This window comes from Oncorhynchus clarkii, chromosome 19 (assembly GCF_045791955.1).
Source record: "Oncorhynchus clarkii lewisi isolate Uvic-CL-2024 chromosome 19, UVic_Ocla_1.0, whole genome shotgun sequence".
NCBI classification, from domain to species: Eukaryota; Metazoa; Chordata; class Actinopteri; order Salmoniformes; family Salmonidae; genus Oncorhynchus; species Oncorhynchus clarkii.
This window is the reverse complement of record NC_092165.1, coordinates 23,610,470-23,748,071: the sequence shown is the minus strand read 5'-3', so window position 1 is coordinate 23,748,071 and position 137,602 is coordinate 23,610,470. Positions and strand designations below refer to the sequence as shown.

Sequence of the window (137,602 nt, the reverse complement as noted above, 5' to 3'; positions counted from 1 at the left end):
CTGACCCCAAATACATTGGCATCTATACCTTATATTAGCCCACCTAAAGCTTTGCTAGGTCTCATAAACAACCATTTCATTAAAAACACTTAACATATATGGATTGAAGACAGAAGGCATAGATCTATATATGAACAAACACATTTCTATAATAACTATCCTTTCAACAACCCAAAGCCCTGAGATATGCTATTACATTTTCTTGGTTCAACAAAGGAATTAAAACATTTGGTAATCTGTATAGAGAAGGTGAATACTATCCTTTCAACAACTGGCATCTCATTTTCAGTTACCTCAAACTAATTTATTCAAGTACCTACAGGTTAGGCACTATATTGCCACTCAGCAGTGAGGTAGGATTCAGCTCATGAGTAAACCTATAATTGATAAACTGTGGCTGGAGAGGAAAGGGGTAAAAGGTTTCATTTCTAACCTCTGAAGGTTTCTAACCTCTGATGTACCTCTGAAGGTTTGCATGAAGTGGCATGAGGACCTTGTTCTCATTTTTGGGATGAGAAATGGGGAAAGCTCTTTTTAGATGCTCAGCGTCTTCCATTTAACAAGTTGATGCAATTCAATATTTTACATAAGGTCTACTTTTCACCAGAGAGACTGTATAAGAATCAATTCTAAATATAAAAAATGTTGCCCAAGGTGTAAAACTGGAGTGGGCACACTTATGCATATGTTTTTGTCCTGCCCTGAAAAAAGAAATTATTGGAAAGACATTATTCAAATTTTATCACAGGTCACTAATATGACGGTACAACTAGATCCTTCCCTTATTCTTCTTGGAGATGACTCTGTTCTACCAGTTAATATTGGTAGCAAAACCAGATTCATTACATTGGCAGTCACTTAGCCAAAAAATGCACAGCTATAATATGGAAGAGTGACACTCCGCCAAGCAAGCAGATGTGGCTAAAATAACTAACTTCCTATATTAATCTGAAAAAAATTACGTACAATTTACGTAATTAACCCTTTGAATTTACTGATGTCTGGAGTGACTTTCAGCAGTTTCAGAGTTAGCTGCCTCATTGTTACTTTCTTCATTAATGTATTATTATTATTGTTATTATTTGTTTGTTTTTGCGTTGAATAATTTGTTTTCTACTATTGAATGTGAAGGTCATTCTTTTTTTGTTAATCATTGACGCTAATACTGGTAGAGGGGAGGGAGGGGGATGAGTACCAAACTATGTTTTGGGGAGGGAAGGGTTTTGCACGAGGTGATCCCATGTAGCATGGGTTTTTGTGTAGGTGGAAGGATTAACGGGGCATTATTTGTGTCATATTTTGCTGATTGTTAAATTGTAAAAAAAAATATATATATATAAATATATTATTAAAAAAACAAAAACAATGACAAGCCACTGGGGTCTGACAACTTGGATGAATAATGACTGAGGATAATAGTGGTTGACATTGCCACTCCTATTTGCCATATCTTCAATCTAAGCCTACGAGTAAGTGTGGGCCCTCAGGCCTGGAGGGAAGCAAAAAGCATTCCGCTACTCAAGATTGATCATAGTCTGCTGTTGGAAAAACGTATGTGTTATGGCTTTACACCCCTGCTATATTGTGGATAAAGAGTTAACTTTCTAACAGAACACAGAGGGTGTTCTTTAATGGAAGCCTCTCCAACATAATCTAGGTAGAATCATGAATTCCCCAGGGCAGCTGTCTAGGCCCCTTACTTTTTTCAATCATTACTAATGACATGCCACTGGCCTTGAGTCAAGCCAGTGTGTCTATGTATGAGGATGACGCAACACTATACACGTCAGCTAGTACAGCTCGTAAAATCACTGCAACGATTAACATAGAGCTGCAGTTAGTTTCAGAATGGGCGGCAAGGTATAAGTTAGTCCTAAATATTTCCAAAACTAAAAGCATTGTATTTGGGACAAATCATTCACAAAACCCTAAACCTCAACTAAATATTCTAATAAATCATGTAGAAATTTAGCAAGTTGTATGTAACTGCCTTGATGTTGCTGGACCCCAGGAAGAGTAGCTGCTGCAATGGGAATCCTTAATAAATACAAATAAACAAAGTGCACATTGGGCTGGTGACAATAAAAGGCCACTCTAAAATGTGCAGTTTTGTCACACAACACAATGCCACATATGTCTAGTTTTTAGGGAGCGTGCAATTTGTGGCTGCAACCAAAGCCAATGCTGACTGCAGGAATGTCAACCAGAGCTGTTGCCAGAGAATTGAATGTTCATTTCTCTAGCATAAGCAGCCTCCAATGTTGTTTTAGAGAATGTGGTAGCACATCCAACCAGCCTCATAACCGCAGACCACGAGTAACCACACCAGCCCAGGACCGCCACATTCGGCTTCTTTACCTGGGACCAGCCACCCAGACAGCTGATGAAACTGAGGAGTATTTTTATCTGTAATAAACCCATTTTGAGGGGAAAAACATGTTCTGATTAGCTGGGCCTGACTCCCCAGTGGGTGGGCCTGGCTCCCAAATGGGTGGGCCTAAATGTGGAATGTCTGTCATTGGTTAAGTGCGCAGCCAACACTTCTTGTCCTTTCAAAGTAGAAGTTCACCCTTCTAACTCCATTTTATGAATCTATGAATCTAATATTTATTAATTAATTGATTAATAGCTGCCTATACCATGCTATAGTGCCAAGATAAAGTAAGATTTCTCAATTGATGCATAAGATTTAGTGTGTATTGACTTATTAATGAACTACTGTTACTGTAAACGGTTAGCTGACTGATCCAGTGCATTTTTATTTATTTATTTTATTTTTTATTTCACCTTTATTTAACCAGGTAGGCTAGTTGAGAACAAGTTCTCATTTGCAACTGCGACCTGGCCAAGATAAAGTATTCAGACCTTTTCCATATTTTGTTACGTTACAGCCTTATACTAAAATGGATACAATTATTTCATTTTCCTCAATCTACACACAATACCCCATAATGACAAAGTGAAAACAGGGTTTTAGAATGTTTTGCAAATGTATTAAACATTTAAAACAGCAATTTCTTATTTATATAAGTATTCAGACCCTTTGCTATGAGACTCGAAATTGAGCTCAGGCACATCCTGTTTCCAATGATCATCCTTGAGATGTTTCTACAAGTTGATTGGAGTCCACCTGTGATAAATTCAATTGATTGGACATGAAAAACCAAACCATGAGGTTGAAGGAATGGTCTGAGGAGCTTCGCGACAGGATTGTGTTGAGGCACAGATCTGGGGAAGGGTACCAAAAAATGTCTGCAGCATTGAAGGTCCCCAAGAACACATTGGCCTCCATTATTCTTAAATGTAAGAAGTTTGGAACCACCACCAACACTCTTCCTAGAGCTTGCCGCCAGGCTAAACTGAGCAATCGGGAGAAAAGGGCCTTGGTCAGGGAGAACCTGATGATCACTCTGACAGAGCTCCAGAGTTCCTCTGTGGAGATGGGAGAACCTTCCAGAAGGTCAACCATCTCTGCAGCACTTCACCAATGAGGCATTTATGGTAGAGTGGCCAGACTGGAGCCAATCCTCAGTAAAAGGCACATGACAGCCCACTTAGAGGTTGCCAAAAAGCACCTAAAAACTCTCCGACCATGATAAACAATTTTTTCTGGTCTGATGAAACCAATATTGAACTCTTTGGCCTGAATGCCAAGTGTCACGTCTGGAGAAAACCTGGCGCCATTTTTCAGCGGCAGGGAATGGGACACTAGTCAGGATTGAGGGAAAGATGAACGGAGCAAAGTACAGAGAGATCCTTGACGAATATCTACTCCAGAGCACTCAGGACCTCAGACTGGGGCGAATGTTCCTCTTGTAACAGGACAACGACCCTAAGCACACTGCCAAGACAATGCAGGAGTGGCTTCGGGACAATTCTTTGAATGTCCTTGAGTGGCCCAGCCAGAGGCCGGACTTGAACCCGATCAAACTTCTCTGGAGAGACCTGAAAATAGCTGTGCAGTGACGCTCCCCATCCAACAGAACTTGACAGGATCTGTAGATAAGAATGGGAGATACTCCCCAAATGCAGGTGTGCCAAGCTTATAGCGTCATACCCAAGAAGACTCAATGCTGTAATCACTGACAAAGGTGCTTCAACGAAGTACTTAGTAAAGGGTCTGAATACTTCTGTAAATGTGATCTTTCAGTTTCTAATTTGTAATAAATGTGCGAAGATATCTAAAAAACCTGTTTTGCTTTGTCATTATAGGGTATTGTGTGCAGATTGAAAACTATTCAATCCATTTTAGAATAAGGCTGTAACGTAACAAAATGTGGAAAAAGTCATGGAGTCTGCATACTTTTCGAATGCACTGTATATCCTAGCTACCGAACTAACCGTTAGTAATCTTAGTCAATGATGCCATACAGCCAAAACAACAACATATATTGCTAGTTATTAGCCTGTGCTTAATTTGTAAACCGGAACAAGAAGTGAACGCGATTGGGGGGTGACCTGGGAAGCTCTGAGATACCGGAAAGCATGCAAAAACATTTTTTACGCATTTCATGCAATTCTACATAATTCTACATGACTGGAACTTACAGCGTTTTTTAACTACTTTGCAGATATGAAACAAACAGACAATCATAATATCAGTCAAAAATGTCAAATTCACAGTTTATGCTGCAAAACCAACTCAATTTAACAGTTTTGAATTTGACCCAAAGGCATTATTGGCAAAATAGAATGATTCAAAAATTAACCAAAATATTTCATAGCAGTCCAAAATATATTGCTATCAGGTTGTAAATCACAGGCCTACATTGTTTACTGCCTCCACCCATTCGGGATGCACTGTTTCAATATCAATGACTCAATATTTTGAACAAGGACGGATGACTGTAACTAAGACTGGGAATGTCAATACAATCAAACTAGCAAGGGCAATGATCACAAGTCAGTCATAATGTGGCTAATAGGCTAATGCACATATGTCAAACACAAGGCCCGCGGGCCGAATAGGACACACTAGGAAGTATAAATAAGTTGAGTCACCTACTTTCTGAAATTACAGCCTGATGTGTTCAACTTCAATTGCGCTGCTTTTGTGTGTCCCGTTTACAAAGTGTACAGACACATCCCTGAGTCCTAGCTAGGCTACTAAAATGTTGCAGTCTGGCTTCGGTTTATAAAGCTTGACAATGAATAACCAAAAAACAAAACACCATGCAAAAGAGAAACATGTAGGCCTATTACAGCAACATTTGAGCAGCAGCCCCATACAGCAATGCTGCATTCAACCACACAGGTAATCCATGCAGTGCAAAGAAATTCAAAACATGTTTTAAATGCCAATGTTACAACAGCCTATAGATATGTTTTTGTTACTTAGAGTTATTCAATTATTTGTGATTAAGGTCACAGCATATTATGCACATCTGCAAGCTTAGCAGCAAATGCTGGACATATATTATTTATCTCTTTTATTTTAATATGTTAATGCTATATACAGCATCCTATGTACGTAAGTTCACAATATTTTTTTCTTATAAAACAATGGTCAGTCTGGGATGCTAGCTAGCTAGATATGCTGAACTTGAACGACTGTTATCCACAGTTAGGATATATCTTAGTTGGCAATCAAATGTATTTGCCATCGAACAAATGGGCGGGCAGTTCCCATTCAGTTGTCAAAACTTGGGTTGGTATAAGCATGCATTGGCAGGCAAGCTGCAGAAGGAAGAGCAGGCTACTATTCCCAATCGTTTTATCAGTGCAGTCAGAGTTTATCTAATGTTTTTCGTTAGATTTAAGCTCATCTCGCTCTGGCTTGTATTAGTTGTTGATCTTTTCGATGTGCATATGCAACTGAGGGAGAGAGCCTACCTTTTCATGGTTGTTTAACCAATAGGACTGTGAAGTTCCCAAACGTAAGAGGACTCCTGTGGTTTTTACATGCAGAAATCCATTTAAGTGTGTTTTGTGTCTTTTGGCGAATGTGTTCTAATGATCTAAAGTCGTGCTGTTGCTACTGCCTCTAAACACACATTCCAGTTCAAAATTAATGATGGCAGGCCCATGTGGCAAATGGTTTATTTGCATATTGGCCTACTGTAGCTCTGATTTGCTATGGCGCACCGGGCTGCGCAGACTCCAGTCCTAGACAAGACATGTGTTTTTATTAGGTTTTATTTACTGCAGTGTTTATTAATTGTCCAAACGCACAGCCACTTTCCCACTCTGTATTTTTATAGAATTTTCACAAATGCCTTACTATACGAAAATGACCATATCTAAGTGCTTGCTTGTCATTTTTTTTAAATAATGTCATGTTCTTCCTGGGGGTATATGAACAGATTTCATATTGCTAAAACCGTGTCAGTTCCACTTTAATTAAAAACCTGCTGTATGTAAAATATTGTGTGCTATAGCTTGGAAAATAAATACATGAGACTCTGGAAGACAACATAATAATGTTTGCTTCCAACGTTAGGGCTGTTTTGCAAAATAAGTTAAATCCGCTTAGTGTTTGGTTTTTTGTCCTTTCCATGATACTGACAAGTATCACGATACTGGTATCGTCCCGGCCCTACTAAGACGTCAAAATAATACTCTGAAATATTGAAAATTATGATAATGTACTTTTTTCATTATTTTTTTTAACAATGCGTGCAATTTCAGCCTGTTCAGGTGGGGTGGATCTTTTGGCCCACATCATGACGTTACAATGTGATCTGATTATAATAGACCAATGACTGTTCATCTGGGTAAATGGTGGGATCTAGAACATCCTGTAGCCAATCAAGGTTGTGTATGTAAATATCTTAAAACATGTTTCCTAATGCCCACATGATAAGAGCATTTCAAGGGCCAAGGAGGCTCAGGGAAATAAATTACATACATTTATTTTGGAGTTATTTTCATTAAATAAACACAGACAGGGATTTATTAAACATACAGTGATTTCTTTTTTTATAGAAAGACTAAATGGGGCATTAATAGCTGTCAAATATTTGCTTCCTCTGTCCTTGGGAGAATCTCAATTACATTTCCTTGATTCGTTGCATTCTCTTTCTTCGCCTCCTTCTCAAAACCCATTGGATGAGGTCAGAAGTCCTTCCCGTCTCACCTTCTTATCTAATGGGATTTGAGAAGAGGGAGAGAATACATGAGGAATCAAGGAAATGCAATTGAGATTCTCCCCTTGTTTTTCCTATTCCTCACCTCCCTCTTAAAGCACAATGGAGGAGAGGAGTGATAGTTCCTCCCCTGAAGCTACAATGCACTTTCAAGGAAAGGCAAGGAGCAGAGGAAACAAGTACAGAAGAAACAATAATTTGATGGCTAGTTTTCAGGCACAGACTCACACATTCAAGCCCAATGCTTGAACAGTTTACTGATTATAATGATTTCATTATTGGTTATTATTATTGTCAATTTTGTTGACAGAATCCATTGTATGTTATTATTCTATTATATTATGTCAACTATTAAAACATAGAAATGCTGTTGTTTATTATTTTAATTCTTCAGGAATGTTTAGCAAGGCTATAAATGATGAAGCAGTTGACTAAAGCACAAAAAGACATGCCAACTAGGCATGACAAAAAACATGGTGTCCATGTTTCTTGTGACATTTTGAATGACATGTAGATGTTTTGTTGTTGCTAGATGGAGTTATGGTCTCATTGTGCCTACCTAGACTTGTATTCCTGTAACTACACATTGGATCCTGTAAGACAGTCATATTTAAATGTACATCAAACCATTTTACAATTTTGACCATGATGTCACACATTGTAAGCATTTCACTGTAAGGTCACCTGTTGTATTCGGCGCATGTGACAAATAAAATTTGATTTGGTTGGGCCCTTTATTTATAGAACGACCTACATTGTCATGATCGTGAGGAGAGACGGACCAAGGCACAGCGGATGTTGGGTTCCAAATATTTATTATAAAGTGAAACTTAGCAAAACAAAACAATAAATAAAATAAACTAACAACGAAATGTGGTGCACATGCACAAAACACAAAATAATATCCCACAAATGCAGGTGGAAAAACAACCTGCCTAAATATGATCCCCAATCAGAGGCAACGATAAACAGCTGCCTCTAATTGGGAACCAAATTAGCACCCACATAGAAATATCTATACTAGATCACCCCCTAGTCACCCCCTGACCTACTACACCATAGAGAACTAAGGGCTCTCTATGGTCAGGGCGTGATACACATACAAACATATATATGCAAGCACACACACACACTCTCTGTCACTCTGGCGCATGTAAGCATGTAAGCACACCCCAAAAATATATTTATTTTTATTGCAAACAAAGTGTGTCAGTGCTTGCCTTTGTGTACATTTGCTCAAGTGTTGAGTGGAGACATGCTGCAGGTGATGTTTGTGTGTGTGCATCAATATCTGTTTCAACTTTCGCTGTATTTGTGTGTGTGCCAGAGTGATAGAGGAAGTGTATGTGCTTGCATACATGTGTTTGTGCAGTGTGTATATGGGTCGGTACAGTGTGTGTTCATATAATGCATCTGTGTTCTTACAGCAAGATGTCTGACATCAAATACTACAAATATTTGCTCCCACCACTAATTTCTTGTGACTACTAAGACTTTGTCATTGAATACTCTTGGTTGGAGGATAATTAACAGTGGTGTATTGTTCCACATGTCAACTATCTGTTATTCTATGTGATCACTCATCACATTCTTGGCTTCTACCACCTCAGCACCCGGCTGCTACCCACTGGTGTCCTCACAGACCTGCTAAGGTATGCAATGCTGCAGACCACCTACTACACCGCGTGGTAAAGGAGCATTTTAAAAATGAGCCACGTGGGAGATGGCCCAGTATAATGCTTTAACAAACAGAAATGTGTATGTTGGAAATAGGAATGGACACAATTAGCTCTGGTGCTGGAAGATAGAAGCCATAGCCATTTTTTTTTGTATAGAGTAGAGAGCGAGAAAGGGGGGGAGAGAGATAGACCTGGGATTGGTTGTTGCTGCTACAGATGTAGAATCTTAATTTGATCATCCTGTTGTAGGAGAACTTTCCTAGTGTATTTTTAAAAGGCTTCTGAAGTTTGTGATTTCCAATTTGACATTTCAGATTTGATTATCCCTTACGAAAAATGTATCAACCCCTAGAAAAATGACCATTAATTATAATCCACATAATAATTCACATTTCCTGTTGCTGCAGGATTATTTTCCTGCTGTAGCAAACTGGCTCAAATTAAGATCATACGTTTGTATAGTTGTCTGATATCTTGCATTGGAGCTCGTAGAGAGAGAGAGTCATACTGTGCCTTGCGAAAGTATTCGGCCCCCTTGAACTTTGCGACCTTTTGCCACATTTCAGGCTTCAAACATAAAGATATAAAACTGTATTTTTTTGTGAAGAATCAACAACAAGTGGGACACAATCATGAAGTGGAACGACATTTATTGGATATTTCAAACTTTTTTAACAAATCAAAAACTGAAAAATTGGGCGTGCAAAATTATTCAGCCCCCTTAAGTTAATACTTTGTAGCGCCACCTTTTGCTGCGATTACAGCTGTAAGTCGCTTGGGGTATGTCTCTATCAGTTTTGCACATCGAGAGACTGACATTTTTTCCCATTCCTCCTTGCAAAACAGCTCGAGCTCAGTGAGGTTGGATGGAGCATTTGTGAACAGCAGTTTTCAGTTCTTTCTACAGATTCTCGATTGGATTCAGGTCTGGACTTTGACTTGGCCATTCTAACACCTGGATATGATTATTTTTGAACCATTCCATTGTAGATTTTGCTTTATGTTTTGGATCATTGTCTTGTTGGAAGACAAATCTCCGTCCCAGTCTCAGGTCTTTTGCAGACTCCATCAGGTTTTCTTCCAGAATGGTCCTGTATTTGGCTCCATCCATCTTCCCATCAATTTTAACCATCTTCCCTGTCCCTGCTGAAGAAAAGCAGGCCCAAACCATGATGCTGCCACCACCATGTTTGACAGTGGGGATGGTGTGTTCAGCTGTGTTGCTTTTACACCAAACATAACGTTTTGCATTGTTGCCAAAAAGTTCAATTTTGGTTTAATCTGACCAGAGCACCTTCTTCCACATGTTTGGTGTGTCTCCCAGGTGGCTTGTGGCAAACTTTAAACAACACTTTTTATGGATATCTTTAAGAAATGGCTTTCTTCTTGCCACTCTTCCATAAAGGCCAGATTTGTGCAATATACAACTGATTGTTGTCCTATGGACAGAGTCTCCCACCTCAGCTGTAGATCTCTGCAGTTCATCCAGAGTGATCATGGGCCTCTTGGCTGCATCTCTGATCAGTCTTCTCCTTGTATGAGCTGAAAGTTTAGAGGGACGGCCAGGTCTTGGTAGATTTGCAGTGGTCTGATACTCCTTCCATTTCAATATTATCGCTTGCACAGTGATCCTTGGGATGTTTAAAGCTTGGGAAATCTTTTTGTATCCAAATCCGGCTTTAAACTTCTTTACAACAGTATCTCGGACCTGCCTGGTGTGTTCCTTGTTCTTCATGATGCTCTCTGCGCTTTTGACGGACCTCTGAGACTATCACAGTGCAAGTGCATTTATACGAAGACTTGTTTACACAAAGGTGGATTGTATTTATCATCATTAGTCATTTAGGTCAACATTGGATCATTCAGAGATCCTCACTGAACTTCTGGAGAGAGTTTGCTGCACTGAAAGTAAAGGGGCTGAATAATTTTGCACGCCCAATTTTCCAGTTTTTGATTTGTTAAAAAAGTTTGAAATATCCAATAAATGTCGTTCCACTTCATGATTGTGTCCCACTTGTTGTTGATTCTTCACAAAAAAATACAGTTTCTGTATTTTATATCTTTATGTTTGAAGCCTGAAATGTGGCAAAAGGTCGCAAAGTTCAAGGGGGGCGAATACTTTCGCAAAGCACTGTATAAAACCACATCTCTGCCCAAATATCAGCTGTAAAGTCCGTCCGGTTCAGCCACACACACATATAGGAAGCCTTTATTAAAGCTGTCATTTTGATCTGTCAGCCATGAAGTATAAGTCACGCAAACGCAAGTGCACACGAATGTGCGCACCAACACAAACAAGCATGCAAACACGCACCCACACACACACACACTCTTATGTGGTTACTCATTGAGTGTTCGACAACTCAGACTCGCTACGCAAGTGACAAGGACTACAGAATTTCTGTTCGATTGAAAGTTAGAATCGGCATAACTAGTGACCTAAGCACCTTTGAGTTGTATGATCGTCAGAGCCAGGCACGCCGGATCCAGTATCTCAGATACGGCTGCCCTCCTGGGCTTTTCACGCATGACAGTGTCTAGGGTTTACCGAGAATGGTGTGACAAACATCCAGTCAGCGGGCAGTTCTTTGGGGCGAAAACAGCTCGTTGATGAGAGAGGTCGAATGAGAATGGCAAGAATTGTGCAAGCTAACAGGCAAGCCACAAACAGTCAAATAACAGCGCTGGATAAATGTTCTTAGGGATAGGGAGCAGTATTTTCACGTCCGGATGAAAAGCGTGCCCAAAGTAAACTGGTAGATTTGGATAGAAAACACTCTAAAGTTTCTAATACTGTTAAAATAATGTCTGTGGGTATAACAGAACTGATTTGGCAAGAACAAACCATCCAGGGAAAAAAAATGGAGGTCATAGTATTTCCCAATAGGTTTCTATGGGAAGCCCTATTTAATAGGAACCTGGTTGCAGTTCATATGGCTTCCACTAGATATCAACAGTCTTTAGAAATTGTTCAATGTTTTTCTTTTGAGACATGAAGAAGTATGGCTGTTCTTTGTAAGTGTCACTCCAGGTGGACTCTGTTTGTTGCACTTGAACTGGAACGCGCTTCACGTTGTTTTCGTCCGGTATTGGAAACAGTTTATCCCGTCTTAAATTTGAGCAACTATTTACGTTTTAGGATACCTGAGGTTGGATTAGGAACATTGTTTGAAATGTTTGGACCAAGTTTACAGGTAACTTATTAGATACATTGTAGTCATGTTGGGTGAGTTGGAACCGGTGTATTTCTGAATCAAACGTGCCAAATAAATAGACATTTTGGGGATACAAAGAAGGAATTTATTGAACAAAACGACCATTCATTGTGTCACTGACACGTTTGGGATTGCAAAATGAAGATCTTCAAAGGTAAGGCATTTATTATATCGTTATTTCTGACTTTTGTGTCGCCACCTGCCTGGTTGAAAATTATTTTCATGTGTTTGTATGATGGGGCGCTGTCCTCAGATAATCACATGGTCTGCTTTTGCCGTAAAGCCTTCTTGAAATCTGACAGTGGGGCTGGATTAACAAGAAGTTAAGCTTTATTTTGATGTATTACACTTATATTTTCATGAATCCTGAATATTGATGTTTCTGTAATTTGAATTTGGCGCTCTGCAATTTCACTGGATGTTGTCAAATCAATCCCGCTAAAGGGATTGGCGTGTGAAGGGATCACTAACAGGATAACAGTAGTGTGCAGAAAGGCATCTCAGAACGCATAACTCCTCAATCCTTGTCATGGATGGGCTACTGAAGCAGACGATCACACCAGGTTCCACTCCTTTATCAGCTAAAAACAAGAAGATTCGGTCACAGTGGGCATGCGAACACCAACACTGGACAATTGAGGAGTTCCTCGGTGTACACATCACGGACAAACTGAAATGGTCCACCCACACAGACAGTGAGGTGAAGAAGGCGCAGCAGCGCCTCTTCAACCTCAGGAGGCTGAAGAAATGTGGCTTGTCACCAAAAACACTCATAAACTTTTACAGATGCACAATTGAGAGCATCCTGTCGGGCTGTATCACCGCCTGGTATGGCAACTGCTCCGCCCACAACCGTAAGGCTCTCCAAAGGGTAGTGCGGTCTGCACAATGCATCACCGGGGGCAAACTACCTGCCCTCCAGGACACCTACACCAGCCGACGTCACAGGAAGGCCAAAAAGATCATCAAGGACAACAACCACCCGAGCCACTGCCTGTTCACCCCGCTATCATCCAGAAGGCGAGGTCAGTACAGGTGCATCAAAGCAGGGACCGAGAGACTGATAAACAGCTTTTATCTCAAGGCCATCAGACTGTTAAACAGCCATCACTAACATTGAGTGGCTGCTGCCAACATACTGACTCAACTCTAGCCACTTTAATAATGGAAAAATGTATGTAATAAATGCATTACTAGCCACTTTAATTAACTTCTTTGGGAACAGGGGGACAGTATTGAGTAGCTTGGATGAAAAGCGTGCCCAAAGTAAACTGCCTGTTACTCAGGCCCAGAAGCAAGGGTGTGCATATTATTAGTAGAATTGAATGGAAAGCACTCTGAAGTTTCTAAAACTGTTTGAATAAAGTCTGTGAGTATAACAGAACTGATTTGGCAGGCGAAACCCCGAGCACATTCCATCCAGGGAAAACATTTTTTGAGGTCAATCTGTTTTCCATTGGTTTTCTATGGCAAGCTCGTGTTAATAGAAACATGCAATTCCTATAGCTTCCACTAGATGTCAAGAGTATTTAGAAATTGGTTTATGTTTTTCATGTGAGAAATGAAGAAGTAGCCCTGTTATTTTCCTGTGTCACTCCAGGTGCACTCTAATGTTTTGGTGCGCACGACCTGGAACGTGCTTCACTTTGTTTTTGTCCGGTATTGAACGCAGCTTATCCCATCTTAAATTGTATCGATTATTTAGGTTACAAAATACCTAGCTGTATTAGGAAAGTTGTTTGAAATGTTTGGACAAAGATTACAGGTAATTTATGAGATATTTTGTAGTCATGTAGCGCGAGTTGGAGCCAGTGTTTTTCTGGATAAAAAGCGCCAAATAAATGGACATTTTGGATATATAACGAAGAAAAGGACCATTTGTGATGTTTATGGGACAGATTGGAGTGCCAACAGAAGAAGCTCGTCAAAGGTAAGGCATGAATTATATCTTTATTTCTGAGTTTCGTGTCGCGCCTGACGGGTTGAATTATGATTGTCTGTCTTTGTTTGATGGGGTGCGGTCCTCAGATAAGAGCATGGTTTGCTTTCGAAATTCTACTAATAATATGCACATTAATCCACTGCGCCTGGATTAACAACAAGTGTAGCTTTAATTTGGTGTATTGCTTGTGTGATTTCATGAAAGTTGAATATTTCTAGTTAATTTGAACTGACCTGCCGAGATGACAACCTCACCCTGGACGCACTTGCGATGGCCATCCATCTGGGTAACCTCCTCTGGGAGCTTCGGCATCTACATTGCTTCTCTCCCTCCTTCGGCAAGTGTTCGGAATCAGAGCCTGAACCCATGGAGGTAGGGGTTACACACCTTCTCATAGCGCAACAATGCCAGTCCGTACTGTGGCCAGGGAGGGCACAAGCGCCAGCAGTGTCCGTTACTTCAGAATCCGGGATCCACTAGAGCAGAGGGATGGTCACGTGATGTTACAGCCACTGAACCAGGAGTGAGTATTCCATCTACTGCTCTCCCTGTTAGACTCGTTTTAGTGCCCATCACTCTGGCTGATTCTCTCCCATGCCCTGTGTCTACAGCTTTAGTGGATTCCGGTGCCGCATGGAACTTTATGGATCAGAACCTTGCCTCCTCTCTCAATATTACTACCTACCTACCCGCTCTCCTCTCCTTTTCCGGTTCAAGGTCTTGACTGTCAGCTTCTAGGATGTGGAACCATCACACACATCAACCAACTACTCACCCTCACCGTGGAGCCCAATCACCAGGAAAACATCACCAGTCCACAAGATCATCTTTGGCCTACCTTGGTGTCAGCGCCATAACCCTACCATCTCATGGTCAAGGATGAGACTCACCGACCCTTTCCCGCTGGTGCCATCAGCCATCGGGCAGCTCTGCAGGGCCCGGTTCTTCACCAAACTCGACCTGCCGAGTGCCTACAATCTCACTCGCATCCAGGAGGGGGACGAGTGGAAGACGGCATTCAGCACGATGTCTGGTCACTACGAGTACTTGGTTATGCCCTTTGGCTTAGCCAATGGTCAGTCAGTGTTCCAGGCATTCGTCAATGAGGTGCTCGGACGTCAGGTGATTGTGTACATCGATGACATCCTGATCTTCTCGACCAACCTAGAGGATCATATCACTCACTTTCGAGCAGTCCTGGAACACCTCTTGGCTAACTACCTGTTCATCAAGGCGGAGAAGTGACAATTCCACCAGAGGGCTGTCTTCTTGGGCTACCAAATCAGCCCGCAGGGAGTGAGGATGGAGGACAATAAGGTAGATGCGGTAAGGTCATGGCCAGTCCCAACCACCATCAAGGGGTTACAACAGTTCTTGGGGTTTGCAACTTTTACCACCGCTTCATCAGGAACTTCCGCACTGTCGCCGCCCCTCTCACCTCCCTCCTCAAGGGTGAGCCTTGTAGGTTGGTTTGGTCTCAAGCAGCCGACAAGGCCTTTCATCTCCTCAAGGGGCGTTTCACCTCCACCCTCTTGCTAAAACACCCAGACCCACACTACCTTTTGTGGCTGAGGTAGGCGCATCGGTGGTGGGTGTAGGGGCAGTTTTGCCACAGACAGGAGAACCCACTAAAATTGTATCCTTTTACCTTCTTCTCCAACAATCTCGCAGAGAGGAATTACAACGTCGGCAATCGAGAGCTCTTGGCAGTGAAGTTGGCATTAGAGGAGTGGAGACACTGGTTGGAGGGTGCCAAGGAACCGTTCGTCATCCTCACTGACCATCGGAACCTTGAGTACATACAGACAGCGAGGAGACTGAATCGGCTGCAAGCCAGGTGGGCCCTCTTCACCAGGTTTGACTTCACACTGACCTATCGCCCAGGTTCTAAGAACATCAAGGACAATGCCCTGTCCCGTATCTATGATTCGGGAGAGGCTCCTGTCCAGTTGGCACCCTTATTCCCCTCCTCCCGGGTCCAGTAGTTTAGGACGTAGATGTGGACATCCGCCAGGCTCTAGAGAGGGAACCCACACACTGGAATTGTCCTCCCGTGCACATCTACGTTCCCACAGGGATAAGGGATCGGCTGCTGACCTGGGCACACACAGCTGCCGTCGCTGGTCATCCAGGTATTTCTTGCACCATCCATTACATCACTGAGAAATACTAGTGGCCCACCTTGGTGCAGTATGTCAATTCCTGTTCCGTGTGCTCAAACCAAGTCTCCCTGGGAATACTCCAGCAGGGAAGCTCCTGCCGCTTCCCGTGCCTCAGCGACATTAGTCCCATCTTTCCATTGACTTTGTTACTGATCTTCCCCCTTCTGATAGATAGATTCCTCAAGTCATGTTGATTAATCCCTTTTCCTGGTCTTCGCACTGCTCTCCAGGTCACTGAGGCACTCTTCTAGCAGGTCTTCCGGCATTATGGCCTTCAGGAGGACATTGTCTCAGACCGTGGCCCCCAATTCACATCCCGAGTATGGAAGGCCTTATTGGAGAAGCTCGGGGTCACTGTTAGCCTCACATCCGGGTGAGTCTCCTGCGCACCGGCCATCATCAGAAGGAGCAGGCAGACCGTCATCGCAGTAAGACCCCTGTGTTCCATCCTTGGGATTGCGTCTGGCTCTCTAACAGGAAACTTCCACTCCGCCTGCCCTGCAAGAAACTGAGTCCCCGGTTTGTGGGGCCATTCAAAGTTCTCCAGAGGGTCAATGAGGTGACATTCAGGTTACAATTACCCAGTCACTACCGTATCTCACCCTCTTTTCTTGTCTCCCCTCTCAGGCCGGTGGTTCCTGGTCCCCTAGCTGATGCTGTCCCACACAACCCCCCCCCCCCCCCCGGACATCAAGGGGAGGCCGGCATACGCTGTCAGATCCCTACTGGACTCCCGACGTCGTTGGGGTCAGCTCCAGTATCTGGTGGAGGGGTATGGCACAGAGGAGCGGTGTTAGGTTCCGGTGGAGGACATTCTGGACCCCAACATCATCTATGACTTCCACCTTCACCGACCCGCTTCTCCTCATGGGTGGTTCACACCTGGACTCCATTACCTTTATATTTTCCTCCCCTTTATGTCACTCTCCCAGGTTCACTCACCAGTTGGTATTGTTCTTGTGCCTTATGTTAGTGTCGTGTTCTTGTTTTTTTTGTTTTTTTACGTTTCACCTACTTCCAACTCAATTTTTCTTTAGGGCAAATTAAGTCTGACATTTCAAAGTTGAAATCACAAACGTCAGAAGCTTTTGTAAACCTCAAATTAAGACTACATCTGTACGACTAATAAAATTTGAAACACACACAGGCCCTGTATATTTATCCTGATTCAGGTCACATCTTGAGGAATGTGGCCTGAAAGTACTAACAGCACCAGTGTTTGTTTATTGGTCTACCCCGTTGTAATGGCAAAGGATTGAATACCTCTGAAAGGACGGGTGGGATGGATGGACCAGTGTGTCGGAATGCTAGGTCTGTGTCGCTTGGGTCTGCTGGGGTTACTTTCTATGAGGAATGAAACACTCTCTAAACACTCTGTAAACCTTGACCATTATCATATACAGTTCACTGTTAACTTCAAGAAAAGATGGAAGGGTGTACTCAAACAGGGGTTCACACACATACTATGCAGACATAGCCTGCTTCTTTCCTCCCCATTGTCTCATCTCTCTCATCTAAACACACACACGGCCAGAGCTATATTTAGGGGTGGCTAAATGACTGGAGGGGTGTGGGTCGCGGGCTCATCTTGCTAAAGTCCTTTTCAGGCAGCAATGCTGAGGACAGAGCCTGACAGATTGGTTGGGTGGACTGTGTGTGTGCGTATGTGAGGATGCACGCTACATGAGGGTAAGTAGTGGTCAGGGACATTTGAGGGGAGGCCTGGTGAGTGATCTGTGGTGAAAGTGACCTGTCTCCTATGAGAGAGTCAGCCAACAGTCAGACTCAAGGGGTTAGACTGTTACTGGACACTCATATTCAGTGTGTCAGCATTATCCGAGTTATGAATGTCTTCCTCTTTTAGAGAACATTGCCATAGACGCACATCAAAACAGACGTGTCCTGAACTGAGACGCCTGACATTAAACATGGGGAACAAGCAGATAAGTGGCAGCAGGCCTCAAGTTGTCCAGGCTCACAGATTACTATGACCTAGGAAGTGAGTGACCAATCACAGTCTAGATGCTGAAGACCACTCATTAATGGAAGCTGGTGTCCTTTACATTGGAGGATGGGCTCATTGTAATGGCTGGAATGGAATGAATGGACACTGAGCGGTATCAAACATGTTTGATACCCTTCCACTCATTCCATTTGAACAATCCTCCCTCCACCACAATTCACTGCAGCTGACATGAGTTCCATGACATCAAATCAATCAATTTTTTTTTATTGTCTCATGCGCCAAATACAATAGGTATAGATAGACCTTACAGTGAAATGCTTACTTACAAGCCCCTAACCAACAATGTAGTTAAGAAAGACGGATAAGAGTAAGAAATAAAAGTAACAAGTAATTAAAGAGCAGCAGTAAATTAACAATAGCGAGACAATATACAGGGGTGTACCGTTATAGAGACAATGTGCAGAGGCACCGGTTAGTTGAGGTAATATGTACATGTAGGTAGAGATATTAAAGTACTATGCATAAATGATAACAACAGAGAGGAGCAGCAGTGTAAAAGGGGGGGGGGGGGCGGGGCAATGCAAATAGTCTGGGTAACCATTTGAGTAAGTGTTCAGGAGTCTTATGGCATGGGGGTAGAAGCTGTTTTAGAAGCCTCTTGGACCGAGACTTGGCGGTCCGGTACCGCTTGCCGTGCGGTAACATGCTCTTGATGGTGCAGCTGTAGAACCTTTCGAGGATCTGTGGACCCATGCCAAATCTTTTCAGTCTCCTGAGGGGAATAGGTTTTGTTGTACCCTCTTCAAAACTGTCTTGGTGTGCTTGGACCATGTTAGTTTGTTGGTGATGTGGACACCAAGGAACTTGAAGTTCTCACCCTGCTCCACTGCAGCCCAGTCGATGAGAATGGGGGCCTGCTCGGTCCTCTTTTTCATGCTGTCCACAATCATCTCCTTTGTCTTGATCACGTTGAGGGAGAGGTTGTTGTCCTGGCACCACACGGCCAGGTCTCTGACCTCCTCCCTATAGGCTGTCTCGTCACTGTCAGGCCTGTCAGGAAGTCCAGGATCCAGTTGCAGAGGGAGATGTTAAGTCCCAGGGTCCTTAGTTTATTGATGAGCTTTGAGGGCACTATGGTGTTGAACGCTGAGCTGTAGTCAATGAATAGCATTCTCACAGGTGTTCCTTTTGTCCAGGTGGGAAAGGGCACCGTGGAGTGCAATAGAGATTGCATCATATGTGGATCTGTTGGGGCGGAATCCAAATTGGAGTGGGTCTAGGGTTTCTGGAATAATGGTGACCCATGACCAGCCTTTCAAAGCACTTCATGGCTACAGACGTGAGTGCTGCGGGTTGGTAGTCATTTATGGAGGTAACCTTAGTGTTCTTGGGCACAGGCACTATGGTGGTCTGCTTAAAACATGTTGGTATTACAGACTCAGACAGGGAAAGGTTGAAAATGGGGAGAGGTTGAAAATGTCAGTGAAGACTCTTGCCTGTTGGTCAGCACATGCTCGCAGTACACATCCTGGTAATCCATCTGGCCCTGCGGCCTTGTGAATGTTGACCTGTTTAAAGGTCTTACTCACATCGGCTGCAGAGAGCATGATCACACAGTCTTCCGGAACAGCTGGTGCTCTCACGCATGTTTCAGTGTTATTTGCCTCAAAGCGAGCATATATGTAGTTTAGGTTATCTGGTAGGCTCGTGTCACTGGGCAGCTCTCGGCTGTGCTTCCTTTTGTAGTCTGTAATGGTTTGCAAGCTCTGCAACATCCAACGAACATCAGAGCCGGTGTAGTATGATTCGATCTTAGTCCTGTATTGACGCTTAGTCCTGTATTTACGCTTTGCCTGTTTGATGGTTCGTCAGGGGGCATAGAGGGATTTCTTATAAGCTTCCAGGTTAGAGTCCTGGTCCAGGTTAGAGTCCTGCTCCTTGAAAGCGGCAGCTCTTGCCTTTAGCTCAGTGCAGATGTTGCCTGTAATCCATGACTTCTGGTTGGGATATGTACGTATGGTCACTGTGGGGACAACGACGTCATCAATGCACTTATTGATGAAGCCAATGACTGATGTCATTTCAGTCTGTGCTAGCAAAACAGTCATGTAGCTTAGCATCTTCTTCATCTGACCACTTTTTTATTGATCTAGTCATTGTTGCTTGCTGCTTTAATTTTTGCTTGTAAGCAGGAAGAAAGAATTATGGTCAGATTTGCCAAATTTACAGTGAGAGAGAGCTTTGTATGCGTCTCTGTTTGTGGAGTAAAGGTGGTCCAGAGTTTTTTTCCCTCTGGTTGCACATTTCACATGCTGACAGAATTGTGGAAAAACGGGTTTAAGTTTCCCTGCGTTAAAGTCTCCGGCCATTAGGAGCGCCGCCACTGGGTGAGCGTTTTCTTGTTTGCTTATGGCGGAATACAACTCATTCAATGCTGTCTTAGTGCCAGCCTCTGACTGTGGTAGTATGTAAACAGCTACGAAAAATACAGATGGAAACTCTCTAGGTAGGTAGTGTGATCAACAGCTTATCATGAGATACTCTGTCTCAGACGAACAAGAGCTTGAGACTTCCTTAGATATCGTGCACTAGCTGTTATTTACAAAAATACATAGTCCGCCACCCTTTGTCTTACCAGATGCCGCTGTTCTATCCTGCCGGTACAGCGTATTACCAGCCAGCTGTATGTTGATAGGGTCATCGTTCAGCCATGGCTCCGTGGCTGAACTCTAGTAGTCCCTTTGGTAGTTTAATCTTGAACGTAGGTCAGCGATTTTATCCTCTAAAGATTGCACGTTTGCTAGCAGAATGGAAGGAAGTGGGGGGTTTATTCGATCGCCTACAAATTCTCAGAAGGCAGTCCGCCCTCTGGCCCCTTTTTCTCCGCCTCCTCTTCACGCAAATCACAGGGATCTGGGCCTTATCCCGAGAAGGCAGTATATCGTTTGCGTCGGGCTCGTCAGTCACATTAAAAGAAAAAAAGGATTCTGCCAGTTCCTGTTGAGTGATTGCAGTCCTGATGTCCAGAAGTAGTTTTCGGTCATAAGAGACGGTAGTGGCAACATTATGTACAAAATAAGTGACAATATATGTTACAAAAAAATCTAATAAATGAACAAAAAAAACATGATCGGTTGGGGACAAGTAAAATGACTGCCTTTTTCTCAGGCTCCATTTTAATAGATCATATGACATTATCTATGTATCCATCCAATTTGCAACAGAGTTTCATGCAAATATTCTCAAATCTGCATAAAATAGAGATGTGTTTCCACCAAAATGATTTATTGAGGATAAAAGTCGGAGCGTTATGACGTAGTGCACATACAAATAATGTTACAAGTTAAATGGGTTTCCATTGGATTTCATCTCTACTGATGGTTTTGTCACAAAAACTGTTGCGCCCACACTGGCACGTGTGCTCTAGCCAACAGCTGGCAGACACAGTGCGGGTAGGTTACTTACATTATGAGATTATTATGGATAATATATTTTTATTTGTCAAAAGGCAGGCAAGCATCAATCCACATGTCACCAGAATAAGACCCTCAATATTTATTGGAAAGGAGCATCAAGCCCATCACGTGCACTTTCACCACCTGTTTAGTTCATCTTAATTTATTTAATCTGTAGCCTAATAAACTGAGTCGTTTCCCAAATCGTAGTGGGAGCACCACACAGCATATCATTGTGTGACTCCAAGTTTGCTTCGATATGCTGGTTATTATATCAATAATTCAGCATAAAGGCATGTCCACTGCAATTTCTGCATAATGAATTTTACAAACACAAAAATATCCAAAATTATGACAAACAAATTGGCTGCATTTATAAAATTGTACCTGCATATCCTGTTTCCATCAGCCCAGTCATTACTTTTTTCATGCATCAGGTAATTAATCTGCATTAAATGATTGGATCGAAACCTGGTTAATGTAAACCCCTTAAACATTAAAGGACATCTCCACTCGAGTCCATGGCTGCTACACCTGACTGCCCTAGAGCCAGGTAAAGCCCTAGGGAGAGTAATGCAGAGCTGTGCCCCTTGTAAAAAAATCTATGGCTAAGTCAGTCGTTGGCTCCATAGAATTTGCCTCTTTGGAATTCCTTAACCCTTTTAATGAGTTGTTTTCCGAATGAGAAATGAGCTATTTTCCAACAGTTGTATTCTCAGACAGTGTTCCATTCCTGAATTCCACGGAACAGACGGAGTTAGCAGTCCTAATTCTGATGGCATCAATCAGTTTGTTCAGCAATGGCATGACATGCCAGCAGTGCTTGAAAGAGTTACACATAGCTCTGTGTGGAATGTGTTGAGTGAGGGCCATTGTCTGTAGGGGTGGTGCATTGTGTCATTTCCTCAGGGCAGGTGGCTAAGGACAGGTGAGGGGGCTACAGCATATAGGACTATAAATAGCTCTATAAATAGCTCACTAACACATGCCAAGAAACTCATGAAGCAATTTCAGTTCACTCTTAAATGGCTTTTAACGAGTTAAAAACTTTATGGCAAAGATAACCAATTACATTTTTCCATGTCAACCAAATAATCCCGGCATACTCCAAAGTCATTCTAGTGAGACTCGACATGTTTTGAACGACCTTGTGAAAACATTTGGTTGCACTATAATTAGAATCAACTTTGTAAAACTTTGTTCCCATAAAGCACATATGTCAGAGTCAAGGCCCGCGGGCCACATCCGGCCCGCAAGAAGGTTTTTTACGGCCCCTGGGATGATCTTGATTTATTATTAGAACCGGCCCGCAGCAAGCCGGCAGCCCGCAGATCTTTTACACGCACCAATACTACATTTCCCACAATGCAAAGGTGACGCACCGAGCAGTAGGCTGCTTCATTTCAATATTTATTGGCACAGCAGTCGTCAGCATCACAGTAAAATTAACTTTCAGATACCCATCAAAAATGGCAAAACGGAAGGTGGATACTGAGAACCGGGGGTTTCAAACAAGGTGGGAGTCGGAGTATATGTTCACGAAGGTAGCTGGAAAACCTGTGTGTCTTCTGTGTGGAGAAAGTGTGGCGGTACTGAAAGAGTATAATCTGAGACGACATTATGAAACGAAACACGCGGACAAAAACAAGAATATGGACATGGAACAAAGGCTACAAAAGGCAGAGGAATTAAAACGAGGCCTCAAATCTCGACAGGCTCTGTTCAAAAAAGCCAAATCACAAGGCCAGGCTGCTGTCAAGGCCAGTTTTATTTTGGCAGAAGAGATCGCTAAATCAGCCCGGCCATTTACGGAGGGGGATTTCATCAAAAACTGCATGATTAAAGTTTGTGACGAAGTTTGCCCAGAAAAAAGGCAACTCTTTTTAAATGTGAGTCTGAGCAGAAACACCATTGCCGAGAGAGTAGACCAGTTGTCCATCAATCTAAAAGAGCAGCTTGTGAAAAAGGGAAAAGATTTTATTGCATATTCCTTGGCTGTGGATGAGAGCACCGACATTTCTGACATTGCCCAGTTGTCAATTTTCATCCGCGGAGTGGACTCCAACCTAAGCGTGACAGAGGAGTTTTTGGCTTTACGTCCTATGCATGGCACAACTACGGGGCATGATTTGTATGAAGAGGTGTCAAGATGTGTAAATGAGATGGAGCTGCCTTGGGAAAAACTCGTGGGTTTGACAACCGACGGAGCACCTGCGATGTGTGGACACAGGAGCGGACTGGTGGCGAAGATACGGGAAAAGATGCAAGAGGAAAACGCGACAGGTGAGCTGACAGCTTATCATTGTATCATACACCAGGAAGCGTTGTGCGGTAAAGCCTTGAAAATGGAGCATGTAATGAGCATCATCACGCGCACAGTTAACTTTATCAGAGCCAAAGGTTTGAATCACCGCCAGTTCAAGGCATTTCTGACGGAGTTAGAAACGGAGCATGGTGATTTGCCTTATCACACAGAGGTGCGATGGCTAAGCCAGGGAAAGGTGCTTCAAAGATGTTTCGAGCTTCGTGAGGAGATTTGTCTGTTCTTGGACAGCAAAGGGAAAGACACAACACAACTCCGAGACGAAATGTTTCTGTGTGAAATGGCTTTTCTGTGTGACATTACGAGTCATCTGAATGCAATAAACTTGCAGCTGCAGGGTCGGGATCGTGTCATCTCTGATATGTACAGTACAGTGAAGGCATTTAAAACCAAACTGACTCTGTGGGAGACGCAGATGCGGAAAGAAAATTTGAGCCACTTTCCCAGCTGCCAGACCATGAAAGAGAAGCTCTCTACCAGTGCGTTCCCGAGCACACAGTTGGCTGATAAAATAGGTATGCTTGCCGCTGACTTTCGACGCCGATTTGCTGACTTTGAAGCACAAAAAAGCAGGTTGGAACTGCTCGGTAACCCATTTGCTGTTGACGTGGAAAGCTCACCACCAAACCTCCAAATGGAGTTGATTGACCTCCAATGCAATGATGCACTGAGGGCAAAATATGCGGCAGTGGGTGCTGCGGAGTTCGCCCGTTTCCTCCCCGGCACAATGCCCCAGCTGCGCATCCAGGCTGCTCAAACGTTGTCTATGTTTGGCAGCACATACCTGTGTGAACAACTGTTTTCTTTGATGAACCTGAACAAAACATCACACAGAAGTCGACTTACTGCTGAACACCTCCACTCAATTCTGAGGATTTCTTCAGCTCAGAGCCTTACCCCGAACATTGATGAACTTGTGGAAAAGATGGGACACCACCAAGTATCACCCTCAACCTCAAACAAGTGAACATTACTGTGCAATCACATATTTAGAGTTTTTACTCAGTTCAAGTTTAAAAGTTAAAATTTAATATTTGTTTTCACTGCATGTTACTTCTCCTTAAACAAAGTGTTGTTTTTGATTAATAGATTTTTGCACTTTATTTTTTTGTATTTCAATCCAATTATATTTTAAAAATATTTCAGTTGAGTGGATGATAGAAAATTGCTATTATTGTTTTTTCTTTGAAGTAAATTTAGCCCACTTTTGCTAAAATAGAAAATATAGTCTACTGATGGTGCCTTGAATACCGGTTTCTTTCATTTAATGTTCATGTTATGGGGATATTTATATAAAGGAAATTTGTCTTTTGTGTCTGTTGAAAATTAAAGATTACTGACAGAGCCATAAGAAAATATTGCTTTATTTATCTGATCATATTGTAATATATTTGTTAGGTTTTCAGTAGGTTCAATTAGGTTCACTAGACTATATGCGTCATTTAAAAATTTTTCAATGAACATTCGAACAGTCCGGCCCTCGTCTTGTAGCTGATTTTTTTATTTGGCCCTCCGTCCATTTGACTTTGACACCCCTGCCATAAAGGGTGATTAATACTGCCCTGTTGTGCATTTTTTCGGTATCCTTCCCAGGTTTGACATTCTACTTTGATTAAGTGTATTTATTTTAGGCGTCGGAATGTAAATAGTGACCTCATTACTCTTCATCACATTTTTGGCCAGAAAAATAAAGAAAAACAAAAGAAAGAAGACATTTTATTTAGAGTTGTTTCTCGAACACAAGCTCAATTGAGAATATTTTGTTCAGGGATGTGTTGTATATGTGTTTCATATGTGTTCTACCATAGTCACTGCTGCTCACTTCTACTTCTTCTTCCATCTGCGAGAAATCAATCCCTAGAGTCGAGCCTTGTTCCGAAATAGAAACTTGAATTTGTGTATCAATGTGTTACCCAAGCAGAGGATAACAACAGAACACAGTGCCTGACAAAATTACAAAAACATAGAGAAGAAACCCAACCCATATCCCCACACCTACACCCCTCCCCCTGATCCTGCCACCAACCAAACAGCCAACACCACAGAGCACGAGACAGGGTGTTTGCGAAACACAGGAGTCGGCTCACGGGGCACAGACTTCAGTTCAACGTCAAGTTTTGATTTATATTTGGTTGAGTTGTCAACTAATGTGAATTCAATGTGGGGGAAAAATGTAATTCCAATTACATTTACGCTGATTACTTTTTTACAAATCCAATTCGTTTTCCACATTGATTTAACGTCATCACATTGATTTTGGGGGGTTGAAATTACATGGAAACAACGTTGATTCAACCAGTTTTTGCCCAGTGGCTACTTTTCCACACTGTGGTTTCACAGATTCTTTCCATCGCTGCACACATCTGCAGGTTATCAGTAGGACACACATTCCTGCTCTCTTTCTCTCCTTCTCCTCCCTCCCTCGCTTCCTCTCTCTTTCTTTTGAATGTGATATTTACACCTACAGTAGAGGATAATTGGAGGTGTCGTCATAACATGGGGTTGGACGGTGGGTGGAAGTGTTTGGGCAGTCAAAGGGCTGGGTGCTCCATGGCTGCTGCAGGAAAACCCATCACATAATCTGGCTCCGTAATTAAAGCCTCTCCTGTTTCTCTCCCTCTGTCAAAGACGCACACACACAAATACACACACACAGAGAAAGCTGCATTCCTGCGACAGTTCTGGTTGCAATTTGTAGGATTAGCGAACAGAAAAGGGTTACAATGACTGAGGAGAAAGTCCACTCAGCATCACCTGAAAGGACAAAGGGGCCTAAGAAAAATATTGGAATTCAAGTCCAGGGTAATGAAATGAGACTCTGGCTGGGATTCAAACAAACCGGGATTCAGACAAAGGCAATTTTCCTGACGTTGGAGCAAATCGCATTCACAATACCTTTTAACCTCAAGTGCAGTGCATTGTTAGCGCATTGCGGTTTGTTTGAATCCTGGCCTATATATATATTCTTAGTGTGTGCTGCAGGCAGTAGTCTTAAAAGGGCCAGTTCAACCGGTTAATCCATGATTCATGGCCACTGGACCATGTTGGTTATCAGTGCGGTCAACGGTCATAAAGAGAGAACTACATCAGTGGTCAGTAACGGCTCTGAGAGGACCCAATGTAGCTCCACTGTTAACCTGTAACATCTGAACACTCTCTCTCTGAGGTAGGGACCATTCACCTCTGACCTCAGACTAGTTGGGGTCGTGAAGTCAGGTGCGGTCCTCTATGGGGCGTTAGGGTGCTTGACCCCCCCCCCCCCTCCCCCTTTAAGCCCCCAAGCCAGATGACTAGTGATGTAGTGGCCAAGTAAACTCTGATCGCCGGTTGTGGTGAAAAAAGTAATGCTTCCAATACTTAATGCATTTGTCCACAAAAGATGAGAAGACTGCGCAGCAACATAAAAAAGTGGGTAAATTGTGTTTACTCACATTTACCCTCCACTACACCACTGCAGATGACAGGGTTTAACTACAGTGAGGAAGTCACAATAAACATTACACAAGTTACAGGAGAGTAAAATAAAACAAATAAAACATCTAACTTTATACACTCCCTACAAATGTTTCCCTTTATTATGGTTTGGCATTAGTCATAAAGAACAATACAACCCTTTATCTTGAGGTATCATCAAAATGTTATCATCAGAGTACTGCGTTTATGTTTTGCAGACTGTAGTTTCTGATTAGCTACATTGTATATCCGACTCTGTACTGTATATTACCTGGGACCCAACCCAGTGGATTTGAGATGGATGGAAGTGACACACTGTTAACTGTGTAGCCAGAGTTTAATAGCTGGGTTGTGAAACACTGGTTATTTGTAATTACAACGTGTGGGTGGTCTCAGCTTCAGCTTCCACTAATAATGATTCAACAACAACAAAAACAGAGGGAGGGGGAGTGTTACCTGACACACACACACAAACACACACACAGACAATGTCCAGCTACTTGCTATTATCAGCTCTGAGGGAAGAGGCCAGGGACAATGTTCCAGGTCCAAGCTCAGGTCAGGTTTGATTGACTGCAGCTGCCAGGGGAAGGTCAACTTCTGTGTCTGTCCCACATCTCTGTTAGAGACAAATTTATATTTTTATTTTGGGAATTAACGAGCCTGTTTTGTAAATCAGACATTTCGGATTCCTTCACTCTTAGCTTTTAATTGAAATCATGTGGGATTTACACGACATGACTAAAAGTATGTGGACACCTGCTCATCAAACTTCTCATTACAAAATCATGGGTATTAATGTGGAGTTGGTCCCCCCTTTGCTACTATAAAAGACTCCACTCTTCTGGAAAGGCTTTCCAAACAAGAAACGGCCTTCCCCAAATTGTTGCCACAAAGTTGGAAGCAGAGAATCGTCTAGAACAGTGGTTCCCAAACTTTTTATAGTCCCGTACCCCTTCAAACATTCAACCTCCAGTTAGCACCAGGGTCAGCGCATTCTCAAATGTTGTTTTTTGCCATCATTGTAAGCCTGCCACACACACATTATACGATACATTTATTAAACATAAGAATGAGTGAGTTTTTGTCACAACCCAGCTCGTGGGAAGTGACAAAGAGCTCTTATAGGACCAGGGCACAAATAATAATATTATAATAATCAATACATTGGCTCTTTATTTAATTAACCATCTTACATATAAACACATCATCTGTATTTTACATTGTGTTGTTATTTCGCACTACACAAGATGGTTTAATTTTATTTTGGGCTATGAAACGAGGCTACTCATGCAAGAAAAAAACCTCACCCAAATCTATAGCCCTGTTGGAAAATACTGTTTGAAAATGTTAAGGAAAACAAATTATATATATTATTTGAATCTCATTTTTATTTGGCGTACCCCCGACGGCATTATGGTACCCCAGTTTGAGAATACCTTGTCTAGAATGTCATTATATGCTGCAGCGTTAAGATTTCCCTCCACTGGAGCTAAGGAGCCTAGCCCAAACCATGAAAAAAAGCCCCAGACCATTATTCCTCCTCCACCAAACTTTACAGTTGGCACTATGCATTCAGGCAAGTTGCGTTCTCCTGGCATCTGCTAAACCCAGATTTGTCCGTCGGACTGCCAGAGAACGTGTTTCCAGTGCTCCAGACTACAGTGCTTACAACACTTCATCTGACACTTGGCATTGTGCATAGTGATCTTAGGCTCCCGACGAATAGTTATTGTGCTGATGTCGCTTCCAGAGGCAGTTTGAAACTCAGTAGTGAGTGTTGCAACTGAGGACAGATGATTTTTATGAGCTATGCGCTTCAGCACTTGGCGGTCCCATTCTGTGAGCTTGTGCGGCCTACCACTTCATGGCTGAGCCGTTGCTGCTCCTAGACCTTTCCACTTTACAATAACAGCACTTACAGTTGACCGGGGAAGCTCTAACGGGGCAGAAATTTTACGAACTGACTTGTTGAAATGTGGCATCCTGTGAAGGTGTCACGTTAAAAGTGACTGAGCTCATCAGTACAGCCATTCTACTGCCAATGTTTGTCTATGGGGATTAGATGGCTGTGTGATCGATTTTATACACCTGTCAGCAACGGGTGTAGCTGAAATAGCCGAATCCACTAATATGAAGGGGTATCCACATCATTTTGTATATATAGTGTATCTGCCTGGTTGTTTCCATAGAAATGCTTCTCTAGTATCACTGTGAAATTTGTGAGTTAGTTGTTTGTGCCTCTTGAACAGCTGGTGGGTCCATAGTGATACCATCAGGTGTATAACAATCAGGTGTGGAAAGGTTTGGGGAGGTTTTAGTGTCCTTCTAATCTGTGAATCAGAATTAACCCTCTGCATTCAAACTATCTGTCCACAGCAGGCAGGCTGGCTGGCTTTAACAGTGTCATGGAACTGTGGGTTACAACAAAAAACAGGTGCTTACACAGGAAACTGGCCCTGTTGTCAGAGATCTGATTGGTCAGTCTGAGAAGGGTATTTCAGAAGGGAACTCATCACCTCCACCCAGCTGTAGCCTTGACACAGCAGCTTTAACCACCTGGTGGGGGTGGTGGTGATGATGAACATTTTGAAAATAATCAAACCACCACCATCAATAAATCAATCAAATGTATTTATAAAGTCTGTTTTATCAGCCGATGTCACAAAGTGCTGTACAGAAAGACAGCCTAAAAAAAACAGCAATCAATGCAGGTGTATAAGCACGGTGGCTAGGAAAAACTCCCTAGAAAGGCCAGAACCTATGAGCAAACCTAGAGAGGAACCAGACTCTGAGGGGTGGCCAGTCCTCTTCTGGCTGTGCCGGGTGGAGATTATAACAGAACATGGCCAAGATGTTCAAACGTTCATAGAAGACCCATAGATGGGTCAGATAATAATAATCACAGTGGTTGTAGAGGGTGCAACAGGTCAGCACCTCAGGAGTAAATGTCAGTTGGCTTTTCATAGCCGATCATTCAGAGTTAGAGACAGCAGGTGCGGTAGAGAGAGAGTCCATAACAGCAGCTCCGGGACAAGGTAGCACGTCCAGTGAACGTCCACCACCACCACCATGTAGTTATTAAAGTTAAAAGTGTTCTAATGAACTGTATTGAAAACCAGCCCAGAATAGTGTACGCAGTATATACTGTTTTTTATAGCTTTAAAAGTCTTGATCAACTAGACATGAAGGTCACTGCTATATAAGTTTTAACCAACCCTGCACTGAGCAGCACACTATTAGTCCTGTCATCCTCACTTGATAAACTCAGATGAATCATCTGGTTTCTGAGGAGGTCATGACTGAGCAAAAGGGACTTCCGCTGCCTGACCAGTTCTCCTAAAATGGAGGATGTAGATTTGATAGGTTTGAGAATGGTTGGACAGTTAAAGAGCTGACCTGTTGTTAAAATCTTTACAAATCTCCTTGATGATTGTTCTCATGGTACCAAATCAATACATCAACAAAACACCATTATTAGAGCTGGAGACATGGATTGCATTCATGCAGAAACAGAGCTCCCATAATTACAATTTTAGCCAAAATAGAGAGCATTGTCCATTATATTTGCCATTCTTTACAGTAGTAAAGCTAGCTCTCACACTCCCTAGTCGACTGTATAAAAAACAACCATTTTGATGACTTCCACTTACTTCTGTTCTAATGGTAATGGTTTGATTTGGGGTCATGGTATCCAACTCTGTGGAGAACCACAGGAATATGGTCTAACCCTTAGCAATGAACATAAACTCACACCCCCAAGCTAAGGTCTTGGTAATGTGATCTATACGAGTTAGTAGTGGGCTAATGACCCAAGGACCCAGGGTTGTGTTTCCCTGCTCTACAATCTAACAAGGGTCTCCACAGAACACTCCACAGGGCTTGGCATCCCATTTTTTTTGAGAATGTGTTTCCCCAAAACTATTTATTTCAGCATAAGGAGTGTGCATACGCACACTCACACACACATACATGGACGTCATACACACCAATTACCGCTGGTTGTGGTCATGTGTGATTTGTGATTGTGTGAAGCATGGCTCCAAAATGATGATGTAGCGGCTGAATGGAAGAAGGATTGTTCTGATGTGGGCATACCCATCCGTCCCTCCCTCTCTCTAGTTTCTCGCTGCCTGCCTCCCTCTTTCTCTCTGTTTCTCTCCATCTCTCTCTTTTCTCTCGCTCGCTCTCTCTTTCTCCCTTCCTGCCTCCCTCTTCTTTCTTTCTCCTTCTCTCCTCGCTCTCTTTCTCTTTCTCTCTCCCCTCCCACCACAGGCACTCAGGTGCATCTCTTAGCAGGGAAACCCAGAGGTCAGTAGCCCATGAAAGAGCCTCCTCTCTGGGGAAGAGAGAGAGAGGAGCCAGGGGGTGGTGGTGGCGGTGGTTGATGCCTAGTGTGGATCTGAGTGGGACCCCCTTAAAGATGCACTCCAGGATCTTAAGCACAACAAATTCGTAACATATACTACGAATTGGATTCGTAATATATCATACAAATAGAAAAAAAATATATATACAGTATATATATACAGTACCAGTCAAAGGTTTGGACACACCTACTCATTCAAGGGTTTTTCTTTATTTTACTATTTTCTACATGGTCAAAACTATGAAATAACACATGGAATTATGTAGTAACCAAAAAAGTGTTAAACATATCAAAATATATTTTTGATTCTGCAAAGTAAACAACCTTTGCCTTGATGACAGCTTTGAATTCTGTCAACCCTGCTGGTTAAGTGTGTCTTGAATTCTAAATAAATCACCAACAGAGTCATCAGGAACGCACCCACACACCATCACACCTCCTCCTCCATGCTTCACGGTGGGAACCACACATGCAGAGATCATCTTGTTCACCTACTCTGTATCTCATAAAGACACATTTTTTAAACCAAAAATCTCTAATTTGGACTCATCAGACCAAAGGACAGATTTCCACAGGTCTGATGTCCATTGCTCTTGTTTCTTGGCCCAAGCAAGTCTCTTTTTTTTATTGGTGTCCTTTTGTAGTAGTTCCTTTGCAGCAATTTGACCACGAAGGCCTGATTCACACTATCTCCTCTGAACAGTTGATGTTGAAATGTGTCTGTTACTTAAACTCTGTGAGGTAAACTCAATTTCTGAGGCTGGTATCACTAATGAACATATCCTCTGGTAACTCTGGGTATTCCTGTCCTGTGGCAGTCCTTAGTTTCATCGTAGTGCTTGATGGTTTTTGCGACTGCACTTGAAGAAACGTTCAAAGTTCGTGAAATCTTCCAGATTGACTGACCTTCATGTCTTAAAGTAATTATGGACTGTCGTTTCTCTTTGCTTATTTGAGCTGTTCTTGTCATAATATGGATTTGGTCTTTTACCACAGGACTATCTTCTGTATACCAACCCTACCTTTTCACAACACAACTGACTGGCTCAAACGCATTAAGAAGTAAATAAATTCCACAAATTAACTTTTAACAAGGCACACCTGTTAATTGAAATAAATTCCAGGTGACTACCTCATGAAGTTGGTTGAGAGAATGCCAAGAGTGTGAAAAGCTGCCATCAAGGCAAAGGGTGGATACTTTGAAGAATCTCAAATATAACATATATTTTAATTTGTTTAACACTTTCTTGGTTGCTACATGATTCCATATGTGATATTTCTTCTCTATTATTCCACAATGTAGAAAATCGTAAAAATAAAGAAAAAACAGTACTGTATATATACACATAAAATAGATAATAATAATAACACTTTTTACAGGACGTAACATATCATACGAAATGAACGATGTGTTACACAATTTGATGACGTGGTACACAAAAAACAAGGACCACTTTTGGCTTGTGAGTGCCACATTCAGAACTATTGGCTGAAATTCTAGAAAAGTTAGAGTGCATCTTTAATTGTACCGTAATCACAGCTGTTCTTCTGAGACATATAAAGTTGGGCAGCGATTGAGCTCCATGTGTGTCTGGTGCCCCCTCACAGCTGGTGCACTTAAGGGAAAGGAGAAGGTGGAACGGGGCATTTTCCAATATGGTGCTGGTGAGATTACAAAGGCAACAAACAGCTGAGTGACTACCATCGTGTCCACCACACAGGGCTGATCTCGTACCTCTGGTGCTTAGTGCAAGAGGCTCAGTGTGTAGTGTGTGTTAACATTTGTAACTTGGTATCAACTCAACCAATGTTGCAACTTTTTAATCAGGTTTTTACCTATGTAACTTCTATCAATAAAGATACCTCTAAATGTGAGTATATGTTTGAATTTAAGCTTAACACTTTACAGCAAGAAAAAAATGGGTAATGACATGGTAATAAAGACGGAAACTAGTTGTAATTTATTTAAGTGCTACCGCGTTAGGTACTATAAAAATAACTAAAATATAATGCAAGGTTAAGAATACAGTACAGCGCTTGTGACCTATCCAGTATGTTCTATTCCTATTATAACCTGTACCACATAACACTGATCGCAAGGTAGAGTTCACCATTAATATTAGCTCTAAATTGACGTGGCATGTTGTCTTTGAAGGTATTTTTTTCTCTTTAAACACAATAACAATGCCCCCCACAGATTCAGCTTTCAAAAAACAACAGCATTTGTTTGTAGTTAAGTACACACAGCTATTAGATGTTTATGAGTTAAATCAAAAGCTTTTGATTTAAAGCTTTTTCCCAATAAAACCACACCACGTGACTATTCTCAGAACCTTACTTTATGCTAACGTCAGCATAACTACAGCCGGGAACTTCATCCCTGCCACAAACACAACATCACAACTAAATAGGCCGGTCGGTTGACCATAGAAATAGAAAGAGTTAAACAGATCCAATTCTAAATTACTTTTGACTGTCCATTTTTTGCAATCTTTTGTCAACGCAGGACCAATAGGCCATGGTCCTGCGTTGACAAAACCTATCTTTCACCCCTAAACATCAGCTTCCTTCCTCTGAAGTTAAGTGAACTGAACTCCTGTGGTGCTTTAGAGCTGTCACTACACTGACCACAGTCAGGCTAAACACCATAGAGCTCTATTTACTATGTGAAGCGCTTTGAGTACCTCAGTAGGTAGAAAGCACTATATAAATCAAATCCTTTCATTCATTAGAGGCCTCTGATGTGGTGGGAAGCATGTCCATTGACCCAGCAGGGGGTTGGAGTGTTGGAGGGTGGAAGTCTCTCCAGGGACTCTATGAACCCCAGGCGATAGGGGTGTGTGTGGGCCTCAATAGTGACAAGTGACAGCCTCCACCTCCACCCAGAGAGGCGCTTAAACAGGCTGTCAATCCTCTTCTATTGAATCATATGATTAAATGGGGTTGTATGAAGTCCAGCACAATGTACAGTTCACACATGCACGCACGCATGCAGGTATACATACACACACACACAGAGAGAGACACACACACAGAGAGAGAAACTTGACCCTTTATAATAAATAGTAAATGCCTTTATCAGAGGACCAATAATCCTTGATGAGTGACTGGGCTGGCAGGTGTTTAAGATCAGTGTAAGTGATTTCATTAATTTATCCCTCCCCAGTCTCTGATTGCAGCTGGTAGTCAGATGCAGAGCAGTATGACATTACTGAAATTCCCAATGAAACACCACCTCTCTCTCACCTGTGACCTCTCAACCTATGTCTGAGATGACAAAATCCCCTAAAACACAAACAGACACATGTGCAGAAACATTCACGCACCCCTCCGCGTGATAGCCTAACAACTCCTGTCAGAATGGTGGAACAGAGGAGGAGGTTTGGATTAAATTGAACGATTAAGAAAATATGAAATCCCTACCTTTGAGCATGCCCCATCTTCTTTCACCTATACCCCAAGGTCTGCCTCTATCTCTCTCATCTCGCGGCCCTGGGGTGTATATTAAACTAAAGAGACAGTAGAGTTAACTGGACTTCCCTCAAGCCTAGGAGATGTCCCATCCCCTAACAGCTGAGGCCAGAGGCAGGAAGTTAGGGAGGTCTGAATGGAGAGGAGAGGAGGACACATCCTGGGGAAGACAAGCACATCTGCAGAGATAAGAGTACAGAGGAAAGAACAAATCACTTATCACCCAATTCCCTCAAGAAGTCATCAAATGAACCCCCAAACATTAATGAATGTAATGATTTAGATTAAACTAATGAGTAGATAATATGAACAGATGTATGAATGAATGACGGATGTATGAATGAATGGATTTGGAGAATATATGCTATTATTAATTTAATAGAGATATAACCAGCAGTGGTGTAAAGTGGTGTAAAGTACTTAAGCAGTGGTGTAAGTAAAAACACTTTAAAGTAACACTTAAGTAGGTTTTTGGGGTATCTGTACTTCATTATTTATATTTTTTAACAACTTTAAATTTTACTTCACTACATTCCTCAAGAAAATATGTTTAAGTACTTAAGTATCAAAAGTAAATGGAATTGCTAAAAGTACTTGTCACATTTTGACAGGAAAATTGTCCAATTCACACCCTTATCAAGAGAACATCCCTGGTCATCCCTACTGCCTCTGATCTGGCGGACTCACCAAACACAAATGCTTTGTTTGTAAATGATGTCTGAGTCTTCGAGTGTGCCCCTGTGGCTATCTGTCAATTCCTTTGGAAGTCACTCAAATATTTCTTAATCTATGATGATGTAGGCCTACTGGGTTTGTGCCACTACTTGTGTGATGCTACTTGGTTACAGAGTTTGAGAGAAGCAGCTTCATTGTAACCTCATCGAATTCACGCGTGTCCTTGGATGAGGAGTTAAATTCAGTCTAAAAAGTAGGATTGCAATGGGAAAGTATAGGCCACTTGTATCCATCTTCTCAGTCTCTCCACTGTCAGGTTTTTTTCATAAACATGCTTATCTAAATACTCCGTTCTTTTGCAAGCACACTCTTCTGTTTTCCCCGGATCAGATAGAGGGGATTTTCCTAATAGCGATGCTTCGGCCAGATAAGCGTCAATTGCGTGAGCAATTTTCCAAAAGCAGCAAGTGGGTGTGTAAATACAGTATATGTTGTCATTCGGGAGTTTTTCCTAGACACTGATCTAAGGTAAGTTTTGAGTTTCGCCTGACCTTCATTTGGGGAGTTTAAGCTGGTCCTAGATCTGTGCGTATGTGTTTGATAGGAAGCCTACAGGTGGGAGGGGTCAGAAAGCGCACGAAGGAAGGGAGGTAAAAAGGAAGAGAGAGGAGACTTGGGTAGGGGGAGAACAGTCATTCAGATTCTGCTCGGCTTGAAACGCAAGCCACCTTCCTCGCAGTTTTGCGTCGCAATAACTTCTTACTAACTGACTGAAATTAAAACTTATTCTTGGCAAAACTGTAACCCATTTCAACGTCTGGAAAATAACGGCAGGCTCGTGGATGCGCCTGGAAGTGTCTTATCGAATTTACAAGAATAATTAAGGGAATAGCAGCTGCTTTTGGACATATATGAAGGGAACATAAGTGCTATCAATCAGGGGACTAATAATATAGATGTTGAAGTCACGGTTTGAGATACCGTCTCACATCCCGCTGTAGCCTAACTATGGGTCGATAGTATGGACTTATCCGATTCTCGAGAGGAAGAGTGCGTCACGGCTGATAGGAATTTACTTCCACACTATTCGTGTGGAATAAAAGTTCATTGACAAGCGGGAGGATTCTGCCGCATCACTTTTTTGTTGTTTCTTGCGAAGGCATGGCGGGACCAGTTCTGTTTCTTGTGCTGTGGGTCTTCACATGGTCCGGGGAGGTTCGGTGTGCTTCGTACCCGCAGCGGTATAATCTCTATTCGGGACAGACCCAGGGGCAGCCACAGAACGGCGCACGGGCAGCGAGCAGACACAGGTAACACACACACACACACACACACACACACTCTCTCTCTCTCTCTCTCTCTCTCTCTCTCTCTCTCTCTCTCTCTCTCTCTCTCTCTCTCTCTCTCTCTCTCTCTCTCTCATCACACTCACTCTCATTTCAAAGGGTTCCAAACACTCACTCTCATCGCACTCACTCTCACTCAAAGGGTACCAAACATCTGGAAGGAGCTGATGCTGATGCGTCAGCGACAGATCCCAATTCTGTGAAAGGAGTTGCCTTGAAATGTGTGTCTCATTTGCAGTGCAGGTGTAACATGATAAAGGAATTTAGCAGTAAAGAAAACAAAAGATAGTGTTTAAATGACCCACAGCCATTATTCTCTATAAGAAACTGAACTATTAGATGTTTTAAGACCAAAGTGATTTTTTCTTTTTCTCCCATGTAGTCTAAACTCTAAACATCAAAGATTGTCAGCTAGAGTAGTCTCTCTCTCTCTCTCTCCCTGTCTGTCTGTCTGTCTGTCTCTCTCTCTCTCTCTCTCTCTCTCTCTCTCTCTCTCTCTCTCTCTCTCTGTGGCTGAGAGTGAGAGTAAATGTAACACAGATGAGCAGTCCTTCTCTCATCCAAATGTTCCATGAAAATTGTCTCTTTCCCCCCTCACTGAGCAGATCTGAAAGGAGCTCTATGGAGGAGCCACAGTGTCTAATAACCCCAGCGAAAATTAATCCGGCCTGGTGTTGCTATAGATGCGACAATATAGGTGTTGCTATAGATGCGACAATATAGGTATTGCTACAATGCTAAAAAGACTGCCCTCATCAGAGCAGTACTCACAGTCACACATGGACAGAGATACACTTGCTTTGTTATGTTTTCTCTCTTTCACTGTACCTCTCTATGTATCCATCCCTCCCTCTCTCTCCCTCCTCATACACCTCTCTCTCCCTTTTCATCCCTTTTTTTCTCTCTCTCTCTCTGTCACACACACACACACACACACACACACACACACACACACACACACACACACACACTCACACACACACAGCAACCTACAGACATGTCTGGGTTATTGGCAGTGGAGTGTTGCTTGTGGTGAGGAGTAAGGAGGAGAAGGGAGTTTCTCCCAAGCGTGATGTGTGATGTACTGTATGTGTTACCCATCGTCAACGGTGACACAACACTGTCCCAGGAGCTGGGTTCGCAGGCCAGATATACTGTAGACGACCATGTCAGTGAGGATCCAGGACACATACAGGGGAATCTCGAATGCATTTCCTTGATTCTGCACGTCCTCTCTCCTCGACCTCTTTCTCAAAAACTATTGGATGTGTAGTGTGTGTGTTTGTGCTGGTGCACCTGCGTACGCGTGTGCACGTGTTTACATGTGAGTGTGTGTATGCACATACTCTCTCCATCGGTTTCAAAGATGATGACTGGTGCAGTCACTTCGGAGTATGTATTAGTCATGCGCAGATCAGCAGTTTTTTCACCTGCACCCACACACAATTTCTAATAACCCATCTACAACTGACTATATGTGATAAAGGGAAAATCTGAGGCCTGCACCCGACGCGCAAAAATAGAAAATGTGCTGCACAGTTCCCTTTTTATATTATTGACATTTATTGAACAATTACTTTTACTTCAACATTTCTTCATTTATTTATTGAACATTTAGGCCTATTGAAGAGTAGCCTAATGTTTTGCAAAAAATAAATAGTCAAACAATTCCCTAAATTGACACCTTGCGTATGCATTCATGAAAAAGCTTCCACACTAATGCCAGATAAAAAAAACGTTTAAAAAACTTAATGTAGCCTATAAATATGAATTGCACAATAATTCTACATTTATGGAATTTTTGTATGCATTGTTTTTACTTTATTCAATCTACATGCCACAAAACCTCCATTCATCCACACAATATTTTCTGACCCATCCCGCACATGTAACCACGGGGACCACGGGGACTACGAGTTATGAATCAACCCGTGTGTGTGTGTGTGTGTGTGTGTGTGTGTGTGTGTGTGTGTGTGTGTGTGTGTGTGTGTGTGTGTGTGTGTGTGTGTGTGTGTGTGTGTGTGTGTGTGTGTGTGTGTGTGTGTGTGTGTGTGTGTGTGTGTGTGTGTGTGTGTGAGAGAGAGAGAGAGATAGTAAAGTGACTCTGACCCTGGTTCAGAGGGCATTTTTTAAATGTATATTATTTCACCTTTATTTAACCAGGTAGGCAAGTTGAGAACATGTTCTCGTATACAATTGCGACCTGGCCAAGATAAAGCAAAGCAGTTCAACACGTACAACAACAGAGAGTTACACATGGAGTAAAACAAACATACAGTCAATAATACAGTAGAAAAATAAGTCTATGTACAATGTGAGCAAATGAGGTGAGATAAGGGAGGTAAAGGCAAAAAAATGCCATGATGGCGAAGTAAATACAACATAGCAAGTAAAACACTGGAATTGGTAGATTTGCAGTGGAAGAATGTGCGAGGTAGAGATATAAATAATGGGGTGCAAAGGAGCAAAATAAATAAATACAGTAGGGGGAGAGGTTGTTGTTTGGGCTAAATTATAGATGGGCTATGTACAGGTGCAGTGATCTGTGAGCTGCTCTGACAGCATGTGCTTAAAGCTAGTGAGGGAGATGTGTTTCCAGTTTCAGAGATTTTTGTAGTTCGTTCCAGTCATTGGCAGCAGAGAACTGGAAGGCGAGGCGGCCAAAGGAAGAATTGGTTTTGGGAGTGACTAGAGAGATATACAGTGGGGCAAAACAGTATTTAGTCAGCCACCAATTGTGCAAGTTCACCCACTTAAAAAGATGAGAGAGGCCTGTAATTTTCATCATAGGTACACTTCAACTATGACAGACAATTATTATTTTTTTAATCCAGAAAATCACATTGTAGGATTTTTAATGAATTTATTTGCAAATTATGGTGGAAAATAAGTATTTGGTCACCTACAAACAAGCAAGATTTCTGGCTCTCACAGACCTGTAACTTCTTCTTTAAGAGGCTCCTCTGTCCTCCACTCGTTACCAGTATTAATGGCACCTGTTTGAACTTGTTATCAGTATAAAAGACACCTGTCCACAACCTCAAACAGTCACTCCAAACTCCACTATGGCCAAGACCAAAGAGCTGTCAAAGGACACCAGAAACAAAATTGTAGACCTGCACCAGGCTGGGAAGACTGAATCTGCAATAGGTAAGCAGCTTGGTTTGAAGAAATCAACTGTGGGAGCAATTATTAGGAAATGGAAGACGTACAAGACCACTGATAATCTCCCTCAATCTGGGGCTCCACGCAAGATCTCACCCCGTGGGGTCAAAATGATCACAAGAACGGTGAGCAAAAATCCCAGAACAACACGGGGGGACCTAGTGAATGACCTGCAGAGAGCTGGGACCAAAGTAACAAAGCCTACCATCAGTAACACACTATGCCGCCAGGGACTCAAATCCTGCACTGCCAGACGTGTCCCCCTGCTTAAGCCAGTACATGTCCAGGCCCGTCTGAAGTTTACTAGAGAGCATTTGGATGATCAAGAAGAAGATTGGGAGAATGTCATATGGTCAGATGAAACCAAAATAGAGCTTTTTGGTAAAAGTTCAACTCGTCGTGTTTGGAGGACAAAGAATGCTGAGTTGCATCCAAAGAACACCATACCCACTGTGAAGCATGGGGGTGGAAACATCATGCTTTGGAGCTGTTTTTCTGCAAAGGCACCAGGACGACTGATCCGTGTAAAGGAAAGAATGAATGGGGCCATGTATCGTGAGATTTTGAGTGAAAACCTCTTTCCATCAGCAAGGGCATTGAAGATGAAACGTGGCTGGGTCTTTCAGCATGACAATGATCCCAAACACATCGCCCGGGCAACGAAGGAGTGGCTTTGTAAGAAACATTTCTATGTCCTGGAGTGGCCTAGCCAGTCTCCAGATCTCAACCCCATAGACAATCTTTGGAGGGAGTTGAAAGTCCTTGTTGCCCCGCAACAGCCCCAAAACATCACTGCTCTAGAGGAGATCTGCATGGAGGAATGGGTCAAAATACCAGCAACAGTGTGTGAAAACCTTGTGAAGACTTACAGAAAACGTTTGACCTCTGTCATTGCCAACAAAGGGTATATAACAAAGTATTGAGGTAAACTTTTGTTATTGACCAAATACTTACTTTCCACCATAATTTGCAAATAAATTCATAAAAAATTCTACAATGTGATTTTCTGGATTTTTTTTCTCATTTTGTCTGTCATAGTTGAAGTGTACCTATGATGAAAATTACAGGCCTCTCTCATCTTTTTAAGTGGGAGAACTTGCACAATTGGTGGCTGACTAAATACTTTTTTGCCCCACTGTACCTGCTGGAGCGCATGCTACAGGTGGGTGCTGCTCTGGTGACCAACGAGCTGAGATAAGGGGGGACATTACCTAGCAGGGTCTTGTAGTGGTGGGTAGTATATTGGGCTTTGGTATCTAAATGGATGGCACTGTGATAGACTGCATCCAATTTATTGAGTAGGGTATTGGAGGCTATTTTGTAAATGACATCGCCGAAGTCAAGGATCGGTAGGATGGTCAGTTTTACAAGGGTATGTTTGGCAGCATGAGTGAAGGATGCTTTGTTGGAAAATAGGAAGCCAATTCTAGATTTAACTTTGGATTGGAGATGTTTGATCTGAGTCTGGAAGGAGAGTTTACCGTCTAACCAGACACCTAGGTATTTGTAGTTGTCCACATATTCTAAGTCAGAACCGTCCAGAGTAGTAATGTTGGACGGGCGGGCAGGTACAGGCAGCGATTGGTTGAAGAACATGCATTTAGTTTTACTTGTATTTAAGAGCAATTGGAAGCCACAGAAGGAGAGTTGTATGGCATTGAAGCTCGTCTGGAGGGTTGTTAACACAATGTCCAGGGCCAGAAGTATACAGAATGGTGTCGTCTGCGTAGAGGTGGATCAGAGGCTCACCAGCAGCAAGAGCAACATCGTTGATGTATACAGAGAAGAGAGTCGGTCCAAGAATTGAACCCTGTGGCACCCCCATAGTGACTAACAGAGGCCCGGACAACAGGCCCTCCGATTTGACACACTGAACTCTATCAGAGAAGTAGTTGGTGAACCAGGCGAGGCAATCATTTGAAAAACCAAGGCTATCGAGTCTGCTGATGAGCATGTGGTGATTGACAGAGTCGAAAGCCTTGGCCAGTTCAATGAATAAGGCTGCACAGTATTGTTTCTTATCGATGGCGGTTAAGATATCGTTTAGGACCTTGAGCGTGTCTGAGGTGCAGCCATGACCAGCTCTGAAACCAGATTGCATAGCGGAGAAGGTATGGTGGGATTCGAAATGGTCGGTAATCTGTTTGTTGACTTGGCTTTCGAAGACCTTAGAAAGGCAGAAAGGGATATATATAGCAGTTTGGATCAAGAGTGTCCACCCCCTTTGATGGGGGGGATGACCGCAGCTGCTTTCCAATCTTTGGGAATCTCAGATGACACGAAAGAGTGGTTGAACAGGCTAGTAATAGGTGTTGCAACAATTTCGGCAGATAATTTTGGAAAGAAAGGGTCTAGATTGTCTAGCCCGGCTGATTTGTAGGGGACCAGATTTTGCAGCTCTTTCAGAACATCAGCTGACTGGATTTGGGAGAATGAGAAATGGGGAAGGCTTGGGTGAGTTGCTGTGGGGGGTGCAGTGCTGTTGACCGGGGTAGGGGTAGCTAGGTGGAAAGCATGGCCAGCCGTAGAAAAATGCTTATTGAAATGATCAATTATGATGGAATTATCGGTGGTGACAGTGTTTCCTATCCTCAGTGCAGTGGGCAGCTGGGAGGAGGTGTTCTTATTCTCCATGGACTTTACAGTGTCCCAGAACCTTTTTCAGTTTGTGTTTCAGGAAGCAAATTTCTGCTTGAAAAAGCTAGCCTTGGCTTTTCTAACTGCCTCTGTATACTGGTTTCTAGCTTCCCTGAAAAGTTGCATATCACGGGGGCTGTTTGATGCTATTGCCGAACGCATTGGATGTTATTGTGTTGGTTAAGGGCAGTCAGGTCTGGAGAGAACCAAGGGCTATATATGTTCCTTGTTCAACATTTCTTGAATGGGGCATGCTTATTTAACCTCTTAGAACTACCCCTCCTGGCTCCGGGAGAATTGTCATAAGCAACCGCTGAATAGCATATAACCAAGGGCTATATCTGTTCCTATTTCAACATTTCTTGAATGGGGCATGCTTATTTAAAACCTCTTAGAACTACCCCTCCTGGCTCAGGGAGAATTGTTATAAGCAACCGCAACAGTCCGAAAATATTACTAGAAAATATTAATATTCATGAAATCACAAGTGAAATATTTTGAAACACAGCTTAGCCTTTTGTTAATCACCCTGTCGTCTCAGATTTTGAAATTATGCTTTACAGAGAAAGCAATACAAGTGTTTGTGTAAGTTTATCGATAGCCTAGCATAGCATTATTTCCACCTAGCATCAGGAAGCTTGGTCACGAACATCAGAAAATCAATCAAATTAACCGTTCACCTTTGATGATCTTCAGATGTTTTCACTCACGAGACTCCCAGTTAGACAGCAAATGTTCCTTTTGTTCCATAAAGATATTTTTTATATCCAAATACCTCCGTTAGTTTGGTGCGTTATGCCCAGGAATCCACCGGAAATAGCGGTCACGACAACGCAGACAAAAATTCCAAATTATATCCAAATTATATCCATAATGTCGACAGAAACATGGCAAACGTTTTTTATAATCAATCCTCAAGGTGTTTTTCAAATATCTATTTGATAATATATCAACCGGGACAGTTGGCTTTTCACTAGGACCGGGAGGAACAATGGCTGCCTCTCTCTGTTGTGCAAGAATCACTCTGAACACCTATCCACTTACGCAATGTGGTCGTTCACGCTCATTCTTCAAAATACAGTGCCTTGCGAAAGTATTCGGCCCCCTTGAACTTTGCGACCTTTTGCCACATTTCAGGCTTCAAACATAAAGATATAAAACTGTATTTTTTTGTGAAGAATCAACAACAAGTGGGACACAATCATGAAGTGGAACGACATTTATTGGATATTTCAAACTTTTTTAACAAATCAAAAACTGAAAAATTGGGCGTGCAAAATTATTCAGCCCCTTTACTTTCAGTGCAGCAAACTCTCTCCAGAAGTTCAGTGAGGATCTCTGAATGATCCAATGTTGACCTAAATGACTAATGATGATAAATACAATCCACCTGTGTGTAATCAAGTCTCCGTATAAATGCACCTGCACTGTGATAGTCTCAGAGGTCCGTTAAAAGCGCAGAGAGCATCATGAAGAACAAGGAACACACCAGGCAGGTCCGAGATACTGTTGTGAAGAAGTTTAAAGCCGGATTTGGATACAAAAAGATTTCCCAAGCTTTAAACATCCCAAGGAGCACTGTGCAAGCGATAATATTGAAATGGAAGGAGTATCAGACCACTGCAAATCTACCAAGACCTGGCCGTCCCTCTAAACTTTCAGCTCATACAAGGAGAAGACTGATCAGAGATGCAGCCAAGAGGCCCATGATCACTCTGGATGAACTGCAGAGATCTACAGCTGAGGTGGGAGACTCTGTCCATAGGACAACATATTATATTGCACAAATCTGGCCTTTATGGAAGAGTGGCAAGAAGAAAGCCATTTCTTAAAGATATCCATAAAAAGTGTCGTTTAAAGTTTGCCACAAGCCACCTGGGAGACACACCAAACATGTGGAAGAAGGTGCTCTGGTCAGATGAAACCAAAATTTAACTTTTTGGCAACAATGCAAAACGTTATGTTTGGCGTAAAAGCAACACAGCTGAACACACCATCCCCACTGTCAAACATGGTGGTGGCAGCATCATGGTTTGGGCCTGCTTTTCTTCAGCAGGGACAGGGAAGATGGTTAAAATTGATGGGAAGATGGATGGAGCCAAATACAGGACCATTCTGGAAGAAAACCTGATGGAGTCTGCAAAAGACCTGAGACTGGGACGGAGATTTGTCTTCCAACAAGACAATGATCCAAAACATAAAGCAAAATCTACAATGGAATGGTTCAAAAATAAACATATCCAGGTGTTAGAATGGCCAAGTCAAAGTCCAGACTTGAATCCAATTGAGAATCTGTGGAAAGAACTGAAAACTGCTGTTCACAAATGCTCTCCATCCAACCTCACTGAGCTTGAGCTGTTTTGCAAGGAGGAATGGGAAAAAATTTCAGTCTCTCGATGTGCAAAACTGATAGAGACATACCCCAAGCGACTTACAGCTGTAATCGCAGCAAAAGGTGGCGCTACAAATTATTAACTTAAGGGGGCTGAATAATTTTGCACAGTACAGACCTGGATAGTAGGACAGAACTCTGCAGGCTATCTCTGCAGTAGATTGCAACACCGCCCCCTTTGGCCGTTCTATCTTGTCTGAAATGTTGTAGTTAGGGATGGAGATTTCAGATTTTTTGGTGGTCTTCCTAAGCCAGGATTCAGACACGGCTAGAACATCCGGGTTGGCAGAGTGTGCAAAAGCAGTGAATAAAACAAACTTAGGGAGGAGGCTTCTAATGTTAACATGCATGAAACCAAGGCTATTACGGTTACAGAAGTCATCAAAAGAGAGCGCCTTGGGAATAGGAGTGGAGCTAGGCATTGCAGGCCCTGGATTCACCTCTACATCACCAGAGGAACAGAGGAGGATAAGGGTATGGCTAAAAGCTATGAATCCTTCTACACCAGCTCTGATGCTCATTGGATGTGGCAGGGCTTGCAAACATAATGTAATTGCAAAGGGAAACACAGCCACGAGCTGTCCAGTGAGGACGGCAACACTGAACCATGCGTGAGAGCACCAGCTGTTCGGTACAAGTGTGTGATCACGCTCTCTGTAGCCCATGTGAGTAAGACCTTTAAACAGGTTAACATTCACAAGGTCGCAGGGCCAGACAGATTACCAGGACGTGTACTCAATATTTGTTGTTCAAAGTCACTCACACATAGATACCATTACCAGGACAAACTCAATATTTGTTGTTCAAAGTCACTCACACATAGATACCATAGACTGTATGATCCTGTGTCTGGTTCCACACACACAGAGAGCCAGCCAGAGACCATGCGGTGACCAGCTGGCAAGGTGTCTTCACTGACATGTTCAACCTCTCCCTGACCCAGTCTGTAATACCTACATGTAAGAAAAAGAGATATGCTCTTGTAACGGCTTTCATCGGAAGAAGAGGAATCGTCAGACCAAAATGCAGCGGGATACGTGTTCATCTTTATTATAAGGAACTGAACACAAAAATAACAAAAGGAAAACCCGAAACAGAAATAGATCTACCCACAACTAAAAGTGAAAAAACAGGCTACCTAAGTATGATTCCCAATCAGAGACAACGATAGACAGCTGTCCCTGATTGAGAACCATACCCGGCCGAAACATAGAAATACAAAAACCTAGACATACAAACATAGAATGCCCACCCAAATCACACCCTGACCAAACAAAAATAAAAACATACAAAGCAATCTACGGTCAGGGCGTGACAGCTCTCTGCAAGGTTTTGTATATCTTGCCTATCATATGAACGTCCATTTTTCTGACTCATATAAGATTCCCTCAAGGTTGCTCTGGTGTCCAAAAGATTTGAAATAGAAATTTCGTAATATGCAACTTTTTCAGTTGCGTGTATTTGAAAATATCGACATTTGTCAGTTCAAAATTGCCTTTTAATTCTGTAATTTCCTCTTACCAATTAATTTACGGTTTCTATGCCTTTAGCTTTCCATGTTGACCAATTTATCGGTGAATTATGTAAAGCTTTCCAAAGATTGTTCCACAGGGTTGTGTTTTTAGGCAGCAATATTGGTTCTTGTAGAATACGTTTCATTTTTTTCCATATTGTTATAGTGTTCTTAACTATGAAGTTGTTCATGTTCTTAGCTTTATCCTTTGAAAATTCTGGGAATGAGCATGCACATCTTCATTATGTACCCATTGTTTCTCTTTAGTGCATTTAACTATATGTCGTAAGTAAAAGCCTTGGGTAGCGAGTTGATACAATTCCAAGTCGTAGGTTAAAATCACCCACAGACTTAGAAAATGTCCCTTTTTATTCTATGATTTTTATTTTCCCATATGAAGTCTGTTTTGACCGAGTGTACTTTTTTAAAGAATGTCTTCGTGGGTAATTGGTATTACCGAAAATATTACCGATATATATTTTATATATATTGTTGAGTAATGGAATACAGTTATCTTTATATATTTGTTGTTTGTTGTCACTTATTAAACATCCTAAGTATTTCATATTTTCTGTGGTCCACTTAAAGGATTTCTGTAGTTTGTGAGTTACTCTTTTTATTGTTCCTATTGCCATTATTTCATTTTCTTGTCTTCTGAATGACTGAATGGTCAATGGGGTTCGACTCGGGATGCATGCATCAAATATACATTTTAAAGGAAAGCCACAAACCATAATCAAATTTATCAAAGAATGCAGCAGTCAGATGAAACAGGGATTTTATGCTGAGGGATAATGAAAGCTGAACCTCGCAGGGCCTTCTGCTAAACTTTCATGTTCTGCTCTGCCAAATATTTGAGCTCTCATTCATGTCATCTCTCATCTCAACTGTGTGGGCAGGCAACACTTGCTGATAATAACATTCTTCATTTTTAATCAAAATATGTTTTTTTTGGCAGAAATGCCTTCTGGAACATGTAAACCTTAGTAAAAAACTTGTATGCCATCTGTAGATACAAGTAAAATTGTTAAATAACGAGTCTAGTTTGTTAAGCTACTGAAAAATACAGGAACCTTCCCGCTAGCCGTGATTAGCTGATATAATGGATGGACTGGACATGACGAGAGATTAATTCGGGTTGGTCTGCCATGTAGCATACTTCTGTCTATTACATGATTTGTTAAGTATGTGAGGATAATTCTGTCTACCGCAGTTTTTTTTGAAAGATATCATGAAGAACTGAAAAAGTTGTAATACTGCTCTTAACATTGCTGCCCTGAAGTTAATAGCACTATTGACAAAGCTCAGTGGGAAAACATTGTGATGCTGACTCTCTCTGACTCTGAAAATGAATCAGACAATGAGGAAATCTCTGATTTAAGTAAAAACATTTCAATTGAACCAGACATTTTAGAGTTTTCTGTTGAAAATGGTGGGGGAAAAACAGTGTCATTGTCACAGAAGAAGTTGACAGAGTTTTGAAATCCGTGGAATGCCCAGTGGAAGCAGAGAGCAGCAGAGAGGTGATCGCCAAATGCGCCAAATGGGGAGAGAATCCAAAAAGAGAACACAGAAAGAAGGCTGTTGTATAAAACACATGTCTCTGGATCTTCAAACTAAGGGAAACCATGGCATCCATGATAGAGGGAGAGGCCTCATCCATGTATACAGCTACGTTTTCAGATATTATACATTTCTAATTTTGTCAAATTAATTTTCATTGCGAGCTAAAGCGTACTGTTAGCTAGCTAGCTAGCTAAAGTTAGCTGACTGGCTCGCTAGCCAATGTAATGTGTATGATCTGTGTAGGAGCTCTAGAAAGAGGCCCAGTTGTTTTGAACGTGGCAGTAGAGTTGGGATTATGGTTAATGTTTTTGATAGCTAACTACATGTCTAAACAAAAGACTCCACTATGCAAGTAACCATTTCACTGTAACATTTACACTTTCTGTATCCTGTGCATTTGACAAATAAACTTAGATTTGATTTGATATAGTGTGTTTACCAGAGACGGTAAAGTGAAGAACAACATGACCTGCACCAAAGTTAGATTAGGATATAATCAAGTGTATTTTTGCTACAATCAAGTGTATTTTTGCCGTACTTTCACCACTTTTAGTCTTGAAATCTTTGGCTGTTTACTACACTGTGAATCCTTAAAGAGATGGGTGGGACTAAGGCTTAAGAGTGGGGTTATAAATTCAAAGCATAATTACTTTCTCATTGTTCCTCAGCTACATATACCAATTTCTAGCTCTACATAGGACCGAATCCAATTGGTGGGTCACAAAAAAGATATGCTAGCTCAAGGGTGTTAAACTCAATCAGCTCACGGGCCAATATTTTAAAAAAACACAACGAAATCGGAGGCCAGACATAGCCTATTTGATTTGACAAAAAACGGTAACTGTGACCCTAACTGTCCATTGTTTTATTAGAAAAAATATGGCACTTTTTAATGTCCACTTATGATGCTGTATATAACATTTATAACATTTATAACATTTAACATTTATAACATTTAACATATTAAAACAAAATAGATCAATAATATGTCCAGCTTTTTCTGCTCTGCTTGCAGATGTGCATAATATGCTGCGACCCTAATTTAATAACTCCAAATAACAAAATTGTAGCTATAGGTTGTTGTAACATTTAAACTTTTAAACATGTTTTCTTTGTTTTTTGCACTACTTCCATCACCGGTGCAGTTGAATGCCGTCTTGTTGTATGGTGCACTCAAAATGTAATGTATTTGAATAGCCTACCTAGGCTACTGCTGTAATAGGCAAAGAGAAATACACATTTCTCTTTTGCATGGTGTTTTGTTTTTTGGTTATTCATTGTCAAGCTTTAAAAACCGAAGCCAGACTGCAGCATTTTAGTAGGCTAGCTAAGACTGTGGCATGTGTCTGTACACAAACACTGTAAACGGGACACACGAAAGCAGCGTAATTGAAGGTGAATTGGCTGAGTACATAACTCTGTAATTTCATAAAGTTCTACTGTTGGGTCATTTAGACTTGCTTGTGTGTACTATTCAGCCCACGGGTCTTGTGTTTGAAACAAGTGCGCTAGCCTATTAACCATGTGTCTATAACCACTGACTTGTGATCATTGCCCTTGCTAGTTTGATTGTATTGACATTCCCAGCATTAGTTACATTCGTCCATTTCTGTTCAAAATATTGAAACTGAAACAGTGCTTCCCGAATAGGTGGAGGCAGCAAACAATGTCCCAAGGCAGCTGTGATTTACAACCTGATAGCAATATTGTTTGGACTACCAAGAAATGTGTTGGTGAACTATATTAATCATGCATTGAACTGCCTCTCAAGTGATATCTATTCTGCCAACATTGTCTTATTGTACGACATGGAATTTTGAGTGAAATATAACCTATTTTTAAAACCTCTTATGAAGTTTGTTTTGAAGCATAAACTGGGAATTTTATATTTTTGACTGATATTATAAGTGTCTGTTTCATATCTGCAAAGTAGTTAAAACGCTGTCAGTTCCACTTTAATTTCCTCTCTGTCTCAGGTTCTCCAAGTTTTCTTTGGAATGTGTCATACCCTATGTAATTCTGGAATTCTGGTCAGGCTCATTCAGATGATGTGGTTGGTGGACAGTTTATTTTCCCTGTGTGTGTGTGTGTGTGTGTGTGTGTGTGTGTGTGTGTGTGTGTGTGTGTGTGTGTGTGTGTGTGTGTGTGTGTGTGTGCATGAGTCTGTGCGAGGGAGATCCCTGTCTTTGTCAGTGTGTATAGTTGTCAATATTGTTTGTGTGGCATTGTGTTAGTTTAGTGTGTATTGTATCACCTCTTAGTGTGTATTCAGGCCCTGATGGCAGGGGTGGGAGCTACCTTTAGACCAATGTTTATTACAGTCCATCAGTGTTAGGTTTTGGGAATGGGGGATACCTAGTCAGTTGGCAAACTGAATGTATTCAACTGAAATGTGGCTTCTGCATTTAACCCAAACCCTCTGAATCAGAGTGGTGCGGGGGGCTGCCTTAATCGACATTTACAGCACCCGGGGAACAGTAGGTTAACTGCCTTGCTCAGGGATTCAATCCAGCAACCTTCTGGTTACTGGCCCAACGCTCTAACCACTGGGCTACCTGCTGTCCAGTGTGTGTTATCCTCTTTATAGGCCTGTAGTATATTACCTGTCTTTTAGGGTCTTTTAGTACATATAATTAGTTATTCTCAGCTAGTTAGGTCGTTAGTGATAGAATTTGATGACCTTGTCTTCCCCTTTTTATCCTACGTCTCTTTCTCTTTAACCCGCTTTCTTCTCTTTCTCTCATCCCTCCCTTAACCCCCATCTTTCACTTTCCATTTCCCCCATCTCCTTTTTTGCTCTCTCTCTCCCCCCTCTCCTATCTATCTGGTTCTCACATTATTACACCCTCGAGGCACCCAGGCATATTCTACATCCACAATTATGGTAATATAAAACATGCTGCTGCCTCTCATCTCACACGGGGATAAGGCAGGACAAGGTCTTCACATTCCACTATGGAGAACAAGCTGTTTCGACCACCCAGGGAACTCTGACACACTCCTTACATGGGCTATTGAAGCATTTATCCCCGCAACATTGGGACAGATTTTTTTAGAAATTGCAACCAAAATCGCTATCTCTTTCAGTTTCTCTGTGTCTCTCTCTCTCTCTCTCTCTCTCTCTCTCTCTCTCTCTCTCTCTCTCTCTCTCTCTCTCTCTCTCTCTCTCTCTCTCTCTCTCTCTCTCTCTCTCCCCTCCCCCTCTGTCAGTCTCTCTATCTCTCTCTCTCCCCTCCCCCTCTGTCAGTCTCTCTTGAATGTGTCAGTGGCTGTTATCTTGGTGCCAGTCTAAACGCTGGCTGCAGTTCTACTCTAAAGTGGTGCCAGCAGTAGTGATAGGTATTCGTGGGACACTGCTGTTTTGTTCAGTCAGATCCTTGACTTCATCGACAGTGTGTTGGTGACGGGGATATAAAACTACACACTTACAGTACGCACGCATGCACCCAGGGACTCATTCACACACACACACACACACACACACACACACACACACACACACACACACACACACAGATTTTGGTCAATCATTGAGCCTTCTCATGTTGAAGCTCCTCTGTGAAAGCCTTCCATTCACACCCCAGTCGGTCAGTCTCCTTCTATCTGTTGTGAGTTCCACTGGATGATAAGATGATGAGACCTGTCTCGATTGGTTTCTATCTATGTTTGTTTAAACAATCAATTAATGATTAATGCGACTATCCCTGATGCTTCTCCCTCTTTTTCCCTTGCCCCGCTACAAAGTTTCTCCATGCAGGCAGTCACTGAGTCCAAGGTGCTACAGGAGCTCCTGAAACTTGACCCCAAGATACTATCTGGGTCAGATGGTTTAGACCCTTTCTTCTTTATGTTTGCTGACCTTATCATCGCCAAACCTATCTCCAACATTTTTAACCTGTCTCTCCTTTCTGGGGAGGTTCCCATTGCCTGGAAGGCAGCCATGGTTTGTCCTTTATTTAAAGGGGGAGATCAAGCTGATCCCAACTGTAATAGGCCTATTTCTATTTTGCCCTGTTTATCAAAAGTGTTGGAAAAACTTGTCAATAATCAACTGACTGGCTTTCTTGATGTCTATAGTATTCTAACTGGTTTGCAATCTGGTTTCCGCTCAGGTTATGGATGTGTCACTGCAACCTTAAAGGTCCTCAATGATGTCACCATTGCCCTTCATTCTAAGCAATGTTGTGCTTCTATTTTTATTGACTTGGCCAAAGCTTTTGATACGGTAGACCATTCCATTCTTGTGGAACGGCTAGGGAGTATTGGTGTATTTGAGGGGTCTTTGGCCTGGTTTGCTAACTACCACTCTCAAAGAGTACAGTGTAGTCAGAAAATCTGCTGTCTCAGCCACTACCTGTCACCAAGGGAGTACACCAAGGCTCTATCCTAGGCCCCACGCTCTTCTCAATTTACATCAACAGCATAGCTTAGGCAGTAGGAAGCTCAGTCATCCATTTATATGCAGATGATACAGTCTTATGCTCAGCTGGGCACTCCCCAGATTTTGTGTTAAATGCTCTACACAAAGCTTTCTTAGTGTCCAACAAGCTTTTTCTACAATTAACCTTGTTCTGAACACCCCCAAAAGAATGCCCCTCTCCCCACAGGTGTGATTACTACCTCTGAGGGTTTAGAGATTGAGGTAGTCACCTAATACAAGTACTTGGGAGTATGGCTAGACAGTACACTGTCCTTCTCTTAGCACATATCACAGCTGCAGGCTAAAGTTAAATCTAGACTAGGTTTCCTCTTTCGTAATCGCTCCTCTTTCACTCCAGCTGCCAAACTAACCCTGATTCCCCATCCTACCCATGTTAGATTACGGAGACATAATTTATAGATCGGCAGGTAAGGGTGCTCTCAAGCGGATAGATTTTTTTTACCATTCGGCCATCAGATTTGCCACCAATGCTCCTTATAGGACACATCACTGCACTCTATAATCCTCTGTAAACTGGTCATTTCTATATACCTGTCGCAAGACCCACTGGTTGATGATTATTTATAAAATCCTCTTAGGCCTCACTCCCCCCATCTGAGATATCTACTGCAGCCCTCATCCTCCACATACAACACCCATTCTGCCAGTCACATTATGTTAAAGGTCCCCAAAAAACACACACATCTCTGGGTCACTCCCTCTTTTCAGTTCGCTGCAGCTAGTGACTGGAACGAGCTGCAACAAACACTCAAACTGGACAGTTTTATCTCAATCTCTTAATTCAAAGACTCAATCATGGACACTCTTACTGACAGTTGTGGCTGCTTTGCGTGATGTATTGTTGTCTCTACCTTCTTTCCCTTTGTGCTGTTGTCTGTGCCCAAGTAATGTTTGTACCATGTTTTATACTGCTACCATGTTGTGTTGCTACCATGTTGTTGTCATGTTGTGTTGCTACCATGCTGTGTTGTCATTTTTTGCTGCCTTGCTATGTTGTTGTCTTAGGTCTCGCTTTATGTAGTGTTGTCTCTCTTGTCGTGATATGTTTTTTGTTCAAAATGTATATTTTTATTTTTAATCCCTGCCCCCGTCTCCGCAGGAGGCCTTTTGGTAGGCCGTCATTGTAAATAAATATTTGTTAATAACTGACTTGCCTAGTTAAATAAAGGTTAGTTAAAAAAAATTAAAAAGAATAATAATACTTTTGTGTTCACAGTACACAATCAGATTATGAGTAATGTGATACTCGTGACCCATTCCCTTTTTCCTGGGATTCTAAGGCTTTTTAACCCGCCTTCTCTCTCTCTTCACAGCTGTATCACTTTATGACATTCAATACCTCTCTTTTCGCTCAGTTAATTCATTATTGTGTACTTAGAGTAACCCTCTCCTCTTTATCGCTCTATTCTCAGTTGTCTGAGAAGAAGACTCCTCTTTCCACTCTGTCTGGTTCTATTGGTGACACACAGCATGTCCTGGCCATTCTCCACCCGCGTTCCCCCTGCCTCTCCCCCTATTTTCCCTCTGCCTCCTGTCTCCCCCTTGTCTGTCTGTTTGTTGTGACTGCGAGGCAGCCTAGGGGACCCCTCACAATGCAGCAAAGCTTTCAGTCTGGGTCTAGGAGACAGGGCCTTGTGTTAAGCGCCCTTGCTCCAGAGAAGGGCTCTCGTTTCTAGGTTAGTAATGTGCAGTTGTCTGGGTCAATGGTGCTTTTCAGTGGGTATTAGTGTTGTGGTTAGGATACCCAGGGTACAGGGCCTCGATGTGGTAGTGTCATTGCAATACACACGCACATGCACACCCCACACACATACACACACACAGTGATCTGTGTGTGAACCACTTGAGGGATTAAATTAATGGAAGCTTTAGATGAGTTGGTAGTCGAGGAGACGTACCTTCTTTATCTATGCTTTAAATACACTCAGGGAAACTTTAGCACTCTAAACAGTAATTGACGAATTAGATTAAAATACAGCCTCTATATATTTCCCCAAAGTCCCACTTACATTTTGGGTGTGGCTGAATAGGGAATCTGCACAGACTTATACACAGCACATTCTATAGGCATTTTGATAAAGGACAGATAATGAAGGTTGGTATGTCCTCTTTTACATTGTGAAAGATCTGCAGTGTGTAGGGCTTGGCTCTGTTTGTGGTAACAGTTACTGTGATGACTGTGTGTTTAAATCATTGTGTATTCCTCAAGGCTCAGTTTACATGCAATATGGGCCTGTACAACAGATTTACAGAGAGAGTGTTTGTGTGTGCGTGCAGCCATAAAATGGACAAAAATAGCTTTTTAGAAAACTATTTCTCAAGCAAGAATTTTGCTACGACTGCCTGGGTGTGGTGTCAGTGGGTAATGGAAGACCCCGATGAAATGGACAAAAATTAATGGCAACTTATTGGCATTGGGTGAACCATGTACACAATCACAAATACCACTCAAATAGCCGGTAGTTCATCAAAACCATATTGCAACCGGAACATTGCAAATGCCAAGTGTCATTAATCAAAAATCCCATAGGGGGTGAGTGCGCTCCACCGTAGATTTTCATATGGGAAATGGTCACAAAGTCAGGTCCCAAGGATGACATTTTAAAACCTCATAAAAAGTGCTTTTTGGACAGTTTTTCTTGTTTTGTTTTTTTGTCAAGTCTTATTTTATTGAGTTTGTCCATAAGGCCAATGTTTTGTCCATATACAATTGAAGTCGGAAGTTTACATACACTTAGGTTGGAGTCATTAAAACTTGTTTTTCAACCACTCCTCAAATATCTTGTTAACAAACTTTAGTTTTGGCAAGACGGTTAGGACATCTACTTTGTGTATGACACAAGTAATTTTTCCAACAATTGCTAACAGACGGATTATTTCACTTATTTCACTTACTGTATCACAATTCCAGTGGGTCAGAAGTTTACATACACTAAGTTGACTGGAAATGATGTCATGGCTTTAGAAGCTTCTGTTAGGCTGATTGACATCATTTGAGTCAATTGGAGGTGTACCTGTGGATGTATTTCAAGGCCTACCTTCAAACTCAGTGCCTCTTTGCTTGACATCATGGGAAAATCAAAAGAGATCAGCCAAGACCTCAGAAAAAGAATTGTAGACCTCCACAAGTCTGGTTCATCCTTGGGAGCAATTTCCAAATGCCTGAAGGTACCACGTTCATCTGTACAAACAATAGTGCGCAAGTATAAACACCATGGGACCAAGGAGCCGTCATACCGCTCAGGAAGGAGACACGTTCTGTCTCCTAGAGATAAATGTACTTTGGTGTGAAAATTGCAAATCAATCCCAGAACAACAGCAAAGGACCTTGTGAAGATGCTAGAGGAAACAGGTACAAAAGTATCTAAATTCACAGTCAAATGAGTCGACACAACCTGAAAGGCCGCTCAGCAAGGAAGAAGCCCCTGTTCCAAAACCGCCATAAAAAAAGCCAGACTACGGTTTCCAACTGCACATGGGGACAAATATCGTACTTTTTGGAGAAATGTCCTCTGGTCTGATGAAACAAAAATAGAACTGTTTGGCCCTAATAACCATTGTTATGTATGAAGGAAAAAGGGGGAGGCTTGCAAGCTGAAAAACACCATCCCATCCATGAAGCACGGGGTGGCAGCAGCATGTTGTGGGGGTGCTTTGCTGCAGGAGGGACTGGTGCACTTCACAAAATAGATGGCATCATGAGGAAAGAAAATTATGTGGATATATTGAAGCAACATCTCAAGACATCAGTCAGGAAGTTAAAGCTTGGTCGTAAATGGGTCTTCCAAATGGACAATGACCCCAAGCATACTTCCAAAGTTGGGACAAAATGGCTTAAGGACAACAAAGTCAAGGTATTGGAGTGGCCATCACAAAGCCCTGACCTCAATCCTATAAAAAAAATTGTTAGCAGAACTGAAAAAGCCTGTGCGAGCAAGGAGGCCTACCAACCTGACTCAGTTACACCAGCTCTGTCAGGAGGAATGGGCCAAAATTCATCCAACTTATTGTGAGATGCTTGAGGAAAGCTTCCCGAAACGTTAGACCTAAGTTAATCAACTTAGGTCAATACTAATTGAATACTAATTGAGTGTATGTAAACTTCTGACCCCCTGGGAATGTGATGAAATTAATAAAAGCTGAAATAAATCATTCTCCCTACTATTTTTCTGACATTTCACACTCTTACTATAACGTTTTGATCCTAACTCACCTAAAACAGGGAATTTTTACCAGGATTAAATGTCAAGAATTGTGAGTTTAAATGTGAGTTTAAACTGAGTTTAAATGTAATTGGCTAAGGTGTATGTAAACTTCCGACTTCAACTGTGTGATCACAGGAAGTCGGCATCTGAACCCAAACGCCATTGAAATATGTCCAAATGGCATAAGAAATGTCCAAATGGCATATGTAAGTACTGAATGTACCAAATCAGAATGTTATGTCAACTTGCCATATATGATCATAGGAGGTTGGCCTCTGAACCCAAAATGTCCAAATGGCATAGGAAATATCCAAATGGCATATATACTGACCAAATGATATATGTTAAGCCCTGAATCAACCTAGAAGGTATATTTGTCATGTTTGGTCATAGGAAGCAATAATTTCTCATTGATGTTCATTCAGCATGTCCATTTCGCAATAGGAAGTCCTTATGGATAGAAACTAAGCAAAAAAAGTAACGTCCTTTTTTCAGTATCCTGCATTTCAAAGATAATTTGTATAAATCCAAATGACTTCACAGATCTTCTTTGTAAAGGGTTTAAACACTGGCCATGCTTGTTCAATGAACCATAAACAATTATTGAACCTGCCCCTGTGGAACGGTCATTAAGACACTAACAGCTTACAGACGATAGGCAATTAAGGTTACAGTTATGAAAACTTGGGACACTAAAGAGGCCTTTCTACTGACTTCTGAAAAACACCAAAAGAAAACAAAGATGCCCAGGGTCCCTGCTCATTTGCGTGAATGTGCCTTAGGCATGCTGCAAGGAGGCATGAGGACTGCAGATGTGTCCAGGGCAATAAAATGCAATGTCCGTACGGTGAGACGCCTAAGACAGCGCTACAGGGAGACAGGACGGACAACTGATTGTGGCAGAACACATGTAACAACACCTACACAGGATCGGTACATCCGAACATTACACATGCGGGACACGTGCAGGATGGCAACAACAGCTGCCCGAGTTACACCAGGAACGCACAATCCCTCTATCAGTGCTCAGACTGTCCGCAATAGGCTGAGAGAGGCTGGACTGAGGGCTTGTAGGCCTGGTGTAAGGCAGGTCCTCACCAGACATCAACGGCAACAACGTCGCCTATGGGCACAAACCCACCAGCCCTGGACCAGACAGGAATGGCAAAAAGTGCTCTTCACTGACGAGTCGCAGTTTTGTCTCACCAGAAGTAATGGTCGGACTTGCGTTTATCATCGAAGGAATGACCATACACCGAGCCCTGTACTCTGGAGCGGGATTGATTTGAAAGTGGAGGGTCCGTCATGGTCTGGGGCGGTGTGTCACAGCATCACCGGACTGAGCTTTTTGTCATTACAGGCAATCTCAATGTTGTGCGTTACCGGGAAGACATCCTCCTCCCTCATGTGCTACCCTTCCTGCAAGCTCATCCTGAAATGAACCTCCAGCATGACAATGCCACCAGCCATATTGCTCGTTCTGTGCTTGATTTTCTGCAGGACAGGAATGTCAGTGTTCTGCCATGGCAAGGAAAGAGACCGGATCTCAATCCCATTGAGCACGTCTGGGACCTGTTGGATCGGAGGGTGAGGGCTAGGGCCATTCTTCCCAGAAATGTCTGGGAATTTGCAGGTGCCTTGGTGGAAGTGTGGGGTAATATCTCACAGCAATAACTGACAAATCTTATGCAGTCCATGAGGAGGAGATGCACTGCAGTACTTAATGCAGCTGGTGGCCACACCAGATACTGAGTCTTACTTTTGATTTTGACCCCCCCCCCCCTTTGTTCAGGGACACATTATTCAATTTCTGTTAGTCACATGTCTATGGAACTTGTTCAGTTTATGTCTCAGTTGTTGAATCTTGATATGTTCCTTCAAATATATACACGTGAAGTTTGCTGAAAATAAACTCAGTTGACAGTGAGAGGATGTTTATTTTTTTGTTGAGTTTACATTGGCAATGGACACTGTCAACTTGCAGAAGAGCATGTTCACACTGACGATATAGCATATGTGTGATGAACACTGTCCAACACCGTTATTGTTGAGTTTAGCCTCTCCATTTTGGGATGGCAAATCCCTCATTAAATACATTGGAAATGGACAAATGTTAACTGTCCATTTGCAATGTCTTACAATGGGGACTTACCAACACCAATTGGGAATTTCAGACTACTGCTGAAATGCCCAATTGACTGGCTTGTTGAACTCAGGATGGCCGAGCAGTGATAGTGGTTCCTCTCCATCGCTCGTTTGTGTTGATTTCAGCCTGTCCATTTGGTGATGATAAATCCCCCATTAAATACATTGGAAATGTACACTGTCCATTAGCAATATAAAATGTACAATGCTAATATATTATACTGCCATCAAGTCAGCCATCAGTCAATAAGATATCATACTGACACCAAACTTATACATACTGACACCAAACTCACTTTGTCCAACTCTTTTAATAGCCAACTATTACATATTTCAGAGCCGGCCCACAATTCATAGCGCCTTCTGTTAAAACCATTTTAAAAACTTGAAAAAAAAACAGTTACATTTGAGATGATATTCTGATATTATGTGTAGGCCTAGTCAATAGGTCATTCAGAGCCCGAGCAGCGACCTTAATTAGTGATGACAATTCACTTATTTCGGGGGTTGCTATGGGTTTCCTGGACAACCTATCTGCCAGAAACATGTAGGGTCAGTCTCTATGGGCCGAGGCGGTTTCAATGCACCTAGGCTTGTGATTCTGGGACTTTTCTAAATGTTGTCATTTTTGAGAAATGATTTGAAGTTATTGCAAGTGGACGAGGCTATCTACAGATCAGCATGTGAAATCAATTTGGATGAACACATCCCAGTGTATCCAAGTATTGTTGTGCTGATAGGATAATTATTTATCCATGTCCTGAGGGTTCAGATCCCTCTGTGTGTCCCGCTTGGCTCTCTATTTATTTAGCACTTTTCTATATACATTGCCTTGCAAAAGTATTCATCCCCTTTGGCATTTTTCCTATTTTGTTGCATTACAACCTGTAATTTTAATGGATTTTTATTTAGATTTCATGTAATGGACATATACAAAATAGTCCAAATTGGTGAAGTGAAATGAAAAAAAGAACTTGTTTCAAAAAATGTAAAACAAAAAATGAAAACGGAAAAGTGTTGCGGGCATATGTATTCACCCCCATTGCTATGAAGTCCCTACATAAGATCTGGTTCCACCAATTACCTTCAGAAGTCACATAATTAGTTAAATAAAGTCCACCTGTGTGCAATCTAAGTGTCACATGATCTGTCAAATGATCTCAGTAGAAATACACCTGTTCTGAAAGACCCCAGAGTCTGCAACACCACTAAGCAAATCAAATCATATTTTATTGGTCACAGACACGTGGTTAGCAGATGTTAATGCGTATGTAGCGAAATGCTTAAACTTCTAGATCCGACCTTGCAGTTATATCTAACACGTAATCCAACAATTTCACAACAACTACCTTATACACACAAGTGTAAAGGAATGAATAAAAATATGTTCATATAAATATATGGATGAGCGATGGCCGTGCGGCATAGGCAAGATGCAGTCGATGGTATAGAGTACAGTATATACATATGCGATGAGTAATGTAGGGTATGTAAACATTATATAAAGCGGCATTGATTAAAGTGACTAGTGATACATTTATTACATCCACTTTTTAATTATTAAAGTGGCTAGAGATTTGAGTCAGTATGTTGGCAGCAGCCACTCAATGTTAGTTTAACAGTCTGATGGCCTTGAGATAGAAGCTGTTTTCTCGGTCCCAGCTTTGATGCACCTGTACTGATCTCGCCTTCTGGTAGATAGTGGGGTGAACAGGCAGTGGCTCGGGTGGTTGTTGTCCTTGATGATATTTTTGGCCTTCCTGTGACATCGGGTGGTGTAGGTGTCCTGGAGGCCAGGTAGTTTGCCCCCAGTGATGCGTTGTGCAGACCGCACTACCCTTTGGAGAGCCTTACGGTTGTGGGCAGAGCAGTTGCCATACCAGGCGGTGATACAGCCCGACAGGATGCTCTCGATTCTGCATCTGTTAAAGTTTGTGAGTGTTTTCAGGGACAAGCCAAATTGACTGCATGGCCACGCGGTCATGGGTGAACAGGGAGTACAGGAGAGGGCTGAGAACGCACCCTTGTGGGGCCGCAGTGTTGAGTATCAGCAGACACGAGAGGTATGTGGCAGGGTCTTACAGTCAATCACGGACTACAAAAAGAAAACCAGCCCCGTCGCGGACCCCGCAGTTTGCTCCCAGACATATTAAAAAACTGATAAGCTCGCTTTGAGGACAATACAGTGCCACCGACACGGCCCGCTACCCAAAACTGCGGGCTCTCCTTCACCGCAGCCAACTTAAGTTAAACATTTAAACGTGTTAACCCTCGCAAGGCTGCCGGCCCAGACGGCATCCCTAGCCGCGTCCTCAGAGCATGCACTGACCAGCTGGCTGGTGTGTTTACGGACATATTCAATCAATCCCTATCACAGTCTGCTGTTCCCACATGCTTCAAGAGGGCCACCATTGTTCCTGTTCCCAAGAAAGCCAAGGTAAATGAGCTAAACGACTATTGCCCCGTAGCACTCACTTCTGTCATCATGAAGTGCTTTGAGAGACTAGTCAAGGATCAAATCACCTCCACCCTACCTGACACCCTAGGCCCACTTCAATTTGCTTACCGCCTCAATAGGTCCACAGACAACACAATCGCAATCACACTGCACACTGCCCTAACCCATATGGACAAGAGGAATACCTATGTAAGAATGCAGTTCATCGACTACAGCTCAGCATTTAACACCATAGTACCCTCCAAACTCGTCCTTAAAACCTCTTCATCCTACCCCCTCCTTTTTTGAACATTCTGTTAAAAATCGCGCAACTTTTCAGCGTCCTGCTACTCATGCCAGGAATATAGTATATGCATATGATTAGTATGTGTGGATAGAAAACACTCTGAAGTTTCTAAAACTGGTTAAATCACGGCTGTGACTATAACAGAGCGTGTGTTTCATTGAAAAACGCAAGAAAAACTGCTCTCTGAAAGCAAAAAATAATTTCCATAAGTCACTTCCACCAGTTGTTAAAAGAGAACAGAATTTAATGGGAATTTGCCTGCACCTCATACAAATTCCGCACGATGGCGCCATTGTACTAATTTTCAATTGAATTAATTGTTGGAAAATACATCTGTCTGACCTCCAGTTTTCCAGTCTTCACCCGGATGCAGTTTAGGGAGAGATCAGATTGCATTGTTTTTGAAGTGAGGACCTATTGAAGAGACATCGCCCTGTAATCATTTTGATAGATTATAAACGTTTACTAATACCTAAAGTTGGATTACAAAAGGATTTCGAAGTGTTTTGTGAAAGTTTATCGTCGACTTTTTTAATTTTAAAAAATTACGCAGCGTTTAAAAACGATGATTTTTTCTGAATGACACAACTTCTATACAAAGCTATTTTGGGTATATATGGACCGATTTAAACGAAAAAAAGACCCAATAGTGATGTTTATGGGGCATATAGGAGTGCCAAGAAAGAAGCTCGTCTAAGGTAATGAATGTTTTATATTTTATTTCTGCGTTTTGGGTAGCGCCGGCTATCGCAAAATCTGTTGTTTACGTGTCGAGCTGGCATTTTGGGGGGTGCATGCTATCAGATAATAGCTTCTGATGCTTTCGCCGAAAAGCATTTTAAAAATCTGACTTGCTGGCTAGGTTCACAACGAGTGTAGCTTTAATTCAATACCCTGCTTGTGAATTTTGATCAAGGTTTGAGTTTTAACGAGTACATTTAGCATTTAGCGTAGCGCATTTGCATTTCCAGCTGCCTACTTGAGACATATGCGTCTCAAGTAGATTCAAGAAGTTAAGCTTGAGACCCTGGGTCTCGACCCCGCCCTGTGCAACTGGGTCCTGGACTTTCTGACGGGCCTCCCCCAGGTGGTGAGGGTAGGAAACAACATCTCCACCCCGCTGATACTGAACACTTGGGCCCCACAAGGGTGCGTTCTCAGCCCTCTCCTGTACTCCTTGTTCACCAATGACTGCGTGGCCATGCACGCCTCCAACTCAATCATCAAGTTTGCAGACGGCACTACAGTGGAAGGCTTGATTACCAACAACGACGAAACAGCCTACAGGGAGGAGGTGAGGGCCCTCGGAGTGTGGTGTCAGGAAAATAACCTCACACTCAACCTCAACAAAACAAAGGAGATGATCGTGGACTTCAGAAAACAGCAGAGGGAACAACCCCCTATCCACATCGACGGGACAGTAGTAGAGAAGGTGGAAAGTTTTAAGTTCCTCGGCGTACACATCACGGACAAACTGAAATGGTACACCCACACAGACAGCGTGGTGAAGACGGCGCAACAGTGCATCTTCAACCTCAGGAGGCTGAAGAAATTTGGCTTGTCACCGAAAACACTCACAAACGTTTACAGATGCACAATCGAGAGCATCCTGTCGGGCTGTATCACCACCATCCTGTCGGGCTGTATCACCACCTGGTACGGCAACTGCTCCACCCACAACCGTAAGGCTCTCTAGAGGGTAGTGAGGTCTGCACAACGCATCACCGGGGGCAAACTACCTGCCCTCCAGGATACCTACACCACCCGATGTCACAGGAAGGCCAAAAAGATCATCAAGGACAACAACCACCCGAGCCACTGCCTGTTCACCCTGCTTATCATCCAGAAGGCGAGGTCAGTACAGGTGCATCAAAGCTGGGACCGAGAGACTGAAAACAGCTTCTATCTTAAGGCCATCAGACTGTTAAACAGCAATCAATAACACTGAGTGGCTGCTACCAACATACTGACTCAAATCTCTAGCCACTTTAATAATAAATAATTTGATGTAATAAATGTGTCACTAGTCACTTTAAGCAATGCCACTTCATATAATGTTTACATACCCTACAATATTCATCTCATATGTATATAATGTACTCTACACCATCTACTGCATCTTTCCTATGCCATTCGGCCATCGCTCATCCATGTATTTATATGTACATATTCTTATTAATTCCTTTACACTTGTGTGTAAAAGGTAGTTGTTGTGAAATTGTTATATTACTTGTTAGATATAACTACATGGTCGGAACTAGAAGCACAAGCATTTCGCTACATTCGCATTAACATCTGCTAACCATGTGTATGTGACCAATAAAATTTGATTTGATGATTTTATTTGATATGCGTCGCAAAAGTTAGAGTAGCAATGATCCAGAATGCTGCCAGCCCAGGTCGCGCATTTGATATGCTAATAAAATTTGGGGAGCCTTGTTTTCAGATTAGCTTGTCCAATTAAGTTATTTCAGGGCCTTCGCCGTGTCTGCTTGGGGGCTGTGATTATAATCGAAGAGAATTCTCTTGGTAGATAATGCGGTCAGCATTTGTTTGTACGGAATTCTGCGTCAGGTGAACAAAAGGACTTGAGTTCCTGAATGTTGCTATGATCACACCATGACTCGCAAGGAATACACCCCGCCCTTCTTCTTACCAAAGATATGTTTTTTTCTGTTGGCGCGATGCTTGAAGAAACCGGGTGGCTGTACCGACACTGATAACGTATCCTGAGAGAGCCATGTTTCCGTGAAACAGAGAATGTTACAATCTCTAATGTCTCTCTGGAAGGCAACCCTTGCTCAAATTTAGTCTACCTTGTTGTCAAGAGACTGGACATTGGCGAGTAGTATACTCGGGAGCGGTGAGCATTGTGTCCGTTTACGGAGCCTGACCAGAAGACCGCTCTGTCTGCCCCTTCTGCGGCGCCATTGTTTTAGGTTGTCTACTGGGAAGTGGCACCATGGGGCAAGTGGCACCACCAAGCAAGAGACACCATGAAGACCAATGACCTCTCCAAGCAGGTCAGGGACAAAGTTGTGGAGAATTACAGATCAGGTTTGGGTTATAAAAAAGTATCAGAAACTTGGAAAAAAAATGGAAAGAATATAGCACCACAACAAACCTGCCAAGAGAGGGCCGCCCACCAAAACTCACAGACCAGGCAAGGAGGGCATTAATCAGAGAGCCAACAAAGAGACCAAAGATAACCCTGAAGGAGTTGCAAAGCTACACAGCCGAGATTGTAGTATCGGTACATAGGACCACTTTAAGTCGTACACTCCACAGAGCTTGGCTTTACGGAAGAGTGGCCAGAAAAAAAGCCATTTATTGAAGAAGAAAATAAGCAAACACGTTTGGTGTTCGCCAAAAGGCATGTGGCAGACTCCCCAAACATATGGAAGAAGGTACTCTGATCAGAGAAGGTACTCTGGTCAGAGACTAAAATGTAGCTTTTTGGCCTTCTAGGAAAACGCTACAGTGCCTTGCGAAAGTATTCGGCCCCCTTGAACTTTGCGACCTTTTGCCACATTTCAGGCTTCAAACATAAAGATATAAAACTGTATCTTTTTGTGAAGAATCAACAACAAGTGGGACACAATCATGAAGTGGAACGACATTTATTGGATATTTCAAACTTTTTTAACAAATCAAAAACTGAAAAATTGGGGGTGCAAAATTATTCAGCCCCCTTAAGTTAATACTTTGTAGCGCCACCTTTTGCTGCGATTACAGCTGTAAGTCGCTTGGGGTATGTCTCTATCAGTTTTGCACATCGAGAGACTGAAATTTTTTCCCATTCCTCCTTGCAAAACAGCTCGAGCTCAGTGAGGTTGGATGGAGAGCAATTGTGAACAGCAGTTTTCAGTTCTTTCCACAGATTCTCGATTGGATTCAGGCCATTCTAACACCTGGATATGTTTATTTTTGAACCATTCCATTGTAGATTTTGCTTTATGTTTTGGATCATTGTCTTGTTGGAAGACAAATCTCCGTCCCAGTCTCAGGTCTTTTGCAGACTCCATCAGGTTTTCTTCCAGAATGGTCCTGTATTTGGCTCCATCCATCTTCCCATCAATTTTAACCATCTTCCCTGTCCCTACTGAAGAAAAGCAGGCCCAAATCATGATGCTGCCACCACCATGTTTGACAGTGGGGATGGTGTGTTCAGCTGTGTTGCTTTTACGCCAAACATAACGTTTTGCATTGTTGCCAAAAAGTTACATTTTGGTTTCATCTGACCAGAGCACCTTCTTCCACATGTTTGGTGTGTCTCCCAGGTGGCTTGTGGCAAACTTTAAACGACACTTTTTATGGATATCTTTAAGAAATGGCTTTCTTCTTGCCACTCTTCCATAAAGGCCAGATTTGTGCAATATACGACTGATTGTTGTCCTATGGACAGAGTCTCCCACCTCAGCTGTAGATCTCTGCAGTTCATCCAGAGTGATCATGGTCCTCTTGGCTGCATCTCTGATCAGTCTTCTCCTGGTATGAGCTGAAAGTTTAGAGGGACGGCCAGGTCTTGGTAGATTTGCAGTGGTCTGATACTCCTTCCATTTCAATATTATCGCTTGCACAGTGCTCCTTGGGATGTTTAAAGCTTGGAAAATCTTTTTGTATCCAAATCCGGCTTTAAACTTCTTCACAACAGTATCTCGGACCTGCCTGGTGTGTTCCTTGTTCTTCATGATGCTCTCTGCGCTTTTAACGGACCTCTGAGACTATCACAGTGCAGGTGCATTTATACGGAGACTTGATTACACACAGGTGGATTGTATTTATCATCATTAGTCATTTAGGTCAACATTGGATCATTCAGAGATCCTCACTGAACTTCTGGAGAGAGTTTGCTGCACTGAAAGTAAAGGGGCTGAATAATTTTGCACGCCCAATTTTTCAGTTTTTGATTTGTTAAAAAAGTTTGAAATATCCAATAAATGTCGTTCCACTTCATGATTGTGTCCCACTTGTTGTTGATTCTTCACAAAAAAATACAGTTTTATATCTTTATGTTTGAAGCCTGAAATGTGGCAAAAGGTCGCAAAGTTCAAGGGGGCCGAATACTTTCGCAAGGCACTGTATGTCTGGCGCAAACCCAACACCTCTCATCCCCCAAGAATACCATCCCCACAGTGAATTATGGTGGTGGCAGCATCATGCTTTGGGGATCTTTTTCATCGGCAGGGACTGGGAAACTGGTCAGAATTGAAGGAATGATGGATGGCGCTAAATACAGGGAAATTATTGAGGGAAATCTGTTTCAGTCTTCCAGAGAATTGAGACTGGGACCGAGGTTCATCTTCCAGCAGGACAATGACATTGACAATGACCAAGCTTATAGAGACATGTCCTAAGAGACTTGCAGCTGTAATTGCTGCAACAGCAGGTATTGACTTTGGGGGGGGGGGGGGGGGGGGTGAATAGTTGTGCACGCTCAAGTTTTCATTTTTTTTGTCTTATTCCTTGTTTGCTTCACAGTAAAACATATTTTGCATCTTCAAAGTGGTAGGCATGTTGTGTAAATTAAATTTTACAATTCCCCCATATCGATTTTAATTCCAAGTTGTAAGGCAACAAAATAGGAAAAATGGCAAGGGGGGTGAATACTTTCGCAAGCCATTGTATATATTTTTGATAGCACTTGTCCAAAAGGGACAAAGCCACATGGTGAAGGGTTCATTATGTTATGGATCTTTGTCTTCAATACTAACAGTTGTGTTATCCAGGTGATGGCTGTTGTTGTGGAACCAGAGAGTCCTGAGACTTCATCACAAATTTAAGCACTAAAATTAAGAAAGGACCGTCTTCTCTGCTGCCAGTAGAATTCTTTATTGCCCTCCAGTATATCTCTATACATTCATAATACACCGGCTGGGATTTCACGTAAAGACTATACACTCATAAACTATAATAGATTGGGCTTTCATGCAAAGAAGATGTGATGGTGACAATGGAGTTTTTTTTATCTTTAGTGCACTATATTTAATGCACTTTGTGGAGAATAGGGCGGATGTGTCAGGGTTACCGGGACAAATTGAAAGATGGTCTGGCTGGCTAACTGCAGTGTAATCAGGGAGGAGGTAATGGCACAGTACGGCTAGTTTGTGGTCTCCCCTCCCTCCCTGACTTAATTCTACCCTTCTCCTCCCTTCTCCTCAAAGCACCACTCCTGAAGAAGGAACTGTGAACGAGCCAGCTGTAAAGTGTGTGTGTGTATGTACGTGAACGTACATGCCTGCATGTGCATGTGTGTCATGGACAAGTTGGTCAGACATTTTACAACTTGAATTGGAAGTAAGATTACCTGTGCACCTTCCTATTCCACCCTTATCTCTATAGCATTTGGTTATTTTACAACATCATACTCTATAGTAGAGAGGCTGGAGAGATATTATACTACCTTATACTACCTTTTATGGTCATACAATTACCTGTGCATGCCTCTACCTAGAAGCGCTAAGTATAGGTGTTCTGTGTAAAGCAGACTTTACTGTACTTTTCATTACATACACTGTCCAATGTGTGTGTGTGTGTGTGTGTGTGTGTGTGTGTGTGTGTGTGTGTGTGTGTGTGTGTGTGTGTGTGTGTGTGTGTGTGTGTGTGTGTGTGTGTGTGCGTGCGTGCGTGCGTGCTTTGGTCTGTTTGCTGTAAGTACAGCTGTAGGCCGGTGGCTCCAGAGGACTATCCATGAGGATCATCTTCAAATCAGCTCATGTAATTACAGAGTTATTCTCATTCCATATGTAACACTGTGATTATTACCGTGTGTTTCACTGTTGCATCTGTACTGAAGAAAGCAGAAATAAGCCATTGAGATTAGCGGCTCCTCTGAAGCATTGCCATTTCATTAGTAGCTACATGTGGGGGAACACTTCCTGTTTCTCACATCACAGAGAGGTCAAGCTCTGCGGCAACGACCTGCTTGGTCGAGCGGTGGGTTGTGTTCAAGGCGAGGGAAAGGCGACTGGTGAGGAGCGTAAAAAGGAGGAGGGAAAAGGGTATGGAAAAGGAAGAGGTCATTGTGACAATGTGTCTGACTAAGTGGTTAAGAGAGTGGGAGGATGGATGGTCAGATGTGTGTCTGTTTTTTTATGTGTGTGTGTGTAAGCGTGTGTGAGGGATTTTTGCTCACTGACATCGTCCAGAAGCCCAAGAGACATTTTCGCGAAACACAAGCTCCCCTTGGCAGCCTCAGCACCGTGATGTCAACAGCACAGCGAACGTTTGTAAATGAGGGTCCAAACTAGAGGTCGACCGATTAATCGGAATGGCCGATTAATTAGGGCCGATTTCAAGTTTTCATAACAATCGGAAATCAGTATTTTTGGGCGCCGATTTCCGATTGTATTATTATTATTTTTTTAATACCTTTATTTAACTAGGCAAGTCAGTTAAGAACACATTCTTATTTTCAATGACGGCCTAGGAACGGTGGGTTAACTGCCTTGTTCAGGGGCAGAACGACAGATTTTCACCTTGTCAGCTCATTCTTGCAACCGTGCAGTTAACTAGTCCAACGCTCTAACCATTGAACTCCTCGAGGAGCCTTCTTGCGAATGCAGATGAAGCCAAGGTAAATTGCTCGCTAGCATTAAACTTGTCTTATAAAAAACAATCAATCATAATCACTAGGTATAACTAGTAATCCAGTTTAGCAGGTAATATTAACCAGGTGAAGTTGTGTCATTTCTCTTGCGTTCATTGCACGCAGAGTCAGGGTATATGCAACAGTTTGGGCTGCCTGGCTCATTGCGAACTAATTTGCCAGAATTTTATGTAATTATGACATAACATTGAAGGTTGTGCAATGTAACAAGAATATTTAGACTTAGGGATGCCATACCGAACGGTCCCGTATTTCACTGAAATAATAAACGTTTTGTTTTCGAAATTATCTTTCCGGATTCGACCATATTAATGACCAAAGGCTCGTAATTCTGTGTTATTATGTTATAATTAAGTCTGATTTGATAGAGCAGTCTGACTGAGCAGCAGCAGGCCCGTAATCATTCATTCAAACAGCACTTTCATGCGTTTTGCCAGCAGCTCTTCGCAAGCACAGCGCTGTTTATGACTTCAAGCCTATCAGCCTAATGGTGGTGTAACCAATGTGAAATATCTAGCTAGTTAGCTGGGTGTGCGCTAATACCGTTTCAAACGTCACTCGCTTTTAGATTTGGAGTAGTTATTCCCCTTGCACTGCAAGGGGGCTTTTGTGGTGCGATGGGTAACGCTTCTTCGAGTGTGGCTGTTGTCGATGTGTTCCTGGTTTGAGCCCAGGTAGGAGCGAGGAGAGGGACGGAAGCTATACTGTTACACTGGCAATACTATAGTGCCTATAAGAACATCCAATAGTCAAAGGTATATGAAATACAAATGGTATAGAGAGAAATAGTCCTATGAATACAATATTAACTACAACCTAAAACCTCTTACCTTGGAATATTGAAGTCTCATGTTAAAAGGAACCACCAACTTTCATATGTTCTCATGTTCTGAGCAAGGAACTTAAACGTTAGCTTTTTTACATGGCACATATTTTACATGGCACACATTTTTACATGGCACACATTTTTACATGGCACATACATGGCACATATTACTTTCTTCTCCAACACTTTGTTCTTGCATTATTTAAACCAAATTGAACATGTTTCATTATTTATTTGAGGCAAAATTGATTTTATTGATGTATTATATTATATTATACATAAGTGTTGATTCAGTATTGTTGTAATTGTCATTATTACGAATAAAAAAATCGCCCGATTAATCGGTATCGGCTTTTTTGGTCCTCCAATAATCGGTATCGGTTTCGGCGTTGAAAAATCATAATCGGTCGACCTCTAGTCCAAACGCTTTCCCATGGTAGAAAGGCAGAGTGTGAGTGTGCGCACACTGGTCTGTACTCATGCTAATGGAACACTGCCTCTGGTGGTCTATGACGTCAGGTTACTATCAGCATTAATCAAACTCCCAAACACAGAGAGAAACACCATAGCTTTCTACTGATAGGGAGGGAGGGAGGGACTTGCAAAGTTTGTAACAAGTAAAACACAAGGACTATTGCTGCTACGAAAGCATTATGAATTGTTGCTACGAAAGCACATTTTATAATTGATGGGGTATTTGACACCTTGGTTCAGCATTTCTCAATATTCCAAGTGTAATGTAATGTTTGTCAGTACTATCCCATCTCCTGCAGGAGTTTAGTAGCCCAGTTCCCAACATTTAATGTGGAATACAATGCCATTCTGTGTATTCTAGATCAAGAAGCTATAGCAGCAACATCAATGCCAAAGGTTGCAGCTGCTCTGTTATTAAAACTAAATCTAGATATGTCACACATTTCTGTACCCAACAATGCATTCTTCAGAGAGTGTTTATGATCATGTAATTGTTGTTGGATGAGTTCTGGCTGGGTTCCTAAACTTCTCCAGTATAGGTTCCCTAGAACCATTTGACCATGTGCGTTAGTTAATATGGACATGCTGTTGGCTGTTCTCTGTGTGTAGAGAACGTGATCATAGAACATAGCAGTTTAATGCATGGTCAACTTTAGGGCTGTTGTCTTTATTAGATGGTTGATTGAACACACAACCACAGTGACATACTTCCAGGGTATGTGTGAACATACACGTGTGTGCACACTCACACAGTACAAACATCACAAGCATGTGGAAGGATGTATACATTGACACACACACACACACACACACACACACACACACACACACACACACACACACACACACACACACACACACACACACACACACACACACAATTATTCAGTTCTATTATATTCAGTTCATTTCATAAGTAGATACTGTACCAAGCTGATATATTATAAACTGAGAGAAATTGGAGACGTTGGAAAACCACAAAACCATGACACTTTTGGGACGTGCATACAGCACTGCAACAGCATTCCAAATCCCAACCCCCTCCTCTTCCTGGGGGCTGTGTGTCTCTACAGAGCAGAGCGGGGCTGAGGAGGTGCAGGGCTGGGGAGGATGGCACAGATGTTTGGGAAGGAGGACGCGCGAACAGGAAGGATAGAATCCGGGCAGACACAGGAAGTGGATAGTGTCAGAGGTCACGGAGAGACATGCTGATTGAGCAATTGGATGAGGGGAAAAAACGGAGAATCCGGTGCTGCTTTGAGATCCCTGTACTGTACAGCTCCTTGTATGAATAATGACATGTACTGTACTATTGACAGTAATTTGCAGTGTTTTATATGAGCCCACTGTGGTTAATGGGGGGTAATTGGGAGGTAATTGGAGGCCAGGGAGCTGCATGCCAGGGATATATTGTCAGATTGATAATGGGGAATGATGAGTGTTCAGTGTTGTCAGTGTCTGGGGAGACAGAGGTAAAACTGTGTCTCCACATCAGCTGCTTCTCATCACTGCATTGAAGCAGGGTGACTGGCAGGAGAGGGAAGAATGGGATGTGTGTGTGGTGGGGTCTAAAGTTGTGTGTATTTGTGGACAATGGCATGACTGTGCGTTGTGTCAGGGTGGGTTGCTGTGTGGGTGCATAGGCATGTGTGAGGTGTGTTTGTGCATGTGTGTGCCATTCCACACAGAACAGGCTGTGCCTATTCACTTTCTGCATGTCTATGCTGCAGGTGCTGATTGCATTTGATGTATTGATTATTATAGTGTCACACACTCCATAATCTTTCACTTGTACGTTCCACCCCCACACTTTAACTAGGCAAGTCAGTTAAGAACAAATTATTATTTACAATGACGGCCTACCCTGTCCAAACCCGGATGACACTGGACCAATTGTGCGCCGCCCTATGGGACTCCCACAGCCGGTTGTGATGCAGCCTGGAATCAAACCAGGGTCTGCAGTGATGCCTCTAGCACTAAGATGCAGTGCCTTAGACCGCTGCGCCACTCAGGAGCCCACTTTTAATGCTTCTGTTATTCTGGGGTTATTATTCTGAGAAGTACTGTAGCTTGTTCTATGGCAGCTCTATGGTAGAAGTTATCCATCCTTTGGGAGGTTTAAACTGTGTGTGTAACCTTTTCCCTGGCACACTCTCTCTTGGATTAATGTGTCTCCCAAGAGCCACTCTGCCAGCCTATGACATTCTAACATGAGAAGCTGTTTGTTGTTTGTCCACCTCTATTTGTTCCTCTCTCTTTGACTATGTCTCCTCCTTTCACACACACTCACTCTTTTTACATTATCTCTCGATCTTCCTGTATTTCTCTCTCCCCTCTCTCTCTCTCTCTCTCTCTCTCTCTCTCTCTCTCTCTCTCTCTCTCTCTCTCTCTCTCTCTCTCTCTCTCTCTCTCTTTCTCTCTCTCTCTCCCCCTCCCTCCCTCCCTCCATTGTCGCTCGCTCTCTGTCCCTTTCTCTCTGACAGTAAGTTCTGAAGGGCCTTTTCCAAACCTACACCATCATGGCTTCCTGGTGATGTTTTTCTGGACAGCTCTAGTGAAAGATGTGATGGAAAAAGAGAAGGGGGCAAATTTTGTGGAGAGCAACACCTTTGCAGTTCTACTACAGGATATCTTTCAAAAAAGCCTCCTTAGAAAGGATTACCTACACATACTGATCAGCTCATGTTATAGACAGAAGCGCGCTACATGGCAGACCAATCCAAACTCATCTCTCTGCATTTCCAGCCCAACCATTATCTCAGCCAATCATGGCTAGCAGGAAGGTTCCTGACTTTTTCTTTGGCTAAACCAACTAGGCTTGTAATTTAAACAATTTTTATTCGTATTTACGGATGGCATTCAATAATTATTATGAAGGCACATGAAAGTTTACATGTTCCAGAGTCATTTCTGCCCAAAAATGCATTATGATAAATAAAAAAGTTTACGTTGAAATGGCTCTCCTGTGAAGTAGTGACACGTGACATACACCTAGTTTCCTGAAATGAGTCACAAAAGAATGCAGAGGAGAAACAGAAAATAGTTCTCAGTTTAACTCTCTAAGATTAAACTCTCTAGGATTCATGTGGAATCTCTAACATGTTCTCACATTCTAGAAAGAAACATAAAAAGTATTATATTGTGTGTAGTTGCATATTAACTGTAACAGAGTAAATATTAGATATTCACTGTAAATAAAGAACTTATTGCCTGCCTGTTGATAAACAAGTGTTGCATCCTGCATATGTGCATATGGTAGCTGTAATGTATAGTATAGATTACATTTACACTGTAAATAAATAACTAATTGAGCTATTTAAGTCTCCTGGAGCTACTTTCCTATAAAAAATTCAAACCAGTAATTCCTCTTGCATATTTGAATAGAGAGAAGAGAAGAGATTAGATCTACATGGTAAATAAAGAACAAATCCACTGGTGCTATACATTTCTACAAACAACAAGACAAGAAAATATACAATACAAGCTCCTGTACGGCCACACAAGCTTCCGTTAGGTCTATAGAAATAATTAGAATTTGTTATCTGTAATGGTATGATAAATTAGGCATTGTTGCGCACTGTTGGCAAACAGATAAATGCACACATATTTTTTTTCAGGGGTTGGCATTGTGTTTTTTTACATGCGAGTACTCGAACAGTAAAACATTTGAAAATGCCTATCCTTACAAGACTACATACTGTCTCTCACATATTGGTGTCTGTCTAACTGTAAGCGGCCTGTGTGTAGCTGGTGTGGAAGAGTCAGGCGCAGGACAGCAGATATGAGTAATGAACGTACTTTACTCAAGAATTCAAAATATATACAACACAATAAACTAGCCCACAGTAACATACCGTATACATACAAACAATCACTCACAAAAACCCATGGGGGATCAGAGGGTTAAATAATGAAAAAGTAATTGGGGGATTGAAACCAGGTGTGTAAAACAAAGACAAAACAAATGGAAAATGAAAAGTGGATTGGCTAGAAGGCCGGTGACGTCGACCGCCGAACGCGCCCAAACGAGGAGAGGGACCAACTTCGGCTGAAGTCGTGACAGTACCCCCCCCTCGCTTGACGTGTGGCTCCAGCAGCGCGCCGACACCGGCGCAGGGTGATCCGGGTGGAGACGGTGGAAGTCCTGCAGCAATGAAGGGTCCAGGACATCCTCCACCGGCACCCAGCATCTCTCCTCCAGACCGTACCCCTCCCACTCCACAAGGTACTGAAGGCCCCTCGCCCTACGCCTCTAGTCCAGGATGGCTCGAACAGAATACGCCGGGTCCCCCTCGATGTCCAGAGGGGGTGGAGGAACCTCCCACACCTCAGATTCCTGGAGTGGACCAGCCACCACCGGCCTGAGGAGAGACACATGGAATGAGGGATTAATATGGTAATCTAGGGGAAGCTGTAACCTGTAGCATACCTCGTTCAGTCTCCTCAGGACTTTGAATGGCCCCACATACCTCGGACCCAGCTTCCGGCAGGGCAGGTGGAGGGGCAGGTCGAAAGCCAGACCCGGTCCCCTGGTGCGAACACCGGGGCCTCACTGCGGTGACGGTCGGCGCTCGCTTTCTGCCGCATAACAGCCCGTTGCATGTGCACATGGGAGGCGTCCCAGGTCTCCTCCGAGTGCTTAAACCATTCGTACACCGCAGGAGCTTCCATCTGGCTCTGATGCCAAGGTGCCAGAACCGGCTGATACCCCAACACGCACTGGGAGAGAGTGAGGAGTGGCAGAGTGAGTTTTGGGCCATCTCTGCCCAGGGGATGAACGCCGCCCACTCCCCCGGCCGGTCCTGGCAATATGACCGCAGAAACGTACCCACATCCTGGTTTACTCTCTCCACCTGCCTGTTACACTCTGGGTGAAAACCTGAGGTGAGGTTGACCAAGACCCCCAGACGTTACATGAACACTCTCCAGACCCTGGACAGAGACTATATCCTCAGGCACCCCGTAGTGCCGGAAGACGTGAGTGAACAGGGCCTCCGCAGTCTGTAGGGCCGTAGGGAGACCGGGCAAAGGAGGAGATGGCAGGACTTAGAAAACCGACCCACAATCACCAGGAAGACGGCATTGTGTTGGTGTTGCCCACCAACAAAATGCATTGTGTTGGTGTTGCCCTGTGAGGGAGGAAGATCTGTCAGGAAGTCCACCGACAGGTGCGACCATGGCCGTTGTGGAACGGGTAGGGGTTGTAACTTCCCTCTGGGCAGGTGCCTGGGAGCCTTGCACTGGGCGCACACCGAGCAGTAGGAAACATAAACCCTCACATCTTTGGACAAGGTGGACCACCAGTACTTCCCACTAAGGCAATGCACCGTCCGCCCGATGCCAGGATGACCAGAGGAGAGTGACATGTGGGCCCAATAGATCAAACGGTTGTGGACAGCAGGACACGGGGCGGAAGTGGGCTCTGTGTGTAACGCCCGCTCGATGTCCGCGTCCAGCTCCCACACCACCGGTGCCACCAGGCAAGAGGCCGGAACTATGGGAGTGTGATCCATGGTCCGCTCCTCTGTGTCATACATCCGGGACAGTGCGTCTGCCTTAGCGTTCTGGGAACCTGGTCTGTAGGACGGAGTGAAAACAAAATGGGTAAAGAACATGGCCCACCTTGCTTGGCGAGGGTTCAGTTACCTCGCCGTCCAGATGTACTCCAGATTGCGGTGGTCAGTCCAGATGACAAAAGGGTGTTTAGCCCCCTCAAGCCAATGTCTCCACACCTTCAGCGCCTTGACAACAGCCAACAGCTCCCCGTCCCCCACATCATAGTTTCGCTGAGCTTCTTCGAAAAGAAAGCACAGGGGCGGAAATCAGTGGCATGCTGAGCGCTGAGAGAGCATGGCTCCTATCGCAGCCTCGGAGGAGCCTGTCCACCTCCACTATGAACGCCAAAGAGGGATCCGGATGAGCCAGCACGGGAGCCGAGGTAAACAGAGCCTTCAGGTGACCAAAAGCCCTGTCCGCCTCAGCCGACCACTGCAGCTGCACCGGTCCCCCCTTCAGCCGTGAGGTAATGGGAGCTGCTACCTGACCAAAACCCTGGATAAACCTCCGGTAGTAGTTGGCGAACCCTAGAAACCGCTGCACTTCCTTTACCGTGGTGGGAGTCGGCCAATTACGCACGGCTGAAATGCGATCACTCTCCATCTCCACCCCTGACGTGGAAATGCGGTGCCCTAGGAAGGAGACGGACTGTTGGAAGAACAGACATTTTTCAGCCTTGACGTACAGGTCATGCTCCAACAGTCGACCAAGTACCCTGCGCATCAGGGACACATGCTTGGCGCGTGTAGCGGAGTATATCAGAATGTCGTTGATTTCCAACACTACACCCTGCCCGGAAAATCTCATCAACAAAGACCTGGAAGACTGATGGAGCATTCATCAACCCGTACGGCATGACGAGGTACTCATAGTGCCCTCAGGTGGTACTAAATGCCGTCTTCCACTCGTCCCCCTCCTGGATACGCACCAGGTTGTAAGCTCTCCTGAGATCCAATTTTGTGAAGAAGCGTGCCCCGTGCATTGACTCGATTGCACTGGCAATGAGAGGCAGCGGATTTCTGTACCTCACAGTGATCTGATTGATACCTCGATAGTCAATACACGGGCGCAGACCCCCATCCTTCTTCTTCACAAAAAAGAAACTCGAGGAGGCAGGTGAAGTGGAGGGCCGAATGTATACCTGCCCCAGGGATTCGGAGACATATGTTTCAATAGCCACCATATCCTCCTGTGACAGAGGATACACGTGACTCCTGGGAAGTGCTGCGTCTACCAGGAGATTTATCGCACAATCCCCCCATCGATGAGGTGGTAATTTAGTCGCCCTCTTCTTACAGAAGGCGAGAGCCAAATCGACATTTTCTGAGGTAGAGACCTGGTCTGGACTTTCCACCGTAGTCGCACCGATGGAAACCCCACACACCTCCCTGAGCACTCTCGTGACCACCCCTTTGAGAGCCCTCTGTTGCCACCAAATAGTGGGGTAATGACAGGCCAACCAGGGTAGGCCCAGCACCACGGGAAATGCAGGAGAATCAATAAGGAAGGGACTGATTCTCTCCTTGTGACCCTCCTGTGTAACCATGTCTAGTGGAGCGGTGGCCTCCCTAATCAGCCCTGACCCTAATGGTTGACTATCTAGGGTGTGCACAGGGAAGGGCATATCCACAGGAACAAGGGTGATCCCTAAACTATGGGCAAATGAACGATCAATAGAATTCCCAGCTGCGCCTGAATCTACTTGTGCCTTATGCTGGGAATGCGGAGAAAACTCAGGAAATGAAATAAACACATACATGTGAGCAACAGGGGGCTCTGGGTGAGCCTGGTGCCGATTGTGCCCTGCCTGCTGCCTCGACTCCCTGAGGAACCCCCCCAGCACCGACCAGCAGTGTGCCCTCTGCAGCCACAGATGCTGCAGGGAATGGTCCACCAGCTGGTCCAATGTGAGGGTGGTGTCTCGGCAGGCCAACTCCCGACGGACATCCTTGCTCAGACTGCACCGGCAGTGATCGATCAGGGCCCTGTCGTTCCATCCCGCACTGGTGGCCAGGGTCCGGAAGTCCAAGGCGAAATCATGCGCGCTCCTCGTCCCCTGCCTCAGGTGGAACAGACGTTCAGGGTGAACTCTGCGTCTCCTTCACACCATACGGCGTTGGCCCACTCCAGGGCTTTGCCTGAGAGGTGGGAGACGAGGGCAGGATGGACGGTCGCCAGGTAGAACTGTAGTAGAAACTCCTGGCATCCGGCAGCCATCCCATCATACTCCCTCGGGAGCGCGAGTCGAATCCCGCTGGGACCGGGTGAAGGACGCGATCCAGCACGCGATCCATGGCGGTGCCCAGACGTTGCAACATGGTCGCATGCTCCACTGCAACCGGGAGCGCGTCTGCTCCTGCCGACACCCTTCTTCGGGTCAGTGATTCTGTAAGCGGTCTGTGTGTAGCTCGTGTGGAAGTCAGGCGCAGGACAGCAGATATGAGTAATGAAAGTACTTTACTCAAGAATTCAAACATACAACACAATAAACTAGCCCACAATAACAGACCGTATACATACAAACAATCACTCATGGGGGAACAGAGGGTTAAATAATGAACAAGTAATTGGGGGATTGAAACCAGGTGTGTAAAACAAAGATAAAACAAATGAAAAACTAAAAGTGGATCGGCGATGGCTAGAAAGCCGGTGACGTCGACCGCCGAACGCCGCCCGAACAAGGAGAGGGACCGACTTCAGCGGAAGTCGTAACACTGACGATGTTTCACGTTAACACGAAGCCTACCCAGTTGTCAGACAATCGGCAGCAGCCCCACTCCTCATCTTCTTTACTTTTTTCAGATTGTGAACAAACCTGATCGTTCTCTATTTTTCTTTGACATCGGTATCAGTGTTGAAATGTTGTGATGTCTCCCTCCATCTTTTGTGTTCTTGTCCGAATACAACTGCATCTAAGGATTGTAGAGGTTATCGAATCGTTTCACCTCCTTGCATAGACGCTCCTCAAAACTTGACAGAGACATAATTGCGTGTAGCAAATATTGAAATAAAAGCACAAAAAAGGACGCTTGCAAGTAGAATAGCAAGTAGAATTGCAATAGCAGCGAAGTAGCAGCACGTCTATCTCTTCCGTGTTTATACCAGAAGTGATATCGGAAAATATGTGATGTAGACACAGGGGTGGGACATGCGTTGCAAAACTCACCCAATACTGCCCCTCAAGTCAATCAATAAATCAAATGTATTTATAAAGCCCTTCTTACATCAGCTGATGTCACAAAGTGCTGTACAGAAACCCCAAACAGCAAGCAATGCAGGTATAGAAACCGGAACCTAAGATGAAACCTAGAGAGGAACCAGACTGAGGGGTGGCCAGTCCTATTCTGGCTGTGCCGGGTGTAGATTATAATAGATCATGGCCAAGATGTTAAAATGTTCATAGATGATCAGCAGGGTCAAACAATAATCACAGTGGTTGTAGTGGGTGCAACAGGTCAGCACCTCAGGAGTAAATGTCAGTTGGCTTTTCATAGCCGATCATTCAGAGTATCTCTACCACTCCTGCTGTCTCTAGAGAGTTGAAAACAGCAGGTCTGGGACAGGTAGCATCTCCAGTGTACAGGTCAGGGTTCCATAGCCGCAGGCAGAACATTTTAAACTGGGGCAACAGCACAACCAGGTGGACATGGGGCATGGTCCTAGGGCTCAGGTCCTCTGGGAGAGAGAAAGAAAGAAAGATAGAGAAAAGGAGAGAGAGAATTAGAGAGAGCATACTTAGACACCGAATAAGACAGGAGAAATACTCCAGATATGACAGACTGACCCTAGCCCCCCGACACAAACTATTGCATCATAAATACTAGAGGCTGAGACAGGAGGGGTCGGGAGGAATGAGTCTTCCCAAGGAATGTTAAAATTGGGGAGGCAGGGTAGCCTAGTGGTTAGTTAGAGCTTTGGACTAGTAACCGAAAGGTTGCAAGTTCAAATCCCTGAGCTGACAAGGTATGAAACTGTCATTCTGTCCCTGAATAGGCAGTTAACCCACTGTTCCTAAGCCATCATTGAAAATAAGAATTTGTTCTTAACTGAGTTGCCAAGTAAAACAAAAAAAAAAAAACTTAATTCTAAGCCTAAAATAGTTTTTTTTATTTTGGGAACTGGCAAAATGTCCCCATTTTTCAAAATGTTCCTTGTTTTACTATGAGTACTTCTGTTCCCTACAAGGATAGTAAAACCAAACGCACACACATACAAACAAACACACTACTTCCCATTGGGCCCAGGAGGGTGGGCCGTGTGGTTATACTTTATGTTCAGACTTCACAGGATGCACTTAGATTGATGAGGTCCTGGTCCCCTGGGAGGCTGAGACTGCATGGTGGTGAATGTTGGTGACGTAAACCAATAGGGTCTGGGTGAGGTGCCTGTTTACAATGTCTGCTGGATTAACTGATTGGGGTGGAGGCCCCTCACATCATCATCATCATCATCTTAGGGCGACAGCAACATGGGTTTTCTCCCATCTCTTGTCATACTGTATGGGAGAATGCCAAGGGAGGGGGATGCAGGCAGTTACTGGGAGTGGTTATGGTGGAAGCGGATGGAGACCTCTTGTGTCATTGGACAGAGAGAGACTGTTTTGAGGGTGCCAAAACAGTAAACATGTAGCCAAACCCTTTATGATTAATGAGAAACCTCCTCTCATTTAATTGGGGTGTACTCTGGGACCATCTGTGTTTGCTGTGTTTGCGTGTGTGCGTTGTAGGAACGTGACATGGCTTTGTCATGGGACTCCCTTGCATGGTCTGCAGCTGTGGGACAGAGGAAATAGGTCAAAGGTCGTTGCTGATGTAAGGCCACCGCCCTGGCCTTGAGGCTGTAAGCAGGGGCACAGTGCCTCTGTGGAAGTGATTCTGGGTCATAAAGATAGGAAATGTGGGGGGTTTGAAAACAGACCTGGACCATATAACATGGCTGGCTGCAACTGCAGACCACACATACTGTAGCAGACCACACAGCTCTAAGCCAACCTTTAGGTTTAGACTAGAAGATTAGTAGTTAGTCAGTGGTGTAAAAAGGAACCAATTGTCATACTTGAGTAAAAGTAAAGATACCTAAATAGAAAATGACTCAAGTAAAAGTGAAAGTCACCAAATAAAATACTACTTGAGTAAAAGTCTAACAGTATTTGGTTGAAAGTATACTTAATTATCAAAAGTAAAAAATTTAAATAATTTCTAATTCCTTATATTAAGCAAACCAGATGGCACATTTCAGTTTTTTATTTTATTATCGAAAGCCAGGGGGACACTCCAACACTCAGACATAATTTAGGCAGTAGGGATGGTGAACGAATTGGACCATTTTCCTGTCCTGCTAAGCATTCAAAATCTAACAAGTACTTTTATAATATAAATAATAAAGTACAGGTACCACAAAAAAACTACTTAAGTATTACTTTAAAGTATTTTTACTTCAATACTTTACACTACTGTAGTTAGTTGATCAACCTAGACTCAGGCGTTGACGTAACATAATAAAGGAAAATCCGGGACACTGAAATTAGTAAGATATGTTACATTTGGTACGGTATGTATTAATTTGTGGATATCCATCTATTTCGTATGTGTCACGCTCGTCGTAATGATTAGACCAAGGCGCAGCGCGCGTAGAGTTCCATATATTTTAATAAATCGAAACTCACCAAACAAAAACAATAAAGCACAACCGAAACATGTCGCTACTGGTGTGCACACAGGCAACTATCTGTAGACAAGATCCCACAAACACAATGGGGAAAATGGCTACCTAAATATGATCCCCAATAATAGACAACAATAAACAGCTGCCTCTGATTGGGAACCATATCAGGCCACCATAGAAATACAATTCACCTAGATGACTCACCCTAGACACTATCACGCCCCAACCAACATAGAAAATAAACAGCTTTCTGTGGTCAGGGCATGACAGCATGATATGTTACGAACTACAATTTGACACCTTGTAGAACAGGGTTATCCAACGGCTCAAATTTGGCTGGTTTAATTTGGCCCCCAATTTTTCAGAGCAAAAACATGTTTTCCTTTTTTTTAAAGGACATAAAAGACTAAAAACACCAGGAAATCAGCTCCAAGTGATTTTGTTTAAGAAATGGTTCCAAGTATTCCCACCCATAATAGAGAGAAAAGTGATCGTATACAAATGTAAGCAAGGTTTAATATTATTATGTTTTAGTCAAACATACTGTATCTGTTTGGGCTTATTGAGGTCAATTTATCATCTACAAATTATTATTACTTAAAAGTAACACATTTAATAATATCAAAACTTACTGTGAAGAATGGTCTTCAAGTCATTGAAACAGGCCTTATCCCCTGCTCTGAGCCTGCCTGCCGTCCTGTACCTTTGCCCCACTACTCTGGATTACCTACCTCTGCCTGACCTGACACTGAGCCTGTCTGCTGTCCTATACCTTTGCCATACCTTTGCCTGCACTTGTTCGATTTAATAAACTTTTGTTACGTCAACACTGTCTGCACCTGGGTCTTACCTTCAAACCTTATGTATGTACAGTGGGGCAAAAAAGTATTTAGTCAGCCACCAATTGTGCAAGTTCTCCCACTTAAAAAGATGAGAGAGGCCTGTAATTGTCATCATAGGTTCACTTCAACTCTGACAGACAAAATGAGAGAAACAAATCCAGAAAATCACATTGTAGGATTTTTTATGAATTTATTTGCAAATTATGGTGGAAAATAAGTATTTTGTCACCTACAAACAAGCAACATTTTTCTGCTCTCACAGACCTGTATTAATGGCACCTGTTTGAACTTGTTATCAGTATAAAAGACATCTGTCCACAACCTCAAACAGTTACACTCCAAACTCCACTATGGCCAAGACCAAAGAGCTGTCAAAGGACACCAGAAACAAAATTGTAGACCTGCACCAGGCTGGGAAGACAGAATCTGCAATAGGTAAGCAGTTTGGTTTGAAGAAATCAACTGTGGGAGCAATTATTAGGAAATGGAAGACCACTGATAATCTCCCTCGATCTGGGGCTCCACGCAAGATCTCACCCCGTGGGGTCAAAATGATCACAAGAACGGTGAGCAAAAATCCCAGAACCACATGAGGGGACCTAGTGAATGACCTGCAGAGAGCTGGGACCAAAGTAACAAATCCTACCATCAGTAACACACTACGCCGCCAGGGACACAAATCCTGCAGTGCCAGACGTGTCCCCCTGCTTAAGCCAGTACATGTCTAGGCCCGTCTGAAGTTTGTTAGAGAGCATTTGGATGATCCAGAAGAAGATTGGGAGAATGTCATATGGTCAGATGAAACCAAAATATAACTTTTTGGTAAAAACTCAACTCGTCGTGTTTAGAGGACAAAGAATGCTGAGTTGCATCCAAAGAACACCATACCCACTGTGAAGCATGGGGGTGGAAACATCATGCTTTGGGGCTGTTTTTCTGCAAAGGGACCAGGACGACTGATCCGTGTAAAGGAAAGAATGAATGGGGCCATGTATCGTGAGATTTTGAGTGAAAACCTCTTCAGCAAGGGCATTGAAGATGAAACGTGGCTGGGTCTTTCAGCATGACAATGATCCCAAACACATCGCCCGGGCAACGAAGGAGTGGCTTCACAAGAAGCATTTCAAGGTCCTGGAGTGGCCTAGCCAGTCTCCAGATCTCAACCCCATAGACAATCTTTGGAGGGAGTTGAAAGTCCTTGTTGCCCAGCAACAGCCCCAAAACATCACTGCTCTAGAGGAGATCTGCATGGAGGAATGGGCCAAAATACCAGCAACAGTGTGTGAAAACCTTGTGAAGACTTACAGAAAAAGTTTGACCTCTGTCATTGCCAACAAAGGGTATATAACAAAGTATTGAGATAAACTTTTGTTATTGACCAAATGCTTATTTTCCACCATAATTTGCAAATAAAATCATTAAAAATCCTACAATGTGATTTTCTGCATTTTTTTTCTCATTTTGTCTTTCATAGTTGAAGTGTACCTATGATGAAAATTACAGACCTCTTGTCACGTTCTGACCTTTATTTCCTTTGTTTTGTATTTATTTAGTATGGTCAGGGCGTGAGTTGGGTGGGCAGTCTATGTTTGTTTTTTCTATGTTTTGGGGCATTTCTTTGTTTCGGCCTAGTATGGTTCTCAATCAGAGACGGGTGTCATTAGTTGTCTCTGATTGAGAATCATACTTAGGTAGCCTGGGTTGCACTGTTTGTTTGTGGGTGATTGTCTATGTTAGTGGCTTGTGTCAGCACAGGTCTCATTTTTGTAGCTTCACGGTCGAATTTGGTTTATTGTTTTTGTTACTCTTTTGTATAGTGTTCAGTCTTTCTTTATTAAAGATCTACCATGGACATTTACCACGCCGCATATTGGTCCTCTGATCCTTTTCGCCTCTCCTCTTCAGATGAAGAGGAGGACGACCGTGACACCTCTCTCATCTTTTTAAGTGGGAGAACTTGCACAATTGGTGGCTGACTAAATACTTTTTTGCCCCACTGTATATATGTATTTATATATTTGCGCCCATCTCAGTGAACTAATCCATTGCGGAAGCCTAGACTAAAAACCAATTCATGCTTAATCTGAAAAATGTGGTCAGAGGCTCCATATGGAGGGTGTGACGCAATTGCAGTGTCTCCAGAGGCCAAATCGAGATCTGTACTGCATCACCATGCGCCTCCCAAATTTTGTAACAATGCGGAGGGCTCTGTGTAGCTCCGCATTGACATGATTAATTGATGGTAGGTGGGGGTGGTACATCCTGTAGAAAACACAAACTCACTTCCTTGACAAAAGCTCTGCACTGCTCTGCGAAGTGTAAGAAATATGAATACCCTGACTTTTCAGAGGCTGTATGGCCAATGTAGATTGACCATGTGCCCAGATGCACAATGCACTTCTCTCTCCAAACTGAGCTCTCTCCAGCCAATTTCTGCACTTTCATTGTTTCAAAACTTAATTGTGTGAATTGTTGGCATTTGATTGTTAGGGTATATCAATTCCCCATTACATAGTGCATTCGGAAAGTATTCAGACCCCTTGACTTTTTCCACATTTTGTTACGTTACAGCCTTATTCTAAAATTGAGTAAATTGTTTGTTTTTTTACTCATTAATCTACAGACAATACCCCATAATGACAACACAAAAACAGGTATTTAGACCCTTTACTCAATACTTTGTTGATGCACCTTTGTCAGCAATTACAGCCTCGAGTCTTCTTGGGTATGAGAAAACTAGAAGCTTGGCACACCTGTATTCGGGGAGTTTCTCCCATTCTTCTCTGCAGATCCTCTCAAGCTCTGTCAGGTTGGATGGGGAGCGTTGCTGCACAGCTATTTTCAAGTCTCTCCAGATATGTTCGACATGAGAAACAGACGCCTCACAAGTCCTCAACTGCCAGCTTCATTAAATAGTACCCGCAAAACACCAGTCTCAACGTCAACAGTGAAGAGGCGACTCCTCCAGGCAGAGTTGCAAAGAAAAAGCCATATTTCAGACTGGCCAATAAAAAGAAAAGATTAAGATGGGCAAAAGAACACAGTCAGTGGACATAGGAAATCTGCCTAGAAGGCCAGCATCCTGGAGTTGCCTCTTCACTGTTGACGTTGAGACTGGTGTTTTGCGGATACTATTTAATGAAGCTGCCAGTTGAGGACTCGTGAGGCATCTGTTTCTCAAACTAGACACTCTAATGTACTTGTCCTCTTGCTCAGTTGTGCACCGGGGCCTCCCACTCCTCTTTCAATTCTGGTTAGAGCCAGTTTGCGTTGTTTTGTGAAGGGAGTAGTACACAGCATTGTACGAGATCTTCAGTTTCTTGGAAATTTCTTGCATGGAATAGTCTTCATTTCTCAGAACAAGAATAGACTGACGAGTTTCAGGAGAAAGTTCTTTGTTTCTGGCCATTTTGAGCCTGTAATCGAACGCACAAATGCTGATGCTCCAGATATTCAACTAGTCTAAAATAAGTTGTATTGCTTCTTTAATCAGAACAACTGTTTTCAGCTGTGCTAACATAATTGCAAAAGGGTTTTCTAATGATCAATTAGCCTTTTAAAATTATTAACTTGGATTAGCTAATACAACATGACATTGGAACACAGGAGTGATGGTTGCTGATAATTGGCCTCTGTACTCCTATGTAGATATTCCAATTAAAAAATCAGTCACTCCCAGCTACAATAGTCATTTACAACAATAATAACAATTTCTAAACGGTATTTCTGATCAATGTTATGTTATTTTAATTTACAAAAAAGTTGCTTTTCTTTAAAAAACAATGACATTTCTAAGTGACCCCAAATTTTTGAACGGTAGTGTGTACGTTTTCCGACCCATATCTCTTGTCGGCGCCACAGTGTCTTAATGTAACCATGCGTAACCATGCGTTCCGACCCCAGTGCAGCTCAGTGGAAACATTTTAACGGTAGGGTTGGTATCTTCTGGCAATTGAAGTATTTACATTCAAGTTGGTAACAGCTATGTTCTTAGCTACCTTCATGATTGGGCCCAAACTTGGCACCGTTGTCTCGTTGTAGGTCTCACTCTTTCTGTTGGTGCTCCATCTATCTACACTGAGTATATCCAACATTAGGAACACCTTCCTAATATTGAGTTGCACCCACTTTTGCCCTCAGAACAGTCTCAATTCGCCGGGGCACAGACTCTACAAGGTGTAGAACGTGTTCCACAGGAATGCTGGCACATGTTGACTCAAATGCGTCCCGCAGTTGGGTGGTGGACCATTCTAGAAAAATATGTGAAACTGTTGAGCGTGATAAACCCAGCAGCGTTACCGTTCTTGACACAAACTGGTGCGCCTACCACCATACGCCGTTCAAAGGCACTTAAGTATTTTGTCTTGCCCTGAATGACACATACACAACCTATGTCTCAATTGTTGCAAGGCTTAAAAATCCTTCTTTAACCTTTCCCCTCCCCTTCATCTCCACCGATTGAAGTTAATTTAACATGTGACATCAATAATGGATCATAGCTTTTACCTGTATTCACATGGTCAGTCTATGTAATGGAAAGAGCAGGTGTTCTTTTTCTTCCTTTTTTATTTATTGAATATTCGAAACATACAATATACTTGCAGTGAAGCCGCTCAATAACTACATCATTCCAGTCCTCCAACAGACTCCCATTCAAGGTGACACACAGAAGCATCCAGGGTCATTGCCCTGCTCAAGGGCATGTTGACCGATCTACCACCAGGCCAAAAAACGTGAACCCGAACCCTCCAAGATTCTCCCACAGTTCCCCAATAGCTGTCCCTCAACCATTCGAGTCCCCTCCCACAGGAAGAAAAATGAAAAATACAATCAATTCCATTCCCCACCTCCAAGAATCCCCCAATGTACCAACAACCGAGAGAACTAAAGAGAAAAAAGGAAAAGACGGAAGAAAACAGCAAACAACAATGCAAAAAAATAAAATAATTGTAATAAATTTAAAACAAAGCACATCAAGGACAACTAAAATCATAACAGCAATGCCATTTGTATATGTTTGTGTGCATGTCTGGCACTATTACATGTGTGTGTTCTTTTATGTGTTTATTTGAATGAGAGTGTGTGTATATGCATGTGTACAAACACATGCACGGCATCAGCCTCAGGCAAACCGGCATTAGTTGTAAAAATACTGCCACTTAGTGTCATTCAAATGTACTTTTTCTTATGTTATATTTTGACTTTTTTGGGGACTTTGACCATCATTCTATCACTCACACAGCAACTCCACTCCCACTTGTCTCCAATTCCACATCCCAACCCTCAGCTTCCCTCAGCCCATCCCATCTATCTCTGCTGGCCACCCACTTCGGATTTCTACGCAACACATATCTTTCAACTATGCTGTGATGTTTAACGTACAATTTCAATCTATCTAATCGAATAGAATCCACAGATTGCGAGTTGAAGATGAATACTTTTACTAAGAGTATTAGTAATTGACTGACCCAGTCTCTCCAGATCTCCTAACAGTACTATTTCTTGGGTCAATTTTACATCAATGCTATGCATTTTCAGCCATTCCTGAACCTGAGACCAGAAACAGGCTACCTGAGGGCAATACCAAAATAAATGGTCTATTGATTCTGTATCCTCACAATAAAATCTGCAGAGCTTCGAGGATTTTATGCCCCAAATATTCAACATTTTGTTGGTGGCAAGAATTCTATATAATACTTTTAGTTTAAAAGCACGAAGTCTTGAATCTTGCTTTGTTTTATATATCAACTCATACACCCTGTACCATGGAATCAGTACATAAAAAATCTCTTCCCAACTAGTTTGCAATCTATATGGCACAGTTGTCAAAGTCCTGGTCCTCAAATGAAACTGGTATGCTTTCCTATTTATGATATTTTCATTCCTCTGACAGTTTTGATCCTTTATATTGGGCAGACAGACCAGTTCCATACCTCCTCCCGCTGACACCCGCCTCCTCCATTTTTGGGGTAATGTTGTAATCAGTTGGTTGTACTCTTGGATTGATCAGACCTTTCCGTACAATTCTGATAAGGACATAACTCAACCATTCCAATTTACAATATCATTTAAGAACAAAATACCCTTATCAAACATATTTTCCATAAATACAGGTATTTTATCAACCAGCACATTTGAGTTCAGCCATAATATTTGTTCTAATATTTGTTCTATCTTTTCAGGGGGATGAAATTGAAATTGTAGTCAGCTCTGCAATGCTTGTTTGAAAAAGAAAGATATTTTGAAAAAAGTATAATTTGCAATTAATCAGAAATGAGACATGACAATCAGCACAAAGGCAAAGAGGCCATTTTTAAACAATGGATGAGCTTGAACCTTTTAGAGAGAGGTTTAGTGCTTTTATATTTAATTATCTCAACCCACCCAATTCATATTCATTATATAGATAGGCACGTTTTATTTTGTCTGGTTTAGCATCCCAGATAGAGCGAAATATATTTTTTCTCATATCATTTGAAAAACGAATCAGGAGTAGGCAGCGCCATAAGTAAGTGAGTAAACTGAGATATGACTAAGGAGTTAATCAGGGCAATTTTCCCATAAATAGACAGATATTTACCTCTCCATGGTTGCAGGATCTTGTCTATTTTTCTATTGAAATTCATTGCGGAGAACTTATTTATATCTTTTGTGATATGACTACAGAGTACGTCTACTTCACCATCAACCCATTTTATAGGTAAACTGCAAGGTAATGTAAAAGTTTTATTTTTTGAAGGATCCAAAACGTAATATTGTACACTTATCATAATAATTGATCTACTTAAACTGTCAATTATTAGGTGTATCACTTTTGTGTTTCATCCTCAATTATTGTAAATGCATTATGCCCACATCTGTGGCTGTATTGTGTTTTTAAATTGGCAAATCTAATAAAATTCAAATCACAACAAATGTAAGGTATTTATAGAAACAACAAAAACAGCTTGCAGCCTCTGGCTGGCTGTGGTTAGCTGGAAGGTGTCAGGCCCAATTTGAGACAAGAAAAATTCCTTGCTATTGTCTTTCAAATTAGCTCATGGCTAGATGGCTTACCTTGGCCTGATAGCTGTCCTCTGAGTGGAGGCAAAATGCTAGAGACGCAAAAGTGGCCTGCCAAGGGTTTCTAGCAGTCCTCTGAGTAAGGGCTACCCGCCAGAGATGGAAATCACATCTTGAACGGCAAAGTTCATTCGCCCCCTGGCGGTAGGAATTTATGGCCTTGGGTGTAAGGAAGGCAGCAAACAGCAAGTGGGAGGATATTTTTTGCTATCTGGGGAGTGAGAGCATGCCATACTGAGAAAGAGAAGCAGGGGAGAAAAAGAGAAAGAGAGGAAGGGACGGTTTTGGGAAGAGATTACATTATTGCCATGTGTTATCATTTCCAAATGAGGGTTGCAACATAGACACACCAAAGCCTTTGTCCCAGTGCCAAAAGTGCATCATGGAGGAATGTTGCTGGAAATCTCAATCAAGAGCCATGCCGGATGGTTAGGCTAGTTAGAACCCTCTGTGTTTGTCCCTATAAAGCTGCACACTGGCTTATCTGCTCAAACACTGGACAGATGTCAGATGTGGGGAGAAACAGGGCTTCTCACTGGCACTAGAAGTAGTGAGCTCAAGCTTGAGAATATGAGTAATACAAATGCCTGGCCTGGTTAGTTTGGTATGCTAAGAAATGTATTGCATGATACTGTGTCTTTCCCATGTGTCTTAAATCCAAGCGTTTGAAAAGTGATGCAATGATGATGAATCCAGAATGTAAAGCCTCAGTGGCAGACAGACCACAGCCAATAGTCTGATGGAGGATCACTGTGTCAGGCCAGTGACAGTCAGACAGCTGATCATCTCCTCCCCATTTCCTCTCCTCTCCCCCACAGTGTGGTCTGTTTGTTGATCTTGCCTGGCAGACTAAAACCAAACCTGTTTTTCCAGGAGGGAGTTAATGGTCTGAATTTGGTCTGGTGTTCTAGTGTCACACTGGTCGCAGGTTAGCATTTTTTGTCATGAATCTGGTTCTGGAGGCAGCTCTGCAGAGGGGTCACTAGCTGGCACAGCCACGAAGTCATAAAATCTGATTTTAAACTTAACCCTAACCTTAACCACAATGCTAACCCTAATGCCTAACCCTAACCTTAGATTAAGACCGAAAAGGACATTTCATAAATTTTAACAATATAGCTCATTTTTACTTTGCAGCTAGACTATCTAAGTGGAAATTGCTCAGTTCTGCCTCCAGGAAAAGACTCATTACAATAAACGCCAACCTGCTGTTTGGTCTATCTGTTCCACATTAAGAAATGGAATGGTTAGAAGTGGCCCAGTACCATCATTGAATGCCTGAGCATTTGTGTTTTGTTCGGAACAGTTCCTAGTTTATTCCTACTGTTCTCTGCCAGTGGTCGGTCTCAGTGCTACCATTCTTCTACAGTACAGTGGTACAGGTTTTTGTAACCAACTAGCACTAGGATATGATAAAGCATCATGATGTACAACCAATAGCAGAGCACAACTTTTTAATGCCTGCAAGTCTACTGTTCTATCCCAGTGTTTACATCCCATGCAGTGTTCTGTGTTAAACTCTGCCAGATTGAGCGTCCAGAGTCCAGCTGCTGACAGTGTGACCACAGAGAGAGTTGGTTTGCTCTGCAGGGGACCCCAACTACAGCACAGTGACTACACACTGGCTACACAGCTCCTTTCTCTGCAGAACCTAATCTTTTACCAGGCCATAGCGGCTGCAGAAAAGACCAGCCCTAAATCAACAGTGGCCCTGGGGCTGCTATGGAAAAAGTGACAGACCAGCTGCCCTAAATCTTACTGCCACTCCCTCTGCAGTCAGCTCAGTGCTGTCTCCCTCTGGTTGAGTCCCAAATGGCACTCTATTTCCTATGGAAACTGGTCAAATCTAGTGCAATTTTTACTGCACATAGCTGTAATTCTACTAAGCCCCTACTGCATGTTAGTTAAGACAGAAGAGGCAAGCTCTCTGTTGGAGAAACCAATACTTGAGATCGTAGTCAAATGTGCACTACTGTATTTGCCTCACCATATATTTTTGTTCCTACGCATGACAAGACCATGATAGTTACTCATACTGGAGATACTGGAGTATTCCCAGCAATGAATCACTTACCGGTACCTAACTTATACATGATTAAACTGTACACTCCCTCTCTTTCACTAATTTCTCATCTCAGCTTTGAATACTTAGTGTATTCCCTTGATTTGTATGCAGTCTCTGATCTCTAAGCCTATGTGCGTACAGTATGTGCATGAATCAATCTCAAACTAACCTTCTCCTTCTCTCGCCCTGTAGAAACTGGTGTGCGTATGTGGTGACAAAGACAGTGACCTGTGTGGTGGAGGATGGAGTGGAGACCTACGTCAAGCCTGACTACCACCCCTGCTCCTGGGGCACACAGTGCTCTCGCATGGTGACGTGAGTATGCTCCTAACACACAAACACACGCACTACCACCTGGTGCCGTATACTTACTCGTACACATTTCATTTGAACATGTATACCCAGACACCCACTGCATGAATCAGTCTTTGCCCATCTACTGTAGACAGACAGAGGATATTGTGATGAAAGAATGCCAAGGCTGAGGGGAATTGTGTAAAAAGGACCTTTTGGACCTAATGCCCCTAATGTCTGCCAACACACACACTCACACACGCTGCTTATGGAGTGAAAAGATTGGAAAGACAGACTCGCAAAACTTAACCAATATTTCTGGGAAATCAGGAACTCTTTGACTAATCTGAAGCCCATACTATACAGCATCCCTCTCTCTCTTTTTCTCTTCATCTCCCTTCTCTCCTGTCTTTCTCTATCATTCTCTTGAATGATTCTAGGCATGGCAGTGGTAGGCTAAGAGCTGTCATACTGTAATTGACATTTGTGTGATGGACAATGCCGTGACTGTACAAGCTGTCCTGTTGAGTCCTGAGTCCTGTTGATTGAAGGCCTACTACTGCCAGAGCCTCTGTCTCTCTCTCTGACGCTCCCCCACAGCTGGGTAACAGATGACTGTGTATGAGCCTGAACCATACAGCACATATACAGGAAAGGAAACAATATATGCCTTTTCAAGCCCAATTGTGAAACATTTATTTCCTTCTCAGTTTAAAGAGGAAAATAAAAAGCAGTTTCTTCTGAACGTGGTCCAAGCAAAATTTAGAAATCAGTGTGTGTGTGTGTGTCGAGCGCATGTGTGTGGAGCGTGTGTGCGTGTGTTTGTTTATCTTTTCTAATTGTTTGACAATGCTTTAGGATCTAATTTTGGAGTTTGGCTTCTACTCTCCATTGCAACATACAGTACATTTGCTACAGCCTGAGGAGTTAATTCAGGAATTTGCATACAGATTTGCATACAGTGGAGTATTCTCATCCATCAGAGAGGGGAGGGGTCACCTATGAACTACGGTTATCTGACCAACGAAAACTAAGGGTGGTGGTCAGCTTGAGTTTGAATTAGGTTCATGTAAATATTGGGCCACTTGACGTGGGTATTAAGTTTGTTCATACAGTTCATACAGATAGCACAAATGTGTGCTATCAAATGCAGTGCAATCTGTTTCCCCAATCCTGAAATTCTTGTTACTTTTTCCAGATGACATAATTGGGTAAAAGGAGAATGCTGCGCATACCTACCATGCTTTAGTCTTTCAGAGTGACAGGCATTTCTGATACTGTGTGGAAAGGAGCTGGTGGAATAATTACAAACATGTTAAGGTCTGAATAGTTTCCCTGTAAATGATTTAATCAACGTTGGTATCCGGTGAATACCGGGGTTTAGAGTTACCTCAAAGTGCCTGTCAGGGCAGAAACCAGCGTCTGCTGTTTAAGCTTTGTGTTCATGCCTCCAAGCCCGGGAACGAAATTAAAACCCCAAATTAAATAGAAAACATAATTAGGCAGAAAATGCCTGGCCTCTGGCTTTGTGGCCTGTAATGACTGAGTTTGGATTGACACATAAACATTCTCCAAACTGAGGCCTTTGACTGAGAGCAGTTTCAAGAGTTCAGAATTGCAGACAGGCCCATTGAAACTCAATGGTAATTTCCCTTACTCAACTTGTAAGGGAAATTACGGATATTGTACAAACAACATGAGTGAAGTAGTAAAATAAAACAATGTCCAAGGCTCTTCAGTTAATGTGTAATGTTATGTTCTGCCAACGACTAGTGGTGTTATGGGGCAAAAGGCAGATGGACAATAAGTTGAAAATTACCACATGCGACCAATTATGATTGCATAGCATCAGTTACATAAGCGTTTAGCAGACACTCCTGTCTAGTGTGACCCAAATTCGTGCATTCAATTTAGATAGGTGAGACAACCTCTTTGCGAACCACTTCACCATTGTTGTCGTTGTTGTCGCTGATTCTCAACAGGTATCGAACATATATGAAGCCGCGGTACAAGGTGGCCTACAAGATGGTGACGGACATGGAGTGGAAGTGTTGCCATGGTTACACTGGGGACGAATGTAGCGAGGGGCCGAGCGGAGGTTCTGGGACCCAGATTGCTACAGCCAGACCCCGGCCGAAACCCTCCCGACCGGGACAGACTGGAACCGGCACAGGTCACGGAGGACAGAATGGGGGAGACGGTGGGTGGATGTCTGTTTGTTCTGCTCCTCCTCTATGTCTTCTTCTTCTTCCTACTTCTGTCCTCCTCTATGTCCCCATGTCACTCCTCAAATGGTATACATGATGAATCTATAACTATATACAGTAGATTATATACTGTAATATAATGTGTTTGTGTTCCAGGGCGAGGAGACGGCGACAAGATGCGGCAGCTGGAGGACAAGATCCAGAGCCTGACCAAGGACCTCCATGACCTGCAGTCCACCCTGAGGGGCATGAATGAACGCTTCCAGGAGGAGATGCACAAACCGGGTTTCACCGGTGGCGGCACCAAGACCCCTGCAGACTCAGCCCAGCCCGAGATGAAAGAGACCATCCACAGCATCCAGACCAAACTGGACCAGCTGGACAACCGGACCCAGGCCCATGACAAGACCCTGGTCAGCATCAATAACCACCTGGTCAATGGGAATGCTGGCAGTGGGAATGATCTCGGGGGTGGCACTGGCGGCTCCTCTGGAGGCACCGGTGGGTTTAGTGGCGGGACGCTCAGCACGCTGAAAGAGGAGATCCTGAGAGAGCTGGAGAGGAGGGTGTCTCTGTCCTGCTCCTCCTGCCAGTCTGGGGTGGAGGACCTGCGAATGCAGCAGCAGGAGATCAGGGAGAGAATCCAGGTGCTGGAAAAGCAGCTGAACGCAGTGGACGGACACTACCGCCAGAGCCTGGACGGCCTACGCCGGGAGGTCACACGCTCCCAGGGCTGCTGCAACACTGTCACCGACCTCAAGAACAGGGTCACAGATGCAGAGAGAAAGATCAGCTCTGCGTCGGAGAACTACAATGTCATCCAGAACCGCCTGGATAAGGAGTTGGGAAGTGGTGGTAGTCATGGCGGTGGAGGTTTCGGAGTAGGTGGCTTTGGACCTGGTGGTGGCTTTGTACCCAATGCTGGCAGCGGCTTACCCAAGGTTATAGAGGACAGGCTGGATAACCGTCTGAACGACCTGGAAAGGCGGTTGAACAGCACAGTGCAGCACACAGAAGAGAGCTGCACCTTAATAGAGAAAGACTTGAAGGACTACTTCCACCATGAGCTCGGTGACCTCCGGACCATGTTCCTGGACCGCTTCGATACCCAGGGCTACCGCATTGAAGACATAGAGCTGGACGTGGGCACCTTAAAGGACAGAGTGTCGGACCACGACAAGAAGCTGACCCGCCTGGAGAACTCTACGGCACTCCTAGACAAGAGTCTGACTGACTGTGGCTGTGGAGGATTAGGAGAAGGAGCTGGAGGAGGAAGAGGAGGAAGTGGAGGAACATGGGGAACAAGAGGGAGAGGAGATGGAGGAGGATGGGGAGGAGCTGAAGGAGGAGCAGGGGGAGGAGGAAAAGGAGATGGAGGAGGAAATAAAGGAACTGGAGAAGGATGGGGAGGAGCAGGTGGAGCAGGGGGAGCAGAGGAAACCGGAACTGGAGGAGTTGGAGATGGCGGAAGAGGAGGAACAGGGGGAACCGGAGATCGATGGGGTGGAGCTGGAGGAGACAGAGGAAATGATTACAACGGAGACTCTGTGAAGTCTATCACGTGGAGGGTGGTGGCTAATGAGGACGAGATCCGCCGCTTCGACACACGTATCAAGGACCTGTCCGTCTCAGGCGACTCACTAATGGACAAGGTGGTGGACCTCAGCCACGACATCCGTAAAATCAAAGCCCTGACCGGAGACAACGGCGAGCACTTCAACCGCATTGTCACAGAGATCGAGACACTGGGTCGTTGCGTGGACGACTGCGACATCTGCGGAAGAGTGGAAGACGAGTTGAAGAAGCTGAAGAACCACACGCAGCACACTCTGAGCCGCTGGGAGAAGGACATCAACGCCATCCGGACACGGGTGGACTCAGACCAGAGCTCCTGTTCGCAGGTGTGCTCCACCCTGCAGGAGGAGGTGGGAAAACTCCAGGAGGAGGTGGACAAGTGTAGTGGCCAGTGTAAGATCCGCCTTGTGACCCCAGCAACAGGTGGCGGCACTGGAGGAGGCCTGGATGACCCCCAGAAGCCTCTGGATGGCCACAGTGTGATTGGAGGAACATCTAACAACGGCCACCTCAAGTCCCTGCAGGGCGAGCTGTCCGAGGTCATCCTGACCTTCAGCTCCATTAATGACACATTGAGGGGCCTGGAGCACACAGTGCAGAAACACGGCAGCATCATCACCGACCTGGGCAACACAAAGAACAAGATCATCTCGGAGCTGGACAAGATCCAGCAGGACGTGACCGAGCACATTGAGGAGAGTCGCAACCACCTCGACGGGGTGGATCGTGATGTGCGCCGTTTTGAGAACACCCTTGTGGTGGAGATGGGTGACTGCAAGCGCTCTGGTGACGGCCTGGAGAAGAGGCTGTCCAAGATGGAGGGTGTGTGTGGACGGCTGGACGGCATCTCGGACTCGCTCCAGAAGATCAAGGAGGGGCTGAACAAGCATGTGTCGGGCCTGTGGAACTGTGTGAACGGCCTGAACGCCACAGTCATCTCCCACGGAGGGGTCATCAAGAACATCCAGACCACTCAGCTGGACGGGATCCACGGGAAAATCAAGAACCTCAATTCGTCCATCAGCAATATCCTCAAGGAGTTCCAGAACCTCTCGGAACAGGACCTGACCGGTGAGTGTGTTGACTTGACACTATAATCCTTCCCTTTCTCCCAGCTGTTTCAAAAGTTTTGATCTAGATCAGGGATGAGCAACTCCAGTCCTTGGGTGCCTGATTGGTGACACACTTTCCCCCCAGCCCTATAGCTAACACACCTGAATAAACTAATTGCAATCCAAACTGAAGACCATGATAATTTGATTATTGGAGTCAGGTGTATTAGCAGGACTGAGGTTGCCTTTCCCTTGATCCAATGTAGGTAACTTCAGAAACTAAACAGTGCATGGTTTGGACATACAGAGCATGTTCATTTAGACATGATTTACATTGACAATGTTTGAGAATTTGTTGAGTTCATACTGATTCAATATAGTGATATGTTAATGAAACCTATCCTCACTCACACATGTTTTGCTTTGTGTGCAGTTGGTGCAGTTGGTTAGAGGTTTGAATTGTACATTGCTTTTGGTAGAACTGTACAAAAACCATAACGTGTCTTAAAAACGCCAGGCTAACCTTGTCCTGTCTATACTAGACAAGTATATGAGACACAGCACAACCAGTGGATATACGAACACAATGAACAATGGTCTGTAAAGTTTAAATTGACACATTTGCAACAGTGTCAACATACAAATCGATGCTAGCTACAATACACACAGAGACCTATCAAACACCAACAAAGATGATTACAAAAACATTAATAATCCAGTCATTTAAACAAATGTTTGTAATATGTGAGTCTCACACATGTTATTCAATGGTGGCCTGCTATTAGTATGTGTATGTCTGTTAGTGTTATGCAGTCTTTCATAACTCTCCTTGAAGCTTCTCAGGTCGCATAGGTCTTGAAAAAGGGTTGAAAATGGCAGATTTTTATCATTGATAATCACCTAAATTTACAGTAACAGAGTCAGACGTCAGAGCTCAGGTTCTCCACTTGTTGTTGTCTGAGTGAGGGGAAATGCTGTAAATCAAGTTGATGTTTTCTGAAAGATGAGACGTTGAGAATTATTATAAGTACCGCTTTGATGTCATACAAGCAAACCACACACCCGTGAGTCCAAATGGGCACTTCATATTTCTATATTTTTAAAAAGTAATGTAATTTACAGTGTCAACATCTATGATCGCTATGTTTGAGCTACTGTTACAAAGATGACATACATTATACCCTGGGTTGTCCTGACCACAATTTTTGTCAGATTGTGAAGATAATTAGCCGTGGAACCCGCACTTAAATGCACTTATGACTCCATTCTATGACCAGAAGACCAGAAAGTCACAAAGCGACGAGTGACAAAGTTAGAAAAATACCATTCTGACCACCAGGCTGCCATCCTGGACGTCCGCGAGGATATGGAGCCAAAGTACAAGAAATTGGAAGAAATCTAAACTCGAGGAGAAATTCGATATTCACGAAAATGTCCAAAAGCGCTTGAATTTGAGATTTCCAGGTTCCCTGGGGGCTGTGGAATGAAGAGATGCCATCTCCTTTCTGCAGAAATGGATTCCCAAAATTCTGAACCTACCCCCTTCCGTGCACCCACTGGAAATTGAGAGGGCCCATCGCACTCTACGGAGGTGACTTTATTTTTATTTTATTTTACCTTTATTTAACCAGGCAAGTCAGTTAAGAACAAATTCTTATTTTCAATGACGGCCTGGGAACAGTGGGTTAACTGCCTGTTCAGGGGCAGAACGACAGATTTGTACCTTGTCAGCTCGGGGGTTTGAACTCGCAACCTTCCGGTTACTAGTCCAACGCTCTAACCACTAGGCTACGCTGCCGCGACTACCTGGCCCGGCTGCACATAGGGCATTTGTCATGAAATTTCTACGGTGCCAGGACACTGTCCGCATCCTCTCTCCTGCCCGAGCAAAAGGAGAGCTCAAGTACGGAGATGCCAGAATCATAATTTTTCCGGATCTTTCTCCCATACTACATCAGAGGAGGAGGGCTTTCTCCCCACAGATGAGGCTCCTGCAGCAGGCTGGCTTGGCATGCAGCCTGCGTTACCCGGCGACTTTGTGAATCGAAACCAAGAATGGTGAGCGCATATTTGACTCTGTGAAGATGGCTGAAACATACACGAGGAAAGAACTCCCTGACTTGTTCACTCCTACTACATCATGATTTACTGTCTTTGAACGTGTAGTAGATATAGATCTAGTTGATAGTGACCTGTTAGAACACGAGGATACATCAAAATGACGGATAGGATCGACTGGCTGGCACATCTGGCTGGCTAGATGGCTAGCTTGATAATAACTGGCGAGGTAACATTGGATCATAGCTAATGTTGGCTGTGCTATTTAGCCAGCTCGCTAAATTTTGGCTGTGACTCTAGCTATAGCCACACTAATCCAAGTAGTTACATTTTTTTCTGTATACTTTTACTTTACGCACAGAGGTCCAGTCGGGTTTAGTTAAACAGTTATGTGGACAGAGCTGGTGTAACTCAGGTTTGTAGGCCTGCTTGCTTGCACACACCTTTTCAGTTCTGCCCACAAATTGTCTATAGGATTGAGATCAGGGCTTTGTGATGGCCATTCTAATACTTTGACTTTGTTGTCCTTAAGCCATTTTGCCACAACTTTGGAAGTATGCTTGGGGTCATTGTCATTTGCGACCAAGCTTTAACTTCCTGACTAATGTCTTGAGATGTTGCTTCAACATATCCAAATTTCTTACCTCATGATGCCATCTATTTTGTGAAGTGCACCAGTCCCTCCTGCAGCAAAGCACCCCCACAACATGATGCTGCCACCCCAGTGCTTCGCGGTTTGGATGGGGTTCCTCGGCTTGCAAGCCTCCCCCTTTTTCCTCCAAACATAACAATGGTCATTATGGCCAAACTGTTCTATTTTTGTTTCATCAGACCAGAGGACATTTCTCCAAAAAGCACGGTCTAAGTCCCCATGTGCAGTTGCAAACCATAGTCTGGCTGTTTTATGTCGGTTTTGGAGCAGTGGCTTCTTCCTTGCTGAGCGGCCTTTCAGGTTATGTCGATATAGGACTCGTTTTACTGTGGATATAGATACTTTTGTACCTGTTTCCTCCAGCATCTTCACAAGGTCCTTTGCTGTTGTTCTGGGATTGATTTGCACTTTTCACACCAAAGTACGTTCATCTCTAGGAGACAGAACCCATCTCCTTCCTGAGCGGTATGTAGGCTGTGTGGTCCCATGGTGTTTATGCTTGCGTACTTTTGCTTGTACAGATGAACGTGGTACCTTCAGATGTTTGGAAATTGCTCCCAAGGATGAACCAGACTTGTGAAGGTCTACAATTATTTTTCTGAGGTCTTGGCTGATTTCTTTTGATTTCCCATGATGTCAAGCAAAGAGGCACTGAGTTTGAAGGTAGACCTTGAAAGACATGCACAGGTACACCTCCAATTGACTCAAATTATGTCAATTAGCCTATCAGAAGCTTCTAAAGCATTGACATGATTTTCAGAAATTTTCCAAGCTGTTTGAAGGCACAGTCAACTTAGTGTATGTAAACTTCTGACCCACTGGAATTGTGATACAGTTAATTATAAGTGAAATAATCTGTCTGTAAACAATTGTTGGAAAAATGACTTGTGTCATGCACAAAGTAGATGTCCTAACCAACTTGCCAAAACGATAGTTTGTTAACAAGAAGTTTACCCCGAATCCAAAAATAATGACCAAGAACCTGTAGTGGAGATGAGATGCAGAAAAAGCTTTTGACTGCGTAGAATGGAACTACCTGTCACGTTCTGACCTTAGTTCCTTTGTTTTGTCTTTGATTTTGTCTTTGGTATGGTCAGGGTGTGAGTTGGGTGGGTTGTCTATGTTAGTTTTTCTATGATTTTCTATTTCTGTGTTTGGCCTGGTATGGTTCTCAATCAGAGGCAGCTGTCAATTGTTGTCCCTGATTGAGAACCATATTTAGGTAGCCTGTGTTCTATTGTGTTTTGTGGGTGGATATTTTCCGTGTTTGTGCCACACAGGACTCTTTTGTTTGTTTCACGGTGTTATTTTGTATTTTGTAGTGTTCAGTTTTTTCATATTAAAATGGACATATACCTCGCTGCAAATTGGTCCGACCTCTCTTACTCTTCATCAGAGGAGGACCTGTTTGAAGTTTTACAGGGGATGAATACTGAACCTAAGTATGTAGGTCTGATTAGATTCCGCTATGTGTGGCCACTTGGAGACACCAGTTAGACCTCTCATTCAAACCCTTGTAATATTTTTTTCTTATCTTGCACCTACTCCAAAATGTCAATTAATATTCTTATTATGTTACTGAGTGTATCCAGAGTATTTTCAGATTTTGTTATTGACAAATGCTGTGAAAAGTATAGTAAATGTAAAATGCACATACAAACAACAGTGTAATTTTTGGAATCAATCTCATTTCCCCATAGTCTCCAAAGTGTTTAATTGCTACCTTGGTCATGCATATGCATGCTTTTTATAATTATTCTGTTGGAAACATTTCAATTTGGCCCTATCCATAAAGGCCAATTTCTTCTGGTGTATGGGGTTAAGGGCTTCCACCATTTGAATAAGTAAACTGGGTGGGGATTCCTATTGATCGGGAGCGATGTATTCTTCTTCAAATTGTGTTGCCTATGGTTTGTAAATGGCTTTACGCAACAACACAAAAATATCACTGCCATTTAGCAGTCAAAATAAATGAATGACACACAATATTTGGTTCAGGATCCAGCACTGCATGTGGCAGTAAATCACCAATATAAACGTTATGCTTTTTTTCAAACACAAAAGAAGAAGACACTTGACTATTTTAAAATATTTTAATCACATTTTCGTCATTTAATATTTTGTTAATAACTGGACTTAAACTCTAGTCTAGTTTTAGTCACAGCCATTTTAGTCACATTCTTTTCTGTAAAATAATGACTATTTAGGCTACCTCTAACTTCTAACAAGTATTTTTCATCATAGTTATTGTTGACAAAATTAACACTGAATGGCACAGATACAAAGATGAGTCCTCTGTTTATGTGGGTGGAATTCAATTATATATTTGAATGAGAAAACTCCTCCACTGTATTATTAACACAGTCTGGAATGTGTTCTATGTCCTGTGTCCAATAACAGGCAGTCTTTGGGTCAACACTGATTATTTCAGTTAAATATATGTAAATTAAGAAAGTTACATGTATTAATATTGTTGTCATTGCCTCCCACCACCCCAGGCCTGCCTGGTCCTCCAGGTCCCTCTGGGGAAAGAGGGTTCCCAGGCTTGCCCGGCCCCAAGGGGTCTCAAGGTAGGGACGGACCTGTGGGCAGGCAGGGAGAGAACGGGCCCAGAGGACCACCAGGTAACAGGAACCATATAAACCCTTTATAATACGTGTTAATGCTTCAGGAAGTGTTGTTTTGCTATATGTTGATGCTTGACATCAAATCACAATTTATTTCAAGTGCAAAGTCACAACACACTTTTCAGAAAGAAAAAATAATAAAAATAGTAATGAATACTTAAAAACAAACATGGTTGAACAGTTTGAATTGGTCCAACTACTGAACTCATCTCTTCCTGTCTTCTTCATTCCAGGTCTCAAAGGTGAACAAGGTATGTTCATGTTTGTTTTATCATTGCATTGGAGTCCTACTGTTGCAATGTGCTAATGCCCTCAACAGTGATGTGTGTTTCACCCCATTACATCAAAATAAAATGTTATTTGTCACATGCACCAAATACAACAGGTATTTTACAGTGAAATGTTTATGCAGTTTTAAGAAGAAAAAAAAGTGTTAAAGTATTTACTAAAATGTAGCATTCTGTAGCATTCCCATCACAAAGGCAGTATAGCTGCGTCTGATCTACAGAAGATTAGCCTATTACAGCAAAACATCTTTCTCACTATGTTCCCTACACTTTATTTACCTTGCCATTTTGTCTGTAATGAACCGTGAAAATAGATTTCCTCATGTCAGAACAATGAAAAATCACATATGGTATAGATAAAAATCATGTTCTCCCTCTACTCCTGCTGGGTTATTTTCTGAGACTTGATGTGATTTTGCCCGCAGGTATGCCAGGTGCTGATGCCAATGTGCCCAAGCTCTCCTTCTCTGCAGCTCTCACCTACCCCGTGCTCAACGCTGGCACCATCGTCTTCGACAAGATCTTTGTCAATGAGGGAGAGTTCTATGACCCGCGGACAGGTACTGAATTTGTATTTGTATGTATTTTTGATCCGCATTAGCTGCTGCCAAGGCTACTCTTCCTGGGGTCCGGCAAAATGAAGGCAGTAAAACTTTACATAACATTCATTACAGAATACACAACACACTAAGTGTGTGCCCTCAGGCCCATACTCCACTACCACATATCTACAATGCAAAATCCATGTCTACATGTTTGTATAGTGTGTATGTTATCATGTGTTTGTATGCTTGTGTCTGTGCCTATGTTTGTGTTACTTCACAATCCCTGCTGTTCCTTAACCTTTTTGGGATAGGGGGCAGCCTTTTCACTTTTTGAATGATGTCTGTGAATATAACAGAACTCAAATGGCAGGCGAAAACCTGAGAAAAATCCAACCAGGAAGTGGGACATCTGAGGTTTGTAGTTTTTCAAAGCTTGGCCTGCCGAATACACATTGAGATATGGATAAAGTTGCACTTCCTACGGCTTCCACTAGATGTCAACAGGGATTTTGGCCCACTCCTCCATACAGACCTCCAGATCCTTCAGGTTTCGGGGCTGTCGCTGGGCAATACAGACTTTCAGCTTCCTCCAAAGATTTTCTATTGGGTTCAGGTCTGGAGACTGGCTAGGCCACTCCAGGACCTTGAGATGCTTCTTACGGAGCCACTCCTTAGTTGCCCTGGCTGTGTGTTTCGGGTCGTGCTGGAAGACCCAGCCAGCATCTTCAATGCTCTTACTGAGGGAAGGAGGTTGTTGGCCAAGATCCATCCTCCACTCAATACGGTGCAGTCGTCCTGTCCCCTTTGCAGAAAAGTATCCCCAAAGAATGATGTTTCCACCTCCATGCTTCATGGTTGGGATGGTGTTCTTGGGGTTGTACTCATCCTTCTTCTTCCTCCAAACACGGCGAGTGGAGTTTAGACTATAAGCTATATTTTTGTCTCATCAGACCACATGACCTTCTCCCATTCCTCCTCTGGATTCATTCAGATGGTCATTGGCATACTTCAGACGGGCCTGGACATGCGCTGGCTTGAGCAGGGGGACCTTGCGTGCGCTGCAGGATTTTAATCCATGACGGCATAGTGTGTTACTAATGGTTTTCTTTGAGACTGTGGTCCCAGCTCTCTTCAGGTCATTGACCAGGTCCTGCCGTGTAGTTCTGGGCTGATCCCTCACCTTCCTCATGATCATGCCCCACGAGGTGAGATCTTGCATGGAGCCCCAGACCGAGGGTGATTGACCGTCATCTTGAACTTCTTCCATTTTCTAATAATTGCGCCAACAGTTGTTGCCTCACCAAGCTGCTTGCCTATTGTCCTGTAGCCCATCCCAGCCTTGTGCAATTTTATCCCTGATGTCCTTACACAGCTGTCTGGTCTTGGCCATTGTGGAGAGGTTGTAGTCTGTTTGATTGAGTGTGTGGACAGGTGTCTTTTATACAGGTAACGAGTTCAAACAGGTGCAGTTAATACAGGTAATGAGTGGAGAACAGGAGGGATTCTTAAAGAAAAACTAACAGGTCTGTGAGAGCCGGAATTCTTACTGGTTGGTAGGTGATCAAATACTTATGTCATGCAATAAAATGCAAATTAATTACTTAAAAATCATACAATGTGATTTCTGGATTTTTGTTTTAGATTCCGTCTCTCACAGTTGAAGCGTACCTATGATAAGAATTACAGACCTTCACATGCTTTGTAAGGTGGAAAACCTGTAAAATCGGCAGTGTATCAAATACTTGTTCTCCCCACAGTATACTAGCTAGCTAGCTAAGGCTATCCAATACTGCAACTCTTCAAAGTCAAAGTCAGCTTTAGGTTTTCTAAATGTATTGCCACCTGGGATCGCCGGTGTAACTGCTAAACTTCTTGCTGCACACTGTACTGCATGAATGAACACATGGATTGGATTGTGCGTTCACTAACGTGTTAGTTCTAGTTCGCTGACAACGATGTAGGCTCTGTAGCGGTTATGGTATGAAGGTTTGGCTTGGAGAGGTTTTTGCACCTGGTCACAGACAGTTGTTGTGTTGCGCACTGAGGTCAACCAGCAAAATGAAAAGGTGAGAGGAGGAGAGCGGGTAGATGCGAGAAGGAATTATACAACAAGCAAAGTGATTATGCTGTATGTGGCTGCTATGAAAGTGAACTGTGTGTGCAGGTGATCAGGGGTGTATTCATTCCACCGATTCTGTTGCAAAAAGTCTTAAATGGAAGCAAACGGAATGGAATGGGGAGGGATATACCTGAATTTGTCCAGCAGAAACTCTCGTATTAGTTGCAAAACGTTCCCGTTTTGCAACTGTTTGGACTAATGATTACACCCCAGATCAGATGGATGCCGGCACGTGTGTGCAAGGTGGTATTAAATGTGTCACTGTCTTTCACCTTGATTATTTCAATTTGTCTTTCGACCTGTGCACCTACTTTATAAACATTAATTTGTAGGCTAGGTTGTAGTAACCTCATGATGGATATAGGGCAAATTCGAGTATCACGTAGTAGCCTAAACCTATCAAAGTTACATTGAGCTGGGTGAATGAAATATGAATGACAGTCATCAAATATGCTGTAATAGAAATAAGAAAAATCGTCCTCCCTAATCTGAAACGACACTGACCGTAAACATTAACCTTCTACTCACAATGTACAGTAATTAGCTAGTTAGTTACACCATTGTTTTAGTTCATGTAGAATGAGCTAACTTTCAAACCAAGTTATAAGCCTGAACAGGCAAATGTTATGGCCTTCAACATCAGTGGAGTATGCTAAGCTAACTCTAACCTTTTCCTCTCTGTTTCTGTGTTCCCCAGGCATCTTCACAGCGCCCATTGATGGACGCTACTTCTTCAGCGCCATCCTGACGGGCCACAAGAACGAGAAGATCGAGGCGGTGCTGTCCAAGTCCAACTACGGAATGGCCCGGGTAGACTCCGGGGGATACCAGCCAGAGGGCCTGGAGAACAAGCCAGTGGCTGAGGCCAAGATCAACCCCGGCTCCCTGGCCGTGTTCAACATCATCCTTCCCCTCCAGGTTGGAGACACGGTCTGCATTGACCTCGTCATGGGCAAGCTGGCCCACTCCGTAGAGCCTCTCACCATTTTCAATGGAATGCTGCTGTACGAACAGATGTGAGCCAACGGGACAGCATCCCCTAGGCTCTCAAGCTGGAACACGAGAGAGGGAGAGGAAGGGAGGGAGGGAAGAGGAAAGTGAGAAAGAAGAGAGGGGTTGGGGTTTGTATGCTCCAGAGCCATTTAGTCTCACAGTTTTATTTGACAACTGCTTTTGAAAGCAAAATGATCAGTCCAGAGAATGAGGTTAGAATGACTTTATATCGACTCGTGAAACATGGGAATGAAAGAGAACTAGGAGATGACGACAATGACAGAAAAGTTTTGTGTTTTTTCCTCCGTGTGTCATTCCTGGCCCTCTGGTGTTGTGAGACCTGATGAACTGCTTGAAAAAAAACATAGGATATACTGTAGACTGCGCAGCAGCAGACTGAGTGATGTTTAGCTTGCCCAGCATTTGGAGAAGTGTTTTCACAACAAATTTGTACTACTGCAGGATTTGTATACGGTTATTGGAGTCTCCGTCTCCTTATTACTCACTCCAGGCATGGGGCTCAGAGTACAGTAGTCCTTCATGCACCAATACCGGCCATAAGGTCTCCTTGACGTATCCCACGTACCCCTTTGCTGCAAAGTGTTTCCCTGCCATGGAGCCAAACCCACAGTCAAGGTCTGAGGTTAACCTTAAGTAGTTAACCTTAAAAACCAGGAATGAGAAATCAATTTCTTGATTTTCTCTAGCTGTTTTCTATTGTTCTACTGTTTTCTATGAGATGAATTCACACATTTTGTGATTGTTTTGATATTACCGTGCCCTTTTCTATCTCCTTGTATGTGTGTTCTGGTCTTTATACCCTGTAATGCCTTTGGCCCAGTGAATCCAAAGTTTGCCTGTGTGGATATTATTTTAAAGCTTCAGTACCTTATACTGACGGGTTCCAAAGCGTTTTCTGCGCCGTCCGTCACTTACCTAAAGCCTTCCGAAATGTCTGTGATACTTCCAGATGAATGAAAGAATGTTCCTAACTCAAAGCCCAGCCTTAAGCCACAACCAAGTAGGAATTGACCTCAACCAGAGGGAAACACTGCCTTACACCACAGTACAGTAGGACCAAATGGGCTATAGCCCCTTTATTACATCAGTAGGGTTGCAAAAATCTGCAACATTTCCCCAAATTCCCAGGTTTTCCAGAAATCCTGGTTGGAGGATACCAGATGTCCTTCTTGTTCTCTCCTGATTCCAGGAATCTTCTAACCAGGATTTTTTGGAATACCTTGGAATTTTGGGCACGTTTTTTTCAACAAATGACAACACATTTCACTTCAACCTTACCCATACCAGATGCAATGTAGCAGGCAACGATATCAGAACAGCATCAGGACGTTATTAACCAGTGCATTAGGTTGGTAGGCTATTGGAGCATATGTTTATGTGTTCTTTACTTGGAATTTCAGCTTACAGATGATCAAATCAGACCTGGATTCAAATCAAATAAAAAATCTGTGTATTTGAGTATTTTCTAATAATGTGGCCTGAAGCAACTACTTCTATTGCAAGTATTTGAAGGTATTTTCCAAAAATAGCCTACTATTTGAAAGTACTTTCAAATACTATTTTCAAAAACCTGGGTTAAATGCATCGGAGTATATTTGAGTCACTGACTGTGTCCGAATATCCATTCCTGCGTCCTAAATTGTAGGCCGTTTGAGTATGTGAAAAAAAATGGTTTAATATTGTGCGACATTTGAAAATCAAGTATTGTTTAAATGCTAGGATGTTATACTAATTTTGTCTCTTCATCTAGTAGAATTCGATGCACACTTTTCCACAATGCATTGGAAGAGGTGGGTTGCGAATGATAGGCTCTCGTTCCCTTCAAGTAGCCAAATAACAAAACTAGACTTCTTAATTGGGCAGATGCAGAATAGCGAAGTTTCTGTGGTGGTGTTCAAATTATATATTTTTTGTAGATTTCTGTTTTCGTATTCAAAAGGGTTTCTTATTTCTTAAGGGTTTCTTATTCTGAATGTGTGGGAACTGGGGACTCGGGATGTGGCTGCGTTATTGATGTCATGTTAATCTGGCCTTTTGATTTCAACATATGGATTGTTTTAGTTTTGTAGACTAGTTTACCGATTTTATTATTTAATTTATGGGTCAAGCCTTTGCAGTCATTCTTATCTCATTCCTAATGATCAGTGTTTTAGTTTAATATGTTGCTGTCCAGCGGTTCAGAATTTGCGATGCACCCGACTGTCCACGTTTTTCTGTGCAATAGTCTTTTGATATGAACATCTGAAGAGTTTTGGTGTGTGCACTAGGCTATATTTGATTTAATTTATATATGTTACAGCACTTTGGTTTCACTACTAAATATGTTGAAATGGAACCAGTCTTCAGTCTTTTTTAAATAGGATAGATGGGTGATATGGGCTACGATATAGGTCGAATGTGAGTAGGCCTATAACTCCATTCCTATTTTATTCAGAGTTTAGAGAAATTAATAAAATTGGAAATAAGCTATTATCAGGCTTGAAATGCGATACGTCTATTGAAAATAATCCACCCTCATTTGGCCCCGCTCCACCTTCTCAGGTGCTTTGCGGCCGTGGCATACTTTTTACTAAACGGTACGTGCTAAATAGTATGCAGTTTAAGTATGTAGTACACTAGTATGGGTATTCAGACACAGCCAGTGTATTTGAGAATTTTCAAATACATGTCAATACTTTCCAAGTGTATTTCCAAATACCTTCCAATATTCAACAACTTGTCTTTTCAAATAAAACATATCTGAATACTTACTTTGAAATGTATGTGAAATAGTATTTGAAATATTATTTGAACCCAAAACTGGATCAAATGGATACCAACATGTTTCGCAGAGATGTACACCATTACAATCAAATACATGGAGTTTTATTTAAAAAAAATATCACTATTGGAAGACGCTGTATTTAGTTGAGAAGTTGCAATATTGCTCCCCTGTGCCTTTGAGTATTTATCCACTTCAATCAATCAATCAAATGTATTTATAAAGCCCTTTTTACATCAGCCGATGTCACAAAGTGCTTGCTCCTATCTGACCTCCGTGCCTGTTATTGCTAAAGGAATCGGTTTTCTCAATCTATGAAGTAAGTCATGAATAACTGGTTATACCACATGCCAATGAAGGCAATGCTAGGTATTTAAGGTCTTCTTTTTACAACTCCTCCCTACAGTCAAACCTGTTACCTTGAATTTGTGATTTTGCGACACATGTGGTTCAAATAAAGATATTACATTTTACACAGCCCTGCCCTCTCCATAGGAGTTTCGGATTTACTCGCTGCTCAGAGGGTTATGACTCTAATCTAGTGGGAAAGGAGTGAGAAAGGTGACGATGTCATGTTTTGTGATGTCATCTGTCTAGTTTGAGCAGACCTCTTGGTTCTTTGCTCTTGTGTGATTGCTGTGATTTATTAAATACTTGATTCCGTACGATATACTGTATTTCAGTATCTGGAAGAATTTTCCATTTGACTTATTAGGCCATTTGGAACTTAAGTCAAAATGTTTGATACATTTTTATTGGAATCTGTGTGTGGCTGGGTGGGATGCTGACAGATATCCTGTTTATCTTTCATCTTTACACACACGCACACTTATTAACAATGTTACTGGGTGTATCATCAACAAATCTGTTGAAGTCATGGAAGCACATCAGTAGACTAGGGGAAAGGAGGGTGTACAGCAGCTCAAGGAAATCATATACACACAACAGTCAAGCATGCACAGTATACAGTGCCTTGCGAAAGTATTCGGCCCCCTTGAACTTTGCGACCTTTTGACACATTTCAGGCTTCAAACATAAAGATATAAAACTGTATTTTTTTGTGAAGAATCAACAACAAGTGGGACACAATCATGAAGTGGAACGACATTTATTGGATATTTCAAACTTTTTTAACAAATCAAAAACTGAAAAATTGGGCGTGCAAAATTATTCAGCCCCTTTACTCTCAGTGCAGCAAACTCTCTCCAGAAGTTCAGTGAGGATCTCTGAATGATCCAATGTTGACCTAAATGACTAATGATGATATCCACCTGTGTGTAATATCCACCTGTTTGTAATCAAGTCTCCGTATAAATGCACCTGCACTGTGATAGTCTCAGAGGTCCGTTAAAAGCGCAGAGAGCATCATGAAGAACAAGGAACACACCAGGCAGGTCCGAGATACTGTTGTGAAGAAGTTTAAAGCCGGATTTGGATACAAAAAGATTTCCCAAGCTTTAAACATCCCAAGGAGCACTGTGCAAGCGATAATATTGAAATGGAAGGAGTATCAGACCACTGCAAATCTACCAAGACCTGGCCGTCCCTCTAAACTTTCAGCTCATACAAGGAGAAGACTGATCAGAGATGCAGCCAAGAGGCCCATGATCACTCTGGATGAACTGCAGAGATCTACAGCTGAGGTGGGAGACTCTGTCCATAGGACAACATATTATATTGCACAAATCTGGCCTTTATGGAAGAGTGGCAAGAAGAAAGCCATTTCTTAAAGATATCCATAAAAAGTGTTGTTTAAAGTTTGCCACAAGCCACCTGGGAGACACACCAAACATGTGGAAGAAGGTGCTCTGGTCAGATGAAACCAAAATTGAACTTTTTGGCAACAATGCAAAACGTTATGTTTGGTGTAAAAGCAACACAGCTGAACACACCATCCCCACTGTCAAACATGGTGGTGGCAGCATCATGGTTTGGGCCTGCTTTTCTTCAGCAGGGACAGGGAAGATGGTTAAGATTGATGGGAAGATGGATGGAGCCAAATACAGGACCATTCTGGAAGAGAACCTGATGGAGTCTGCAAAAGACCTGAGACTGGGACGGAGATTTGTCTTCCAACAAGACAATGATCCAAAACATAAAGCAAAATCTACAATGGAATGGTTCAAAAATAAACATATCCAGGTGTTAGAATGGCCAAGTCAAAGTCCAGACCTGAATCCAATCGAGAATCTGTGGAAAGAACTGAAAACTGCTGTTCACAAATGCTCTCCATCCAACCTCACTGAGCTCGAGCTGTTTTGCAAGGAGGAATGGGAAAAAATGTCAGTCTCTCGATGTGCAAAACTGATATAGACATACCCCAAGCGACTTACATCTGTAATCGCAGCAAAAGGTGGCGCTACAAAGTATTAACTTAAGGGGGCTGAATAATTTTGCACGCCCAATTTTTCAGTTTTTGATTTGTTAAAAAAGTTTGAAATATCCAATAAATGTCGTTCCACTTCATGATTGTGTCCCACTTGTTGTTGATTCTTCACAAAAAAATACAGTTTTATATCTTTATGTTTGAAGCCTGAAATGTGGCAAAAGGTCACAAAGTTCAAGGGGGCCGAATACTTTCGCAATGCACTGTAGGTCTGTAGCAGTTTGGGTCTAGAGTGTCTATCACTTTGAAGAGGGAGATGACCGCTGCAGCTTTCCAATCTTTGGGGATCTCAGACGATACGAAGGAGAGGTTGAATAGGCTAGTAATAGTGGTTTCAACAATTCCGGCAGATCATTTTAGAAAGAGAGGGACCAGATTGTCTAGCCCGGCTGATTTTCCAGATTTTGCAGCTCTTTCAGAACATCAGCTATCTGAATAGGCTAGTAATAGTGGTTTCAACAATTCCGGCAGATCATTTTAGAAAGAGAGGGACCAGATTGTCTAGCCCGGCTGATTTTCCAGATTTTGCAGCTCTTTCAGAACATCAGCTATCTGGATTTGGGTGAAGGAGAAATGAGGGAGGTTGGGCAAGTTGCTGTGGGGGGTGCAGGGCTGGTGACTGTGGTAGGGGTAGCCAGGTGGAAAGCATGGCCAGCCGTAGAAAAATGCTTATTGAAATTCTCTATCGTGGATTTATCAGTGGTGACAGTGTTTCCTAGCCTCGGTGCAGTGGGCAGCTGGGAGGAGGTGCTCTTATTCTCCATGGACTTTACAGTGTCCCAAAACCTTTTGGAGTTTGTGCTACAGGATGCACATTTCTGCTAGCCTTTGCTTTCCTAACTGCCTGTGTATATTGGCTCCTAACTTCTCTGAAAAGTTGTATATCGCGGGGTCTATTCAATGCTAATGCAGTGCGCCACAGGATGTTTTTGTGCTGGTAGTCAGGTCTGGAGTGAACCAAGGGCTATATCTGTTCCTGGTTCTACATTTTTTTAACGGGGCATGCTTATTTAAAATACCACCATCTCATGCCCGGGAGCCCGTGGCGCTATGGAATATGTTTTAGTTTGTGTGGATTAAGCAACCCCTCCGCCTTTTCTTTATTGTTCGACCCCTGTACAGTTGGTGGCGGTAATGCACCATAAACACTTGATGCCAACCGCCGTTAAACCCCACAGAAGAAGTCTGCAGGTTTAGCCACATTAGAAGAGGTGTCTCGCTTTCGGGCTAAAAGTTTCTCTAACGTTAGTTATAAAGCTAGCTAGAACAACTTGTCAACATGTTTCGAAGAAAACTGACAGCTTTGGATTACCATAACCCCTCTGGGTTTGACTGTAAAGGTAGCTATAAAACCACGACAAACGAGTTATTTGCTAATGAATGACGTACATTTTCAGAGCTAGCCATGGACATGCTCAAATATGTTAGTTAGCATCTAACGTTACCTTTTAACTAACAAGCTCTTACTCTGTCTAAAACATTTCAATACAGCCACGCCTGTAATATGTATTTAGGCTTTGTTTATATTGGCTGCGTTTATGTCATTAAAAATTATTAACATGTGATTCGTGTTAGGTGGTCAGGTTTTGGACTTGTGTGCATTAGCTCAGGTAACGTTAGCTAATTAACTAGCTTTTTGGGAGCTTACTAACAGTGCCAAACAGGCAGTGGAGGCCGAGAACCCAACTAGGTTAGGGGTGGCATCGGAAATTGATACAGTATCTATGCCTTGTTTCTTTGTATTGTGACTAGTCGTATGTGAATTTCAGCCGGTTGTATATACAAACTATAATTTCATATTAAAGGAAAATCTACTACCACTGGCACATTTATGCAGGTCAATTAGCTTTGCGGAGTGTGTGTCACTGATTTAGCTAATATTCTGTTTTGCACAGATGAGACAGAGTTCAGGAATTTCATTGTGTGGCTGGAGGACCAGAAAATCAGACACTACAAAATTGAAGACCGGGGCAACCTGAGGAATATCCCCAGCTCAGGATGGCCCAAGTCCTTTGAGCAGGTAAACAGCAAGGCTAGTTACAGTTACTATACTGGAATCAACCCTTGGGTCAGAAAAAGTGTTGTTCATATTACATCCAAGTAACACGACATGGATTGTGTTCAGTAGGGTGCACTGTAGCAATACATTTTGCAATGTATCTGTGTCCTTTCTTATTGGAGAAGTTTATGTAGTATCTCCATGTGTTATAACATTTTCTCCTTACTAAACCATGGTGGGGCTTTTTTCCCACTTTATCACCATATCAATTATCAATGTGTTCTCTCAACCCCTTCCCTAACTGTTTACATCATGCAAAACAATCAAGCCAGTTCAGTTGTCGAATGCTGCAGATCGAAATTCCATGAATAGAACTGACTTAATTAGTTATTCTAAATGTTGGAGAGGCATGTTTGTCCTACGTTAGCCTACATCTATCTGAACATTCCAAAACGTTGTGTCCTGTTCAACGTGCCCCAAGATCAGTCAGTAGGCCTAAATGCTCATAGTAAGCTGATTTACCACCCTCATCACTGGTCTCCATAGCTGTGATACACTATTCTTCATTGAATAACCTCCATTGGGGTCCCTGCTCCCTATACCCTGACCAGAAAGCGCCCTCTGTCCTCGAATCCTCGTTCCAACTGCCATTTTTGAGAGAGCGGTAAGGGGAGGATGGGACGAGGAAAGACTACTGTGACACAGCCCGTCAGCGTTTGTTTTAGTTTTTCCAGTGCAAAATGTTTTCTACGGTGTGCGCTGATGAATAAACCCCTGGCCCCAAGTGCTCTGAAAAAAAGAGCTACCAGGGAACCGCTAGTAACCGCAACATTCCGATGGATGTGAACCGCTGAAGAAGCGTGTATCACAGCTATGATCTCAGGCACCTGGTATACACGGTACACCTATTCAGGAGGGCACACTGGGGAAAGTTTTCTCTCTACGGAACATGAGCCTGACTCTGTTTCCTATGCAGTATCTTCAAGATGTTAATTGCCCATTCACTGTCGAAGAGAGACAGGAGTCAGTGGACTGGTTGCTGGGTCTAGCTGTTCGGTTGGAATATGGCGACAATGGTACAGTATTTTCTCTCTTTTGCTTTATTCCAAAAAATGTGGCCATATGATTCGGTGCCCATTGTTTGTACTTGGGCTACTTGTTGCGGCATATTACTAGTTTAACTATTGTAGTCCATTGAAGATGACAATACAGTATATTTTCAACCAACCTTTACTTGGAGATACCGTGTAGCAGTGGAACTCAACTCCCAATGAGATCCGGAGCCTGCTAGTTTTCTGTTCTACCTGATAATTAATTGCACCCACCTGGTGTGCCAGGTCTAAATCAGTCCCAACTTCTTCTTTTTTTAAGCAGTGGAACTGGCTTCGAGGTCCGGAGTTGAGTTTGAGGGCTGTACTGTATAGTATTGTTGTGGGGGTGGTGGTCATGCGTCCTTTAGCCACTAGATGGCAGCATTGTCTTAACAGTGGCATCTTGGGCTGCTCTACCATAAGGGATAATCTAGTTGTGGTTCCACCCTCTCTTGCCATACACTGTATTGTCATCGTTCAGGAATGTTAAATATATGTGCTTATACACTACTAAAGCAAGTCTTTGTTGTAAAAACAGTTTGATGGTAGTAGTATGTAGTTATTGGGGGGCATGGACTAAGTGGTCACTGTCTGGATGTTGTGTGTCCTACTGGCTCCCCAGTTGAGAAGTACAAGAATTGCCCGCCAGCCACAGCCACCGAGGCGGCGAAACCCTCGGATCCCCTCATCCATCTGGACAGTGAGCATAACCACTCCTTCCTCTAAATGTCTATCCCCCTCTCCCATTACTTCTCTACTCCTCTCTCATCCTCTTTACTCCTTTCTCTGTCCCTGATGTTCTGTGATAGAATCGTTTGATTATAGAAACCAGTGAAAAACGTAGTAATAAAGTGGGTTAGCTCAACCGTGTCTGGGCCAGTCCACCAGACTTATTAGAGACACTAATGTACTTGTCCTCTTGCTCATTAGACACTCTAATGTACTTGTCCTCTTGCTCAGTTGTGCATCAGGGCTTCCCACTCTTTCTATTCTGGTTAGAGACAGTTTGTGCTGTTCTGTGAAGGCAGTAGTACACAGCATTGAATGAGATCTTCAGTTTCTTGGCAATTTCTTGCATGGAATAGCCTTCATTTCTCAGAACGAGAATAGACTGATGAGTTTCAGAAGAAAATAACTTGTTTCTGGCCATTTTGAACCTGTAATCGAACTCACAAATGCTGATGCTCCAGATACTCAACTAGTCTGTAGAATGCAGTTGTATTGCTTCTTTAATCAGAACAGTTTTCAATTGTGCTAACATAATTGCAAAAGGGTTTTCTAATGATCAATTAGCCCTTTAAAATGATAAACTTGGATTAGCTAACACAACGTGCCATTGGAACACAGGAGTGATGGTTGCTGATAATTGGCCTATGTAGATATTCCATTTTTAATGTTGTACAATAGTAATTTACAACATTAACAATGTCTACACTACACTGTGTTTCTGATCAATGTTGTGTTATTTTAATGGACAAAAAATGTGCTTTTCTTTCGGAAACAAGGACATTTCTAAGTGACCTCAAACCTTTGAACAGTTGTGTGTGTGTGGTACCAGTCAAAAGTTTGGACACACCTACTCGTTCAAGAGTAAATTTTTAAAAATATTTTCTACATTGTAGAATAATAGTGAAGACATCAAAACTATGAAATAACACATGGAATCATGTAGTAACCAAAAAAATGTTAAATCAAAATGTTATATTTGAGTGTTGAAAGTAGCCACCCTTTGCCTTGATGACAGCTTTGCATACTCTTGGCATTCTCTCAACCAGCTTCATGGGGTTGTCACCTGGAATCCATTTCAATTAACAGGTGTGCCTTGTTAAAAGTATATTTGTGGAATTTCTTTCCTTAATGCGTTTGAGCCAATCAGTTGTAGGGGTGGTATACAGAAGATAGCCATATTTTGTAAAATACCAAGTCCATATTATGGCTTGATCATCTCAAATAAGCAAATGGAAACGACAGTCCATCATTACTTTAAGACATGAAGGTTATGAGGAAACTGGCTCTCATGAGGACCGCCACAAGAAAGGAAGACCCAGAGTTTCCTCTGCTGTAGAGGAAAAGTTGGAGTTAATTGCACCTCAGATTGCGGCCCAAATAAATGAGTTCAAGCAACAGACACATCTCAACATCAACTGTTCAGAGGAGACTGCGTGAATCAGGCCTTTATGGTCGAATTGCTAAAAATAAACCACTACTAAAGGACACCAATAGTAAGAAGATTTGCTTGGGCCAAGAAACACGAGTGATGGTCATTAGACCGGTGGAAATCTGTCCTTTGGTCTGATGAGTCCAAATTTGAGATTTTTGGTTCTAACCGCCGTGTCTTTGTGAGATGTAGAGTAGGTGAACGGATGATCTCCGCATGTGTGGTTCCCACCGTGAAGCATGGAGGTGATGTGGGTTGCACATTTTGGAGAATATTCAGCGGTGGAAACTTTCCGTGGGAATTAATGGAAATATATGCAAATTAAAATTAATACCATTAATATGTATATATATTTTTTTTTTGCATTGGATATATTTACCATATCATATGGAGACAGAAACGGAAACCTTTTTTACCTTGTAATAAGTAGACATAATTGCAAATGATTTAAATCCTTCCAATAGAATAGGGAATATTGAATGATCCCCAATGAACCATCACATCTCCCTAAAATGTTTTCAACATACATCTGTAAAATGATAGTCTATAAACGAAAGCTTTGGTTGTCTTCCTCTCAGGCTTCCATGTCTTCTCCCTGGACCTTCTCAATGTCCACCTCCTGAACATCAGACTGAGGCCTCATCTTCACTGTCCCTTTCTAACCTTGTTGAGGATGGCATGTTGTCAGGCTCAAAAGGCCTTGCCCGGATGGCCACCAATTTTTCAACCCTTGTATTGGTCAGCATGTTGCGTACTTTGGTGTGGGTGTTCCCAAACAAGTACCAGTTGCTCTCTGAGGTGGCTGATGTTGGTGGGATTTGGAGGATGATGGAGGCAATAGGGGAAAGAGCCTCAGATCCACAATGTCTCTTCCACCAGGTGGCTGATGAGATATGTTGGTATGACTGCCGTATTGCATCTCCATCCCAAAGCCCTTGCTTGGAAGTGTACTTTTCCAGACTGCCAAGAACCTTGCCCTCATCCAGGCCAAGGTGGCAAGACACGGTAGTGATAACACCATAGGCCTCGTTGATCTCTGCATCAGACAGGATGCTCTTGCCAGCATACTTGAGGTCCAACATGTATGCTGCTGCGTCTATGGGCTTCAGGCAGAAGTCTAAACTTTTTTTGGTGCATTTCAGAACTGCAGTTTCCTCTGCTTGGAGCAACAGTGAAGTGGGCAGGGCAGTACGGATTTCTTCTCTTACATCCTCAAGCAGAGTCTGAACATCAGACAGGATGCTATTGTCTCCCTCAATCCGTTCAATGGCTACTGATATAGGTTTCAAGCTGCTTACCACTCTCCCAAAATACATAATCCAGGAGGATCCTCTTGATGGGGCTGTCCACACCGGCAGACTGTGATATATATGGAGACTCCTTCCCCTCCAGGAGACTGTCAAACATGATGACAACACCACCCCAACGGGTGTTGCTGGGCAGCTTCAAGCTTCTTCTCACTTAGCTTGGTGAAGTAGATTGCTGCTATAACTTGATGACCCTTCACATACCAAACCGTTTCCTTGGCTTACTTGTAGAGTGTATCCATTGTTTTCAGTGCCATGATGTCCTTGAGGAGCAGATTCAATGCATGAGCAGCACAGCCAATGGGTGTAATGTGAGGGTAGGACTCCTTCACCTTAGACCAAGCAGCTTTCATGTTCGCAGCATTGTCTGTCACCAGTGCAAATACCTTCTGTATTTGGTCATTGATGACTGGTCATTGATGACTGCCTTCAGCTCATCTGCAATGTAGAGACCGTAATGTCTGTTGTCCCTTGTGTGCTCTTGTAGAATACTGGTTGAAGGGTGGAGATGATGTAGTTAATTATTCCTTGCCCACAAACATTCAACCACCCATCAGAATGATTGCAATACAGTCTGCTTTCTCTATGATTTGCTTGACCTTCACTTGAACAGAAATCTCTTCCAGAAATCTCTTCCAATACACATTGCATGTGAGCATCAGAGGTGAACCAGTTGCATACTCAGCTTGAGCAAGACATTCATCAGCATTTCTGACTTCGTCCCTCCATTGAGTCAAAAAAAAAATCTGATCCAGGAGGACCATGATCTGTTGCTATCGATAAGGTGTCTGATTCATCATTTTCACCTCGAATAGAAGTAGAGGGACTTTTGTCAGAGGTTGCTTGTTGTGAGCGCTGAGGGAACTGTATGCACTTGGCCAGATGATTCTGCATCTTTGTTGCATTCTTGACACATGATGATTGGACACAGTATTTGCAAATGTACACAGCTTTTTTTTCTACGGATAGTGCCTGTGGCATTTTCCTGAAAAAAAACAAATGAAATTCCATGTACAGATAAATAGTTAAGCAGTTAGATTAACGCTTTTTCAGTTCTGCCCACAAATTTTCTATAGGATTGAGGTCAAGGGTTTGTGATAGCCACTCCAATAGCTTGACTTTGTTGTCCTTAAGCCGTTTTGCCACAACTTTGGAGATATGCTTGGGTCATTTTCCATTTGGAAGACCCAACTGATTTCTTGAAATGTTGCTTCAATATATCCACACATTTTTCCTTGCTAATGATGCCATCTATTTTGTGAAGTGCACCAGTCTCTCCTGCAGCAAAGCACCCCCACAACATGATGCTGCCACCCCTGTGCTTCATGGTTGGGATGGTGTTCTTCGGCTTGCAAGCCTCACCCATTTTCCTCCAAAACATGACGATGGTCATTATGGCCAAACAGTTCTATTTTTGTTTCATCAGACCAGAAGACATTTCTCCAAAAAGTAACATCTATGTCCCCATGTGCAGTTGCAAACCGTAGTCTGGCTTTTTTATGGCGTCTTTGGAGCAGGGGCTTCTTCCTTGCTGAGCTGCCTTTCAGGTTATGTCGATATAGGACTAGTTTTATAGATTTTATAGGTACTTTTGTACCTGTTTCCTCCAGCATCTTCACAAGGTCCTTTGCTATTCTGGGATTGATTTGCGCTTTTCGCACCAAAATACGTTCATTTCTAGGAGACAGAACGCGTCTCCTTCCTGAGAGGTATGACTGCTGCGTGGTCCCATGGTGTTTAGACTTGCATACTATTGTTTGTACAGATGAACGTGGTACCTTCAGGCATTTGGAAATTGCTCCCAAGGATGAACCAGACTTGTGGAGGTCTACAATTTTGTTTCTGAGGGTTTGGCTGATTAATTTTCCCATGATGTCAAGCAAAAGGTCACCGAGTTTGAAGGTAGTCCTTGAAATACATCCACGGGTACACCTCCAATTGACTCAAATGATGTCAATCAGAAGCCTCTAAAGCCATGACTTAATTTTCTGGAATTTTCCAAGCTGTTTAAAGGCCCAGTCAACTTAGTGCATGTGAACTTCTGACCCACTGGAATTGTGATTTAAGTGAAACAATCTGTCTTTGTAAACAGTTGTTGGGAAAATGACTTGTCATGTCCTAACCGACTTGCCAAAACTATAGTTTGTTAACAAGAAATTTGTGGAGTGGTTGAAAAACGAGTTTTAATGACTCCAACCTAAGTGTATGTAAACTTCCAACTTCAACTGTAGTCCTTGGCTCAGACAGTGTAGTAGTGTGGGCTCAATAGCGTCTCATTAGTGTGCAAGATATTGAGAATCAGCTGTAAATGTGATGGAAGAATGCACTGTGCATGCAGAGGGTTGCAATTATGTTGAATTTGGGATATGAGTGTTTATCTCTAACTTTTTTTTTATGAATTTAAGCAAAATTCCCCAAATTCCTGGGCTTAACGTCCCATGGAAATTGTCCGGAAGTTTACCGGAACGTTTCCGACCCTTTGCAACCCTATGTGCTTTGCTGGTGACACTCAGTGATTTATTTAGAATTCAAGGCTCACTTAACCAGCATGGTTACCACAGCATTCTGCAGAGATATGCCATCCCATCTGGTTTGCATTTAGCGGGACTATCATTTGGTTTTTCAACAGGACAATGACCCGACATACCTTATTTCATAGGTTTGATGTCTACAATGTAGAAAATAGTTCAAATAGATAAAAACCCTTGAATGAGTATGAGTATACAAACGTTTGCCGTGTGTGTTTAACTTATGCAGTATATCACAAAAGTGAGTACACCCCTCACATTTTTGTATATCTTTGAGTATATATTTTCTTGTGGCAACACTGAAGAAATTACACTTGTGTAAATTTGCTGTCCCCTCAATAACTCAACACACAGCCATTAATGTCTAAACCGCTGGCAACAAAAGTGAGTACACCCCTAAGTGAAAATGTCCAAATTGGGCCTAATAAGCCATTTTCCATCCCCGGTGTCATGTGACTCGTTAGTGTCTCAGGTGTGAATGGGGAGCAGGTGGGTTAAATTTGGTGTCATCGCTCTCACACTCCCTCATACTGACTGGTCACTGGAGGCTCAACGTGGAACCTCATGGCAAAGAACTCTCTGAGGATCTGAAAAAAAGAATTGTTGCTCTACATAAAGATGGCCTGAGCTATAAGAAGATTGCCAAGACCCTGAAACTGAGCTGCAGCACAGTGGCCAAGACCATACAGAGGTTTAACTGGACAGGTTCCACTCAGAACAGGCCTCGCCATGGTCGACCAAAGAAGTTGAGTGCACGTGCTCAGCGTCATATCCAGAGGTTTTCTTTGGGAAATAGACGTATGAGTGCTGCCAGCATTGCTGCAGAGGTTGAAGGGGGGGGGGGGGGGGTCAGCCTGTAAGTGCTCAGACCATACGCCGTACACTGCATCAAATTGGTCTGCATGGCTGTTGTCCCAGAAGGAAGCCTCTTCTAAAGATGATGCACAAGAAAGCCCGCAAACAGTTTGCTAAAGACAAGCAGACTAAGGACATGGATTACTGGAACCATGTCCTGTGGTTTGATGAGACCAAGATAAACCTATTTGGTTCAGATGGTGTCAAGCATGTGTGGCGGCAACCAGGTGAGGAGTACAAAGACAAGTGTGTCTTGCCTACAGTCAAGCATGGTGGTGGGATTGTCATGGTCTGGGGCTGCATGAGTGCTGCCGGCACTGGGGAGCTACAGTTCATTGAGGGAACCATGAATGCCAACATGTACTGTGACATACTGAAGCAGAGCATGATCCCCTCCCTTCGGAGACTGGGCCGCAGGGCAGTATTCCAACATGATAACGACCCCAAACACACCTCCAAGACGACCACTGCCTTGCTAAAGAAGCTGAGGGTAAAGGTGATGGACTGGCCAAGCATGTCTCCAGACCTAAACCCTATTGAGCATCTGTGGGGCATCCTCAAAAGGATAGGTGAAGGAGTGCAAGGTCTCTAACATCCACCAGCTCCGTGATGTCGTCATGGAGGAGTAGAAGAGGACTACAGTGGCAACCTGTGAAGCTCTGGTGAACTCCATGCCCAAGAGGGTTAAGGCTGTGCTGGAAAATGGTGGCCACACAAAATATTGACACTTTGGGCCCAATTTGGACATTTTCACTTAGCGGTGTACTCACTTTTGTTGCCAGCGGTTTAGACATTAATGGCTGTGTGAGTTATTTTGAGGGGACAGCAAATTTACACGCACTACTTTACATTGTAGCAAAGTGTCATTTCTTCAGTGTTGTCACATGAAAAGATACTCAAATATTTACAAAACTGTGAGGGGTGTACTCACTTTTGTGATATACTGTATATTACGCACATACACAGAATCGCACCAATGGGGACAGTTGTGACCCCAGCTGACTTCATGAATGTAACTGAGTCAACAGCCTCCATGTTGTGTTGACAATAAGTGTGTGTGCTCCTCAAGGTAGCAACCCAGACTTTAAGGCTGGTGTCTTAGGCCTGGCTAGCCTGCTGAAGATCCAGCGTCACGACGACTACCTGGTCATGCTGAAGGTGAGAACACGCGGCAACCGAGACCCATATCAGACGTACTAATATCCTTTTCACACTACTGAGCCAAGCCTAGCTGTAGTGCGAGGGCCTGGTTACTCACCCAAAATATCTGAGCCAGTACAGTTCAGATCGGCACTTTACTAATTTCTTATGAACAGGGTACAAATGACGAACCTGTGCTGATTTCAGATTTGATAACAATGGTGTGGTCATTTCCCTTGTCTAACAGGCTATAAGGATCCTTATCCAAGAGAGGCTGACTCCAGAAGCCATAGCCAAGGCCAGCCAGTCTAAAGAGGTGATTTACTTTTGAAGATTGAGTCTTTGACTGACTGAGATCCACCTACACATTTAGGCTTCATCAAAATGCGTTGTTTTGAAATGTGATTCAAAAGAGTACCCACAATATTTCATACCTGGGTCCAAACAGTATTTGTTTTCATTTACGTTGAATTGAGCCTGCCTGGTGTGCCAGATGGACAGGTTTTGCACTGGGAAAGCTCAATTAAGCGCAGAGTGTATTTGAAAGAAAACAAATGTAATTTGATCCCAAGTCTGACACTTCTATTCTCTCAATCTGACATGATAATACATGGGAACTCTCAGCACACGTTACTGCTCAGGGCCCGTATGTATCAAGCATCTGAGTACTAATTCAGGATAAATTTTGCTTTTTGAATCGCAATGAATAGGATTGAACGTGGACCTGATCCTAGATCAGCACTCCTACTCTGAGATGCTTGATACATACAAAAATTAAACATAGTATGATAGGTAAGGCCTGTGTTGAGTGGTGTTGGAGTTGTCTAGGTGGCTATGGTATTTTAAGTGGATTTGCTTTTAATTGCCGTGATGTATTTCTTACTGTTTTTGCCTGGTCTCCTCAAGGGTCTCCCTGTGGCCTTGGACAAGCACATCCTCGGCTTTGATACTGGAGGTGAGTGCTCACAGTCAAGTTTTTGAAGTAATACACACAAACTCATTTTTAAACCATGTGCCTTGTCATCCTTAATTTCCTCATAAATGGACTTGACTAAATTACATTTTAAACACTTAATTCTCCCATCTTCTTGTGCCCAAGGCAATTATAATAATCTAAATTGTCTCTAAACATTCTGTCCTATTGATATGATAGACATGGCATTTATCTTGACTGTACTGTTGATGTAATACTCTGTAGGATTGCTTGGGTGGGTATGGCCATCACATTGTGTCAAGATCTGTTCCAGATCAGTTGGAGACACATCTGCGCAAAGGAAACAAGGCATGGAACGTGTCATTGTGGAGACTACAGTGGTTCTTCCTGTAAAAGTTGCAGTACACCTTGCGGGCTGCCACAGAATTCTGTGGCACGTTATTTAAGTGTCAGCCATTGTTGCATTAATGCTAGTTAGTGCTAGTTTGACCACCAGAGGGCTTCTTTGAGAAGCATTTGACAGTCTAATATTGGCTGTACTAGAGAATTTTAAACCTTTTTTGTAAGAACATAGTATATGGGATTGATTTTAAGAAATTTTGCTTAATATTATGGTGTTTCCATTCCAAGAAAAACGAAAAATTAAACATTCAGGGAAAATGGTGCTGTACAATGTGATTGGTCGGGAGTAGGTTACAGTACTAAGACTAAAATTATCCTAACATTTCCACACCCTCATTGTAGTCTAACCAATAACCAAACAGAGATTCAGTGAAAAAATCGAATTGATTTATCAAGACCATGCTTGTTGTCGAGCAGTTGCTGAAATAGTTGACCACGCGGGTAGGCTTTTGCTTCAAATCCTATCAATGCTACAATGTCACAAATCATTGAACACACAATTCTTAACTCTGAGAAGGATAATAGGAGGTGATCTGCACTGCTTATTAACTTCTTATGGGTGTCCCACCTGGCCAACATCAAGTTACAGTATTTTAAATATTTAACTTTCATAAAATCACAAGTGTATAACATAAACATAAAGCTGAACTTCTTGTTAACCGTGCTTCATTGGTCTGTTTCGCTTGATGGCCCTCCGACCTGCAATCGTTTTCTACGTTTTTTGTGTGTTCCCTTGTAGTGTATCTTATTTCCCGTTTTACTATCGTCCTGGGCTTATAGATCGCGTCAATCCTTCATTAGATGAACCGCAACATGTCGGCTAAAGCGATTTATTTTAAAAGTATATTTTATTTTATTGAACCTTTATTTACAGTGGCTGCGAAAGTATTCACCCCCTTGGGATTTTTCCTGTTTTGTTGTCTTACAACCTGGAATTAAAATATATTTTTGGGGGATGGGGGTTGTATCCTTTGATTTAGACAACATGCCTACCACTTTCAAGATGCAAAATTAATTTTTGTGAAACAAACAAGAAATATTACCAAAAAAAACTGAACTTGAGCGTGCATAGCTGTTCTTCCCCCCCAAAGTCAATACTTTGTAGATCCACCTTTTGCAGCAATTACAGCTGCAAGTCTCTTGGTATGTCTCTATAAGCTTGGCACATCTAGCCACTGGGATTGTTGCCCATTCTTCAAGGCAAAACTGCTCCAGCTTCTTCAAGTTGGATGGGTTCCGCTGGTGTACAGCAATCTGTAGGTCATACCACAGATTCTCAATTGGAATGAGGTTGGGCCTTGACTGGGCCATTCTAAGACATTTAAATGTTTCCCCTTAATAAACCACTCGAGTGTTGCTTTAGCTGTATGCTTAGGGTCATTGTCCTGCTGGAAGGTGAACCTCAGTCGCAGAGTCAAATCTCTGGGAGACAAACTGGTTTCCCTCAAGAATTTCCCTGTATTTAGCGCCATCCATCATTCCTTCAATTCTGACCAGTTTCCCAGTCCTTGTCGATGAAAAACATCCCCACAGTATGATGCTGCCACCACCATGCTTCACTGGGGATGGTGTTCTCGGGGTGATGGCTTTTTTTCTGGCCACTCTTCCATAAAAGCCCAGCTCTGTGGAGTGTACGGCTTAAAGTGGTCCCTATGGACAAATACTCCAATCTCCACTGTGGAGCTTTGCAGCTCCTTCAGGGTTATCTTTTGGTTCTTTGTTAACTCTCTGATTAACCTTTCTAGGGCAGAAGTTCCGCTGGCGGAACCCCTCGACAACATTCCGCTGAAAAGGCAGTGTGCGAAATTCATTTTTTTTTTTTTTTAAATATGTAACTTTCACACATTAACAAGTCCAATACAGCAAATGAAAGAACACGATGGGTAGATTAACAAGATGTTTATTTCAAAAAATGCTTTACAGCGAAAGCACAACATAATCATATGTTAGGTCATAGCCATGTCAAAAAAACAGCCATTTTTCCAGCCAAAGATGGGAGTCACAAAAAGTAGAGATATACAGTGGGGCAAAAAAGTATTTAATAATCCACCAATTGTGCAAGTTCTCCCACTTAAAAAGATGAGGGGCCTGTAATTTTCATCATAGGTACACTTCAACTATGACAAAATGAGAAAAAAAATCCAGAAAATCACGTAGGATTTTTTATGAATTTATTTGCAAATTATGGTGGAAAATAAGTATTTGGTCACCTACAAACAAGCAATATTTCTGGCTCTCTCAGACCTGTAACTTCTTCTTTGAGGCTCCTCTGTCCTCCACTCTACCTGTATTAATGGCACCTGTTTGATCTTGTTATCAGTATAAAAGACACCTGTCCACAACCTCATACAGTCACACTCCAAACTCCACTATGGCCAAGACCAAAGAGCTGTCAAAGAACACCAGAAACAAAATTGTAGACCTGCACCAGGCTGGGAAGACAGAATCTGCAATAGGTAAGCAGCTTGGTTTGAAGAAATCAACTGTGGGAGCGATTATTAGGAAATGGAAGACATACAAGACCACTGGTAATCTCCCTCGATCTGGGGCTCCACGCAAGATCTCACCCCGTGGGGTCAAAATGATCACAAGAACGGTAAGCAAAAATCTCAGAATAGTGAATGACCTGTAGAGAGCTGGGACCAAAGTAACAAAGCCTACCATCAGTAACACACTACGCCGCCAGGGACTCAAATCCTGCAGTGCCAGACGTGTCCCCCCTGCTTAAGCCAGTACATGTCCAGGACCGTCCAGGACACCCAATAAAGGAGTGGTTCTGCAGGTGCTGACCACAGACCACTTCTCAGTTCCTATGCTTCTTGGCTGATGTTTTGATCACTTTTGAATGCTGGCGGTGCTTTCACTCTAGTGGTAGCATGAGACGGAGTCTACAACCCACACAAGTGGCTCAGGTAGTGCAGCTCATCCAGGATGGCACATCAATGTGAGCTGTGGCAAGAAGGTTTGCTGTGTCTGTCAGCGTAGTGTCCAGAGCATGGAGGTGCTACCAGGAGACAGGCCAGTATATCAGGAGACGTGGAGGAGGGCAACAACCCAGCAGCAGGACCGTTACCTCCGCCTTTGTACAAGGAGGAGCAGGAGGAGCAATGCCAGAGCCCTGCAAAATGACCTCCAGCAGGCCACAAATGTGCATGTGTCTGCTCAAATGGTCAGAAACAGACTCCATGAGGGTGGTATGAGTGCCCGACGTCCACGTGTGGGGGTTGTGCTTACAGCCCAACACCGTGCAGGACGTTTGGCATTTGCCAGAGAACACCAAGATTGGCAAATTCGCCGCTGGTGCCCTGTGCTCTCCACAGATGAAAGCAGGTTCACACTGAGCACATGTGACCGACGTGACAGAGTCTGGAGACGCTGTGGAGAACGTTCTGCTGCCTGCAACATCCTCCAGCATGACCGGTTTGGCGGTGGGTCAGTCATGGTGTGGGGTGGCATTTCTTTGGGGGGCCGCAAAGCCCTCCATGTGCTCGCCAGAGGTAGCCTGACTGCCATTAGGTACCGAGATGAGATTCTCAGACCCCTTGTGAGACCATATGCTGGTGCGGTTGGCCCTGGGTTCCTCCTAATGAAAGGCAATACTAGACCTCATGTGGCTGGAGTGTGTCAGCAGTTCCTGCAAGAGGAAGGCATTGCTGCTATGGACTGGCCCGCCCGTTCCCCACAGACCTGAATCTAATTGAGCACATCTGGGACATAATGTCTTGCTCCATTGCACCACAGACTGTCCAGGAGTTGGCGGATGCATTAGTCCAGGTCTGGGAGGAGATCCCTCAGGAGACCATCCGCCACCTCATCAGGAGCATGCCCAGGCGTTGTAGGGAGGCCATACAGGCACGTGGAGGCCACACACACTACTGAGCCTCATTTTGACTTGAGTGTGACTCTCAATCCAGACCTCCATGGGTTGATAAATTTGATTCCATTGATAATTTTTGTGATTTTGTTGTCAAAAACAAGTATTTAATAAGAATATTTCATTCATTCAGATCTAGGATGTGTTGTTTTAGTGTTCCCTATATTTTTTTGAGCAGTGTAGAACTTTTTGGTAAAAACTCAACTTGTCGTGTTTGGAGGACAAAGAATGCTGAGTTGCATCCAAAGAACACCATACCTACTGTGAAGCATGGGGGTAACATCATGCTTTGGGGCTGTTTTTCTGCAAAGGGACCAGGACGACGATCTGTGTAAAGGAAAGAATGAATGGGGCCATGTATCGTGAGATTGAGTGAAAACCTCATTCCATCAGCAAGGGCATTGAAGATGCATTTTCAGCATGAAAATTATCCCAAACACAACGAAGGAGTAGCTTCGTAAGAAGCATTTCAAGGTCCTGGAGTGGCCTAGCCAGTCTCCAGATCTCAACCCCATAGAAAATCTTTGGAGGGAGTTGAAAGTCCGTGTTGCCCAGCAACAGCCCCAAAACATCACTGCTCTAGAGATCTGCATGGAGGAATGGGCCAAAATACCAGCAACAGTGTGTGAACCTTGTGAAGACAAAGTATTGAGAAACTTTTGTTATTGACCAAATACTTATTTTCCACCATAATTTGCAAATAAATTCATTAAAAATCCTGCAATGTGATTTTCTGGATTTTTTAAATTTATTTTGTCTGTCATAGTTGAAGTGTACCTATGATGAAAATTACAGGCCTCATCTTTTTAAGTGGGAGAACTTGCACAATTGGTGGCTGACTAAATACTTTTTTGCACCACTGTAGATAAAATTAATCACTAACCTTTGATGATCTTCATCAGATGACACTGATTGGACATCATGTTACACAATGCATGTATGTTTTGTTCGATAATGTGCATATTTATATCCAAAGATCTCATTTTACATTTTCGCGTTACGTGCAGTAATGTTTTGATTCCAAAACATCCGGTGATTTTGCAGAAATACTCATAATATTGATTAAAGATACAACTGTTATTCACAGAATTAAAGTTAGACTTCTCCTTAATGCAACCGCTGTGTCAGATTTCAAAAACTTTACGGAAAAAGCATAATCTAAGAACGGCGCTCAGAGCCTAAAACAGCCAGAGAAATATCCGCCATTTAGAAATAACACCATAAGTATTCACTTACCTTTGATCTTCATCAGAAGGCACTCTCAGGAATCCCAGTTTGACAAATGACTGATTTGTTCCATAAAGTCCATCATTTATGTCCAAATGGCCACTTGTTGTTAGCGTGTTCAGCCCAGTAATCCATCTTCATGAGGCGCAGGCACTTCGTCCAGACAAAAACTTGAAAAGTTCCATTACAGTCCTGATGTATGGATTCAATCGTTAGGATGTTTTTAACATAAAACATCAATGTTCCAACCGGAGAATTCCTATGTCTGAAGAAAAGCACTGGAACGAGAGTTAACTCTGTCGGGAGCGCGCGTCATGAGACCAAAGCACGATGCCAGACCTCTGACTCAAACAGGTCTCATGAGCCCCTCCTTTATAGTAGAATCCTCATTCAAGTTTCTAAAGACGGTTGACATCTAGTGGAAGCCGTAGAAAGTGCATCTTTATCCATATCCCACTGTGTATTCGGTAGGCCAAGCTTTGAAAAACTTCAAACCTCCGATGTCCCACTTCCTGGTTGGATTTTTCTCAGGTTTTCGCCCGTCATATGAGTTCTGCTATACTCAGACATCATTCAAACAGTTTTAGAAACTTCAGAGTGTTTTCTATCCAATGCTATGCATATATTAGCATCTGGGAAAGAGCTATTCATCCAAAAGTGAAAATGCTGCCCACCTATCCAAAAAGAGTTCATGCCCTCCTTGCCTGGACTGTGAGTTTGTGGGCAGCCCTCTCTTGGCAGGTTTGTTGTGGTGCCAAATTCTTTAAATTTTTTAAATAATGGATTTAAATGGTGCTCCGTGGGATGTTCAAAGTTTCTGATATTTTTTTATAACCCAACCCTGATCTGTACTTCTCCACTACTTTGTCCGTGACCTGTTTGGAGAGTTCCTTGGTCTTCGTGGTGCAGACTCTGGGGCCTTTCTGAACAGGTGTGTGTATATATACTGAGATCATGAGACAGATCATGTGACACTTAGATTGCTCACAGGTGGACTTTAATTAATTGTGACTTCTGAAGGTAATTTGTTGCACCAGATCTTATTTAAGGGCTTCATAGCAAAGGGGGGGTGAATACATATGCACCACTTTTGTTTTTTTATCATTTGAAACAAGTTTTTATTTCACTTCACCAATTTGGACATGTCCATTACATGAAATTCAAATACAAATCCATTTAAATTACAGGTTGTAATGCAACAAAATAGGAAAAAACGCCAAGGGGGATGAATAGGCACTGTAACTAGGCAAGTCGGTTAAGAACAAACTCTTATTTACAATGCCAGCCAAACTCGGACGACGCGTGGCCAATTGTGAGCTGCCCTATGGGACTCCCTATCACGGCTGGCTGTGATACACCCTGGATTCGAACCAGGGACTGTAGTAATGCCAATTGCACTGAGACCGCTGCGCCACTCGGGAGCCATGACATATGTTTTTCAGAACATTAACCATGTGTGTTCTCTCTTTTTGCACTGTTGTGCAGTTTCGATCCAATGATTCGTCTGACAAACAAATAACTTTGTCCTTCAGGCCCAGACATGGATCAAAGCTGACGAGAGTATGTTTTATTATTAACTAAAGCATAAAGATGTTGATGAAGAAGCCACATTTGCCTCGGGATCCATCCTAGTTGGTATTCATGAGTTTTTTCGGTGCAGCCCTTTGTCCACTGATCTCAATGGATGGTTGTCGGCATCAATGTGTGCTCTGCAAAAACACATTCATGTTTTTAGTACACAATTATTGATTTTATTACACAGTATGCCTACACATTGATAGGCTATATAATTTAGTTAAGAAAAATGCACTGAAACTGAAATACCTCTTTTTAGTTTTGGTGATCCTCTCAGCTCCGGCTCATTTTCAAGTCCTCCGCTGATCACCGACTGAGCATAATCTCTTCCTCTGTAATATGGCCTCTAACGGTGTGTGCCTCCTTTCTCTGCAGACGCCACCCTAAACGAAGCGGCTCAGATCCTACGTCTGCTCCACATCGAGGAGCTACGTGACCTGCAGACCCGGATCAATGAGGCCATCGTAGCCGTTCAGGCTGTAATTGCAGACCCGAAGACAGACCACCGCCTGGGCAAGGTCGGCAGATGACCTGGCTTGCCTGACCCTTTGACCTCTGCCTTTAACCCCCAACATACAGTCTGTGAAAAAGAAGTACCACACAAACTATACATGGATATTGGTCCAAGACCTTGTCCTTATTTTATTTTAGTCCAACAACTAGGACTAAGCCTTTGAGTTTCATTTTTTTTTTTAAGGATTTGGGACGGTTGGAATGAAATGGACTAGTTTTTTTTGTTTGAGAAAGAAATGCATTTGTCGCATGAGTGTTGGAATGAGAATGTATTAAATACATTGGGGGGAAGAAACTTTGGTTTGTGTTCATAAGAAATTGGAAGTGCTATCAGATTCTGTGCTGAAATTACCCTTGGAGTTGGAGATGGAATCAGCGATAAAAGTCGAATTACATCTTAGGAAAGATAAAGGATTAAAAAACTGGAAAAACATATTTGGCGACAATGTGGTGAAATACAAAATGATTAGTGCACGGAATACCCAAATACTGCATTGCTGTGTGTTCATTCAATACACATGGATAGATCTAACGAGTTGTGGCTCAAAGATCTAGTTTTATTTTATTTTTTATAGAAAGCCAAAGTATGAAATGAGGTAAACAAATTTACAAAACTTTATTTGCGGGGGAGGGAAGTCACAGTTGACGTCTGGAAATGTACTTTGGTGGTGGTTGGTGAAATCCTTGCTTTGTCGCAAGTGTCCTTCATTCGACGCCTCTGTAGAAGTCTATGACAGAAGGGTTCTCACAGCGGAAAGCACTTCAAGACTCGCCCGAAATAGCACCATAAAACGATCCCCTATCATTTGTCTCCCTGCATCAGATAACTACATTAAGTCACAGGACAGTGAACATCCTTGACAACTACACCACACTCTGCTATCATCAGTCACAGAACAAACATTACTTTCCAAACTTGTTATTTTTGACAGGGGAGAATGACTGCCCCCTCTCATTGAAGCCACTGAAGTTCAAGGCCAACTGCGGGACTGCAGGCATTGTTAGCAGAAAGCAGGATCCCTATTATTGTGAATGAAAATCTGTGGTCAGTGTAAAAAATCAAGGACAATTATGGTACGAATAATTTAAGCTAGTACACCAGCTGTATGTCCTTGAATCGATTATCCAAAAAAATGAGCACACAGAGGATAATTTAGTTGCTAATGGCAGCCTGCAGTACCCCGGTCAGCTTTCAACTTGAGTTACTCAATGAGATGGGGCAACACAGCTAGCCTGCAACCTAATTTCCTGGAGTTGCTCAAACTGCGCATGTCTCCATGAGACACCATCTTAACTGACTGCATTTTGTTTCAATGCTCTATTGTGTCTTCATATAGGAATGAATGGTACCACGTGATCAATGGCTTTGTCCAATCATATAATGCAAGACTGAGCTCAGTCGGCCACTAGGTTTCTATGGCTTTGATGTCGCGGCGAAGACCGGTCACATTTCGTCAACTGGGCCTTTAGTACAGTGATTTGGCAGCAGTTGCCTTCTACTTGAGGAACTTGCTAGTTGACAGGTTCTATACTAAGGCTCTTTGTACAGCCTCAGTCATTTGGCGTCTTTTTGTTTGTTGAAGGTGTCCGCTCTGATACATAACATCAAAATGAAGTATGGCCCCCATACTTTTTTGACTTTTTCCACATTGTATTATGTTACAACCTTATTCTAAAATGGATTAAGTAATGTTTTCCCCCTCAAATCTACACAACACCCCATAATGACAAAGCAAAAACAGGTTTTTAGAAATGTTTGCACAAAACTGGAATATTACATTTACATAAGTATTCAGACCTTTTACTCAGTACTTTTTTGAAGCACCTTTGGCAGTGATTACAGCCTTGGGTATGATGCTACAAGCTTGGCACACCTGTATTTGGGGAGTCTCCCATTCTCTGCAGATCCTCTCAAGCTCTGTCAGGTTGGATGGGGAGCGTTGCTGCACAGCTATGTTCAGGTCTCTCCAGACATGTTCCATCGGGTTCAAGTCCGTGCTCTGGCTGTGCCACTCAAGGACATTCAGAGAGACTTATCCCGAAGCCACTCCTGCGTTGTCCTGTTGGAATGTGAACCTTCGCCCACACAATCCTGTCTCGGATTTCTACAGACAATTCCTTTGACCTCATGGCTTGGTTTTTGCTCTGACATTGCACTGTTAACTGTGGGACCTTTTATAGACAGGTGTGTGCCTTTCCAAATCATGTCCAATCAATTGAATTTACCACAGGTGGACTCCAATCATGTTGTAGAAACATCACAAGGGTGATCAATGGAAACACGATGCACCAGCTCAATTTCTAGTCTCATAGCAAAGGATCTGAATACTTATGTAAATAAGGTATTAATGTTTTTTTTGTTTTTTTTTTCAAATGTTTCTAAACCTGTTTTCGCTTTGTCATTCAGGTATTGTCTGTAGATTGAGAATTTTTTAAATACATTTTAGAATAAGGGGAAGGGGTCTGAATACTTTCCGAATGCACTGTATTGAGGCTCCCTGCTTTCGCACAAGCTAAATCTGCAAAAGAAAATAGCGTTTCAGGCTACACAAACTGCTTTTATCCTACATGACCCGCAAAAGGCATAAGTGTTGTGGAAATTCAGTACAGAGAGAGACTTGGTCTTGGTCATTTCTTCAAACAATCTTTATTTAAAATCAATTAATTATTACAATAATGAGACCGTTAGGCTGAGTCTAGCCTTTTATAGAAGATGCAGTTTTTATATAGCTGATACCAAGATTGCGTAGTCAGTCACTTCTAGCCTTCCCATAAGCCACCTTGGTTTTCTACACAGGATGGTCTGTTACTTAGTTTCCCAGATGCCAGGAAGATGAGACGATGCCGCATTGTTCTTAACTCTTCCAGGCTCTCTATCTCGAGTCACACACACACACACACCACATCTATAAAATGCTAGCTTTTAGGTTTTTATCACCAACACATCAATTGTCAGCTTCAAGCTATCTCTAGTAGAACCCATGTCCTCAACAGCAGGTGCTAGAGTGGAGACCATAAACCACAGCATTAGCAGGACAGAAATATCTTACTGTTCGTTAAAGTAAATAATTGTCACATAGCCAACAAAAGGTGAATACATCATTTCTCTCTCACATAAGCCATACAGTCCAATTCAAGTTGGAGAGTTCATCTGATTTATTTCCACCAAAACCACTGGCGACAGTGGATGCTATTGCTGTCACTCCCACGTGAAGGTTAAGGGTAATATTGACGGCATTCCAGATTGGTTTTTTCAGCAGGCACGCTGAACAGACGTCTAAGGAGGTGTCTTGTTACCACTTCATATAGCAAACTTCAGAGACTGTAATGTTCTTTGCTTTACGGAAACATGGCTCACTCGAGACACACTATCGGAGTCGGTACAGCCAGCTGGTTTCTTCACGCATCGCGCCGACAGAAACAAGCATCTTTCTGGTAAGTAGAGGGCCGGTGGGGGGTATGCCTTATGATTAACGAGACGTGGTGTGATCATAACAACATACAGGAACTCAAGTCCTTCTGTTCACCTGACTTAGAATTCCTCACAATCAGATGTCGACCACATTATCTACCAAGAGAATTCTCTTTGATTATATTCCCCGCCAAGCAGACACATCGATGGCCCTGAACAAACTTTATTTGACAATGTAAACTGAAAACCACATATCCTGAGGCTGCATTCATTGTAGCTTGGGATTTTAACAAGGCTAATCTGAAAACAAGACTCACTAAATTCTATCAGCATGTCGATTTTGCAACCAGGACTGTTAAAACCCTGGATCATTGTTATTCTAACTTCTGCGACACATATAAGGCCCTCCCCCGCCCTCCTTTCGGAAAAGCTGACCACATCAATTTTCCATTATTAAAGTGGCTGGAGTTGAGTCAGTATGTTGGCAGCAGCCACTCAATGTTAGTGGTGGCTGTTTAACAGTCTGATAGCCTTGAGATTGAAAAACGGCTTCGGTCTCTCGGTCCCTGCTTTGATGTACCTGTACTGACCTCACCTTCTGGATGATGGCGATTATAGCCACTTTAAACAATGCCACTTAATGTTTACATACCCTACATTACTCTTCTCATATGTATATGCTGTACTCGATACCATCTACTGCATCTTTTGCCGTTCTGTACCATCACTCAGTCATATCTTTATGTACATATTCCTTATCCCTTTACACTTGTATGTGTATGTGACAAATAAATTTGATTTGATTTGTGTGTATAAGGTAGTTGTTGAATTGTTAGGTTAGATTACTCGTTGGTTATTACAGCATTGTCGGAACTAGAAGCACAAGCATTTCGCTACACTCGCATTAACATCTGCTAACCATGTGTATGTTACAAATCAGATTTGATTTGAGATGCGCCGCACGGCTGCAAAAAAAATGTTTCTGTAGAGTGAGGCAGCTTGATGTACAAGTTCACCCCTTGGACAGGACGCTAGAAAGATTACAGTATTACCTTATAGACAGTGGGTGGTTGCTATGGTGATGCCGTACAGGTGAGACCTTGGGTCAGGTAGGTACTCTTCTGTGAACTGGCTGCTGTCCCGACTCAGAGCAATGACTCCGTCCCTATGAACACCACAGAGAAAAAAACAAATCAACTCAACTACCATCACACTGAACATACAAAAAAAACACTATAAACATAATTCACAGGGTTTGCACTTTTGGGACTATTATGTCAGTAACAGTTGCACCCAGCAACCTCAAATGCAGCTTAAGTATTTGACAGAAAACAAATTCTATTTGAAACCAGATCTGTCCCTGTCTTACCTCCTCCAGTCTGTGAAGTAGAAGTGGTTGGCATAAAACACCATACTGAAGGGGTAGTTCAAGTTGCTGTGGATCACCCTTCTTCCCGTCCCATCGGACGCAATGCACTCCAAACGCTTGGTCCCTCAGAGTGAGAAAGAGAGAGTGTGTATGTGAGAGAGAGGTTAGAAGGAGAGAATAGAGAGGGTAAGGGAGATATGTTATAGGTTTCATTTGGTTGATAACAGTATAGGTTCCCATCTTAGTATGTAGAGTAGTATCCAGGCTGTATGCATCTGAACTGTGTACCACCTCTTTGACTGCTCCAGAACAACTTGGCCCCATCCCCACTTCTTACGGTTCTGAAAAGTGACAGTGGCACATTTTTTGTATAGCTTACCATACATTTAATAGCATACCATTTTAGTATCATAAAATAGTCATTATTACAGTATATGTATAGCTCAACTTTATAATGAGAATAGAAAAACCTAAAAACAGTAGGATACATAGAGAGACTTGTATCACAGAGACATAGCAACTGTTTAGCATTTTTCCTTTATGATGAAAGTGAGGATTTGGGGAGAGTAAGCTGGTTGTAGTTATAGGCCTTCAGACCCCTTAAGTGTGGTTCTTTACACACCAAGCTCCTAGAGGAGGCAGGGGATTCATACCTGCGTCCGCCCAGAACACTTGTCTCGTGGCTGTGTCAAAGCAGACAGGGCAATCATGGTGGTGTTGATGGTGGCTCAGTTGGTTCGTAAATGCTGTAACTAGTGGGAATCGAACCCGGGTCTCCCGCTCTCCAACCCAACGTTTTAACCAAGTCCAAGAAGACCAAGTCTCAAATGGAGACATTTTGGGTTTTTAACTCTAATCAATTTGTATTTGTTATATGCTTTGTAAACAACAAGTGAAATGCTTACTTATGGGCCCTTCCCAACAACTCTCCGGCAGGGAGTGCAACCGAATCACGAGCGTGATTCCAAATCCCCTCCTCTTACACACCAAGGTTGTAGGTTCAATTCCCTCATACAGTTCATATGCGTGTTAAAAGTTTCTACTTTCTACCTAAATGACCATATAAAAATTTGAGCCATGAGAAAAACCTGTCCAACACTTAAATGTATTGTCATTGTCAATACCTACAGAGGGCTGTAATTCAATCTGCGTTGCGGAAGCTCAGCATACAGCGTAATTGAAATGTAAAGACAATGTTCACGGTAAGAATGCATTCACGGTAAACGCATTCACGGTAAACGCAACAGCATTGTATTTTTGTGTAAGCCCGAGGGGTGCGAAGAAATCCTGCACAAATTTACAAACACAAAGTACCCCCTGGGTCTCTTGCGATGCTCCTTGCCACATTATCAGATCAAATCAAATGTATTTATATAGCCCTTCGTACATCAGCTGATATCTCAAAGTGCTGTACAGAAACCCAGCCTAAAACCCCCAAACAGCAAGCACGTTGGCTAGGAAAATCTCCTTAGAAAGGCCAAAACCTAGGAAGAAACCTAGAGAGGAACCAGGCTATGAGGGGTGGCCAGTCCTCTTCTGGCTGTGCCGGGTGGAGATTATAACAGAACATGGCCAAGATGTTCAAATGTTCATA

The 137,602-nt window shown here is 42.9% G+C and overlaps 3 protein-coding genes across 4 annotated transcripts; all 3 read left to right on the top strand.

Annotated features, from left to right (window-relative positions):
* The first annotated feature begins 36,485 nt into the window (after nucleotides 1-36,485).
* On the top strand, nucleotides 36,486-109,227 carry LOC139374948 (EMILIN-1-A-like). The gene is made up of 8 exons (XM_071116220.1): nucleotides 36,486-37,105; nucleotides 92,240-92,362; nucleotides 94,324-94,541; nucleotides 94,705-97,194; nucleotides 102,384-102,509; nucleotides 102,746-102,763; nucleotides 103,225-103,359; nucleotides 106,161-109,227. The coding sequence occupies exons 1-8, from the start codon at nucleotides 36,957-36,959 to the stop codon at nucleotides 106,481-106,483; spliced, it is 3,582 nt and encodes a 1,193-aa protein (XP_070972321.1). The 5' UTR covers nucleotides 36,486-36,956; the 3' UTR covers nucleotides 106,484-109,227.
* On the top strand, nucleotides 57,803-58,528 carry LOC139375475 (uncharacterized). The gene is made up of 2 exons (XM_071117293.1): nucleotides 57,803-58,248; nucleotides 58,321-58,528. The coding sequence occupies exons 1-2, from the start codon at nucleotides 57,803-57,805 to the stop codon at nucleotides 58,499-58,501; spliced, it is 627 nt and encodes a 208-aa protein (XP_070973394.1). The 3' UTR covers nucleotides 58,502-58,528.
* A 3,569-nt stretch (nucleotides 109,228-112,796) lies between the features above and the next one.
* Nucleotides 112,797-135,615, top strand: LOC139374947 (RNA transcription, translation and transport factor protein-like). Of its 2 annotated transcripts, none has more exons than XM_071116218.1 (8): nucleotides 112,797-112,964; nucleotides 113,520-113,644; nucleotides 114,600-114,699; nucleotides 115,337-115,414; nucleotides 122,632-122,720; nucleotides 122,950-123,018; nucleotides 123,609-123,657; nucleotides 131,090-135,615. In XM_071116218.1, exons 1-8 carry the CDS (start codon nucleotides 112,904-112,906, stop codon nucleotides 131,242-131,244), a joined length of 726 nt encoding a protein of 241 aa, XP_070972319.1. In that variant the 5' UTR covers nucleotides 112,797-112,903; the 3' UTR covers nucleotides 131,245-135,615. The 2 variants fall into 2 exon arrangements, with proteins under 2 accessions (XP_070972319.1, XP_070972318.1); XM_071116217.1 differs by having other exon boundaries at nucleotides 114,600-114,700; nucleotides 115,329-115,414; nucleotides 131,090-131,711.
* The last annotated feature ends 1,987 nt before the right edge of the window (nucleotides 135,616-137,602 follow it).

Excerpts from the sequence above, each read along its gene's own strand:
- LOC139374947 (XM_071116217.1), top strand. The coding sequence starts at position 112,904 with ATGTTTCGAAGAAAACTGACAGCTTTGGATTACCATAACCCCTCTGGG. Across the intron at positions 112,965-113,519 it reads CTCTGGGTTTGACTGTAAAG|ATGAGACAGAGTTCAGGAAT; the intron begins GTAGCTATAAAA and ends TGTTTTGCACAG. Across the intron at positions 113,645-114,599 it reads GGCCCAAGTCCTTTGAGCAG|TATCTTCAAGATGTTAATTG; the intron begins GTAAACAGCAAG and ends TTTCCTATGCAG.
- LOC139374948 (XM_071116220.1), top strand. The coding sequence starts at position 36,957 with ATGGCGGGACCAGTTCTGTTTCTTGTGCTGTGGGTCTTCACATGGTCC. Across the intron at positions 37,106-92,239 it reads CGGGCAGCGAGCAGACACAG|AAACTGGTGTGCGTATGTGG; the intron begins GTAACACACACA and ends CTCGCCCTGTAG. Across the intron at positions 103,360-106,160 it reads GTTCTATGACCCGCGGACAG|GCATCTTCACAGCGCCCATT; the intron begins GTACTGAATTTG and ends TGTGTTCCCCAG.
- LOC139375475 (XM_071117293.1), top strand. The coding sequence starts at position 57,803 with ATGCCCAGGGTCCCTGCTCATTTGCGTGAATGTGCCTTAGGCATGCTG. Across the intron at positions 58,249-58,320 it reads AAAGTGCTCTTCACTGACGA|CCCTGTACTCTGGAGCGGGA; the intron begins GTCGCAGTTTTG and ends CCATACACCGAG.